At 40.2% G+C, this 123,041-nt stretch overlaps 4 protein-coding genes, 2 long non-coding RNA genes, 1 other non-coding gene and 1 pseudogene across 10 annotated transcripts; 4 read left to right on the top strand and 4 right to left on the bottom strand.

The window, feature by feature from the left end:
- Positions 1-14,556: 14,556 nt before the first annotated feature.
- Positions 14,557-23,900, bottom strand: LOC120722623. Its single transcript, XR_005693551.1, has 3 exons — positions 22,944-23,900; positions 22,262-22,317; positions 14,557-16,175 (listed from the first exon to the last, which is right to left on the bottom strand). It is a non-coding gene; the product is annotated as an uncharacterized LOC120722623 (long non-coding RNA).
- On the top strand, positions 23,013-23,084 carry trnaq-uug. The gene has a single exon. It is a non-coding gene; the product is annotated as a tRNA-Gln (tRNA).
- A 228-nt stretch (positions 23,901-24,128) lies between the features above and the next one.
- calcrl2 (calcitonin receptor-like 2) lies at positions 24,129-68,908 on the bottom strand. The gene is made up of 14 exons (XM_040013633.1): positions 68,904-68,908; positions 59,580-59,662; positions 39,671-39,728; positions 39,356-39,530; positions 35,224-35,331; positions 33,735-33,847; positions 32,883-32,974; positions 32,537-32,666; positions 32,189-32,342; positions 31,452-31,512; positions 30,596-30,662; positions 28,497-28,715; positions 28,222-28,263; positions 24,129-28,047 (listed from the first exon to the last, which is right to left on the bottom strand). Exons 2-14 carry the CDS (start codon positions 59,627-59,629, stop codon positions 27,769-27,771), a joined length of 1,548 nt encoding a protein of 515 aa, XP_039869567.1. The 5' UTR covers positions 59,630-59,662; positions 68,904-68,908; the 3' UTR covers positions 24,129-27,768.
- Positions 60,548-84,776, top strand: itchb (itchy E3 ubiquitin protein ligase b). 3 transcript variants are annotated; one of them, XM_040013632.1, is made up of 24 exons: positions 60,548-60,679; positions 63,664-63,755; positions 64,665-64,806; positions 66,878-67,002; positions 68,760-68,894; positions 69,217-69,262; positions 69,377-69,558; positions 70,253-70,499; positions 71,304-71,399; positions 71,606-71,780; positions 73,243-73,312; positions 73,958-74,042; positions 74,184-74,312; positions 75,480-75,552; positions 75,998-76,069; positions 76,247-76,335; positions 76,466-76,625; positions 78,281-78,414; positions 80,151-80,291; positions 80,454-80,574; positions 80,652-80,756; positions 80,888-80,984; positions 81,234-81,306; positions 81,666-84,776. In XM_040013632.1, the coding sequence occupies exons 2-24, from the start codon at positions 63,686-63,688 to the stop codon at positions 81,763-81,765; spliced, it is 2,667 nt and encodes an 888-aa protein (XP_039869566.1). In that variant the 5' UTR covers positions 60,548-60,679; positions 63,664-63,685; the 3' UTR covers positions 81,766-84,776. The 3 variants fall into 3 exon arrangements, with proteins under 3 accessions (XP_039869566.1, XP_039869565.1, XP_039869564.1); XM_040013631.1 differs by having other exon boundaries at positions 60,587-60,747; XM_040013630.1 differs by lacking the exon at positions 60,548-60,679 and having other exon boundaries at positions 63,705-63,780.
- Positions 84,777-86,065: 1,289 nt separating this feature from the next.
- znf341 (zinc finger protein 341) lies at positions 86,066-94,885 on the bottom strand. Of its 2 annotated transcripts, none has more exons than XM_040013628.1 (16): positions 94,644-94,885; positions 93,922-94,032; positions 92,610-92,800; positions 92,179-92,328; positions 91,774-92,091; positions 91,505-91,688; positions 91,285-91,378; positions 91,113-91,203; positions 90,872-91,037; positions 88,830-89,047; positions 88,501-88,709; positions 88,093-88,189; positions 87,796-87,928; positions 87,230-87,341; positions 87,068-87,138; positions 86,066-86,938 (listed from the first exon to the last, which is right to left on the bottom strand). In XM_040013628.1, the coding sequence occupies exons 1-16, from the start codon at positions 94,672-94,674 to the stop codon at positions 86,397-86,399; spliced, it is 2,718 nt and encodes a 905-aa protein (XP_039869562.1). In that variant the 5' UTR covers positions 94,675-94,885; the 3' UTR covers positions 86,066-86,396. The 2 variants fall into 2 exon arrangements, with proteins under 2 accessions (XP_039869562.1, XP_039869563.1); XM_040013629.1 differs by having other exon boundaries at positions 91,285-91,375.
- A 211-nt stretch (positions 94,886-95,096) lies between these two features.
- Positions 95,097-104,150, top strand: e2f1 (E2F transcription factor 1). The gene is made up of 7 exons (XM_040013634.1): positions 95,097-96,533; positions 96,775-96,874; positions 97,845-98,064; positions 98,215-98,367; positions 98,648-98,762; positions 98,852-99,134; positions 100,976-104,150. Exons 1-7 carry the CDS (start codon positions 96,282-96,284, stop codon positions 101,215-101,217), a joined length of 1,365 nt encoding a protein of 454 aa, XP_039869568.1. The 5' UTR covers positions 95,097-96,281; the 3' UTR covers positions 101,218-104,150.
- A 6,668-nt stretch (positions 104,151-110,818) lies between these two features.
- LOC120722602 lies at positions 110,819-112,214 on the bottom strand. Its single transcript, XR_005693547.1, has 3 exons — positions 112,079-112,214; positions 111,714-111,716; positions 110,819-111,484 (listed from the first exon to the last, which is right to left on the bottom strand). It is a non-coding gene; the product is annotated as an uncharacterized LOC120722602 (long non-coding RNA).
- A 4,927-nt stretch (positions 112,215-117,141) lies between these two features.
- The window catches only part of LOC120722789, an 11,397-nt pseudogene continuing 5,497 nt past the window's right edge, over positions 117,142-123,041 (top strand).

Below are 123,041 nucleotides of genomic sequence, written 5' to 3'. Positions count from 1 at the left end.
ATCACCACATCGCCCACTCTGTAATTAGAACTGATTCTCTTCTTTTAGCCATCTCTTGTCATTTCCCTGGATGGCTCAGGGTATCACTCTGTATGACTTGGTTTATGTTACTTATTTATTTATTTATTTGTTTTTTGCTTGATCTCATTGCTTTATGAAAATCCCATGAGCTGGATTTCAAACCTTCCAACCTATGCAAAGCTGACACTGACAACAAGCCAGTTACATAAATCCATAAGTTTCTGTACATGTGGGACTGAAAGCACTGATACCATGTGAGCATATTGATGGCTTGAACTTTTCTGTAGAAGTAGGAATTTTTTAGCATTTGGCATAAGGAAACTTGTTGTGCTTTGTTTTTGCAGCAGACCATGCTAACTTTCTCTGCTCTGTGCCCCTGCAATTGCTGATAGACCTCCTGTCTTAATACACCTACATGCTTTACATGTTCTTAGATGCACTGTAACATTGAGATATTTCTCTACAGAAGTAGCCACTGTGGTATCTCGATGCATTTACATGTCTTTGCGTCACAGTGTGATATGCATGCGAGCCTAAGCCACTTCTGCATCCTGTACACTATAGACCCATGCTGCAACTTACTGAAACATTTTCCACAAGTGTCATTTGTCAGTATGTTGTCACCATTAATGCTTGATGACACACAGGTTGAGGCTGTACAGGTCAGTCTAGCTGCCGGAGGTCAAAGGTATTCACGCTTTCCTGTTTAACCTTTCAATTCAAGTAAACACTAACACATTGCTCTTCTCCTTCTTATAGGTGCGACTGAGCATGTCAATACACTATCTCGCTGAGTCATTCAGTCATACAGTTATGTGGCATTATTCTGTCAAAGCCTAATGTCGGCTTGATTACTGCATTGAAAATCTTTACTTTTAAGCTCTGCGCCATGAGGATAGTCAGCAGTGAATGGCACTGTAAAGGTCATTCGAGCTGACGACTGCAGATTCTCATACTTCTATTCATGTCACTCTCCCATTTTTAAGAGCAATTGAATTGCATTGCCTACTTGTAGTTTAGTTGTCATTTTCTGCATATAAGGAACAGGCCACCTTGGTTAAAGTGATCTGTATGGTTGGATATCACATAAGGGAGGGAGATCAAAGCTTTTCTATTTGTTTCCAGCTTTTTCATTTAAATATTAACTGGGTTAGACAATCTCCATTTACTAACCAAATATGGATGTCAAAAAAACTAATGTTTACTGAAAAATATAATGGAATCCTTCAAAACTGGATATGTGGTTCCTATCGCCAAATAGCCTTTGTAACTGCAATAAATGCATTATTCAAATTGACAGCAGCGTGGCTGCTCCCATTTGGCTGATAACAGTAATGTTTCTTCTTCCCCCCTCTGACTTTCTTATCTCAATCAAGCGGTGCATGAATCAGTGCAGACAGCTTTAACAGGGCAAATATATATGCATGTACATTCATAAACCAATATACGTGACAATCACGTGTACGGGATATTTCCTCTGTACAGCGTTGCCTGTGTGTGCATGTGCTGGAATCTAGGCCATTCCTTGTTGCTTTGTGTCTGAGAGGCGGATCAGTCTATACGATGGGCAGCAAGGCATATGGGCGTGTTTATGTCAGGGGCATGCGCACAAGGGACTTAGTCTTCCTCTGGGTTTGTGTGTGCATGAGAAAGAGAACAAAAAAGAGAGAGCGAGAGAGAGAAAGTGAGCGAGTATCACATGAGATGCCTGGATTTTCTCGGGGTGTTTTCACTGTGCACACACACTACAGCAATAGGAGCAGAAGAAACACGAGGACTCCTCATAGCTCTCTCTTCCTCAATAGTTTCCTTCCTAGAACTCGGAATGTCTCCATCTCACTTTAATGCCCCCACCTACTAACCAACGCACACACACATACACACACAGCACTCTCTCCCACTCACAGGGTGAGTCTAGAAAACAGCTGGAAAAGCAAATAGTTGCAGGCAGCCCTGGCCCACTGGCTCTTATATATGACTGGACCTTTACTTGGATGAATGCAGTCCTCACACTGGTTTTTCAGCTGCAGTCAGAAGGCACAAAGACCAGTGCAATTGCACAAACCTAAAGGAATGCTGCAGTACTTGGCAAACACACTCTTTGATCAGCTTCACAGTGTGCAGCCAGAAGATTGGTTGCTGTGTCCCCTGAGTGAGCCACAAGATTCTCAGGGATGTTTTGGCACCTACACGGCCGCACACAGGAACACACTGTCCGGGGGAAGGAGCGGTCTCAGTAACAATCAGGCCCTTTCCTCTGTCCCCATTTTAAGATTTTTTTTATGCTCCTTGGCTCTGCCTCATCCTTCAGCTCTTCGACAATGTCATCACAAGCCTCCAACATCAATAAACTGGACCCAATATTCTCAACAAATTTGCTGCATTCTTTCCATTCAGACACAAGGAAATTTGAGAGCTGAGCAAAAGTGGAACATGGGGTCAGTAAGTCAGCAAATTGTTTTTGCCACTCCTGCATAGACCAGGCTTTGTTAGCATAGTCCGCTCTGATTAGAATTTACAAACCTGAACTGTAATGTTATTGGGACTAGATTACAGTCATGTAAATGGAAATCCATTTTACAGTTTTATTCAACCAGAAAACAGTTAAAAATAAGGCAACAGCGACTTGAAATGTGCTACATTTCATGGTAATCCATCTTAATGTTGAGACATTTCAGTCGTAATCACAAATGTCATTCTTGGGGTAAGACTAAAGCCCATGAATCACCAGAGTAAGCAGGACTGACTTATTTATTTCCTCTGTTTATAAATATCAGTATAACATATTACTCATGTCCGTATTATAACAAGCCATATTTCTTGTGGACAGTCTTCTTAGCTAAGTTCTTCTGCCCTGTAATGAATGCGGTCCAGCAAGAGTGCAGTGTAGAAATGCAGCAAATGTGTTATCAGTGTAGCTTTGTCAGAAATCAGGGAGAACCTTACAGAAATCAGAGCCGCCGTGCAATCTGTCCATCCATCTGCCATACTCAAGTCTGGCACTGCGTTTCAACATAATTATGAAACTCGAGGAGTATTTCTGTCATACACAGCAGATAGTGCCTATTCAGCACCTTGCCCATTGTGCCCAGAACACACTGTTAAAATTCTTACAAACCACATAAAGGAAGTTTTGAATCCTGAGATTAGTGGTACCAAGTAAAAGCTCTGACCGCCAAAATCCCACTGACGCTGCAGTCCACTTTACGGAACATAAACAAGAACCAATCGAGCCGCAGAAAATGTGAAACTTGACCTGTTGTTTCTTTTCAGAGTTTTAAGTTTTTCTACACGCGCCAGTTTTGCTTACTCATCTGGTTACATGTTATGTAAATGCTTGCCTTTTTTTTAACAAAGAGGAACTGATTCTGTTTATTTGACTCTGTTTTTAAAAAAGTGGTTTTTGTTCTGTTTACAAAATACAAAAAGCATTTACAAATGTGAGATTTTTCTTGTCTCACATGTCTGACACATCAGGTATTTATTTTACCATTTCAAACAATTTGCTTCTTCCTTTTTAGATGCTGTTTTTTTCACCTTCAGGTTCCAACAGGGACATAGAATGTGCTCTATACAAGCAATAATAATAATAATGAAAAAATAAACAAAAAAGCACACACAAAAATATTTAAATATCTCTTAAAATTGCATTTGAGCTTTTAATTAGTTGTAGTAAATGATTCCCTTTATCATTTAAATTTACTGTCAATGGAGATTTTTTGTAGAAACCTGCATTATATTTTATATATGTTTCAACACAATTTTACAATAAAATGGAATGAAATATCTAAATCACAATACTTCATAATATCATTTACTTTAAATTCATTAATATCATCAACAATTTTCCCTGTTTGTGGATATGAAAAGGAAAGAACCAGCAGAACACATGCAACTGGTTTCCCCCAAAAATAATGATTATGCTGAAGACATAAATGTCTTGAAACTACTGTGTAAATGTGATGCAAATATCTTTATAGAGTTACTGAAACAGTCATTCTTGCACTTTCCTTTTTCTCAGAATACATCCGTGTCTCACGTTTCCTCAGGAAGTGATGCGCTACAAAATATGTCGCCTGTGTAAACTGCACATTTAGACACACTCAAGCACTCCTTTCTGTGCCCCTGGAGCTCATTTTATTTGTTCACAATCTGAGAAATCCAATATGTTACGTTACTGTATTGCCACTTGGCTGACGAGCGTGGAGGGGTGGGGTTATTTGATGGATTATTTCCAGTCTTTTCAGCTCCTCAGGAAGCGTTTAATGTGAAGTGGCTGGGTGGGAGAGAGAGCGCAAGCACTTCCAGCCAGAGTGGAGCAGTCCACCGCGAACACCTACACAGTCATAAATCACCTCTATCATAACACACCACCTGTGTACAGGCAGAGTCTGCAAAAATAGTTTCCATCTGCGCTTAAAAGAGATTTTCATTTTTTATTTTGGTCAAATGATGGAATAATTGTAGAGTTCTTCAATGTGGAAAAAACACAGGCTGCTCTAGGAGTTTACAGCTTAAGTAAAACCATACAACAGCAATATCACAGAGCACTTAAAGCTGTATTTTTAAATAAAAAGAATTTATACATTTGCATCAATGCCTAATACACATAAATGTTGAAGTAGTTGGGATATAGGTTGACTGAATAGAAGCAGGAGGATGAAAACACAGAAGACTTTTCTTTAAAAAACAGATTTCTTACTTTTTTGCGACTAACAGTTATTTTAATTGAACCCTCAGAAAAGAATTATTCTTACAAGCTGTGGGTTTGTAATACTTGTCATAAAGAGCTCAAAGTGAAATGTTTTAAATAGTTTAAATGTTTAAAACCAAAACACTTGGAAAGCACCTGGCTGAAAAAATGCACAAGATCGCTATGAATACAAATATTTTGCAAAAACCCTGAGCTACAAAAACGTTACAAAGTAAAGTAAAACCACACAAATGTCTCGGAGTAAAATAGCTTTCCAGAAAAGTAGTGCAGTTTAAGTATAGCTTAAGATAGTGCTTAATTGTAGTATTTGAATGTGTTTAACTACATGTCACCACTGCTTCAGTCAGATTTAAATTATTTGGCAAATTCATCAATATTTATGTTGATTTATGCAAATCAATTAGGAACAAATGATCAGAGCTGTCAGATATTTAATGTGATAATTCTGATAAACACCAAATAACGACTTGAAGAAATTTATCAGTAATTTCTTTTATTCATTATTTTCAGTAATGTAAGTATTAATAAAGATGCTGTGTTTGTAATTAAAAAAAAACCTCTCCTTGCCTTGTCTACCCAAATATGTATTTGAAGGTAAATAAAATAAGTCATAAAACAATAAATAAAAAAGGAAACATCTATGTTGAAGTTAAACAACACTAAAACAATATTGCACTAAAAAATAGGTTTGTTCTATATAGATTGTTTTTCTTTAGATTTAAAAAATATAGTCTGCCAAGATTCAATTAAACTTAAAAATTTGTTTTATAATGCATCTTCTTGTTCACATATAATATTGATTAAAAAAAAAAAAGCAAACAATAACAGAAAACTAAAGATATAATCATCTGAAAAAAGAAAAAAAGAAGATATACATTGTACTTATAAGAGCAGCATCTTACCACATTATAACATATTAATCATAACCTGGCTGAAAGCACAGAGGAAGCAAAAATGGAAGAAAAGCAGCTCCCACATTTCACACATAGCTCTTAGACATTCTGTGTAGAATTGAGAAAGATTTCTACAGATTTTAGATTGAGTGAAAGTATACGTTTTCCAGCTGTGGCAGAGGTGGTAGAGAGTCGTGATCATTTACACGGAGGAAAGTGTTGAAGACAGATGAATGACAGTTTGAGATTCTTGAGTGAAAAGAAATAGGAGGGAATGTGATAGTTTGGGATACTTTGGTGCTAAAGTTGAAGATTTATGTGGGAAGCAGGGAACATTATCACCCTGTTTTACGAGGTTATGCCATGCCCTGTGGATACCGCTTGAACAGAGCAACTTCCTCTGATGGCAGGACACTGAGCCGAAGAAAAGGCTCACAGTGATGCAAAGACTATTTACGGAAGAAGCCTTCAGTTAGTATTCTCTTTATATTGGAGCTATCTATTGAGCTGTCGTGGGAACAGCTTTGCCTGTTGTACAGAAGAATTAACCGAGCCAATTCACTTGCTGGGAGGTGCTTTAAGAAGAGCGGAGTGAAATATCACCACATAATCTCAAACATATGCAGCTAGATTACCAAAAATCAGTAAAGCCTTGTGTTTGAAACATAAACGGATTTTTCTCAGTCAATACATGTTTTATTGCCTCTCTAATTTACTCGATAAATTAAAGTGTCAGTTAAATTTTTGGCTTATCTTAAGACTAGGTAAGATCAATTCACAAAACACAAGACCATTACATGTGGTTAAGTCCACACATTTAAAACAACATCTTAGGTTTCTTTTAGAGCTGTGGTAATGTGGACTTCAACTGATTCTCTATCTAAAGTATGTGCACAAACATAAAGGAGAAGTTTCTGGGTGGGGAGGGAGAAGTCACAAAAAGAGAGACTGCACACAGTGCAGATGGATGAGACAATGGACTGCCGCGTCATCATTCGACAACCCTGATCAATGTCAAGCGGTTGCACAACACCAAACCCCCTCTGTTTTGTCCTCCTTTCTTGCTTCATCTCCTGTCGCCCCGCAGGCTTGCGCTCGGTCCATGCAGGAGAAGTAATTACAGAAAGTTATTCTTTCTGAAGCCAAAATAAGAAAGATCCCAAACCGCTACGATGTGGTGACAATAAGACATGATAAGAAAACACAGAAAATCTTTAAATGGATCATTTTGTCAACATTCAAAGTTCAAAGAGCCCTCCAAAGTTTGGTGCCTCATCTCTCATCCTACAGCATTATATACTACATTGCTACATTAGGTAAAGACTTTTAGTGTTTTTGTTGTTTTTTTCAATGCAGGGTTTCTCAGCTGTTTTCATTCCTGTCACTCCTCCCTCTCCCACCAGCCCATCATGACCTCCACTGTACTGCTAAATGGAAGGGAGGAAGCCCTGCCAGCCTAACTGAAGCACTCTTCCGTGTCCAAATTGCTCACCTTCCCTTTCTTTAATTGCTGCACATCTTCCAAAAAGTCCACGTGCTGCGTAACAGCGTAATGGAATACCCGCCGTGTCAGAGGCCAAAATGGAGTGCCAGTGTTGGCTAGAAGCCCGCAGATGACATACTTTCTCATGAGCACGAATAAGCCTGATAACTCCAGCTATCGTCTAAACTTCATATATAAAAAAATGGGGGTTGTCTTTTTAGAACTGAAGCTAGAGAACAGAGCAGCAGGGCGAGACCCCTTCTTTTCCAGCTGTATTATTCGCCCTTACTCGTGTTATTTTTCTCATGGCATTTTTGTCCCTTTTTTTGATGTGATTTCACTGAACTATGAAATCATACACTTTGACTACTGGCAATTTCCTACCACTAAAATTCCTGTTTTTATGTAGTATCCCACACATCCCACACTGGTTTCCCCACAGCTGGAAACTGGCAGCAGGTTTCAAAAATGAGATGTTGCCATTTTCCTTACAAGTTCTTCTTCGCCCTATTGTTGGACATGTTGTTTGTTTGTTCTTTATGTCATTGGCGCAGAGGCTCTTGCTGGTTTGCTTTTCCCTCTGCTGGAGGTTAGGCAGTGTCTATTTGTCTTTGCCCCTCGTTTTTCCTTCTACAGTCCATGGAAATGATCACGGCTCTCTACCACCTCTGACACAGCTGGAAAACGTACGCTTTCACTCATTCTAAGTGCACAAAAGTTAATGAAACAACTGGAAATCTTTGTCATTTCTACACAGAATGTCAAGTGCTGTAGCATGAGCTGTAGAATATTCGTGAGCAGATCCAGGTAACACACATCACAATACTCCAGGGGTTAAACTGAGCACAGAACATGTGACTCTAGGAACATACACATCCGAAAACAAACATGTGGGAGGAATTGTTACTCTGTTTGGCCATTAGGGTTTAAATTAAATTGCAGTGATCTGATTAAACTAAGTCCAAACTGAAAGCAATAATAATAATAATAATAATAATATGAAATAAATGCATTGAATTACACTTAAATTTCCACAATTATTTACTTACTATTTATTTATTATTTAAATTTACCACAATTAGTCTAATGAGAAAAAAAATCCATGTCTTATTTATAATTGAAATAATCCCTAGATGAAGACACAACTTCATTTTTGACAGTACTGTTTTAGACCTTTGCATGTGTGCAAACAAATGCCTGATGCATATTACAGCAGTACATATGGTTGGGCGCCTCAGGATATGTTTCCACATGTTTGGCGGCATACACCAGGATGTCTGTGTGTGGCCAGGCATACTCCACCGAAGTACTGTCTTGTGCTGCTGATGTTTTGCTCTCCTTCTAAGACAACAGGTGTAAATCTGGATAAGCCCGAATGCTTTCTCCATTATCCTGTATAATTTCCACAGAGGGGAAAAAAGAGAGAAAGGAAGATCTGAGGAGGCATGAAAGGCTTGAAAAATCTCTGGCTTTCCCCAGCTGTGCAGCCAAATGAAGAGACAAGACGTGCATGAGCACACACGCTCATATGCGTATTTACAGTGTGTGTAAGTCCATAAATTTATACTTTGTGCATGAGTGGTGTGTGTTTATCCCATTAAAATAAAAGAACATCAGAAGAAAATCATAAACTGGAAACGCTGAAAAGCGTAAAGCCTCAGACCCAGGGTTATACATAGAAAATTACACACTGGCGTACCAACACCGCCTTTCTTGAGCTTGGACATGCAAATACTGAAATTCGCCACAAACACGATTCCTACTGAGACAGCCAGTGCATGCAGCATTATTCCTTAACATCCCAGCTTCGTATTTGCTCAACCGATGAAGGTCTGCCTGCCACTGCTGCTATCTGACCACCAAGCTGTTATGTAATTGCAAGGCAGCTCTATTTTAATTTTTTAAACTTCTACTTTTAAAAGGCTTTGAGGTAAAACCAGGAGAAGCATGATTGTTGAAAGTCTCCAGGCAAAGCAATAAGCTCCCTGACAAGCTCAGGTTAAATGTTTAATGTGAGGGGGGAAAGGGAACTGTGTGTGTGTGTGTGTGTGTGTGTGTGTGTGTGTGTGTGTGTGTGTGTGTGTGCGCGTGCGGGCATGAGTGACAGGTAGGACATAATAAAGCAAGCTCAGTCAGTCGGTAAGTGACTGTTTGAGGCAGTGTTTCCATTGTCAGGTTTTGACAAAAGCATTTTAAAGCTGAGAGGAAATAAAGCTTTTGCGTGTAAACATTCGAAGGTCTGTGTGGGACGGAGCGTCCGCTGTAGCGACCCCTGTTTGGTTCAGACTCATTTGGCTTACATTTTAAATGTTCAGCTTAAGAACTCAACTTGAGAGGGAGAAAAGGAACAGGACTGTTAGGCCCCTAGACACTGCTGCTGTCTCCCTGAGTTGTCATGGGTAAATGTTTGACTACGAGTGTCCGTGCTTGTCATATTTGCTGCATGCTAGCGTGCAGTGGAGGCCTGTGAGAGGGGAGCAGACAGTAAGCAGTGTAAGCAGGAGTAAGCATGCAAGCTAAGCTAAATTTTTTTAATTATCATTTATGTTCGCACCAGGGTATGTACGCATACACTCCTGCTTCCGGATATGTGCACTTTAGACACGCTTTTTATTTCGCACTATTTATCACACACTTGTATACTCTGTATTTGCTTATTCATGCTCTTATTTACTGTATTTACCTAACCATAGGGACTGTGTACATATTTGTAAGTTCTCATTTGCTTTTCAAAGTAGAATATAAAGCCACAACTGTTTGACTGTTTGACTCAATGGTCAAAGAATAGCTGATATTGTCTAAACAAAGTGTTAAACTGCTCACATTTTTTTGTGTGAAAAAAATTAAACAATATTTTTCCTTTAGTGAACAGCACTTATCCTTGAAAGAGTAGTTGTCAAACAGCTAACAGATCATCTGCAGAGGAATGGTTTATTTGAAGAGTTTCAGTCAGGTTTCAGAGTTTATCACAGCACAGAAACAGCTTTAGTGAAGGTTACAAATGATCTTCTTATGGCCTCTGACAGTGGACTCATCTCTGTGCTTGTCCTGCTAGACCTTAGTGCAGCATTCGATACTGTTGACCATAATATCCTATTAGAGTGATTAGAACATGCTGTAGGTATTACAGGTACTGCACTGCAGTGGTTTGTATCATATCTATCTAATAGACTTCAATTTGTACATGTAAATGGAGAGTCCTCTTCACACACTGAGGTTAATTATGGAGTTCCACAGGGTTCAGTGCTAGGACCAATTCTGTTTACATTATACATGCTTCCCTTAGGCAGTATCATTAGAAGACATAGCATACATTTTCACTGCTATGCAGATGACACCCAGTTCTATCTATCTATGAAGCCAGATAACACACACCAATTAGTTAAACTGCAGGAATGTCTTCAAGACATAAAGACCTGGATGGCCGCTAACTTTCTGCTTCTTAATTCAGATAAAACTGAGGTTATTGTACTCGGCCCTGAAAAGCTTAGAAATATGGTATCTAACCAGATTCTTACCCTGGATGGCATTACCTTGGCCTCCAGTAACGCTGTGAGGAACCTTGGAGTCATTTTTGACCAGGACATGTCCTTCAACGCACATATTAAACAAATATGTAAGACTGCGTTCTTCCATTTGCACAACATCTCTAAAATTAGAAATATCCTGTCTCAGAGTGACACTGAAAAACTAGTTCATGCATTTATTACTTCCAGGCTGGACTACTGTAATTCATTATTATCAGGATGTCCAAAAAACTCACTGAAAAGCCTTCAGCTAATCCAAAATGCTGCAGCAAGAGTCCTGACAGGGACTAGAAAGAGAGAGCATATTTCTCCTGTTTTGGCTTCCCTTCATTGGCTTCCTGTTAAATCCAGAATTGAATTCAAAATCCTGCTCCTCACATACAAGGTCTTAAATAATCAGACCCCATCTTATCTTAATGACCTTGTAGTACCATATCACCCTATTAGAGCACTTCGCTCTCGCTCTGCAGGCCTACTTGTTGTTCCTAGAGTATTTAAAAGTAGAATGGGAGGGAGAGCCTTCAGTTTTCAGGCCCCTCTTCTGTGGAACCAGCTTCCAGTTTGGATTTGGGAGACAGACACTACTTTTAAGATTAGGCTTAAAACTTTCCTTTTTGCTAAAGCATATAGTTAGGGCTGGACCAGGTGACCCTGAATCCTCCCTTAGTTATGCTGCAATAGACGTAGGCTGCCGGGGGATTCCCATGATGCATTGAGTTTTTCCTTTCCAGTCACCTTTCTCACTCACTATGTATTAATAGACCTCTCTGCATTGAATCATATTTGTTATTAATCTCTGTCTCTCTTCCACAGCATGTCTTTTGTCCTGTCTTCCTTCTCTCGCCCTAAACGGTCGCAGCAGATGGCCCCGCCCCTCCCTGAGCCTGGTTCTGCCGGAGGTTTCTTCCTGTTAAAAGGGAGTTTTTCCTTCCCACTGTCGCCAAAGTGCTTGCTCATAGGGGGTCATATGATTGTTGGGTTTTTCTCTGTATCTATGAAGCGCCTTGAGGTGACTTTTGTTGTGATTTGGTGCTATATAAATAAAATTGAATTGAATTGAATTATAGTGGCACAGTCATAGTAATGATTTACTTGGTATTACACAGGGAAAAAATTTACACTATAATGTCATCCAAAACAAAAGTAATAAATCTTGTTCCACAGCAATATTTGTTTTTATTTCTTATGCCTTAAAAAAAAAGAAGACAAAGAAAAACATGTATTCTTTTAAAACTTTGCTTTTGGATTTTGTGTAATTAATTTTGTCCTGGACAGAGAAGCAAAGCTTAAAAAGACTAATAATGTCTCTACCTTTAATCTAAGCAATCATTCTATAACACTCTACAAACACACACACATTTACATATACACTGGAACACACATTATGCCATTAGTGACTTTGTAAACAGAATACAACATCTAAACCATGTCAGCATCGACTACTGCATGCTACTGCAACTGCAATAATTTATAACAGTCACAAAACAGTGCAGGGAATCACTGAACATCCTGTCATTCTTCTACCTTTGGCTACAAATTCTCATAAACGTCACACTTAATGCTGTCCTTCTGTAAAGTATTACCTAAAAACAGGACAAATAAACAATTTGTTATCTTAAATGCTGTTGTCTCACTTCCCCATCCTTATTCCTCTTCCTTCCCCATGGGCAGGATGTTCTTATCTGACCAGGATCCACCATGATTGCAAATTTCATGACTTACACCTGTAGAATACTTTGACCACAAAATACAAATACTACCAATAATTGCTCTTGGAGTCTTTCGTCACGTTCTGCAATCATTTTGAGATTTGAGCCAAAGCAACTGGGAAAAACTCTAAGCTTAAATTAGTTCCGAATGAATAATGTGGGAGCTACTCAGATAAACATTTTACACAGGACACGAAGGGGCGATGACATGTGGTGGTGTGGCGAGGGGAAGACGACAAATTATACAAAGATGCAGACGGTGCAGAGGATGGTTGCGGGATGCACATCACATTACAAGAGCAGTAGGTGTGAAGTTGATGACAGTCTGCGGCCAGAGTGAAAGCAATATTTTGTGACTTAAGTATACCTCTGCACATAGAAGGCTTATCCTTTATTTCATTTTGATAGTGTATGTATTTTTGTGTGGTGTAGTGCAGCATAATTTTCAGCTTGGTTATTTTTTTTAATGTTTTTTTTATACTATACTATACACGTATAATTTTATTTGTATAGCACCTTTCAAGACAGAAATCACAAAGTGCTTCACAGAAAAGCTAAAACATAAAAACAGAAATCAACCAAAAGCAAGTTTAAAAAGATGAGTTTTTGGCTGTTTTTTAAATGAAACTACTGAGTCCACAGATCTCAGGCTTAAAGGGAGTTCCAGAGTCTGGGGGCCACAGTTACAAACGCTCTATCGCCTTTCGTTTTCAGCCTCGTATGTTGGACGACCAGCAAGCCCTGATCACATGACCTCAGGGATCTGCTGGGAATGTACGGATGTACGGTACCAATTTTTTGGGAGCACAAACAAGGAATTCATTTTTGTCCTCATTTAGCTGAAGAAAGTTATCAGCCATCCATCCCCTAATGAAATCAGTAGTTTGGAAACATCTTGGGGCTTAAAGGAGATATACAACTGAATATCATCTGCCTAGCAGTGATAAGAAATATCTTTAAAAGTGCTCAATAAGTGCTGAAGAGGGAGTATATACAGCAAAAACCATAAAGGCCCCAAAACAGAGCCCTGTGGCACACCATATTCAAGAGAAGTAGAAGAGGACCTGTATTTAGAATTAGCCACTGAAAAAGATCGTTCACACAGATAAGATGCCAACCAGTCCAAAGCAGACCCTGATATACCCAACCAATTTCTCAGCCTATCTAGCAAAATGTGATGGTCAACAGTATCAGAGGCAGAGGTCAGGTCCAACATCAGCAGGACAGAGCATTGTCCTGCATCATAATTCATCAGGATGTCACCAGAGAGTCTAATAAGTGCAGTTTCAGTAGAGTGTGCTCTACGAAAACCAGACTGGAATTTATCCAGAATGCTGTATATATATCTATAACAGCAATAAGCTGCTTAGCAACAACCTTTTCTAAAATCTTAGCAATGAATGGTAATTTTGAAATTGGTCTGTAGCTGCTAAGAAGAGAAGCGTCAAGCTTTGTTTTTTTTTAAACAATGGGTGAATGACAGCATGTAAAGCCGTCCTCATGAAATCAGTGTCTCAACAGTATTCACTTGTGTTTAGAAAAATGTCTTTAATTTCAAAATGAAAGGAAATTCCTCTCCAGACTTCTGAAAAGCCTGAATAACTAGCTTTTTGATGGCACTTCATCTTCAAGGTCTCTTGCAATACAAGTTAGTTTTATATATCCATGTGTATTTAAGCTGGCAGCCAGAATGATTAAAAAGAGTAAAATGGGATTAAAGACGTTAGTATTTTGTCACTAATTTAATTTTCATTACACGTTACATTGCATCGGAAACCTCAAAAGAAACTTAGTTGGACTAGAGTGGAAAGTAATGGTCTCATAATAGCCAACGTGCAATCCAATTTTTCCCTTTCAGCAAGAAACACTGACTTCTTGTCATTTATGAGCTGAAAAAAGAAACATCTTTCATCTTGTCTGACATTCTAACATTATTCATGGCTTACAAATCAAGAGCATAAAGTCCAGCGTGTGGCCGCAGAAGTCTTTAAAGTTCTAAAATAAGACCATTAACACTATACTTCTGTTTGCAAACCACCTGCAAAAAACCTGGAATGAATTACAGCCCAGGACCATCTAAGCCAATCAGACAAGCAAGATCCCAGGAGGACACCAGCAGCTTTCTTTGTGAAAGCGTGATTTAAATTACCACAAGTGGAACTAAATAAATATAAATTCTTCTAAACTTTAGGAAAGAGTGTGACTAAATATTCACATCTCAAGATCCACTAAACTACTGTTCCAGTGAACAATCAATCTTTGGGGAAGAAGTTTCTTCAAACACAGATTAGTTGGATATTTTGGGAGACTCTGGTTTATTGAATGTGCTCATCACTCCAATTTCTCTATAATGCATTTGAAGCTATATTAAGATAGCAGCCAGCCAGCTTAAAAAATATTAATTTGTTCTTGGTATGCAGAATTGGCTAGTTTGTCTACATCCAAAGGTTAAACAAAACTGCTCCTAGCACATCACAAGCTCAATTATCAACAAGGAATATGTTACTTACCTAATCCAAACAGCAAGTTTAAAAACACGTGTCTGGTCATTCTGTATTTAGCATAATGATGATTGGATAGGCTCATTGCCAGCGTGAATCAGGTCACATTGTGCCTTTCCTTTGCCTTTTTGCTTCTTTGATGAAGGGGACCCCTTCATTAATAAAATTAAGCACTATGCCAGGGGGCACCTCCTGCCATCCTCACAACACCTGTAAATCGCTGAAAAAAAGGGGAATAATTCTTCATAGACCTGGCATTCTGTACACAGTGTGCTGTTGCCAAGTTCAGTTTAATCTCCACACCTTAATTATAAAAAATGACTGTGTCTGACTTTGGTTACTGGGGAAACTGCATGCTGGGTACTGGAACATTAAAAAAGATAGTTCCTTTCCTGTTAACTCAAAACGTTTTCAGTTTTCAGTGAAAAATGTGTTTGTCTGAAGATAACTTTAAACATGTAAAAGCACCAGTTTTTGTAGACAGGATCATATGTGTCTCCTCATTAGGAAAGGGATTTGTGTCAGTGTGGGACTGCAGCCTATAGCTTTATATTGTTAAATGGTAATTATGAGGCAATGTGTTTCAGGTCATTATACAGAAAAATGTGATTAGTGCATTACTTTTAAGAATAAGTGATATCAACAATGGAATCAAAATGACTAATTCTTAGCAATTCTCATGCCTTGAACTACCGCAGTGGAGCAGCAAGTTTAACACTATCCTGGCCACTTATGGTATATACTGTGTGTGTTATATTGCAGGGGGCAGTATTACAGATCTTGTGAAGCAGTGTAGCATACCAGGTTCAAAAACAAGCAAAGGATAAGATTCACTGGAAAATTAGCTCGTTTGGCAAAAATATATTTTTGCTTGTTTTGATCCAAATGGCCTTTTTTGCGTGATAGTAACTAATATTCAAATGCTGATTTGCAAAACGATTGTCAGAATAATACTGATGTGTCTTCTTGCCTTAGACGCCTTCCCTTATGACTCCATTTGATTTGTAAGGCAGCCTCACTATTTTACACACACACGCACGCACACACTGAATCCTTGCTTACAGTGTGAGCCTGTCTGTGGGAGTTCTTCTCAGTACAGTATGCAGTCTGTGGGTTTTATCAGAGGCGTCCCACCTGGAGGGAGTCTGGAGGCAAAAACACAGCTTCAGACAGATTTAGAGCTCTTTCTGCTCCACAGGAATGAACGAGCGGTGTTTGTCTTGCACCGTGTTTGAATAGTTCTCTTTTTGGGAGCGAGCCTCCCATTGGAAAGTGGCTCCTGGGGTGTGAGGATGCATAATGATGCCGTTGGATAAAAGTCTTGCATCTGTAAAATGGTGACAGAACACACAGAAGCAACAAAAAGATTATAATTAAAGGAAAGCAAAGTATTTCTGCACTTTTTCATTATTATTATTCATTGAAAAGTTAGCCTTGACTAATCTTTGACATTTCAAAGAGGTTTTTTTCATCCTATGAATAACAATGTTAAAATGTGTTTTGCAGAATTCCAGCCTTTAATGAGTAAGAGAAATGACAAAGGCCTCAATGAAAAAAACATTTTTTAAAAAGAACGTTGGAGTCAAGCATGTTCCTGGTTTGTTAGCTATTAATCTCCCCATGCAAGGCTTTCCTCATAACTTTTTAGCACCTTGTTTAATGTTGGGTAAAGAGGACACTTAAGAAAAGATGAGACACATAAATGTTCCAGTTTAAGAATCAAAATCAGAGCAGTCTGAATTGCAACTCTGGGCATATCCAGTCATATGTTTTCTGTGGATGGATGAGGAAGACGTGTTCGGCAGCTGTCACTACTGAGAACTGTGTGTCTTCTTAAAATATAGCGAAGGGCCAAAAATAGGTCACATGCCTGTTTCTGAGGCTGATATGTGCCTCGGATTTAATTTAGTCAGGCTGACTAAGATTAAAACCAAAATTAAGCCTGGCACAAAAGCCTCACCTAATGTGGTTATGCTTTTTTTTCTTTAACACGTTTAAAATGCACGAGTATATGCTTTTTTAATGACTTGTCAAAAGTGCATGTGGTTACAATCAGAACACATGTCTGTTTATAGTCTGTTTATAGGTATGCCACATCATAATGAATGCTCACTCTCTCGCTCTCTCTCTGATATATATATGTATCAATGGAGGGAAACCAAATCAGGTGACCTCTCTATGAGCAGATTTATGAAGCCTCAGAATAAACATATAGCACGTTCAATTAATGTGATACATGATCATTATAAATCCACAGTTCTCTGTGATCACTCTGAATGCAGGGGAGCTCAGATTAATAATGCCCCTCTTCATGGTGACTGTCTCCAGTGTAGCAAAAGTATTTAGTATTTTTTCTTTTGCTTGAATTTGTGAAATTATTATAATTCTATACATTACGGCTTTGAGCAAGGTGGAAAAGTTGTGAAAGCTGTCGTGTAACTAATAATTTGCCATCATCTACATTTGTGCCTTTGTAGTGCAACTATTGTGTCCTTTAGCTCAGGTCCCCCAGGAACAACAGCAGACTGCGAGGCAATTTTAGCCCCCTGATCACACTCTAAATTTCACATCACGTGACCATCACAGAACTCGACATGTATTGTTCTCACCGATGGTTACAAAAGAAACGCAATTGAAGCCATCAAAGTCTCACTGAGATAAAGGGTTTGTGAAGTTTTAAAAAAATGTTCAACCTATGCAGGAAGGGATCAACTTAGAGGCAACTTAGAAGATTATGCCATGTGCTAACATAACATTCATGGCACACATATTAGCATTAGCACTGATAAGGATCTGATGTACAGTCATAGCTACTGACATCAAACTTTATATATAGCCTGAGTTTTTGTGAGTTATTTTTCTAGATTAAAAAAACAAACAAATTTTGATAAAAAGATCAAACTTTATTTATCCCAAAGAATAATTCTTGTACTGCTCAGAAAAATCACACTGAAAAATAATAAAAAATAGAAGAATATATATGGAGCAATAATGTAATAGATTAACATCAACACCTAAAAGTATGACACTAAATATAAAGTATTCACTGTAGAATTTAAGAGAATCTTAAATTAGGATTAATGTAAGATTATTTATGTTCACTTTATACTTGTACGTGTTTGTTATGTAAAATAATGACAACACAAAAAGTCAATACGTGAAACAGCTGCAACAGACAAAAGACAGAACTAGGCAATCTACACAAAGTCGTGAAAACAAGGTTAAAGGGATGTCCTGGCTGCTGTGTTTACAATATTGTTAATATTAGAATATTAGATAAAGCCTCAGAGTGATCCAGTAACTGAAAGTAAAGATGATACACAAATAAACCACTGTGAAGTCGGAGTAAATAAAACAGAAAGAAGGCGAGTATTAGCGGAAAGGCTACAATTTGCGCTGCTTCTGGTTTCAATTTCATCTCATTATCCTGAAATGAGAACATTCTCAGAGCCTTATTTTGAGATACCGCTCACAGTTTTCTACTGATTATAAATTTGCCAATCTTGCACATGCTTTATGGTTGCATATTTAAGCAAGGTTTAGTACAATTTCATTTTCATTTTGCTTTAAGTGGCCATTTAGAGTGTGGATTTCACTAAAGTGCTTACTGTGACTGAAGTTTAGTCACAATAAAAAACCCACAAAATTTCTACTCATGGTAGCAAGGAAGGTTTGATCTGTGGATGACATGTTCAGTTTTTTATTATGTATCGCTGCAGTATAAACCAGAATGGTATTGGTTTTTTAAATGTATTTACTTTTTCTTTCTGTTTCTGCTGTCTCCTCTGTGGCAATCAGGCAGGGTGACTCTTACCAGGGCCAGGCAGGCATGGAAGCACAGACAGGAAGTGACTAGATCACATGTGACAATACTGCACTGAAGGAGGCCTGCACGTCTACCACTGCGGACAGAGTGACATTACGGAGAAGGGGTGGCAGTCGCTGCCCATGCAGAAGTGAACACAAAGGAAGAGGTTGTAATTGGTTCATATACAATTTCCATCACCGCGAAAGCAGGAAGAAAAACTAAAGTGATCTGTAACTGTGAGTCTGTGTGAAAAAAAAGAAAATCAATTTGTCAAGAGACCACATCTCAACCGCAGGGAGCGAGAGACGTGTTAGAGTGAGATCAGGAGAGATTATAAGAGCAAGCTGAGAAGGGGGGCGTGGGTCCAAAGGTGCTTATCTGAAGCTGTGTGAGTTACATAAACACTGACCCCTGCCTGCCTGCCTGCTTTGCTGCTGGATGGAAATCAGGTTGCAGCATCCAGTCAGAGCATTTAAGGTCACAATCATGGCCAGGACGCTATGTACAGCCAAGAGGTGACACAGCAGGCTGAGACACCAATAATATCTACCAGAGTACACTGAAGGGCTAGGAAATATGTTTTTGGCTTGTTGCCTCATAGCGGTGTTCACAAGTGCTCTACACTCTTTTCCTTTTGAAAACTAACCAAGATGAACAGATTTTCTGGAGATTAGGGGGGAAAGGCGTAATTTTGTAATTGTGATTAAAAGTTGTTTAGATTCATCCTGTTAGGGATACAATGTAATCCCATCCCAAGACGCTGTACCCTTAGCGTGGTTGAAGATATTGCTGTGCGATACTGCACATTTTGGCACCAATCTGATGCCAGATACAGGGCCAGTATCACCAATACTTTTGATATATAATGGCAGTTTATGTGAGGGAGAGCAGTGTGTCGTGATTCATGAGATGAATGGTCGTTAATTTGCCAATTCTGAACACATTTTAATGACCACTAAATCACTGTGATTTTTACTGTACGTTATAATTAGCTAAAACAAAAAAACACATCTTTTAGCTTTTTGTGGGGTTTGGAGATCTGGATTGCAAATATGCCTGTCTCTACACAAAAAGATTCACAGTGCATGTTTGAGGTATAGTTTTTTTTAGAACCAAAAAAGTGTCGTTCATGTGTGACCCATTGGACGCTGCCTGCATTTGCTCTTTCCTGCAGCACCTGCAGTACCCACATTGCTCGAGCCGCACACCTTACATTTTACGAGCTTGGCTAACATCACAGAATATCAGATTAAATATGGGATGGCTTGCAAGGGCGAAATTTGGACACGCTTCAGTTAAAATGCCAAAGACGGAGCGAGTGTATTCATACCAAGAGAGGCTGCACAGCCATCAAAGAGCTAGATCACAAATCTCAAGAGACGCTGCAAAGCACACCTGCGTAGAGTAATGGGGGTTAGCTGAGGTGCCTGCCTGTAAATTTGAAGTTCAGAAGAAACACTGTGCTTTACTGTCTTTTTCCTCTCCTGATTTACTGCAAATGCGGGATCTTACTTCATTGTCTTTCGCCAGACCTTTCATTGACACTTTTTCCTGTGAAAAACTGAAATACTATCCCATTGTGATGTTGCCACAAAAGATAAGCCTTAATAAGACCAAGCCTTCCCTTTAAATCAATAACAAATATTCTCAAGAGTAATCCACCTTTTGCAAATCACACCCCTTTAAAATCAGACCAGACAAACCCCAGCTAGACGCTGCTATCTGCAGTTATGGCCCGAAGAGCTACATGAAAGCTAAAGACGCTGTTTGCAGATTTGAAATATGTATTGCAGTATTGCAATACCTGAACTCCTTTTTCTGTCCATAGTGTGTTTGCAAAGAGAGACTTATGCGATCGGAGCAAATACTTTATGCTGTCAGTTTTGATTGGTCACAAACTAAGCAGTGTCATTGCTCACTTAGCTTAGACACTGAATTAAAGCTTTGACATTTATTGTAACACAGGTATAATTCAGCTACAATTTAGTAGCTAAAAATAATAATAATGTCATGCTCATCTTAAGAAATGATTCACTTAATGCTTTTGAAACCTGTTACCTTCACTCATTCTTTTCCTCACTGTAATAGTGAAGGGCAGCAGCAGTTAGGAAGGAGCCATCATTTTACAGCTAAGAAGGACTTAAAAATGATCGGCAGCTCTTTTCTTTTCTCTTTGAAGCATGAACTTGCTGGCTTTGTCTGTCAGACATGTTCTTATAATGATAATGCCTTAAGCTCAGCCTCCAATTTCTTAAATAAAGGTTGAACATTTTAATGCACTGCATGTGTTATACATGAAAGAGTTTTTTTTTAAAGCTTCAGAAGATTATATGGTTGATTTGTAACTGATTTGTGTTGATAGAGCTGTTTTTTTAAAGCTGTTGACTCATGAAACAGTATTAAGTCAATAGATGTGAAAACTGGGTGAAAAATAAGTCCACTGACCCACTCATCAATAGTTTATGTGCTAACTTGGTAACACTGATTCTACCCCAGTTCACACATGATTAAAATAAACTTTACTGATGCATACTATAGCAAAAAAATGACTTAAAAATACTAAAACTATAAACATTGTAAAAGCGCATTCCAGAAAAATGAAACAGTGTATAGTGTGTAGAACATACTGAAGGGCCATGCATACCATCTTGTCTTGCCTGGACAAGAACTGAGGCTATCACTAAAACAGGATTTAGCCTAAATCTGACAGGCTGGGATTAAAGGAAAAGAAAAGAGGCTCATCTACTCCTGTGCCTGCTCACATGTGATGTGCATATGGGATTTATTCATGCTTGCACTCAGCAGTTTTTCACCTTGAATGCTTCAAATGATCTTTGATCATGAAACTTTCAAAATGTCAATAAATGTGTGTGTAAATTTAAGTTGGGTAGAGATAAACATAGCACATCGATAATGACCCTGCATTTGATAATTGGGTGAAATTAAAACTATCAGGGCTGTTCTCGAAATAAAGATTGAAATGATATCTTATCTATTTCCTTCTGTGCGGTTGACCTACTTCTATAGGGGTGACCACAGTATAGGATGATCTGCAACAAACACTCCACTAAATTGATTTCAGTCACATTCCTGCATCCAAAGTTCAACACCACACTGATTTCCCTCTGATCCTTCTTAGGTCGAATGTGAGTGTAACCAAGTGGCCTGTTTGCTTAAACATACGTGCATTAAAACCAGTCTTTAATGGGGCCGAAGGTCAAGCGGGAGGCATCCACTCACATGCTAGAGATTGTAACGAGTATGGCTGCTTTAAGCTGTTAGTATAGATAAGCTGTGGGGTATCAAGTGAATGTATCACCATAGCACCTCTCTATTACACTATGTGTGGATGGAGCTGTATTGGATGGACTTGCAGAGCTTATACAGAGAAGCTCATCCACAGCATTCTGTAATTATCTAGGTCTGCACAACTGGGGCAGAACCAGTCGTGCTTATTCGGCTGTAGTGCATAAGCTCAGTGACCGTGGAAAAGTGGAAACTTATTTTTAGGTTTGATTAAAATATAATCAATCTCATTTAGGGGGAAAATGTCATTACAATAGCTTAAACAGTGTAGGGACAGAACTTGTAGCCTGCCTGATTACCTGCATTTTCAACAAAGCATCCGGGGGTGGTGATTTAATATGCGTGGAATTCCTTCCTGTACAGACCAATAAAGAACACGGTTTTAGTGAAATTATATAATAAAAATGCAAACGATACAAAAACATAGAGAAGTAGACGACGGTGTGGAGTGTGGTTAAAAACACATCCTCTGCTGCCTCCACGTGGCGTATTGTGTTACTACAACTCAGCAATAACCAACAACACCTAATGATAATAACATAACATAACAGATGTATATATGTACTTTATTCTCACCCTGCTTTCTCATTTATCATTCAGTTCATTTCAAGCATCCAAAGTAATTTACGTGTGCGGTAAGAATGAACCTGGAAGCAACGGTTAAGGTTAGCGGCGTTTCATATGAGAACTCACGGTAGTTGTTCTCAGTCGTTGTGTTGTAATGCTAGCTAGTTATACTACTGAGTACACGTAAACTACTATTCATATAAAAGCGCATAGAATCAACGCTGCCTTTTCAGTCTTTGGCATGTTTGAGTTAGCTAAAGGAGCTCGCTTAAAACTTACAACACGTCTTTGCAGCTAACGTCACTCATATCCTGTTAGCTGTCTTTAAAAAAGCTATAAACATAAATTACAGTTTACTGTCATCGTTTCAGCTGTGTCGTTGTAATGTAGCTGAACGTAAATAGACAAATACACCTAAAATTTTAAGCAGAGAGTCTCTTCACTTTCTTCAAAAGTCGACGACCCACACTGGCGATACCATCCGGTCCCATGGTGTAATGGTTAGCACTCTGGACTTTGAATCCAGCGATCCGAGTTCAAATCTCGGTGGGACCTCGTCCTTTTCTACTACAGTACAATAAAATACGGTTTTCTTTCAGAAAATCGACATGTACTTAGAAAACAGCGAATAACCTTAAAGCAGATATGTATGCCCATGTTTAAGATATTTTACAAAATAATGTATTATACACCTAAATACTTGGGGAAGATTGTCCTATCGTATCAACCAAGTGATTTGTTATTTGATGATCTAATGGTAAATGGCCTATATTTGTATAGCGCTTTTCTAGTCCCTAAGGACCCCAAAGCGCTTTACACATCCAGTCATCCACCCATTCACACACACATTCACACACTGGTGATGGCAAGCTACATTGTAGCCACAGCCACCCTGGGGCCATTGACAGAGGTCAATGGTCAATGGAATGGAAATCTAAATGAATAATTCTAAATGAATTATCAATTCATTAACAAATGCCTATAATGAAAAACGAATTTACAGAAAAAACTTAAACATTAAACTCTCAATAAAACCTAAATCTATTTAAAATTGCAATTTGCTTTCCCTATTAGCTGCTGGATTAACTATTCAATTAACTTTAGCATTTCAGTGACTATTTTGGTCCTCGGAAATGATCAAACAATGAATTGGTGTATTAAAGGTGAAATATTAATGTATACACAAATTTACTAATACATATTTTACTGCACAATTCATTAATAAATCAGGAAACGTTTCATTTTGATGCGCATGACTCTGCTGGTCATCCTAGCAAACCGCTTATTTCCCAACATATAATCTCAATTAGCTGTTAAAGTTAATAGTACTTATTTTAATTACTTTATATAGTGTTGGTTTACACTAAATAAGATATATTAAATAAAATAAATAATAAACAAACCAAAAAAGAAATAAAGTAGCACACAGATTGCCATATTAAATATACGCCAAATAATAAAGTAACTAGCAAACCTTAAAATAGTTTAATGGGAAAATAGTTGAGCATAAGTATGTAAAATAACAGCAGAAACACTTATGTAAATTACAAATATTCCCAAAATAACCCAAAGTATAGAATAGTAACAGACACAGCAGGATTATAGTCACACAAATTTATTTCCACACATAAATGGCAGTGTTAAAAATATAAATACAGTATTATGTTTGTCTGCGTAGGTTCTCAGTCATCCACGTCATGGCGATCTAAGCAGCTGTGAAAGAAACACGACTGGAGTTCTTTAGGGTTCTTGAAGACAGATGTCTTGAAAGGGGAGTGAAAGACGCTATCTATGTCCACTGTGAACGACCATCCTTGAGTCGCTTTTCTTTCCAAGCTCCTTAGAGTAATATGTTTGAAGTGAAAATTTGTTTTGGCACTTTATTGGAATGTTTCTCAAATTGCTTTGCAAATGCATCCATGACAGTTGTTTCTCTGCTGAGCAGGCACTTCCCAAGTGGGTGGGATTAAGTGAAATAGCTCTTTCACAGCACTTTCTCATGCTTAGTTAATTTCCTGTTACCTCACTATATTCACACTGGAGCCTTTGTTTTTCTATTATGATGTGTGTGTATGCATGCTGTAATAACAGCTAAATACATTTGCTAACAGCTCACCTTTAACAATAAGACTTGCTCAGTTTTCTAGTGGACTGTAGCCAGGATACATACAGTGCACTACTATTATATTGTATTTCTGTAAAGTCACTGTAAATGCATAACTGTGCAAAGGGAGGGGGAAAGCATTGTGTAACAATAATAAGCACTCTTTGAAATAATAAAACAGCAACACTATGGAAAAACTATAACAAAAAAGGCACACACATCTGTTACGCACAAACTCTTCTCCTGTCTACAGAAGTTAGACAAAAGCTCATCTTCATTTCATCTGAAACCTCAGGGTATTAAAGCTTTACATCAGATCAGTATAACCTGTTCCATTACAATAAAAGTAATATAATTATAAAAGAAACATTAATGGCAGACATTAAATAAGTGCATTTTTTTCATACATTGTTCACAAGAAAGTAGTGGGGAATTTGTGAAGAAACAAATCGTCTGATACCAACAATTGGTGGTTTAAAGTTCGACATTCCTTTCCCCCCCCTTTAAACACATGAAACATGAATAGATTTTCCTTATATTTTTGTTATGTGTAGCTATTTATTTACTTTTATATGCTCTGCCCAGCTGGTTGTTGTGTTTGCTTCATTTCAAACAGGTGTGTTACCAACAGGGAAGTTGCAGAGTGCCCCCTGGTGGACAAAATATTCATCATCAACATTCATGACATAGTTGAAGGGTAGCTCTCCCATCTTGTCTTCTTTTACAAATTTGAATTATCAACTATATTTAATGTCTTCAGTACCAACAGATTGGCTGAGATTGGCTGATAGTATTGGTCTGCTGATAAATTGGTCAGGGTCTAGTGCACACACTATTTATGGAACTTCTCTGAGCCTTTCCTGTACTTAAACCTCAGCCTCAGAGTTTTGAGCCAACCTAGTTGAGCCGTTCTAGTTCTAATCTCATTGTAGAGAAACTGAAACCGGAGCTCAGCAAGAGACAATGAGAAAAGACGAGCAAAAGAAATATTTTTTTGCATATGTAAATATAGTTTGGATAATATGTAAATAAAGTTTTGAAAAATAAAATACCACTCCTGTATTTTAGCTCTTTTGCTGACTGTCCAAAAAACCCCAACATTCTGGCTGCTCAGTTACAGATTGAAGTTAAGGGATAAAACTCCAAACTATAACTAGTCACGACAAGTCTAGTTAAACCACAACACACACAATATTGTTTAGTCTTTACCTTACATTCTCTTGAACTGAACTAACTGAATTACATTGTGTAAGAAACAGCTAGCATAGCAGTTGCTAGCTTCACATTTTGCTAAATTTTAACTTGGTTCAGCTTTTCACCTCAGTGGGTTTGCTTGTGTCATTTACTTAGGTGATGAAGTACCATAACGCCACTTCAATTTACCAAAATTGGTATTTTTCGACAAAATGCTAAAGAATAAGTAGGGTTTAAGTTTCAGATTATCCAGCTGCAGCTATTGGGCCAGCTAGCTTAAACTTTGGATATAATTTTTAGATTTACATGTCTAGCTAGCTGCCTTTCTGTATCATTTGGTTTTGAAAAAAAAATTAACATCTTATTCTTATTTTTTTTTTCATTGTTACAGTAAAATTCAACTCAAACTAAATATTACAGCATTTTGCCTTTTTTGCATTTTGTATAGGGCAGATTAGTTCTATAACAGTGTATTTTCCAAACTCTCTGGGCACAGCACTCCCTCTGGTAATAAATTCCAGCTCTATTATAGGATTCACTGTGGTGTGAAATTTAATATGTGAAACAACTTAAATGAGGATGCTGGCTTTCAAGACAACATGAGGTGTTTTTATCTTTCTTAAATAAAAGTTTGTAAAAAAAAAAAAAAAATCACATCTGTGGGCTACGACATTCACTTGGTCACTCTGATATACAGTTAAGCATTCGGCAGCTCTATGGGGCAACTAATGACACAAACACTCACCTGAAAATATGCATTAACTGTTTAGAAAAGAGCAATGTTTTAATACACAGTTATCAGAGGTTTAAATAAGGCTTCAGATAAAATATCTGGATTGATTGCAGTTGCTGGAACTCTCAATATGAGGTCCCGCAAGGTGTCCATGAAAGTGAAAGAGGAAATCATTCCCAAAAAATAAACCTATCAGACAGATAGCAAAAGCTTTTCAAGTGGCCAAATCAACAATCTACTACATTTAGTAGAAAATGTAGTGCTGACCATTAACAGCACTAAAAGATCTGGAAGCCCACAAAAGGCAACTTAAAGAAGATGATTGCAAATTCTTTCCTTGTTTAGCAAGACCCTTTGAATTTAGCTAACCCAAGAACGCTCTCAGGGAGGTAGCTGTATAATTTTAAAGTCTACAATCAAGCTAGTCACCTCATCTCAGTCTAATAAAGCATGCTTTTCAGTTACTAAATACAAAACTAGAGGCAGGGAAATCCACAAACGAGCAGCAACTGAATGTGGCTGTGGTTAAGACCTGGCAGAGCATCTCAAAGGAAATGCACCATTGATGATATCCATAGTTTTTAGACTCCAAAAGGATTTTCATCCAAATCTTAAAAAACTGTTCAATTAAAATTAAAATTTAAAGTAATTGGTTTATCCAACTACTCAAAGAAAATAGGGGACAATGTAATAAAATGGCTGAAATTCCTAAACAGCTAATGCAATACTTTTATTAATCGCATCTTGATTGTTTGATTTGCTGTAGATCGTGTTTGGTGGTGTAGAGATGTGTCATTGTCCAAAAATCTATTTTCCTAACTGAATCTAAGATACAGCGTCAGGATTGTCATCTTTCTCTATTCTGATGAAAACTACAAAAAACAAACAACAACTGAAACTTGACTTGACTGCAGCAACATAACAAAACGTTACAATACGATTACTGGATATTACTGGATATGATGAACGACGATAATGAACGCTTGTTTTTTTCATCAGTTCCTAAAAGTCCAAAAACGTAAGCGTAGAAATGTGCCTGTGTGAGCTACACATTACATGCTTTTAAATCGCTCTCCAGACATTATGTACATACATACAAAACCTAACATTTATTGTGAAAACTCTCCGTCAGTCCCTGTTTTTTTCAGTGTGTGTGTTGTGTGTGTGTGTATATGGCACTAAAACCGTCACCTCTGTGTTTTATCCAATCAGATTTGAGTGGTCTCCAGAATGTTGCTTATCTCCCCATTGGTGCATGCATTGCTCTTCTTCCTGCTGGCGTTTTGCGGCACCACGGAGATCGAGTCCTTTTTTTCCGAAGGTGCATTGGCAGGCGGCTCTACGTTCATGGTGATGCGGCTGGTTTCGGTGATGGAAGAGTTGGTGTGGTAGTTAAAGTGGTTGTTGGTGAGAGGTGTTTCACCCCAGCCGGTTTTGCCCCAGGCAGATTTACACTGAAACCACTTCCTCCGCACTGCTGTTTGAGCCTGCACATCAACAGTGAATAACTATCATCTTATCTATGCTCTTTAGCCAATTCTAAGTCAACATTTTGGAAATTCGGACAGAATTTATATTGAATGAGTAAAAAAAATCTGCATTATTTGTGTCATGACTGAAGTCTTAGTCAGTTTAGCACTTTGAAAATTTCTTAGACATACCTCAGCATTGCAGAAACAGAAAATAGATGCCACCAGGAGTCCCTGAAAAGTAACAGCCAGACAGATTCAATAGCAGTAAAAAAACATTTCTTAGTGAGAGCACTATATACATGGTAAATTTGGAATGGGTTAATATTAATACACAGTGCTTATTTATGCAGTTTTAGGAGCAAAAAGTGCTCTTTGTCACTGCATGTTGCAAATTATCGAAAGCACTCTTTTGGTTTGATCACAGAGTTTAATGTATCTCAAGTGTGCCATTGTTTTGAGTGTACCTGGAAGTGAGTGAAGATGTTAAGAAAGAACTCATAGACAGCGTGGCTAATGCGTCCATCCGGCGCCCAAGGTATGAGGATATACTGGATTCCCAGCAGAGGGATGAGGATGAGCGTGGCTCTAACTGCTTTCATGTAGGTCGTGGACTCAGCACAGTGTGTCTCTTTCAGTTTGGTTATCAGAACCCGGACGATATTCAGGAGAAAGAAAAAGTTCACCTGGATAGATGGATGGAGGGGGATAGAGAAAAATATATGTGGTTAAAACAAATATGGACGAAAAGAATGAGACATAATGTTTATTATGAGGCTTTAAAAAAAATCTTTTATACGGAAAATACAACAAGTGGCCTGATGGTGGCACTGGAGTCCCAGTAATTAAGGAGACTGAAGTTTAATACATGACTACTTACTGTCTACATTGTGTGCCTTTTACAGTTTAATACAATCATTTTGGCACTCGTTTCAGAACCTGGATGTCATGTTGGGTACTACGTGCTAATGTGTAACATGTTTTCAGGCCAAATCTGCTCTACAGTAATACTTTTTCTCTTGTAATTATTCCAGTGGAATTGACACTAAACCAGGCAGAGACACACTCTTAACTGATGAACAATAGTTGGCCGTGATTGGCTTCTTCTGCACCAGAAGACAACTTCAACAATGTGGAATCTGTAAGTATCCCAACCACTGCACATATGCTGTAAAGGTACCCAATTTCCCTAAAACAGCTCTACTATGTGCTTTTCGAGAGAAATGCAGACATAGAGAAGCAACAGACCATTAAGTATGTTCAGTTTATGGCTCTGGATGCAAGTAAAAACACTCTTAAGTTCATTTTTGTGGCTCAGGCAGGCTTCAAACAAGCCAAGACAAAGAGCGAGGTCAGAATTTCATTGGCCAGTGGAACACCATCACAGTATCTTGACAACGTGAGGCCAACATCACATGTCTGCTGCTATATTAGAAGATGGTGTGGTGGGATGCAGATCTTGTGTTGGCTCATACAATGCAGAGCTCCTTGTAGCATTCTTTATGAGCTAAATATGGTCTTTGGGACTGCTGGGGAATTCTGTGATACTGTGTGGGACAATGTTAATTTGCATGATGCTTTCAGGTGGAGCCATGGTTTCAGGATCATCCACAGCTCACCACCATAGACTTGCCCATGCACTCTCCTTTCCTCTGTGTGACTGAGGATTTTTCCCCACATGGAAGTAGAAAATATGTGACAGGCATCTGCATCAACAAGTGATCATCCTCCAGACATGCAACATGACAGCAGACAAGTGTCGGGCCTGGACTCGCCAAAGGTTCTTTCCAATATGTTCCAATATGTATATTATTTTTAGCAAATTGCTTTCATTTAAAGGGAACCACGCTGTTATTTACAGTGTATTTTATCTATCTAGTCGGCTATTTTTCTTCACTTATCTGGGTCCCAGTTGTGGGGGCAGCAGACTAATTGGAGACTAAGTTTTTTCCCAAGCCAAACGAGAGATGTAATCTCTCCAGCATGTCCTGGGTCTGCCCCAGAGGCCTCCTGTTGAGTGGAACATGCCTGGAGCATCTCATCTAGGAGGTGCATAGCAGAGGCTCTCCTCGTCTTACAGTGGATTTCATTAGTAAATTTAACATTTGTTCATTGACTCCACTGCATCTGTTGTATTCTCTCTACTGGTTCTTTTACAGCAACGACATATGTGTACTGCATGTACTCTAATATTCAATGATTTTCTAAACAACTAAACAGTGAAACTGTACCAGTTTTCCTTAAAAACATATGAACGCAAATGCAGTGTTTTGAACGAGAATTTTGTTTTTAGCGTTTTGAAAAATGACATCCAGGTTCTGAAACTAGTGCCAAAGCTATGATTTGAAAATTGTAGCATTTTATCATTTTACTGTAATTATGCTGGCAATATTTATCATGGCACTTAAAGGCTGACACAGCGTATTTGATCTCTCTGTTAATAAATGAATGTGTATCTGGTATATTGTCTATTTCATGTATCAGTGTGTGCAGCAGTGTAATGAGCTGTGACTCAATATTTAAAATTTGGGTAAAAGATATTTAAAATGCACTGTTATCAACTCACAATGAGTGCAACATGAATGGGGGCGTGTATGATGTAGAGCAGCTGAGTGTGTGTGCTAATCCAGCACCTGAAACAAACACAAAGAGGAAATCATTGTTCATCGTTTGTGCCACACTCAATGAACACTGCAATTTGATGAGATAATTCTATATTTTATAATTCCTCTCAACAAAAGACTGTACTATGAGGCTAGAGTAAAGACCTGCAAAAGCACTTTATTCTTTGAGTCCATACCGGAGGCTGAACAAAGGATCACAGTGTTTTTTTTAATATTCTTATATAGTCTCTTATGTTTTATTGTATAAAAATATTTTACTGAAAAAGCAGTTAAATTGACAGATATTCTAAAAAAAAAAAACTCCCCAAATTTTAAAAACTTCTGAACAAAGTTCAGATGGGAGAAATTTCGTAATGGAAGCTCTGATTCAACCCAAATTAGATGTGACAGATGTGGGCAGAGGGTTCTTCTACGTATCTGAAAAAAAAGAATATAAATATCATGATGGACTGATTGAATAGAGTGCTACATATATAAAAATATAAAGATCAGTAAACACCAAACATTTTTTGGGGGAGAAGGTCTGACTGTGATGAATCCAGCAATATAAACCATGTGACTGTATCAGGTGAACTTAATATTCTACATTAAAAAAGCACGTAGCAAGTAAAATAAAGGTGTGGAAGGGGTGGAGCTATCAAATTATCCAAAAGAAAAGAAAAGATGAAAAACTCTCTTGTGCTTTGCTCTACTTCCAGTACGGATATCTCTACACGTCTTACTACATTTCTCATCTTAGTCTGAGCTTCTGATTTACAGAGATGACAATGGCAAAACAGTAAATGTGCTACATCTTACGGGTCGTTATGGAACAGCCCACGAGCCACAGCGTATGTGACAGCAGGAACGATGGGAAAACCTTTGGACAGAGAGAGAGAAAATCAGAAATGAATACTAGTCTGACACCCAGGATCTCTGCAGAGGCTGCTGCAGCCGCAGCAGTACATCTTAGTGTATTAGTGAATGAGGATGTATATGTATGTATAATACATGTTCACGTGTTTGGATACAGTGCCGTGAAAAAGTATTTACCCTCTTCCTGATTTCTTAGTTTTGTTTTGTTGTTTTTTTATATATATATATTTAATAATAATAATAATGGATTGGATTTATATAGCGCTTTTCAAGGCACCCAAAGCGCTTTACAATGCCACTATTCATTCACTCTCACATTCACACACTGGTGGAGGCAAGCTACAGTTGTAGCCACAGCTGCCCTGGGGCAGACTGACAGAAGCGAGGCTGCCATATCGCGCCATGCATATTGTCATGCATATCATGTTTCAGATCATCAAGCAAATTTTAATAGTGGACAAAGATAACCAGAGTAAATAATTAAGAGGAAATAATAATAATAATCCCCTTAACAATAATATTAAGGGGGAAAAAAGCTATCCCAACCTACCTGGCCCTTTGTGGCCAGAGCCAGGTCTGCAAATTTGCTGCTAACATGATGCAAATTCCTACATAACTAGACTAAGCAACTCCAAGAAGAATTGGAAAAGGCACAAATGTGTTTGATCCTCCTGACTCACCCCACCCCAGGATGTAGTACCAGAAGAGCTGCTGTTCCCCAACAAAGACGGCCACTATGATGAGTGTGTGGAGGTAGATGCCTTCACACAGCATCCAGAAGTAGGTGGAAGTAGAGGTATACTGAGTCAGTACAGCCAGGATCTTACAGTTCACCTGATAGAGGGGATATCGTAAGTCCTTATATACTGAATATGTTATAAGCAGATTTTTTATAAATATGTAATTAAACACAAACAGAGGACCACAGGTGAAAACTGAGAAAGGCACTAGACTATGGATTATAAGGCCTTTTTGAAAACAGAGAAAACTCATGAGTGTAATGAGATGAAGACTAGTTGGTAGCTCACAGAGTTGCTGGTGTCTGTGCCCTGGTTATTGACTATGCTGAATGTGAGCCATATCATAGTAACAATTGAGTTTAAGATGAAGGAAAGAAACATGTTCTTATGAAGGGAGATTCTCTGGCAGCTAAGGCTCCTGAAAGAGAGCAGAGAGAGCAAAGGAACAGCATTAGTGGACTACCGTATTAGTTACGGGTGCTTGGGAGTGAACTAATACTTTTCTCAGGAGATTAATATTCCCATTCAAGCAATCGCCATTATTTTCTATGATAATTTAATCATATGATTATGAAGAGGGAAAAAACAAGAAGCAGTCAATTAACCCAGACAGAAGAAACCTCCCATGACTCACTTGAAGTAGGAGAAGATGGTCAGACTGATGACTAAGGACACAATGGAAAGACTATGACCCACCATGGCCATGTAGTAGACACTGATGGCAAGCTGCAGGGAACAAATTGCTCAGCTATGATGAATGTAAATAGATTTATCGCTGATTAAGAGTGATTTTCTTTTAAAATTAAGATGTTAGCCAGCACAGGAAAAGTAATACAATCTTTGCATCTTCTCTTCACAGTATGTGAAAGCAGCACACAGCAATGCAAATAAAACAACTGTAAACTCTCTTCTGAGAGAGAAAGTATTTGCTGAATGGCCATCAATTAAGATGCACTAAACAGTAATCACTGCTGGAGAAATGGCATGGGAATTTTAAATTGATTAAAGACAATATACAAAAAGTCTGACAGGCTTTAGAGATTTGTTTCTGACAGGAATATTCTTCAAACAACTGGCTTGTTCAGTCTAGACATGAGGTTGATTAGACTAAAAGCAGATTTGAGCAAGGTGAAAATTTCTATCAGAACTCTACTTAGACAGATTTTTGAGGGTTAGATGCGTTTGCAAAGTTTTATGGCTTTCTAATAGTTAAATCTCCAAAGTAGTTGGCATCTCCAAATCAGATCAAATGAGATAAGATAAAATTGCAAGTTGAAAGTTGAAAGTGCGAACAAATTCTAACTCCAGTCAGAAAATTTCACAAAAAACATTCATTTATTCAGAAAAATAGCTCCCGAAACAGTGGCACACAGAACCACGCTGAGTCCAGATTACAGTAAAGGTCAATGCTCCAATTTGGTCAATTCAGCCAAAACCAAACCAAATTAAACAAATGCAGTAAATGATGAAAATAGCTCCATTTTACCTTGAGTTTGTGGTTAGTGTGTGCAGAACACATGGTGTAGTTAGACCAGATTCTCTTGCTCTCTGGGTGATGGAACCACTGGCCATCAGGATTACAGACTTTGGTAACCCTCTCTGTTGAATGAACAGATTTTACATGTTATCATAGTTGGCAATGATAGGCCCATTATACATGAAATACAGCACGTGGACGATTTGTAGTACATGCAGTTAGGTCTGTTCTTTGCTGCACAAAGGGACAGTTTTTGCAGTTTTGCCCCTGTAAACCACCACAGTGGATTTTAAATAAAACAATCAACTTGTCCTTGAAGTGAAGGCTTTTAGCTTTAATTAAAAGGGTTTAACAAAATTATTACAGTTTAACAATTTCAACAACTTTTAAACACAGTCCCCCATTTTTGAAGTCTCTTTGTGGAACTTTCTGCATTTAACTAGCGAAAGGGTTGTTTTTGCAATATGCTTTGGGTCATTTTCGTCTTACCCAACAGTTTTGCAGCATTTGGCTGAATCTGAGCAGAGAGTATAGCCCTGTTCACTTCAGTATTCATCCTGCTATTTCAACTAAAAGTCAAAACACCATTCATCACTAGTGATCTAGTTCCACTAGCAGCTGTACGGGCACATGCCATAACAAAGTCTCCACTATGTTGGACAGATGATTCCGCTTTGTCTTCCTTTTCTAGTAAATTACCCTTAGTTTCATCAGATTTTTCTGGAAAGTCAAATCTGGTTTTCAGGTTCATTAGTGTAACCAGTGGTTTGCACCTTGTTGTAAACCATCTGTACTTCATTCATGAAGGTGTCTCTTGATTGCAGACTTTTGACAATGACATGCCTACCCCCTTGAAAGTGTTCTTGACTTGGCTAAATGTTTCAGAGTTGGTTTTCTGAACCATCGACAGAATTCTGTCATCATCCTCTCTAGTTGTCTTCTGATCAGTGCAAAAAATTGTTTTAACACTGCACAAGATTGTTGATTTGGCTACTCCTTTAGTTTTTCCGATCACACTAATAGATTTATTTTGGTTTTGATCCTAATGACGGGCTTCTTCACTTGCACTGATAACTTTTTGAGCCTTACATTGACTAAAATGACTAAAAAAGCTATAAAACACAAATTTATTACTTTGAATGAAATTCAGACATTACATGTCCTTTATTTCTCACGAAATAGCAAGGGAATGGACACCTGTCCAAGAAACTTCTTGTCAGTCCAATGAAAATGAAAATTGGTGACTATGTATCGACTATGTATAGAAATGCCTCTAATTCCTAAACAAATAATACAACATTTTTGTTAAACCCGTTTGATTGTGATTTAGAGATCAATCACATCTTCATTACTTGATTTAAAATTAACTATGGTGGTGTAAATTCAAAACTATAACTATCTTTGTTCAATCTATTATTGACTTAACTGTATCAGTACAAATAAAAAATAAGAATACAAAGAGACACATATTTAACATGTGTGTCCATTACAGCCTTACCAGTAGGGTCAAAGTCCATAAAATATGCTGGACACATCTGCATGACAGTTCCTGGAGCTGAATCATCCCAACATAGCCAGCCATCCCATGTACGGTTACAATAACGGCCTAAAGAGGGCAGAGGAGAAATGTCATTGAGATTTGCATGTCTGTGCAGTGGTAACACACACACACATACACACACACACACGCACACACACACACACACACACACACACACACACACACACACACACACACACACACACACACACACAGCAGCTGGATAGTGTAGTGGTAACACTATAAGCCTTTTTTTGGAAGTTCTAACCAAGTGGTGGCTAAGATGAATAGACACATAGACAGGGGTGCACATAAGTGGTCCGCAGTGAGATTTTCACGGCATATTCTGCACCACATCTCTGTGCGTTCATCATTTGAAGCCAGCTCACCTCCTGCAACCACTTTTCCGAGAATACGTGCTTCTTTTGCGGTTCGGACTCTTTATGACATTTCTTTGGAGGTGGAGGAACACCAAAGTAAATGGTTAAAGGAGCTTATCTGGTGCGCATCTTTTATTTTGACAGTGAATCCGCACCTGCGGACCACTTTTGTGCACCCCTGCACATAGCTCAATACAGCGGCACACAGAAAGGAATTGGCAGTAATACCAGAGGGGTAAAACACCAGGCACTTGTAGACAGAGCAGTTCTTCAAGACTGCAAGACCAGACTGACCAACATGTGCACTGCCTGGATTGACTACAAGAAAGCATATTACTCAATGCCCCACACATGGATCCTAGAATACCTAACACTATACAAGATCAACAGGACCTTAGGAGACTTTAAAGTTTGTAATATTTGCAGATGACACAAATATATTTTGTTCAGGTGTGGAATTGCCACAGGATTTGGAGATGATCACACAGGAATTAACGATATTAAAGAAGTGATTTGATATAAATGAATTATCATTGAATCTAGATAAAAACAAATTTATGTTGTTTGGAAACCAAAATAAAAATATCAAAGTAGAAATATGTGTTGACAATGTATATTTAGAAAGAGTAAATGAAATAAAATTTCTTGGTGTGATCATTGACCACAAGGTCTGTTGGAAACCACATATTACTTATGTTCGAGGGAAATTGGCACGGAGCATTGCCGTCCTGGGGAAAGCAAATAATATATAAAGTAAGAAATAAAATGCTTCCAAAAGAAATCTGTAAATTGTTTATAGAAAGAGAAGGTGGGTGTAACTTAAGAGGGAAATAGAATTTAAAAATACAAAGTGCTAGAACAACTTTAAAAAGTATGTCTATCTCTATAGCAGGAGTTAAATTATGCAACACTCTAACAGAAGAAATGAAAGAAAGTAACAACATAAACTAGTTTAAAATGAAATATAAAAAACAATTTTTTAACAAATATAAGAATGAAGAAAACAGGGTTAACCCAGTGCGGAAATGTTGTTCGTAATAGTGTTTTAGTTTGTTTGTCTCATAATTTGTTAATCTGCAAACGTTACCACGTTTGGTGGTGGGGCTTGTTTATTTGTTTTGTTTATTTGTTTGTTTTGTTTTATCTTTGCTTTACTTTTACTTCATATGTTGTTTGTTTAATTTAAGGCTAAAAGAAAATTAAATTAAAGGCAAAATTTGAGGGGGTAGGGAATAATAAGTGTAGACTTCTGCCTACTCCTTTTCAAACAAAAGAATGGAATGATATTTTGTAATGAATGTGAAGGCGCATGTTTGAAATAAAAATGAACTGAACTGAACTGAACTTCATTACGAACTCAATGGGGACATGGCAAACAACTCTAGAAGCCAACTTCAACTGCATAAGCCTTAAACCCCTTGGTGAGCAATGGCTATGGATACCGACTATGGAGTGGAGCAATTGACAGCCACCTCCTCTACATGGATGACATCAAGCTATATGCCAAGAGTGAATGAGACATCGATTCACCAATCCGCACCACTAGGATCTACAGCAGTGACATCGGAATGTCATTCAGAGAAAGTTGAATAGTAACAAAGAGAGCGAAGGTAGTCAGAAAAGAGGGGATCAAACTACCAGAAATGAATTCCTCAGGCAGCAGAAACCCAAGAAAGAAAAAGAGCAAGGAGAAGAATCATCATGGTAGGACAGGCCCCTTCATGGTATGTATGAAGGCAGATTGAGGAAATTGTATCAGTGGCTGGACAAAGTTGGACTGAAAGACAATACAGAGGCCCTAATCATGGCACCACAAGAAATAGGTCTTAGCACGAGCTCAATAGAAGCAGGGTTCTACCACACCAAGCAAGATCCCAGGTGCAGGCTGTGCAAAGATTCCCTGGGATACATGGAACAACATAAACAAGTGGCTAGCATATATACAGAAACATCCGTGCTGACTATGGCCTGGAAGTCCCACGGTCAAAATGGGACATGGTTCCTAGGGTGGTTGAGAATGACCAAGCTAAGTTCCTGTGGGACTTCCAGATACAGACAGACAAACTGGTGATAGCTAACCAGCCAGACATGGTAGTGGTGGACAAGCAGAGGAAGATGGCTGTAGTGATAGATGTAGCTATACTGAGTAATAGCAACATCAGTACGAAGGAACACAAGAAGCTTGAGAAGTAGGGCTGAGAGAAGAGCTCAAGAAGATGTTAAGGGTGAAGGCAATAGCTGTTCCGTTGGTAATCAGAGCACTGAGTGCAGTGACCTTGAAGCTTGGCGAGTGCCACCAGTAGATCCCAGACATCCAAGATTTCTGTCCAAAAGAGCGCAGTCCAAGGAACAGCAAAGATACAGCTAAAAGAACACCCGCAGGGGCGTGAGGCACCCTAAAGTGATTATACACCAACTGCTCATTTTGAATTTATTTTATCATCCACAGGCAACCCTTTAAATTATTATTACTATTTATATAGATTTTCCATTCATTATAAATAGTGTGTTACTCTTATATAGAGAGTGTAACCACAGCTGGGCTACACAAAGCTTCTCAACAATACTCGGAAATTCGCTTATACCAGGTCCCACAGAGGCATGCTGGGAACTGAAACACACAATAACATTTCAAAGGCAGTGAAGTACTGAATGGGAGTAACAGGCACTGGGGAAATACAAAGGGCAAGTTTCCTTTCTTTCTGACTCACTTCCTCTCTCTCTCTCTTCCTCTCTCTCTCTGTCCCTCTCTCTTTCTCTTTTCCAAGGAATGTGCACACACCAAATAGGAAGGACTGCCAGTAATACACCTCACTTCCTTACTATTCAACTGCTATCAGTTAATTAATATGTTATATGTTGCTTTACGATATATATACACTACTGTGCTGTAAACAAAATGTTGTAATCAAAGAGTGCTTTCAGAAAAAGAAATGATTGTTTATTGGCCCCAAATGTATTCTGCAGCAGGATAATGACCCCAAACACACAGCCAAAGTCATTAAGAACTCTCTTCAGCGTAAACAAGAAGTACTGGAAGTGATGGTATGGCCCCCACAGATCCCTAATATCAACATCATCAAGTGCCTTTATGTATTTTTACTTGATAAACAGAAAATACAGCAACTGCTTTATCACACAGAGAGGTCTACACAATAGCAATGGACTCCTTTACTGCCCCCGAAAGGTGGAGGATGGAAAATATCCAGACTTTTGTTGATGGTGGTTCAGGGGTTTATTTCAAGCCAATTTCACATTCTAAAACAACTTAGTGGGTTAGCGGTAAACAACCCCACCTCCTGTGTATGCTTGCTCTACGGAGCTTTTAAATGCCATTGCTACCAACATTTAAAGTCTTCCGATATAGGTGAGGAATTTAAGTAGTTTTTCTTCTGCCTTGGTGAGATCATGAGTGAAAGTTTTATTTCCCTTTCCTCTTCATTTACTAGTAATGCAACAAGTCATCTGTTCTAGCACTGGCTCTGATATAATTATGTGGAATGTTTTCGTAACACAATGAAAATAGATGAATTTTTATTAATTAATTTTATTAATTAATTGTTTCATGCATACTGTGCATGTTTATATTTGCAGAAGAACGGGTTTCAATGCTTCTTTAATACTGCAGCATCCTCCATCTACCAGGAATAATATACTTAAAAGAAATTCATCCAGCTGGGATGGAACAATGCGTAAAGTGTTATCATCACCTTCTTCTGTTACTGGATCGTGGATTATTTTCAAGTAGCATTCAAACTGAGCAGCCAGGATCTGCCGTCTCGACTGTCCAAGTAAGTCGGCCAAATCCATGTTAGTAAAATTCTCCTGCCGTGGCATTGTTTTTTCAGTGACTGCCAGGGACTCCATATCCTGACAGTGGGCCACCTGGGCAAGGTAGTCATCAAAAACAAAGAGTATGTTAGAGATACTACAAATCTATGTCCTCTAATTTAATCAAAGCACATTCTGGCTTTGACATAAAGCATTAGACACTTAAATAGCTAATGGGTGAAAGGAGTACTCACCTCTGTGAAGAGTGCCAGTGCAACCAGCAGGGAGAGTGTTAGGGTTTTCCACATTTCTCTAAAAGGAAAAGAAGAACATGAACAATGTAATTGTGAAACATCTGTACGCTAAGTCTCCCACCATATGTACATGTGAAGTGGCTTCAGCCGCTTCATTCAAGTACGACATAAAACCACCACTAGCATACATGAAATCAAGCGCCCCGCATAGCGTCACTGTTGCAGGCCGAACCCAAATGCCTCTGTGTGAACGCACAGTTTTTATAAGCACGTTCGTGTATGTTTATTCGCTGTTTGTGTATCTTCTCATTTATCAGCAAAGGAAGTTCATGCTCCCGCAGTCATTTCTCTCTACTGTCCACTCAGGGTCACAGAAACAGATGTGTGTTTATTGTTATTTTGGGGCAAAAGAGCAGCGAGTTCCCTTTAGCTTTTCATCTTTAATGAGCCAGCTAGTTACAGAGTCTCTAACAACAAATACACAGTCAGTGCTTTAATTCTGTTGTTCTCGCTCTCTATAGTCAGACTTTGTTTCGGGGATTTGCTCAATGCAAAAATCTACAGCTGCATATTCTGTTTAATTTTTCCTCGAAGCAAAATGTATTGTGAAACGGAGGCATCTATGTTTTTTTTAAGATTTCAAATGATTAAAGTCAAACACAACTGATAAAATAGCAACATTTTATCAACATGGTTACAAAAACATTTTGCCAGATGTGAAAGGGATATAAACTGAAGAGTGTATGAGAAAAATATCTGAAAAAGCAATAAGAGTTCGCATTATTGTCAATAAATTCTCTGTAGGGGACAGAGTAATGAAAGCATTTTGACAGATGCGAATAAGAGAGATAGAAAAGCAAAAGGGGAAAGAAATGTGTGGAAATGTTGTGAGTCAGAGGTGTTGTTTCTCTAAATATTCAGTTTTATAATTATTTTTGTGTGTGTAAAAGAGCCTGGAGAGAAGAGCTCTCAGAATACAGGCAGACTTGATTTCATCGTCCAAAATCTTCTGCGTGACTGGATCATTTTTTTCCCCACTCAATCCAACAGACTCATATAAGATGAAAACGTTTAAGTTTACAACTGAAATATTCTTGTTTGATGCTTTTGTCTCTGTTGCTTATTTACTCATTGTGACAATAGAATATATTAAAAATAGTTTTGTAACTCTCGTGAAAATTTAGTTCTCTTATTTTTAATTGAACATACACTGGTGATGAAAAGAAAGAAACAAACACTGAACAGTGTAGGTGAGGACAGTAAGCAGGCTTGGTAGACAGATTAACAAATAACAGGACCCATCAAACGCTTAGTTATTCAAATAATTAAACATTTAAGAAAACATGCTTAAAATATAAACTTAATGTATATCAATTAAGTAAATTTCATTTGACCAGATTCCATTAAATGTAACATTTTATATTCTACACAAGTAAAATTACCATATAATAAAATGAAGTTAAGTCAGCATTATCGACATCAATATTTTTTTAGTGTACTAAGCATACCTAAAATAAACTAAAATAACACAGAAAATTAAATGTATGCTGATTTCTTCACAGATTACAGCTTGTTCAAAATGCTTCTATCACTCCAGTTCTTGCTGACTTGCATTGGCTACCCATCAAATATTGTATTGATTTTAAAATCTTGTTGCTAATAAATAATATTGCGCCTAGCTATCTCACTGACCTTCTCAGCCTGTACACTCCTAGTCGAGCGTTAAGATCATCAGGTCAGTTACTCTTGGTGCAACCTAGGTCTCGGCTGAGGACCAGAAGACGATCGTGCCTTTGTCTCAGCTGCACCTAACCTCTGGAACAGCCTTCCTGCTACTACTATTCGTGCCTCGGACTCTATCCAATCTTTCACATTACGGTTGAAAACTTACCTATTTAATCTGGCATTCCCGACTAGCTAGTGCCCTCATCTCATCTATTTTAATCGTATTATTGTATCTTTGTTTAGCCTCTTAGCTGATATTATATTTGTATGAATTGACCCTCCGAATTGAGGTCTGATACCTACTTTATTTAGCCCACACTTCTGGTCTAATTAGTGCTTCCCATCTGTTAGTGTTAGTGCTAGTGCTTGTTTTGTATTTTGGTAATGCCTTTTATATAAATTTATTTTGATCTATTGTAATATTGTGAAGCACTTTTCAAGCCTTTGGTTTTAAACGTGCTATATAAATAAAGTTGTATTGTATTCTTATAAGTCTGGACACAGACTAGATGTCATGTACTTGTATTGCGTAAAACAGCTTAAACTACACTTATTATAAGTAAAATATCAGTTCGCCAATGTTAAATGTTAAAGTCAAGTGCTTCTCAAATACTCATGAGTCAGTCGCAAGCATACAAAAATGACTTGTAACTAGGTTTGAAGTGAAGGCAACACACAGGAAATGTCCCAAGCTCATTACAGTAAAGCTTGCCTGCAAGATTCTTTCCGAACTGCTTGCTTCTGCAGTTTTCCTCCACCAACCCAGAGAAAGTTTTGGTATTGCTGAGTCTGCTAAGATCAAGTGCAACCACGGATTACTTTAGATTGTTTAACCACAGCTTTTTCCCCCAGCTGAGGAGTATTTCAAATCGACTGCAGCACAGGGGGAATTTAATGTGAATATTGATCTTTAAGTAACTTACAGAAGTAAAAAAGTCACTTGTGTTTTTGCATTCTTTATATTAAGAATCATCGACTATTATCTTTACTACTACCATGTGCAAATAGGTTTCTGATTTGGTCTTTTAATGCCATCCTACCAGCGAAGAACAACATCGTAGCCACAGGCTATTGTAGCCTGCCCTTACTTTTTTTTTCTTCACATCACAATCTGTGCTGTGACAGTTTTTCCCATGAACTTCAGTTCTGAGTTTCCGTCAGTGACAATGATGACACGCACAAACACACACAAATATTTATAATTATGATTCAATCCATCAAGAACCAAACAATGATTGCCCCGCTTTCTGTTTTGTACACAGCTGCCTCTCGTAATGTATTGTTCCCCATCAGAACATTGTTAACCCAAGGACACGCACTCACACATATCATAATGCCTTGGCAAGTGCTCGCTATGTGCCATTGTCACCAATAAACACTGCTTGCAATCTATCTGTGAATTGTAGCCAAGTGGTTTGGATTGTCTTTGTTTTGCGGTAACAAACTGAGATGCTATTGCTGATTCGTCACTTCCTTTGTCCCTGTGGTTTTATTGTCTTTTATTTTCTCTCAGGCCGTCACCTCTCAATTTGAACTTAGGTGATGCAGATGCATGCTGATTTGACTGTACCCAGAGAATTGTGTGTCCTATATTCAGCCAGACACATTAAGACGCACACATACAATAAAGCCGACACCCTTTCCGCTTGATCTCTTTCTTTTTCTCTTACTGCTGCTCTTGAAGACTCTTCCTCTCAAACTATTTTTTGTCCTCTGGTTTTTCTCATCCTACACTGCTTCCTGTCAGCATTTATCTCAGTCATACCGGTTCATCTGGTGAGAACAAAAGCCCGAAAATCACTGACATGTCAGTGACACTGAAGAATATTGTGACTGCTTTTCTTTTACGGCTATGAAAAAAAGCTGGGAATCACTGCTGACCAGTGTTTGAACTCAGAGATTCAAACAGTGTTTAAAAAAGAAAAGTCGTACTGAGTGCAGACATAAAAAAAACACATCACTTTGACAAAGCATCAGCACATGCAGCTTACAATAACCTGGTTCATGAAGAAAACAATGAGTCTTTATACTGTAGCTCTGAGCGCCATTACCACTGTAGCTACAGCAAGCCAGCTGGGACAGTATCACTAATACTGTGTAAAATAACAACAATAACACAAGTTTCCCCCCTAATTTAGTTAACCTTTCCACACCATTATATTAAGAAATTTTGCTTTATAACTCACTATGCTGTCAATCTCCAAACAATCTCCAAATTTTGACCATGTTTATTAAAAGTCCCAGCACTGTCTGCAGTACACGTAGCAGAGTAGCATAACAGCTGAGCAGACACTGATGTGGGTCAAGTCCCTGTGCTTTTCTTGTGTTGCATGGCTTACTTGGATAGATATTTATATTGCACTAGTCTACACTTACCCAGCGCTCAAATATTTACACTGTAAAACCAAAAGATCCACACACATACACAGAGCAGTTTCTATGCCCTTTTGGTGCATTTTGTCCAGCACACGCACACTCATTGCCACTACATGGTGGTTCAGTAACTTGCAAGAAGCTTCCCCCTGATTAGTAGGCTTTGGTTTTAATCAGCTGTGCTGTGATTTACCACCATATTTATACTTGAATGATCAGTTTTCCACAGATGAGGTTTTTTTCTTATAAAAAATAATTAAAAGTCTGTTAAGGCATTCTTGTGGTTCCTTGACTTTCCAAAATTAAAGCCTTCATCTGTCAGGCTCCTCACCTGTGGAATCAACCCTCAGTTTGACTTCAGGAAGCAGACATCCTCTCTACTTTTCTGCTCATACGCTACTTATCCTTTTCTTTTCTCTTTCCTCTCAAACCCAACAGATCGTGGTAAAAGACTCCCGCCTCTCTGACCTTGATTGTGCTTGAGGTTTCTTCCTGTTAAAAGGGAGCTTTTAATTTCCACCGTCACCTACTGTTTTCTCACAGGTTATCATTTCCCCATTGATACTGTACGTCTTTACCCTACAGTATAAATTGCCTTAAGGTGTTGTTGTTGTGAGCTGGGGCTAAACAAATAAACCTGAATTAAATTAAATACTTTAAAGATTAGGTTTCAAACTTTCTTTTTTATCGGGCAGATCTTGTAGACTTAGGTCTGTTGATCAGCACCTACTCGTAATAGCAATTTTCCAGTGGACAGCTGACCCTGCATTCTCAGTCATAGCCCCAAAACTCTGGAATCATCTCCCTCCTCAGATTAGGTCATCTACCCAACTACCAATCTTGAATTCCCAACTTTAAACATTCTTCTTTTCATTTCCCAGCTTCAGGCCAGCTTCTGTTTTATTTTCCCCACTGTGTCTCTTTTTCTTTTACTATCTTCATTTTTAGTATTTATGAAAGTTGCTATGAATTTATTTTTATTATTATTTTTTTATCTTTCATTTGTATTGTTTTCTTTTTTGATTGATTGATTGATTGATTTTGATTTTACTGTTGTGCAGCATTTTGGTCAGTGTCTGTTGTTTAAATGTGCTGTAGAAATAAACTAACTTGACTTGACTTTTTGATAAAGCTTACTGTTACTGTGGATCACGTGATCCACTAGCTGCTCACATTACAGTCCTCCATGAGGCTGATCCTGATCTTGGAAAAACTTCCTTCCAGGCTGATGATCCTGGAATAATGACCTTTTAACTGGAAGTGTCTTCCTGTTAAAAAGGAAGGCTTGCTCCACATAGTGCTTGCTCATAAGGGATTATTTGAATGTTGGGGTTTTCTCTCCAATATCATATCTCAATAAAACTGAATTTAATTGGAATTAGATTGACATGTATATGATTATTGAACTAGTGACAAAAGCACTAAAAGCACTATTTTAAAATTTTAATTTTAAAATAAAAATAAAAACATTAGCAAAATTGCATAACAGCAACTAAACTCCAGTATAGGTCAGGCTTTTTCCAATAGCTCAGTGCATTCCTTTAATAGAGTTCTTTCTTTCTTTCTTTCTTTCTTTCTTTCTTTCTTTCTTTCTTTCTTTCTTTCTTTCTTTCTTTCTTTCCCTAGTGAGATGTTTAGATGGTCTGACAGCGGTCACTGTCAAACTGGTATGCATTGCTTGCTTGTCTGGTAACAGCTGTAAAAACAAATCAAGGCCACCAGTTCACCACATGTAGCAGCCTCACACTAGTAATAATGCAGGAGTAACAGCAGAGAGTCATCACCTATTGGAAGTGCTAATAACAGAAAATACTAACATGAGTCCAAACACGTGTCAGATGCTGTAGCCTTTCTTGGCAACCACAGAACTCAAGGTGATGTTTTCAGTGGATGGCGAGGTTTCACTCACAGACCTCGCAACATATGCACAGCAGTTTGAAGTAATTAGGCCAAACTGCTACTTCACAAGTGATTTTGGCAAATGAATTCTGACTACATTAAGATAAACTGTCAGACTCTAAAAGAAGGAGCGACCTAACAATAAAACCTAACACGTTTTATGGAATAGAAAATGAAGAAACATACCAGGATCCTGATGTCCTGAGGTCATAAAATGCTTTAAAAAAAGGATCAGTCATCTGTGGTATTGTGAGAAGCCTTTATTGCTAAAGACTTTTTCTCGCCTTAAACAGAAGTGTTTCTCATTATTTTTGTTAAACCAAAGTGAGTCTAATAAATCGTCCCTTTCCCTCTTTCTGGAAGGCAGAACATAAATATGTCTACATCTGAAAAAGTACAAACTGTACCTCTTGATAGTTCATGAGAAACAGAAACATGGGAGTCTGACTGGAGTGGCCCGTATTAAGCAAAAAGTCAGAGAAAAATATTGATAATGTAGAGATAGCTTAACAATAACAACAACCGTGCTATGTTTCTTTGGCCTGTGTTCCACCCTTTCATTTCCTTCCAGTGTTTGAATATCACCACACTGTAATGTTTTTGCACAAAATACACAAGAAGAACAATCCTGCCCACAAGAAAACCACCACCCTGTAGCTTTAACGCTTCTTGTAATGAGGAGCTTTGAAATGGTTGCTGTTCTTCAGATACAGCAGGCATCAAAACCACATCAACATACTGAAGATTGTGGCCCACATAAAGGACCCCTTGAGCTCTCCTGCATTATCCAGGGCCCAGGGGAGAAAAAGCTTGACCTTGGCGCTTCTAAAACCAATACAATTGTTGTAGATTTCCATTTTTGAAGGAATGGATTACACCTTAAATCGGTGAGGTCATCTTTGCAAAAAAAGCCAACAGTGCCTACATTTTCTGGGGGTGAAAAATGTAAAAATATACAGTCATCGAAAGAATTCTGCAGGTCTTTTGTAAGAGCATCAGTGATAGCTTGATTTGTAGCTATGACGAACACTGGCACAATCCGCTTCCGAAGAACATTTGGATCAGGAATACAATAATCGTACTAGATCGGGAATCACAAAACACTTACAGGAACAAACTACAGTTAAATGGGTTAAATGAATCAGGACACAACACACTGTCTACAGGATCAGTACACAATTTCTCCAGCTGCACATAACCATAGCAAATTTCCCATCAACCTCCTGGTACTTGGACTGGTACTTATATGTTAGAAAGGACTATATCCAGTCCATTTACTAATACTAGTCCATTTACGATTTATCCTTTGCCTTTTGGACACACACTGTTTTATATTTATCTTGAACTATGTCTATCCAGCTAATATTATTATATTTCATTTAGTTATTTCATTTGAGCTTTACATGACCATTTTAATTTGAACAGTATATTTAGTTTTATAGTCTCACAGTTCTTAAACCTGGCTCCTATTTTATCTTTCAGTGTGAACGGACGCTCTTTTCCAAAAATGAGACGAATAAAGTCAATTTCATCTGAATCGAGCTATTTACTGACAAGCTCCCTAAACGCCTACTTTTTCTCAAACTGCCTTTTCCTTTAAATCAGTTGTGACGTCCTATAGTTTCCACAATGCCAGTTTGACAGCATCCAAAGAGTGGTCATTTCCATCATGAAGTTACATGTGCAACATGTGTAGGCAGGAGAAGCAGTGGTGATGTTATCAGCAGAAGATACAAGAAGACTTCCAATTAGGGGGGAACTACGAGAGACACAGCATGTCTCATAACATCACTGCATTCCGGTCTTTTGAGGTAACTGTTTCTGAGAAATAGTGTTTCTGTAGTGTGGTCAGTGTGTCCTGTATAGCACTGTTTTCCCTGTTTTACTGTGTTTGCTAAAATCCCCTATCGTAGAGTAAGAGTTTAGACCTTCCCCAGTCCTTACTGAATAGATTTAATTCATTATTGAATCTAGTTCTTCATGATCAGTGATATTGTAGCAAAATATATTCAATTCAGTTCAGTTTTATTTATATAGTGCCAAAACACAACGCCAGTCACCTCTACCCACATAGCAAGCAGGTCTGGCCTGGATCTGGTATCAAGCCGGCACTGCTGGTTGACTTCTGGCATGATAAGACGTATGTCATCCAGATATGGGCCAGGTTTGGCAATGATGCCACTGTTTATGCGATGGCACGCCACATCTGGCCCGATTGTGGTTTGGTGTGTGTGGCCCAGGCCCATAGAAAATAGGTCTTCCCTGGATCCGGCATCAAGCTGGCACTTCTGACTGACTGGTGTCATGGCAGGGTGTATGTCAACCAGATGTGGGCCAGGTCTGGCAATGATGGCACTATTTATCTTCCTATTTTCCTATTTTAGTCAGAAGACCTAAATGCCATGTTGCAATACTATACTGCTATGGTAGCCGACGTTTTGCCACCTACTGATCGGAAGGCTAGTGGTTTGATCCCTGGCTCCTCTAGTCTGCAAGTCTGTGTATGAATATAGTTAGGAAGCACTCAGTCTAGAGAAAGTGGGAGAACGTGGAATGTTGTATAGAGTACTTTGAGTAATCTGGGAGAGTAGAAGAGCGCTATATATGAATCAGTCCATTCACTGTCTGAACAGTTTTGTCATGTTACTTTTGCACTATTATGTTCCAGCACATGTTGTTATTACATGGCTTGATTAAGGTACACATTAGGCTGACATCTGGGCCAGCAAAGGGCCAGCAGTGTGTTTGCAACTGGCCCTTGGCTGCACACAACTTACACATGGCCCACATACCTCAAAGAATGACAGCCCTTTCGTGGCCCAAATCAGGTTTACCAGAGGTAATCCACACATGGGCCAGCAAAGGACCACCAGTGTGTCTGCAACTGGCCTTGTGCTGGCCCATGTGTGGGCCACCTCTGGCAAACCAGATCTGGGCCACCAAAGGGCCGTTATTCTTTGCGGTATGTGGGCCATGTGTAAGAACATTGTGTGGGCCAGATTGGGGCCATACCAATTTTGCTATGTGGGTAGGTGATGTACAAGTCATACAGTCTCAAATAATATGTAATAGAGACATGACTGGTATTATCACTTGAACTAACAAACATGTTATCCAGTGGCTGTAGATAGCAACTACAACTTTTTAGCCAGGGTTTAAAAAAAAAAAATCCAGTTAATTTATATAAATCATTTCACAGTGAGGAAGGTCGTTAACAAAAGACATAGCTTTTAAATGTCTGACAAGACTCGGCTCCCCAGCAAATTCAGTCTGTTTAAAGAACTCCAAACTTTCATCACTGGATCTGCAGGTAACTCTTGTTAAAGTTCAAGTGTTTGAAACCAGGAGAAGACTGCATTTGTGTGTTTGTGCATTGATTATTATAACACTCTTCTTTCTGGGTTACCAAAAAAAGGTTTTAGAGGTTTATAGATTTACAGATGGTACAAAACGCAGCTGCTTGGATTTTAGCCAAAAATTGTGAAATTTGAGCACATTACCCCAGTACTGAAATGTCTTCACTGGTTGCCTTGTCAGGTTCGAGCAGATTTTAAGGTCCTGTTGCTCACCTACAAGGCTTTAACCATTTCACGCATAGTGGCCACTACAGTGGACAGCTATCGTTGTGGACAGCTGTTTTCTTGTATTTGTGTCAGTGTTGATATACTTGCACATAAACCACTACACTGGACACTGATGTGTCACATTCATAAGTCAAAACGTATGTTGTGCACCTAAGTGGACATGTAACCAACTCTTTGAAAAGTACATATTTTAAAAAATGAAGTTCAAAAATATTTTTTTCATGCCTAAAGATGAATAAAAGTACTTAATAAAAAAATCCTGATTGAGGTTGTCATAATTCATGCATGAAAGGGTTAAAGCTAAGTTAAAGACCTACTTGGTCACCTGATCCTATGCGTCTTAATTTTATGCCTATTAGTTTTTAAATTGTTATCAGTTTTTAAATTGTAATGTTTTTTGTATTGCTTTTATTCACTTGTCTTTTTTTAAATATTCAAATAGCTGTTCAGCACTTTGTTTGAAAGCGCTTTATAAATAAAGTTATCATTTTTATTATTAATGTAACCTCCATCAGAAGCCTATGTCACATCTGCTGATATTTTTGATAAATAAATGAATGAAAGTGCACATTTTTCCTTGCTTGAAGGTAGAACAAATTTCCCTGCCGTGGGATCAATAAAGTCTTATCTTATCTTATATTATCTTAGACTATCAATTTTGATAAAATGTTTGCTTCTTGCTCAGAAAAGAAAAAAAAATTGGTTAAAAAGAAATTCCTATAATTTTCATGGGACATACTTGTTTTTTTTGCATGACTATATGGTCTGTACTACAGCTCACCAGCCGGAACTAATAAGAAATCCAAATGTTTTTGTTTTTGCTGTCCCAGAATTAGCTTTATTGGTTCTTTTACTCAGTAAAATGGACTGCAGATGCTGCTGTGAAATAAAACGACTTTTTTTTCCCTCAACTGACCCTAGTGGTCATTATTGCATAATTGCACAATGACTAATTTTGTATAAACTAAAATAGAATATTATTGTTAGTGCATGTGTTATCAATTACAGTATTGCATTTTTGCAGGGTTAAAGGAATTTCAACTGTAGGGGAAAAAAGCATTTTTGCCTTAAAAGCAGTAACTCGAGAAAGTTATTTTGGTTAGTTTGAGAAAATCCAGACCCCATGGGTATATATAAAAGAACAAAAGCTCAGACTGAAAGCTTAAATTAATTATGAAAAACCAATTTAAAAATTAACAGGCCTAAGAGCAAATAGCTGGCTGGAATTCTCACGCTGCTGTCAGCAACACAACAGAAAAAAGGACTGTGTAATTAAAAACTCTTCTTTGTTAGATAACTAAAACAAATGCCACTCAAAGCAACAATGAATGCACTCCACTGGAGAAGAGAGAGTTTATCAGTGATAAGATAAAATACCACAAACACCATGGAGAACCAGAGGGAAGAAATAGAAAAACTGGCCTTGATATTTATTTACAAGCCATATTTCAACTGTAGCTGAAAACTGTTCTGCACATCAAAGCTCTAATAAGCTCTACAGCTTGTTTATGTATCAATAAGTACTTAGAGTTAAATTTAAGTGCCAATATTGCAATGTTTAAAAAACAATAATTGACCTAAACTTCCATTAACAAAAAGTCTTTCAGACTACTGAGTGACTGTCTGAAAAGCATACTTAAAAGTGTAAACACTCCTCCTTTTGTAAATACTTGAGCTTATATATTCATAAAGTGCTAATGAACTGTTGATGTTAACATTTCATTCTTACTTTTTGCAGGATGGAAGGACTTTAAGTTGCACGTACTGTAGTAGTTAGATATGGTAGAATCCGACCATAAAGGTCAACCTTCAGGGTCATAACCCAGATAACCCTGGAGATGACGTAAGATAATAGGCGGGGGTGGTGGTGGTGGTGGCTTTGGTTTGAATACCTCTCTTTTTTGTGGAATATCGATTCATTTAACTCACCAATGCGCAAGCAAAAGTGAATTTAATCTGCAGGGCAGGGCACTTTATTTTCCCATGGGGTCCCATGAAAAACTGGGACTGCTGTGAAGGGCCCATTAATCATTCCCAAACACTAAAGCTACTGTGTCTACATTTTCAGGCACCTTATATGACTCTTCCATGTTTGACAGTTAGGGGTATGAATTTAATTTTCTGAAGGGGCCATATGACTGGGCCTGTTGTGGAGGGCCACACCAAGAGACTCCAAAGTGCACACAGAATACTTTTAATTTAATAACATTTCATAAAAGTACTGTTTAAACTCAAACCTTGAGGTAGAAAAGTAACTAGTAACTGTATCTCTTAGGGTTGAATTGTTAAATAAAGTGCTCATATACAGTAAATTTAGATTTGAATGAATTTACTTTGTTTCTAATAATGCTTACAGAGTCAAACAGGTATTTGTGGCTCATCCAGCTATATGTTTTTTTTTGTTTGTTTTTTGTTTTTTGTTTTTGCCTGTCCCGTTTGGTTCTTTTGCCATCAGAATTATTGTCTAAAGGCGAAGAAAGATGCCCAACGGATTTACTTTACCAAATTGACCATCCCAGCCTTGCCGTAATGGTGTATTTGATTCACCTTTTATTGTTTATTTTATTTATTTTTTATTTTCACTTGCTAGATACGGGACAGACTTGAATGAGGAAAAGAAAAGGGAGAAAGGAAGAGGGGGGAAAAACAGCGGAGAAGAGGGACGGGGATAAAGGGCAAAAAAACCAAAAACCAACTAAATAAGCAGACAAAAAAAATACATATATCAATCACCTGGATCACCTGTTGAGAAAGAAAAAAGAAAACAAGCAGAAGAAAACGAGAGTAATACAATAAACAACATCACGATGATATATGGGAATATAACAGTAAATACTAAATATTAAACATTATTGTGCAGCACGTAAGATCGACAGCGCACAGTGTGCTTTGAGGTAGGAGCTAAAAAGGGTGTCGTTTGTGTGTGTGAGCACCCGTGTGTACACCTGTGAGCATGGGCGCGCTTGTTTTTAAAAGGTTCCTTCATGTAATGATCTGCTAGAGGGTGTGGGGGGGCCACAGCCCCGTCCTCCAGGGCATGAAGCAGGTATGGAGGAGATCAAAACTCCAGACATCCAGAGGCCCCCAGAACACAAGAGACCAGGAAGACTAACAGAGGGGCAGCCGTGCCACTGTCCCAGAAAGAGCTGAGGAGAGCCCCAGATGAGGGGTCACTCAGCAGCCGCAGAGCAGAAGCCAGGGGGGTTGCAGTGACGTGCCCGTGAGCTCCGCCGGCAGCCAGATGTGCCAGAGTGACCGAGCCCCAGGCCGAGAGGCCGAGGGCACCCCACCCCCGAAGTGGCCCGAGCGAGCCCCAGGCTCCAGGCCCCGATAAGCGGCCGCCAAGGAGTGAGCCGGTGTGTACCTGGGCGCCCATCCCCGCCCATCCAGCTGTATGTTTTATTCAGCTAATTCAACTTCTCATGTTTTCTTATCTGCTTGATGTTTCTTAAATATCCAACATTTAAAGTGAGTTTTTTCCAGTTCCTTTCAGTAAGTTGCTCTCGAACACTATCTAGTAGGTCAAACTGTCACAGCTTCTCTCCCATGCAGGTCTACTGTGGCTGAGGAAGTGTCCCTCAGTGCATCTGTTCACACATTATTTCTATTTATTTGTATTTCACTGGGGGTGGGGTGGGCATCACAGAGCGGTAACACAAACCATAGTAATATGTGAGGGAAGGGAGACAGGAAGGATGGATCCTCTGTCATCCTGCACCAGCTTCCTGCCTGCTCTCCCCTTGCCACTTCTAAAGAGCCCAACAGGTTAAAAATAAGCCATTGTAACGTGTACACAAAGGGATATGGAAAGAACTTTTATAGCGGGGGGACACAGATAACATTCTCAAAGCTTCTTAATATAAAAACACTCAGTTTGGTAGGGAGAGGTGAGGAAGTTCATTTGCAGAATTATAAACTGAACAATGTTGCATCTATTCTGTCACCCTTTGTAGTTCAGTTTGTGGGTGTCGAGTACAAAGTAAAATGGGAGGGCAAGTTCGCTGTAAGTCACAACTTTGTTTAACATGCTAATATGTAAACATACAATAAATCTACACAGTATGAAAGGTCTGCACCTTAGAACAACACGCAGCAACACTACACATGAGTAGTGAGCGAGAGGAGGGAGGTTTGGGGTCTTCACACACCCCTGTTCTCTGCTGGCCATCGGGGCGGGGAGGCTGGGAGGAGGTGTGGCCGTCCGATTGGGATCTGGGATGCGGGGCCTCCCTGCTGCTGCGGGCGCTCAGATATGTACCAGCTCACTCCCGGTGACTACTTGGCGGGGCCTGGTGCCTGTTGCTCGGTCAGGTCGGGTCTTACACTCCACCTCTCTGGGAACTCTCAGGCCCTCCAAAGGCCTATCTCCCCTCACCACACTAGCACACACAACTGATGCCTTCAGGGGTCGGTGCGTTGGTGGTTCTTGGTGTCCGGGGCTGGGTGCTGAGATATGTACCAGCTCACTCCCGGTGACTACTTGGCGGGGCCTGGTGCCTGTTGCTCGGTCAGGCCTCTTCCGGGGCAAAGGGGGCCCTCGGGCCTCCGGCCTCTGGGCCTGCGGCTCGGTTCACTCTGGCACAGCTGGCTGCCGGCAGAGCCGGCGGGCACGCCACTGCAGCCCCCTCTGGCTTCTGCTCCGTGGCTACTGGGTGACCTCTCATCTGGGGCTCTCCTCAGCTCTTCCCAGGAGGGTGGCACGGATGCCCCTCTCGCACTCTGGGGCCTCTGGATGTCTGGAGCTTGGATCTCTTCCATGCCTGCTTCATGCCCTGGGGGACGGGGCTATGGCTCTCTACATCCTCTAGCAGACCGTTACATGGGGAAACCTTTTGAATACAAGCGCGCTGATCCACACAGGTGTGCACACGGGTGTTCACTGTTCATAGACATAAACTACACCTCTATTGGCTGCTATTTCCAAGCACATTATGCGCTGTCGGTCCTGCTTGCTACACAACAACATTCAATATTTAGTATTTACTGCTGTTTACACTTAGCTAGATTAACGTGATGGTGTTGTGTTTAGTATGTTGCTCTGGTTTTTTTTGCTTGTTTTCTCTTCTTTTTCTCTCAACAGGTGAAGTGCCCTTTCTCACTGTCCCTCTTCCCTTCTGTTTTTCTTTTCCTTCATCTTTCTTTCTCCCTTTCCTATCCCTCAGTCATGTCTGTCCCATCTGTAACAACTGAAAATAAAATAAAATAAATAATAACAACAACAAAGGTTGATCAAATGGAGCAATACAGCAAGGCCGTGATGATCCATTTGGCAAAGTAAATCCATTGGGTATCCTTGTTGGTCTTCAGACAACAATTCTGACGGCTAAAGAACCAAATGGGACAGGCAGAAAAAAAGAAAAAAAAATGAACAGTATGAAAGGTCAAACAAGGCCTCCTTTGTTGCTCATAACTTACATCACTAGAAAAATAAGTTCTGTCGTAATTTCAAACAAGGAGGTACTAATTGAAAAAACAGACTATATGCAGCACAGAGCAGCTCAGCTAGTCCTGCACAGCAGCCCTGAGGTCATTTTTCTCACAAGTAGGCAGACGTTTACAGTAATTTGGAGTGTGCTTGGAGATATCAATACCATTACAGATTAATTTGTTTGCCTTAAGTAATATAACACGTCACATAATTTTTATTCTTTTTTTTTTAATAAACGGGAGGATGAGAATGTCTATTTACCACATCTGCACTCATAGTTCAGTACTGTTCACAAACCCAGAAATAATTTCCATGAGCTGGCTTTACTAAACCTAATCATGCTGTGCAGTCACACAACAGAGGTTATCAACTTGCCAGTCACTTGTGGCCAGGAGCTTGTAAACATGGAGTGAGAGTGCACACTTCTTGTTCTCTTTCTCACAAAGAGGAAAAAACTATAAACCTAAACAAATATGAGGAATAAGCGACAAAGCTGGTGAAGCCAAAGCCAGGAAGAAAAGCTGGCTCTGGCCAGACTGTGAAAGTTAAAAGGCTTATCAATAACACTTCCCCTGCATTAACAAAAAGGTAGATCCCTCTGTAGTTACAATTCTGTGTTCCACTAAATCAATGTTTTTCTTAGATGTGTGCATGTAGCATGGATTACACTTGTCCTTAATATTGCAACCATGTTGGTGTTGAATGGTGAGTAGTTAAACAACTAACAATAAAAACCTGTACAACCTTATAGTGACAACCTGCACAAGTCTTTAGGGTTTTAATTAAGATTATATCTAAAAACATCTCATTAAGCTGCCTGTCAGCAAAAGATTTTGCTGGTCTCTGAGTAAGCCACCTCTTAACGCTTAGCTTTGAAGAGAGTTGAATATCTCACTAGTTGTAACTAAACTGAATTGAAAATATTCTGAAAATAACTGCTTCATAAAAACCATTCATATTAAACCCGAGGTTACCTCGCTAGCACCCCACATCGTGCTTCTAATTTCAGAAATGTTTCCAAAAACACATCCTATAAAATGTTTTTCACTTGATTTGTAAGTCTGGCAAAAGTGGAAATATCTAGTGTATCTAGTATAGTGTCAATTCCATTGCATCCCCCCCATATAACACTGCTTTTACATTCAGGTATTTAGCTTGCTAAGCAGATGGTTCCTTATTTTGTCTGTTGTTTGATGCAGCTAGTGAGAGCCACGAGACTCAACCATATGATAAATGTGTTTTGAAAAGCAAGGCAATGATCTACAAGCATCATGGCGGTTCAGAGTTAGGAGATCATTCTCAGTATGTTTGTCACTATGTTTGAATCATTTCACATCATATTTGTATCTGATTCCATTTAATACTGATATTACGTAACAATGCTAACCCTAGATCCAGGCTGATCTGAGGACTCGTGTTTCTGTTTTCCCTTCTATGCAAAGAGATTTTCATTGATATGCTACTGAGTCGTATCTGCATGTTATGATCTGTTTAGAAATGCTGACTCATTGCTATAGTTGTTTGTACACTGAAAAAAAATATTTATGCCCCAAATACTGACTTTAAATAATCTGATTACATTTCAGTTTTCCATGTTACATTAGTACAGTGTAAAATGTTAAATTTGATCAAATCTGGTCAAATGAAATTGACTTGATTGGTATTCAGTTTATACCAAGCATATTTTCCTTAATGATTAGTTATTTGAATAAATGAACCTATAACTTTATATAATTAGTGCTTTACAGATTTTTGTGAGTGTATCTCTGTCCAGCTGCATCCAGAGGCATTTTGGTACGCACTGGCTGATAACGCCCTTCAGAAATCAAAAGTGAACTGAAAAATTTCAGAGGTCTTTGCATTTCTGCATTTGTCTGGTGTAATAAAAAAAAAAAAAAAAAAACAAGTTGAAAATGTGGAGCTACAAGGAAGACCCCTTGTGAATGCAGGAACAAAGTGAAGGTAGCTTCTTTCTTCTTTTGTCTGGCAATAGCTATACTCACACATCTTATAAGCAGCTGTTTGGAAATAGAAGACATATTTCCAATAGTAAAACAAGTGAGAGTCACTTATAAAACCTGCCCACTAACCTGTTGCAGAACAACAAGAGCCAGCAACTAGTCAACACACAAGAGCCTGTTATGCAATAACCACAAGGAGCTTTAATTACAGGTCAAACAGGGTACTTGAACCTACCGGCAGGGGGTGATGGAAAGGATGCACAGCGCTTTCATAAAACAAATGCTTTCTACTTAGAGTGACCTCAAAGAAATATGATCTCCACATTGTAAAGTGATCCAGACAAAACGTATTGTTTGATTTAATACACTTTACAGTTGAGGCTCTGTGTTTGTTTGATGCTATGAACAACGGCAAGGTGTGCAGAAAGTGGTCTCTTAACATTATCTGATTCTGTAAATCACTTATGAGAGTCAGCCCACCAATAGCACCAGGATTTACAGCCACCATGTTGTCCATGTATGACTTATTGGGAGCTTGGTTATGTTCCCATAGCTGGACCCAAAAATAGCTCCTGCAGCTTGGAGCTATGCCATGCGGTTCCTTTTTTGTTTCTTATTTATACTTTTTTGTCCCTGGGACCATAAAAGAAGCACAAGCAGCATGGACCAGTGAATAGAGGAAGTCTGACATCTTCTTAACTGCTCTATCCAACCAAACACAAGCGCTCCCACCTAACAGATTGCTGCCAACACCCGTGGCTAATGATGACACAGAGGGAAATTAAAACTAATAAAATGGTAAATATGCCAGGTTTAGCCATCCTTCCCATCTATCAGCCAGCGTGGGAGCAAGCACACCCTGACACAGTTCCCAGATATGGTCAGCCTGACACCATGTTCACCACCAAAGCATCTACTATGATTCTTCCCCCCCCCCCCCCCCCCATTTCCCATATATCACACTAAAGTTCTTCTTTAGTTTCCCCTTGAGAATAAACAGACTCAGTCTTGTTCTTTCTTTCCTCCACTTATTCAACTTCCTAGGAAAAAGAAAATCTAATATAGCCATGTAAAAAATGGAATAATTCAAATGTGACATCAACAAGCTGGTTCCTGTTGTAGAAATAACCTTTAAAATGACCTTTATTTCTAAAGTTTTATAGATAACACAATCTAAAAAAAAAAAAAAAATCCTATCTATGACTGAATGACAGGTCATCTTAGGCTACCTAACAACAAACCCTGCAACTCACCACCTATTATTAACATACAGCATGCAACCCAAACTGTCAGTTATCTACCACTGAGCCGACAATAAGCTCATATTTTTATTTTTATTTTTTTGTTTTGTTTTATGTAGTGTGTGTGTGTGTGTGTGTGGGGGGGGGGGGGGGGGGGTTGTTGGCCTGTTTGTGTTATGAAAACTGAAAAGCCAGTTGGGGGTTGGGACCAAAGTAGCAGCTCAAACACCTATTAATACACTGATAGCTGCCTGGCAAGAGCAGGCTGTTCCACTCAGACACACACTAGAGTGCAGGGGTGCAAAGTTTCCCACAGGCACATGCAAAGTCCAGGAAACATCTTAGAGCATTCACACGAAATCAAGCAATGAGGTGGTCTGAAAGCTGAGAATGCACAGGTATGATGACTACACCTTGGTAACACTAGGTCGAGAGCACAGTGTTGAAGAAACTTAATTCGAATGGCAAATATAAGAAACAAATGCACAAAGCAAAACAGGAAACTGTTGTTGACATAAAAGTTTCTTGTAAAGTTTTGATAGAAATGTAATAAAACAAGTGAGAGTCACTTATACAGAGCATGTGATTCTCTAGCTCTCTTTTTTTTAAACACACACACATTCAAAGCAGGTCCTACCAGTCTGCAGAGGTTTTCTAGTGATTGCTAATGTGCATGTAGAAGGAAATGAAAATCACCCGGGAGAAATGCAAATGCTAAGAGAAATAACAAAGCACTTGTCAGTCTGCTGTGAACAACTTCGAGCAAGCTTGTGTGCACCTCTGTGTTTCCTATATTATTTTACTCTCTGTGCTGTTAAGCCAGACTGAATGTCAAAAGGAGCACTTGGGGATGCCTTCCTTAATTTGCGTTCTGTAATTCGTTTATCAACCAGCATTACTCAAGGATGTGAAGATTTTACAACAGCAATGTCAATTTCAGCAGAAATCCCTTCCCCACATGGCTTACTGCTTTAAAAAACTGTTCTATTAGAAGCCATCTAGCGTTTGATTGAATCTCAGAGTGCTCCTAATGACAGGAAACACTATCACCTCCCACTAAAGCACTGCTATATTGTCCATCTTTACTGTCAGATGTCATTTACTTTTCATGCCATGTTGACTCACTGCAGACTCCCTGATGTTGACCATCTGCCATCTGTGCTTCGCAGTAGTGAAGATAATCATGGCATACACTATTTTATCCCTCTGTATTCTATTCATATATTACTTAGAACTGCAACAGCAGTAGCAGCCAAGGAGTCAGCTCAGGGTGTGACCTTCCCTCAACTTGCATGAACCCTATATACAAAACCCCATAAGGGAAAAAAAAAAGTTAGAATCTTTTAATATTGCATAAAATGCTTTCAGTGAGTGTCAGCTACAAAAACCTTATTGTTCTCTATCATAATAAACATACTCATAAATAGTTCTATTATTTTTTGAGAAAAATACAACGTGCATGATTATTACTACGTGTTACAGACACCTTGTATCGGATTTACATGCCTACATCGTGGATTTTCCACAGTCATGGAGTAACTTTTCTTATGCATTGCATTGGTACAGTTTTTCTTTTTCATAAGACACAGCACGTTTGCATCTTGCGCTGTGTGGCCACAATTCAAGTGAAGGCTAAACATTGTAATAAGTCGTTCCCTGGACTGTTCCTAATGCCTGATGTTGAGATTTGTGGCTTACCTTTTCTTTGAATTAGCTGTCAAACTGTCTTCTCCTCCAAATATCCCCATGCTTGTATGATCCGAGCAGAGAACTGTCTCATGCTGTCTCTGTATCAACAGTGACCAAACCCGACCACCCCGCTATAGGAGTCAAGACAAACGTCATAGCGAATACTACGTTCCTGTTAGCACTTTCAAAATAAAGCATCTCGGAACTGAACTGACATATTTGTATTCATTAAGTGTATAGTACAATACATCCTATTTTACATTTATGTTCTATTTATTAGATTGTAATATCTATGAATTATAGCACACGCAATATGTAGTATATTAACCTATTGTAATATTAAATTTAGTAAGCTTTAGTAAACACTCTTCTCTTTGTCCCTACAGCTCTTTGTCCTCACTGAGGAGGTGACAACGGTTAAGTCACCTTACAGTCAGCTATACAGCACAACACTTCCATCTGCCGTTTGTTGTTGGACCACCATCTGTAAATGGGAAACAGCCTCCATAAGAAATATTTCTAACCAAATTAGAAATATGACTACATTTAAAGTCAAATACAAAATATGTTGGTTATCAAGTAGTCTTTTGATATTTTAATGGCATGTTCAATTTTACATTGTCAAGAGCTACATAGGACAGATTAAGATTGAACAGGAATTTCTTTTTGCACACAAGAGATTTGTGGATATTTTATTCTAACTGTATTTACCTAAGCTTATTTTCACTAAACACATCATAAATACATTTATGTATCAAGTTTGCCACAGAAGATGATGGATATCCTTCATATCAAGTATTAATATTTTGTATTATTACTCTTAAGCAACGAAAAAATGTATTCGTTATTTTAAAAAAATGCTGCACATGGCATTAAAAACATTGCGTTAACGAAAGGTTTATGAGTAGACTGCAAGTACCTTAAATGCATCATTATGTTTACTGACCGTCTATTGGTTCGTAGCACTACAACTCTTGTCCAATCACGGCACAAAGAGGGAGTAGTGTGCGCGCTCCACCTTGTTTCGATCACGTGATACGAGCTTACGAAGATGGTGGAAGTTTCTTCTTCCTTGAAGTGAAACCCCCAACAGAAACCCAAACATCCTGGTGAGCGAAGGCTGGGTGGACACTTTAGATACAGCGCGTTAGTTTTACAGCTCCTCGCTCGGACTCCGGTAAGTAATGGGAGCCAATAACTGGAGTTCTCATCGGTGATATTAGCTTTTTCCACAGCCGTTGGACTTTGGGATTTCCAGCCAGCCATGATGATGACACAAGCTAGCAGGCTAGTAATTAGCCTGGGCTGGGATGGCACCAGGCTGTCAATTCTGGTGGCCAGCTGACATTCAACACGTACTCAGCAACTCTAGTTAAAAAGCCACAGCGGCGAACATAACTAAAAGTGGTCAACTTCATGGCTTTTGACTTTGGCAATCAGGACATACTGTACTTCTTTCTCCGGCTAACCGAATTAGCGTTAGCTTGTTATCAATTCCTAGTTGGATTAAATTATGTAATCTTACGAACGTTTCTTAGCTTAGCATCCAAGACACGGAATGTGGAGGTACATTGAGTAGTTTCTTCTCAGCTATGTTCTGTCATTTGCGAAGGAAGGTGCGCCACACTCAATCTGATATTTTAGTAGTTCGATTAAATCTTTACGCTTAGACGTCATGGAGTCATTTCTCAGTACGCTATTGAGGAATGTTGAAGTGATTTGGTAGGAATTTATATTATTATAAATGGGTTTGTGTCAGTGAAGCAGTGAAAAGAAGTGTTATTAAAGGTATACGGAAGCTTGTTGACTCTTCGGGAAACTGACTGTACCTGTCAAACGTCACTGCTCCCAAGTGCCCTCCATTAGCAAGCTGTCCTGACCGCATAGTTTTCTCTTTTGACATAATTGCTTTGTAAACATAATGCAAGAATGACGTTTACGTTATTTTGTGCCCTCAGTCGCAATTGTTCTCAACAGTCTCCGATTTTTACTTATAATGACGGTTTTTGAGTATTGTTTGCTTGAATCGTAATATTAGAAAACCCATTTGTCCCTTTTATCTGACAAAGATTTCGTGTTCGTCATTGCGACGGTATGTTGTTTTGATGTGCTGCATTGTTTTGCCCTCTTAGTCATGATGTAAACAGCGTGTCCATGTGATTTAACAAGGTGTTAGCAACCTTGACAATAGAAGTTCAGCATATAGTAATGAAAAGCTCCTCTTATGCGGTTTTGGTCATACTGTTCAAAATAGTTGGTTCATCTGCAACACCACAGCACTAACAGGCAATAGTTGAATCAGTCTGAGTTCAGATTAGTTTCAAGAAACCCCAGATGCACTTTGTGAAATAGTGGGAGATGTTGCTTAGCTGAAAACACAAAAATCCAGTTTAGTATCCAGGAAATACACTCATCCATGATACACATTCAGCCTACTTGCAAGGATGCAAAGTCAGCAATTATAATGAATTATTGACTGAGACCAGTAGCCAACGTGAAAGTTTACCCGGGAGCTCCTCACTGTCTCCTGCTCTGCTGTGTGCGTAGACTGTTGGATGAGCTAGAGCTGAGGACCCTGCATTATTCAGTGCCACACTGAAGTAACCACAATCAAGAAAAGATCACAGGGCCTGCTTCAGAGCTTTCGGAGTTCATATACTGTTGACATGCTTATAAGCAAACAGTATAACTGGCCCTGGCAACCTTATCCTCAGAACCAATTATTGCTGTTGTCGGTGTATTTTTGGCATGAGCTTTATGTAATTGCTCTCATGTATTATATAAATGAAATTGTGATCTTAAAGTGAAGACTGGTGACAAAGATCACAAGTTTTTTTGTTAGACCCATAAGATTTTCTTTTACAGCCACCTTACAGGTTTCACAGCCTGCAGTCCTGGCCTTTGCCTCCTTTTGTGGTCTTTTATTACCTTCCATGATGACGCAGCATTTAGGAGATTTTTACTGTTGCTTGAACTGATATTCTTTTTATTTTGAGTTTACCGTCAGTCTGTTCCCTTGTTTCGGACGTTTAACAGGTCATTATACTGTTTAGTGTTGTTAAGGATGGGATCCTGAAAGGAAATACAATTTTTTTTTTTTTTTTTTTTTTTTTTTTTTTTTTTTTTTTTTAATAATATATAAAATGTAGACTTTCTACTATTCAAAATGACTCTCCAGGTGATGGCATTATTTAGGTAGAAGTCTTTGTACAAAGGAAAAAATATGTATGCATGTTGCTGATGTCCTAAGTAGGGTGTCCGTTGAGCTAAGCTAAGCTAACTTGTTTGCACAGAATAAGAATAGTGATTTGGCGTATTTCTTGTTTATCTTAGACTTTGAAGATAATTGGGTAAAGGCTGCTTGCTTCAAGCCAAACCCAGTGAAAGCATTTGCACAGGAATATAGGAAGAAATATGCATTAGAGGTAATTTGGAGCCCACAGTTATGATACTTTTGTGTCAGCTATGGAAGATGTACGAGCTTGATGTGCTTTATGCATCTTGCAAGGTTCTTATAGTGACTGACTGTTATAGCTTTGACTGCTGAACTGCAGCTGATTAAATTGACTAATTGATTAATTCAGTTTTAGTTGCAACAAATGTAGTCTCAGTGCACTTTACAGACAGGTGTTGGAGCGAGTTTTCCATTAATCAAATAGTTAGTGGTTTGTTTCCCAGCTTTGCCACCAAATGTCTGTGACTGTGTATGAATGAAAGTCATTGTGTACTATTTTAATCTCAGATGTTGCACATTTTAAGAGTATTTCAGTAAGAAATATAGTTGCAGTATAACTCCTGTAGTTAATGAAAATTTGCTTAAAGCTCTGATATTTTTCTATTTTACTGTACAGTGTAGATTTGCAGAGATAATTTGTGAAATATAAATATTTTTAATGTAGTGTTTCATTTTTTTTTTTTTTTTTAACCTATTAATAGTCAGAAATCAGTTCAGCTCACAATGTAAGCTAAATATATTTGAGCTAAATGATCTCACCAGTATGGTGCACATCTGCAACTTACAGATGAGATCATTTAGTCATATCTGTATGAGTTCTGCATGATTGTCACCAACCTAATGATGTGTTGTCTACAGGCCTTTATCTCAGCCCTATGTCATGGCCAGTGGAGCCACCAAGTCGGGCACTTCCAATGGATACCCTATTAGGGCACAGCTACAAATCGTTGGTGAGTCTTCGGTCTTCATCAAGAGGTGAAGACCGACACACAGAGGTTAAAATAAAAGTCAGGTTGACTTATTTTATTTCTGAGCATTCAGATAGCTGCTTAAGTTTTTCAGATGTTCTCATTAGTAAAAATCTGTGCTTCTTGCTATTACTGCATATTTTTACTACCAGTTAAAAAAACAAAATTTGTATGTTTGCTCATTCACAAAGAAAGGAACAGTCTCTAATTGTTATGGTAATAATAGAGTGAGAGAATACCAACCACAAAATCCAGAACAAACTGATTTGCATGTCATAGAGTGAAATAAGAATTTCATCCCCTACAACCACACCACAATTCTGGCTCCCACTAATTACAATCAGTCATTCAATTATATTTATTATATTCCTGATCTCAACTCATATTGTGTATGAAGCGCACCTCTCCACAGAATCAATTTCTTCCATTCCAACATATCCGTCACCACGGGCAAGACCAAAGAGCTGCCCAAGACGTCAGCTGGGTCGTAGACATGCACATGGGTCCGTGAATCAGTCTTCCATCATGACAATGTCTCAAAACATACTGTCAAGCAGCACATTAAGGTCACATAGTGTTCTAACCAGTCTCCAGACCTGAATCCTGTAGAAAAATCTGTGAAGGGAAAGAAACCTCAAGCTGCCAAGCGGCAGCCTAGAAACCTAAAGGGTTTAGAGTTTTAGCGTTTGGGACTTTGTTTCTCTTCATTAAAATGACTGTCCATTTCTTTGTAAGTAAACTTGTAAATTCAGCAGGGGATCAAATAATTGTTTCCCCACTGCCTTCATACTAGTATTTTGTTCCTAAATTAAAGTTGTAAACAATTTATTTGTTTTGTTTTGGACTCCAACATCTGACTGCTCATTTACTCTATGTATTCTCCCTGTTTAGTGCTATCAGCAAAACTGAAAGAAAACAAGAAAAACTGGTTTGGTCCCAGTCCCTATGTGGAAGTGACAGTCGACGGCCAGTCCAAGAAAACAGAGAAATGTACCAACACTCACAGCCCCAAATGGAAGCAGCCGCTCACTGTGTGAGTCAGTCTTGCCAGGATTACTAGACTCGTATATTAATTCATATCATAGATACTCCTATGCCATACTTCTATTTTATTATCCATAAAAGGTATTTAACTCGAGCCAAACCTGTCTAAATAAAACCTGTATTTAAATTGCAAATGTTTGAATTTATGAGAAAGGATACAGAATGAATTCTAATGTTTAAATGTGCCCATAAAACATCTAATAGCCCACTTACTCAGATAGATGCCATAGACTGTTTATTGTCATAAATGTTACTACTTATATTTTCAGGAAACCAAACCAACTGTGTATTTACCAAATCCTCAATTTTGTTCATCTGGATGTAGCGTTTTCAGAGGGAGAAACGAAACAACTAGAGAGCAGAGTAGAGTAATTGCATCATTCACAGTTTAAAAAGATAGATCTGTATTTATCTTATGTTGCGACAGACCCTTTTCAGTCCTCTTCTTGCAAACAGGAGGTTTGAACAGTAGGTTAATACAGCTGTGAGATGACCATATTAAGGATATCCCCTGTTTTTGACATCATACAACATCTAAAACCCTAATTTTTAACTCACCAGAACTACTTGTACAAATGCTGACCTCATTATTTGAAACTTTGCCCATGTTTGTATAAATATCCATATGAAAATCAGCAAAAGCATAAAGGGCACCCTTTAAAGATTCTCTAAGCGTCTCTATGGAGTGAGAAATATTCAACTATGTTGAAGGAAAACAAAAGTTTTGGCACTAATAAAATGATAGTAGTTTATATTTGTAGCTTATAAAATATGCATATCAAAAAGAGAGCATATAGTAAATAATGCCTGTGCTCCTCGGTGAGAAGAGCATCATTCCATTGTTCAAACATTTTTACAGCCCATTTAATGGCTATAATCCCTAGATACTGCATTAAGTGATTAATAAAAACAGTGTGGTAATTTGGGTTTTGGCTCAAAGGGAGAAGTGTACCATGCACGATTACTGCTGACTGCACTATGCGGTAAGACAAATCATCATTTCCCCAGCAAACTGTCAGTTTCTCTCATGAGAATATAAAAATAGAATTTCACTGAAACTGTGCAATTGTTTTTCGTGCATACGCTCTTGGGCTTGGTTTTCATAGAGTTTCCAGTTTAAAGAGAAGTTTAAAGACCTGTGTGTTTGGAATTGGCTTCCATTAGCAGTTACAGTCCCACACAGTTGGGAGAGTGTCCTGTGCATTTACAGGACTCCTGTTTCCAAGAATGCACTTCACATTTAATGCACTCACACCACTTCACTTCCTGCAGTAAAAATATTCACACATTTAGCACCCCCTTAATTTTAGCCTATCTAATGTCTCCTTCTATGCAAAGTGGCCTTCTTATTATAGAACCCTCCTACAGTTTCTTTTAGACCAACGGGGGAAGCGTTATTATATAACAAGTGTTTACTATGGGGTGTAACCGGACCCAGTCCACATATCCACTGTCTCTTTTCCTGGTGACTGTTAAACAACTGTCGTAGTGACGGTCATGGACACTCACTGTCCCTGAATAGCTTTTGAACTTTATTGTCTGTGGTTCGCTTTCAGGACAACACAAAGATTTTTGCTGCTCATACAGACAAAGTGGCTTTCACTGTTTTGCTTGGTAAAACAGTTGTCAAATAGATTGCAGTGCTGGGAATTCCTGAGAGTAATTGGTTGTTATTTCCTATATTTGTAATTATTGATGCTTGTAGAACTTATCATTGGGAATTGTACTTAACACAAATGTTAGATTGGAGCTGTAAAAGGTTTTAAGACTCACACAAAATGGTATTCACTTGACATTGGCTAGCTAAGGACTTGTGATTGAGAAGTGGAATAAGAACTGCTTACAGATTTATTCATTTAGACAATGGAAAGTCTATAAAAACACTATCAGCACATATTAATCTGTCAACCTGGTTGTTGAAATGCTGTACACGGCCATGAAGAACTTTCCTATGTTAGCTTTTCAATCGAAAAAAGCATGTTTGTTTTTTTTCTTTCTCTTTTTAGTTTGTTTTTTAAACTTTCAAAAGTAACTGTTTCTAAATATATTGGTTTTCACAGGATCGTAACTCCATTCAGCAAACTAGTGTTTCGTGTGTGGAGCCACCAGACCCTGAAGTCAGATCTGTTGCTAGGGATGGCCACGCTGGATCTTAGTGAAACACTCAAATCTAATGACATGAAAAGTGAGTATATATGACACAAAGGGAAAAAAAGGTTCTTGCATACAAGCGGTGCGTTCTGCCTTAAAGGTAGAGTAAGGAGTCTAGTCATTTGGGTGGGGTCAGAGTAGAGCTCCTGTACTTCCACACTACAAGGAGCCAGCTGAGGTGGTTCAGGCATCTGACTAAGATGCCTCCTAGGTGAGCTGTGTGGGGACATGTCCAATTGAAAGGAAACAGCTGGGAGATTATGCTTCTTGGCTCTCTGAGGAATACCTCAACTTACCCCTAGAAGAGCTGCAGGATGAAGCATGTTAGCTTGGTAAAAACAGTGTCTTGTCACTCTGAGCCTTGCCTCAGAGTTGACATATATGATTATAAAGATATATAATTTAGTAAAATTTTTGCAAAGGGATCAAATATAGAGAATAAATTTTGCAAGCATCTGATGACAAAAAAAAGGGAAACCCTCAACCCTTTAAATGATGTTTATCACATACAGACGTTTGCCAGTGATGAAGCAAGATGTACTCAAAAGTACCACAGAAAGTGTAAATTAAGTCCCTGTTTTACGAATTCTTGTGCATTAACAAAGAAGTTTGATACACAAGTCAGACAGCTGTGATAGGCTCCAGCACATAATAATATGCAGCGGAAAATCAATGAATTGACTGATCCAGCAAATAAGATCCTGGATACAAGCAGTAGAAATGCGCTTTGGCTAACCCAAGTAACACAACAGTTGCACATAGAACAAAGGAGATTGCTAAATATAAGAAATTATATGTGTAGACAATTAGACAGTAGTGATTAACTAGTAATTTTCTACTGCAAAAGTAAACTGCTGCAAGTATGAACCACATCACTTCCTGCCCACCAAAGTTTTTGTCAGATAATTTCCTCCTGTCTGTGTGAGTTGATGCAGGTTTACATGGTTTCACTGCAGCACACGTACATACAGAAAGAATTTCAGAGTGCTTACAGATGTGGTTTATCTGACTTACACCCAGTAAAACAATCAGTAGAGTATTCCATTTATAATCTTTGTCATCTGCTTGTATGCTGGAAGATTTTTGGTCTGTTTATCTTTTTGTTTTTCCCTCATAAAGACCCCATTCAGTTCACTGTGCGGTCATTTTTTTTATTTTTTTATATGCATGGACCCTGTCCAGCAGAGCAGAGCTAATGACAGGGAGCTCTGGGAGCAAATCAAATGTCAAGAGCTGACTTTGATATCAGAGCAGGGAAACACATGCTGATTGCCATAACTTTGTAATTTAAATATTCAAGATTTCATGTTTGAAATCATTTGTTGTGTTTGTTTTTTGTGTTTTGGTGTTGTTTTCCACCTCAAAAATGAACCTTTTCATTATTGTACTAGGTACAATATTTAGCCTTAACAGAAGCAGGAAAACAGTCTTTTAAGTAATCTTTCTCATTTAATTAAAAAATGTATTATAATATATAATTACATCTCCTGGCGGTGAGCAGGGTAAACTGCTTCTGTCACTGTGCTATCAATAAATGGTTATAACAGTACTTTTATATTTCTTTTTGTTAGTATCCAGTATGTGATCTCAGGAGGCTTACGGGGGGCAAAAAGTACTTTTTTTTTTTCTACTATGAGTGTTGTATAAAATACTACTGTGTATTGTCGGTTAGAATTTTTTTAAGGGACATTATACCACTGGCTGAGGTAAAGTTTGGTGGCATCATTAATGGCAAGGTTTGTATTTCAGATGCCATAGTAGCACTGACCATCGTGTGTTTCTTGTATGTAGTTTCTGAGGTGGTGCAGACCTTACAACTGTGTGCAGACAGGGACGAGTCAGACGTGGTGGGGGACCTGTCTGTCTGCCTTGACGGCATGACTGTTGATCCTGATATGTTCGCAAAAGCAGAAGCCGACCATCACAGTGAGTCACAGAAGAGCACAAAGAGGAACTTACATTGGAAGCATGTGAAGTTTTTCATTTTATGTTGTCATTTTTTTGTTTTATTTTACAGGAACTTTGTTTTTTTGTTTTTTGTTTTTTTGTTGTTTTTTTACAACTTTTTTTTTTTTTTAAACTGAAAAAGGGGACTGAAGATATTTTGACATGTTTTTTTTCAGAAGTTCAACTTTTCATCCATATCAGCAGTACTAATAGCAGAGTTCTTAATTATTTGACTGGTTATGTTACATTCTAACAGAATCTCTCATTTTGACTCTTTTTCTCTTGCATGCTTTTATTTCAGGTACATCAAATGGGGAGTCGCAGCCAAATGGTGATCATTCCATAAGGTACAGTACATCTTCCTGTCTTTAGTCAAATTCTACCAGTGTCACATTTCTGGTTTCTTCTTTTTTTTTTTTTTTCTGCTTTGTTTATCAGTATCCACCCACCCTCCTCCACAGGCACAGTCGAGACAGCTCTCCGGCTGTGGACAGCATAGAGCACAAGTCCTCTCCTAGTGGCCGTAGATCAGTAAACAGCACAGGGTCTCCATCGGTATCTTCAACAGGGCTGAGGCCTGTTCGACCACCTAGGCCATCTAGACCTCCGCCTCCAACCCCACGCAGACCCACCTCTTCACCAGGTAAGAGATTTAATGAGTGAAAACTGCTCTAATCTGTCAAGACACTGAAAGTATGAACTAAAGGAAAACGAAGAAGAGACACTCTTTTTCTATACCCACTCTCTACCATCATTCCAGTGTCAAATATTTAACCCAGAGGTAGATCTGGAATTGAGCCAAAGCACAACTTGCTCTTGATATGTTTGTACAACCGGTTTCCTTAAATATGAGCTTTCTTCATGCACAACAACACAGAGATGCACAATAAGATCATTTCTAGCTAAATCCTCTCGCACATGCGCCTTAATGATCTGTTATAATCATATTAATTCCACAGTTTTGTTCTTGCACTCCAAAATGGGGCCGATTCACACAATTATTGATTGGCAGCTCAAAATGAACTTTATTTAACTTACAGTGTTCCTTGTTTCAACGATGCAGTTCATTCGCTGTCTGAAACGAGGCATTTTAAGTTAAGTTTCTTCTAATTGGCTGGCCCTCACCAGTACAAAAAGATTTGAACAAAAATGCTCATAGTTAGATCCATGTCCCTAAGGTGAATATTTTAAGGAAATGGTGACATCACACAGTAGTGACATTCAAGAGCAGACAAAACTGTCTTAAAATGGGTTTAGAGCAGTGTGAAGCCTGTTGAAGCCTTGTTCATATGCTCTGGCCGTGTTTAAAGTGAGGATCCACCATTTTCTTTCTTCAGCATCTTCCAGCAATGGCTCTGCTGCAGCAGACTGCAGCGACGGCCAGTCAGGTTCTGATACCCCAGTGCGAGCGCCGGCCTCGGGTCCCTCATCAGCCCCAGACTCAAGTCCATCATGGGGCTCTGACAGGAACTCCACAGTGGCCTCCGGTTCTGGAGCTGCAGCAACCAGGCAGCCGACCAGCACCATCACCCCTGCTGTCACTCCCAGAGTCCCCGCAGTCAGCACAGGACCCTTGCCTCCTGGGTTGGTGCTCATTTTCTAATTCTTGCAGAAGAACTGAGAGAGGTTTTCTGTACAGTCATAAGTCATGAATGTGAAAGAATGGAAACGATTATCTAATCTCCAAAGCCATGCTAAGCAATAATAGTGCCCAAGCCAAACTACTAATTGCTAAAGCAGCTGACTGCGCTGTAGTATAAATAGACCAAGAAAAGGAAGCTTCATCCAGAGAAAAAATGCTTAACTACTGAGGAAAAAATAAAGAAAAGGGGCTGTTGCTTAGCCGTAAATTAACATTTTCTAAAACAGAACAGAAATACCTGAAAAAGGCAAGGTCAGATGAGCATTTATATTCCATTCATCAATCTAATGACACATTAGATGACGGAGCATGCCGAATATTGTAAAGATAAAAAAATCAAACAAATAATATGCAAACGTGAGTGATAAATGTGAGAGCAGTTTTTAGCATAGCAGAATCTTCTTACTGAAAAGACAAGGTGACATGCTACTTGTTTGTCTGTTGAGAGCAGATATGCCTAAACAGTGAATGACTTTATCTCACATTTTATATATTAAACATGGTTGTGACGATCGTGGTCTTTTTTTGGTCTGGCTTCATCCAGCCTGTAATTCTGTAAACATCCCTTTCTGAGCCCTGTGCTCCTATGACGACATTGTGACCTTCACTGGCTGTTAGCTGTTTTTCTACTAGGATGACTCATGTAGAAAATGCTAGAAATTATAAATCTGTACATAATCTGCTAGAGTAGTGTCTTGCACCATTAAGAAAAGTGGCCTGAACTTTATCATTGTTCCTTTTTCTAGATGGGAGCAGAGAGTGGATCAGAACGGCAGGCTTTATTATGTTGATCACGTGGAGAAGAAAACAACGTGGGAACGACCTGAACCACTGCCCCATGGGTAAACAAAAAAAACCCTCTTTCACTACGATTTTTCTTAGAAAGTCATCTCTAGTGTTATTGGACTGTTATAATAGTAGATACTGGTAATATTCTTGTTGTTCACTTCGTCCAGTGATATATTTGTCATGTCCTGTAGCCTGGAAAAAGTGTATGGTTTTTCTGTCATTAAAGCATTTATTCCCCCCCCCCACTTTACACCTTCAGCTGGGAGCGTCGTGTTGACCAAATGGGGCGGGTCTACTTTGTTGATCACATGACACGTACCACCACATGGCAACGCCCCACTGTGGAGACAGTGCGCAATTATGAACAATGGCAGCACCAGCGAAGCCAGCTGCAGGGCGCTATGCAGCAATTCAACCAGAGATTTATATTTGGGGTGAGACATCCTCTTTATCATGTGATGCATTGTGTTGACTTGGATGGTAATAAGCTGGAATATAGTGACTATAGGTGTGTCTCATCTGTGAATTTACAGTCTTGTAATACAAATACTAAATGCAAAGAAAAGCGTCTGGACTTCTTTAAGTTGCTTGAAGATGTTTCACCTCTCATCCGAGAAGCTTCTTCAGTTCTAAGGTCAAATGATGGGGAGTCCCAGATTTAAACCTAGTGGGAGTGTCCCCCCCCAAAGAGGGACAAAAGGACCCCCTGATGATCCTCTAATCGCCTGAGCCAAGGTGTGAAAATGGGTGTGGGTCCCAATCAGCCAGGGTTTCGGGTGAGCTCATTGTGAAACCTGGCCCCACCTTATCATGCGAATTCCTGAGGTCAGATGGCCCAGGATGTAGGTCCTGGGCCATCTGACCTCAGGAATTTGACCTTAGAACTTAAGAAGCTTCTCGGATGAGAGGTGAAACGTCTTCAAGCAACTTAAAGAAGTCCAGACACTTTTCTTTGCAAGCTCCTTTGACTACGATGAGAACCTTCACAGATTACTGAGAACCTTCACAGACACAAATACTAAATGATTAGGAAATCGGATTTTGATTGAAGATCGATTGAAGGATGCAAGTTGAGAAAAAAAAGCTAGATATCTTTCCTTTTCTTGAAGCATTTTACACGAAATATATACATAAGTACTGTGCTGGATATAGCTTATAGTTTACTTTATGTTGCCATATTTCTGTGACATTGCTATTAATGGAAAAAGGTGGCTCACTGCTTTTGAGATGTTACTTTGGCCCTGTAGTTACAGGCCTCTTGCTCTAATATAGAATAGAATAGCCCTTTATTGTCATTGTACATGTACAACGAAATTGTGGGTGCTCCACGCCACCTGTGTCAGAATAAAATACAAATAGTAGACAGCAGGAATAAGCGGGGTGTGGGGGTACGGTGTTTGTTAACAATCCAAATGGCCCAGTGGAAGAAGCTGTTTTTGACTCTGGAGGTGTGGGACCAGATTGACCTGAGGCGCCGGCCAGAGGGCAGGTGGGTCCAGGTGAGGTCAGCGGACATGTTGGTGCCCAGAAACTTGAAGGTGGAGACAGATTCTACCTGTTCTCCATTTATAATGAGAGGGGAGTGGACCTGTGACCTCCTGCCTGCCTCCTGAAGTCCATTATGAGTTATTTTTGTTTTAAGGTCGTTAAACCTCTGGTTATTTTATAAGCAACACGGGGACAAGTTCTATGCCTCCACCCGTACTCTGACTTTGTTTGGTGGGTTGAAAACACAAAAAGATGCACAGTAGTTGGGATCGCTGTGCCACTGCATATGTCCTTACACGCCACTATCTTAAAAACATGCCAAGCTTGTTAAACACAAAGCTTGGCATGTCTGTTATGTCATACATACAAGTGAACACGCTTCATTAACGATCATCTTCTGCTGTGTAGGCCCAAGACCAGGCCACAGCCACTCAAAATAAGGAGTATGATCCTCTTGGGCCTCTACCACAGGGATGGGGTAAGGTCATAATGACTTTCTAATTTAAATACAAAAGCTTCTGTCACTGTTAACTACAATTGTTGCTAAGAGACATCCACACAGGAAGCCATTTGCTTGTTGTGCAATGCTTTGTTGCTGATAGTGTTTTACCAGCGGACATTCAAGGTTCCAGTTGCTGAGATGAACTCTCACACTCTCATTGGAAGTGGCTTAAATCACATATTGTTCTCATATTTTCTGTCACATTTGGATTTTTCATTGTTTTAGCATTTGAACATCAGTTTTCAACATTTATTGTGACTGTCTTCTGGAACCTGTTGGATTATATTCGATGTCTACATTGGGGACTTTTTTTCTAGCAGTAGCCTGGTAGCTGCTGAGCTGCCAGCCCTGATATAAAGTGTTATATCATGATAGCCACAGCAGGATTTATTTTTATTATTTAATATAACCCCTTTAAATTAAGCTATCTTTATATTTGATTAAGGTAGAGATGTTTGTAGCATGAAAAAGACACTCGTCCCTAATTTCTCAATAATAATAAAGTTAATGAATTCAAAGGTAGCTATGCTTAATTGTGGCTTTTGCATTAATCTATTATAATGTAAAGTAAAGATGGAGTTAGGGTAGGGCAATATAATGTCTCACTTTGTGTGCTTGCAGAGAAGAGAACAGACTCCAATGGCAGAGTTTATTTTGTGCATCACCCTACACGGTCAACACAGTGGGAGGATCCAAGAACACAGGGGTTAGTGTGTGTTTGCATATTCCACTGTTTTTGTTATCAGATAAACATAAAACTTGTATATCTGTAATGTGTTTTTTGTTTTCTTTTTGATAACCTTTACTGAGAACATTAAACAGGAAAAGGTCTAATGTCGTTTTTCAGTTTGCTGAATGAGAAGCCCCTTCCTGAAGGCTGGGAGATGCGCTTCACTGTAGACGGTATTCCTTATTTTGTCGACCACACCAGGAGAACCACCACCTACATCGACCCCCGCACTGGAAAATCCTCACTGTATGTTATTCCAATGCATTCTTTTCCATTCTCCCAAAATTTTAAGGCTTCAGAAAGATATAGAAGACACAGTCACATTGGCTAACTAAAAGACGTACATTCTTTTCAAAAATAGTTTTATTGCTAATTACTGCCATAATGATACTTTGTAACAGAAGCAACAAACATGTCTATATCTCAAACCATCTTTGTGTTCTTCTAAACATAATCATCATTCTTTTAAAAGACATTCTGAGTATTTTGGAAACAACTACCAGGTTTTATCTTAATAGTCTGGTTTGACCGAAGAAGGTACTAAAGAAACACAACAACAAAAAGCTGTGCTGCTATATGAATTTGTTTCTAAAAAAACTTATTGGTTTGTCTTTGGGATTTAGTTTTTCCTTTTAGTGGCCCCTTTTTAACTATCATTTGTTAGTGACATGTGATCTGGATTCACTGTCAGTGACATTCTGGCTGCACACAGTCTTTTCAACAGTTCTGCGTGCCACAGATAAGTAAGCAAGTGCGTTTGGGTTTCCAGCCAGAGAATACAAAAGACTGGTTTAATGTTATGCAGAAAGTCATTCTGGTGTGCTGCTAAGCTGTTACTGAAACAAAGGCAGGTACTTGAAGACCTTTTTTGTTTGTTGTTGTTTTTTGTTTTGCTTTTTTTTGGGGGGGGGGATCAACATAAATAGTTTAATTTCACAGTTGATCTAGCATCTCACAAGGTAGCTTTGATATACCTGGTAGTTATGTTTCAGCTGATTTTCAGTCATATGTGTCACTGTCCTAAGAATCCCTCTCTAATTTTAGAAGTCGTGACGCATTAGCCTGATATGACTAATGGGTCACCTAGTCTCCTACAGCATTCTCAGTCCTGATAGTTACTGAGTTGAGGCTTGGGTCTGGTTTTTTCATTCAGGTGGAAAAACCAGTTTGGGTGGAAGGTGATGAGAATGTGGTTATGTAAACTAAGATGAACAGTGGCGAAATTCACATGTTTATAACCTTCTCGTGTACGTTTTTGTAAGTGGATTGCTTTTTTAAAATATATTTTGCAAGGACATTTATGTGGGCGATCATGGGAGTGGAAGCGAGTGTGAGATCGAAATATCTGAAAGTAATATTTAAGGTATTAACGAATTAAATGAAACTCTGGTTTTTCCTTCTTTTTTGTCACAGTGAAAATGGACCCCAGATCACCTATGTTCGAGACTTCAAAGCCAAAGTACAGTACTTCAGATTCTGGTGCCAGGTGGGTGTCACTACAGGAAAGGAGAGTTGTTGTCTTTAGAATAAAAATCTGCAGATTCCTGGCATTACACCATATCCACTGACACTATGTGGAAAATGGATTATTTCATATCTTTCTAATGGATCTCTCAAATTGCGTGATGAAACAAAGTAGAGATGAATTCCGTTTAGTCAGTCATAAATTTATTCACGGTGACTGATGACCTTAGGTTAATTTCAACTCAATTTGTTGTTATCAAGTCTGAACTCCCACAGTCTTCGATGGATAACAAAAAATCCCAAGTCATCATAAACAGGGGAGTGCACTGTTTTTGCTTTATTTAGTGTGCATGTGTAATATTTGTGTGCGTACCATGTTAAATAAAAAAACGTAATCCTTCCTTTAAGGCGAACCAGTGAGTCTTCACTGCAAAATTAACTGTTGCTGGCATTTTTCTTTTCTCCAGCAACTGGCGATGCCTCAACACGTCAAGATCAACGTATCCAGAAAAACCCTGTTTGAGGACTCCTTCCAGCAGGTACAGCAACCACCTTGAGCCACACTGTTCATTGTATTTATTAATGCATAATAATGACAAAAGTGCAGGGCATAAAGTAAGCAGACTGTAAAATTCCTAATTATGATACTGGGGTATTTTGTTTTAGAATAATAGTGATTTCACAGGTGGTATATCAGTCTGTTGTCTTTGTTATAGATAATGAGCTTAAATGCTCAAGATCTGCGAAGGAGGCTGTGGATCATCTTCCCTGGAGAAGAAGGGCTTGACTATGGCGGTGTTTCCAGGTTAGTTATGAGAGGTCTCAGAATTCATAGCATAGAACTATTATTGGGCTGCTGCTGTCATTTTTATTTATGTATTGGCTGGATTTCTCATCCCACACTCACTTCTGCCTTGTCTTCTCCTCACTCACAGGGAGTGGTTCTTCCTGCTGTCCCATGAGGTTTTGAACCCGATGTATTGCCTGTTTGAATATGCTGGTAAAGATAACTACTGTCTTCAGATCAACCCAGCCTCCTACATCAACCCTGACCACCTCAAGTATTTCAAGTTCATAGGACGCTTTATTGCCATGGTTAGTCACTTTCTCATATGCTGGTTTTAAAGCTGTAATGGCAAGTAAGATATTGTAAGAGTCACTGTAGCATTATTTATAACAGTAAGGTGTTTCTCTTTGGCTCTCAGCGAAGGCAGTCGCACTTTTCTCCTCTCCCTTATTTTCCCTGCTTAGCTCCTCATGTCCTTGTCTTATCTCGTGGTTTTTTTTTTTGTTGTTTTTTTTTTTTGTATTACTTTCCCTGGAACACACTCTCACAGTCTGTTTCTAAAACCTAAAGAGAATTATGGATTTGATCAACTGGTCTCTGAATGCTATTGACACCCTTTTCTCAACGAGAAGTCTGGGCTCGGGAGAGCCCGAGTGCCCTGGAGGGACTTTCCCTGCCGGATACACAATGGACGGGTGGCAGACATGGAGGATCGTGTGCCTGGCGGGACTGTCGATCGAGGACGCTGAAGATATCTACCTATTCGGAACCATGATAACAGGGTTCTTGCTGATCGGAGCTGGCTTGGTCCTGGCTTATCGGAGAATTAAGAAAGCGGAACTGGCTGTTCAAACCCCCCCCAAGGCTGCCCGCTGGGATTGAAACGATGGGACGAGGTGCGGCTTCTCAGGTAGGGCTCACTGAATGCAGCATGGTTAAGAGCTTGGAGGCGCTAACGGCTGCAGTGAAGGCTCATAATAACACCTCTGAGCGTATATTGGATTACATCAGGGAAGAATCCACTCGGAACATCACCTCTGGGCGGAAGCTGGATTACATCGCGGATCAGTTGGCTGCGGTCATGAGGTCTCAGAATCTGCTCTGTGAGCAAAAGACTGAAAAGACCACGGAATTGAAGGTAAATAACATCATGGAGAAACTCGCAGCTATCCAACGGGAGATTGAGAGACCAGTGTCTGTGTCGGAGTGTTAAAACAGCTTGAAATTCTCATGAGTTGTTTGTAAAAGAAAAATCACCATTATAATAATGCGGCTACCCCTTCGGCGCCAGCTGTGGGCTCAAGGCCGGAACCAAACAAAAACTCCCTGATAACGACTGTTGAGTCTGTTCCTTCCCATTCCATGCAAGGCCACCTGGGTTGGCTGGTAGACTGTTTACTTAGCCTGGCAGGGCAAAGGACACTGTCTCAGCTGAACTATGGACACGCACACACATACACTTACACTGATAAGCACACACTCATCCCCCTCCCTTTCCAAACGCCTTCGATGCTTGTTTCCTGCGGGGGAACACGTCAGGTCTGTGTGACGCGCTGGGATGGTAGCGCTGTGCAGGGCGGCTGCTGTGTTCACTTCGGATTACTCCTCACCCCCACCCAATCCTGTGGCTTGTCATGTCCTTCACAATGTTGTGCTGTGGACATTTTTGTGCTTTTTGTGCAGAGGAGTTTTTTTGTTTCCTGTTCTCATGCTGTCCTACCATGGAAGCACAGCATGAGTAGAGGTCTCTCTTTTTCCTCTTGTACTTTCCCATTGTAGTGTACATTTCAGTGTTTTTCTGTAACGCTACCGATCTCCGACTTGTATCCCCATGTAATGTCTGTGTTGTGTGTGTAAGGTCGGGGGGGGGGGGGTCCCATTTCACTGCAGGGCAACCTGCATGTGGCGAATAAAGCTTTGATTGATTGTGTGTAATAATGATGAACATGCATTTCCCCCTCAGGCTCTTTTCCATGGCAAGTTCATCGACACTGGTTTCTCACTGCCATTTTACAAGCGCATCCTCAACAAGCCGCTGACCCTCCACGACCTGGAGTCCATTGATCCGGAGTTCTACAACTCCCTCATGTGGATCAAGTGAGTTCACAAAACTACTGTGTGTGTAAAGCGGTTTGAGAGACGATGCATTCTTAATTATTCTCATTCTAAATGAACTTGTTGACATTTCTTATTACAAAGTTACTAATACATTAGATTGTTTATTTCTTTGTATTGGTGTGTATCACCCTGTACATCTCAGGTTTTATTTATGAAGAGAAGAGTAACAGTGTGCTTAATGTGCTGCTCGTGTTTATTTGTGTGGAGAAATGACACATCACTGCACTTTGTTACACTAACTCATTAATGAAACAAGAACTGTCCCCCAAACGGCAGGGGCTGTAATAAAACTTTGATGTTTTATGATTTTTTTTTATTACAATATGCTGACGTCAGCCTGCTGACAACGCGCTGATACCTGACCTTTGACCTGTGACCTTGAAGCACATACAGTCTAAAATGGTTTATTTTCTATCTTTTTCACCCACATGATTGGGGCAGAATTGGCTGAAATCTTTTGCTTTTATAAGCTGTAAAAACGTGAGATTTTTAAGATGTATTCATGCAGCGTGTGATTTCTTTTGCGAAACATTATGGGTCCATTTTGACGTTGGGGGGGGGGGGAGGAGTAACCATATGTCCTTTCATATTGCACTGGTCAACTTGGGCGCTAAAAATGAAGGTCAACCCAGTTGCTCACATCCCCAGAGACCCTGTTATTGGGAAGTTTGAAGAAAAGAAATTGTGGGTAAAATAAAGCTTTTACTGCTTTTCACATTTTGTGGGGCCTTGACTTTGATCTGATAATTTTTTTATTTTATTTATTTATTTATTTATTTATTTATTTTTTACCAAAAATTAAATAGACTCAAGCTGTCATGGGTTTTTACCATCACATAATATCTTGAAAACTGTGGATGCTACACTGCTGACAAACAAAACAAATTAAGCCGATTACATATTTCCTGTCTTTGTGGGGACAGCCAATTGAAACGATGCTTCAAAACCCCCTCAAGACAAGTACTGAGCTCAGTCATTTGGGATTGCAAAGTCTAGTCCTATTAAGTAATATAACCTACAAAGAACTGGAGGAAAAAATCAGTGAAATCTTATCTAAAAAGCTTGAGAAGAAAAGTGGCTAGACTTGAGTGTTTTTTGAGTACGTTTCACATCTCATCCGAGAAGCTTATTCAGTTCTGGAAGTTTTATATTAACTGGCTACAGATGACATAAATATTTTTATGCCATCATTAATTGTCAACAGAACCCCAGCACAATGATCAAAACCTCCATTAACATCCTGCGGTTAGCCAAACATCTCATGTGATTTTTAGTCCTTTTTAGTCACATGAATAACTTTGACTAGTATCTCAAAACTGAATTTGCATTTTTACAAAATAATTGATTCCATGTTCTTCAGTCACTTTTAATTACCTTCTAATGCTAATCACACTATTCAAGCTTAACATTTCCTGGGGAAACCCTGAAGAAAATGTTCTTAAAATTGGGCCTTGAGTAGCTCTAAATCCCCTTAGGCAACATTTTAGCTGGATGAGCGGAGGAAGAAATGTCGTCAGTAGCATTAATAGGTCACTGAAACGTGTTAGTCTTTAACCCTTGGTCAGGTTTTCAAATCATTCTTGGCTGCAGCAAATTTCCTGTGGTGTTAGACTCTCAGAGCTTTAAGTGTAGAATGTGTCATGATAACGGAATAACATGACACGGATGAAAACTTGTTGTAACAGTAATGCTGCAGGGACCTTGTTGCTCTTTAGGGATAACAACATTGAGGAGTGCGGGCTGGAGATGTTCTTCTCTGTTGACAAGGAGATCCTGGGGGAGATCTCCACCCATGAGCTGAAACCAGGAGGAGGTGACATCCAAGTCACAGAAGAGAACAAGGAGGAGTACATCAGGTGGATTTCAGGGTTTTCCATTTAGTTGTTAATTCAGATCATTGTCATTTATTATTATTATTATTATTATTATTATGTCAATTCAATATAAGGCTCATATGACATGTTTATTAAGATAAGAGTTTTTTTAGGTTTTAAGGTTGGGCTTGTTTGCCTCTGCAGGCTGGTGGCAGAGTGGCGCCTGTCCAGAGGAGTAGAAGAGCAGACACAGGCTTTCTTTGAAGGCTTCAATGAGGTCCTCCCTCAGCAGTACCTGCAGTACTTTGATGCAAAAGAGTTGGAGGTATGCTTAAAGACAAATACTCAAGAATGGAGTGGGCGGTATACTTTTTGTCTTAATGAAAATGTATTCCGTCCCAGGTCATGCTGTGTGGTATGCAGGAGATTGACCTGGTAGACTGGCAAAGAAACACCATCTACAGACACTATGCTCGCAGCAGTAAACAGATCGTCTGGTTCTGGCAGGTCAGTGTGAAGCCGAAGGAGTGACTCATTAAACTGAAGTGTATAATAATAATATGATAATATGGTCTTTAATCTTTCTTGTGTGTGTGTGTGTGTGTGTGTTTTTTTTTTTTTTTTTTTTTCTCCTGCAGCTGGTGAAGGAGATGGACAATGAGAAGAGGATGAGACTGCTGCAGTTCGTCACTGGTACCTGTCGCCTGCCAGTCGGAGGCTTCAATGACCTCATGGGTAAATATTGCAGGGATGACCATTTGAAGTGCCAAATGATTCTACATGCAGCATGACGCCAAAGGATAACCTACAAAGTTTTGTTGGTGGTTTATTTCAGTTGTATGTTTGTTCTCATGGTTAAGATTTAAGCCATTTGTAGCCTTTAGCGTGTTAGGTAGGAAACTGTCAAATTATTGCAATTTGTTTTGAAAGTTCACCTTTTCTGTAAGGATCAAACTTAACAGTGAGTTGTGCTTCACCTCATAGGAAGCAACGGTGCTCAAAAGTTCTGCATTGAGAAGGTGGGAAAAGAAAACTGGCTTCCCAGAAGTCACACATGGTGAGTTCATACAGAGGACTAAAGAAACTACTGGGTGCGGATGGATGATAATGGGCATACACCTCACACCCCACCTCATGTAAAAGAACAGAACTGTTTTGAGTTGCAGAAGTGTTATGGACAGTGTTGAAATAACTATGGAGACAGTACAGTTTTCCAATTGGGCCTGGATATTATGAAGGCAGATTTACAACCTACTTCAGAGTTGTTTCAGCTGTCCTTAAACTTCTTTAGTTTTCATCCAAGCACACAGCTCCACACTGACATAGGCTCCCTTCAGAATCAAGCTAGGTTTGTTGTGGTAGCACCAGAATCAACTTTTCAAGCTAAAATACATTTTTTTAATGTTCATTTTCCAGCTTCAACAGACTGGATTTGCCACCCTACAAGAGCTACGAGCAGCTGAAAGAGAAGCTGATGTTTGCCATTGAGGAAACGGAAGGCTTTGGACAGGAGTAAAGAAAACCAGGAGGAGCTGGGTGCAGGAGTCTGGAGGAATGGAAAAAACCCCACCAGTGTTCAAATCAGGGAGCCTCTTTAGAATAGGCAGGAGTTTTTGGGAGTTTGTGCTCATGCATGCACTCACATGTGTAGTACTTCTATGGGAGCATATGCTAGACTGTTGCCTGCATGTTGTTGGGTTTTGGGCACGGGCCCTGCACACTGCAGTCTCAGCAGGCCTCTGCACGCCTGACAGCTTGGAGAAATTTTTGTATCGTTTCAAACCAAAACACGGACGCTGCTCCCGTCTCTCAGAATGTGCACCGCTCTATGCCCGGTGAACTCGTCCTCTGTGACATCTGTTTAACAAGACTGCAGGTTTTTTGTTTTGTGCTTTCGACTCATATGATCATGTCAGGTAAGAAGGAGGGGTTAAACTGAAAACATCTTGACCTGACGGAGCACAAGAAGTTCCAGGAGTAAAACCTTTAAAGAGATTGAGAGGGTCTGCTTTTTCTTCTAAAACTGACGTGAGAGTCACCAAAAATCATTTTTAAATTCTGTTGTTTTAGAATCAAACTCACACTTTGATCTGCATGTTAATTATAACAAGACCCTTTTTTTTTCTCAAAAGTAGTGCTTCAAACTTTTACTAACAGACAATCCTGGTGCTTCAGAGAGATTTGGCCACATGCCTATTTTGTGTTCCTGCTTCTTTAGTATTTGATCTGGGAATCGATTCGATGATTGTGAAAAGTGTTGTAATCTCCATTGTCTTTAGTGGTGGGAAGAGTGGAAGAGAACTTAGAGGCCCTAGTTTTATAGGGCCAGAGTTTGCACGCTGTGATGTGTGATGGGGGACACTGGATTAGAGTATCCTGGGGGAGTCTTTTAAGTTATTCATCTCAGTATCAGCTTTAAAATGTTTTCCAGCTTTCTCCTTTTATTTCACGGGATAGTCTTGATTAAAAATTAAATAAATTAACATCCTGAGGAAATCCTTTTTAGTAATTAATGAATCGAGATTTGTTTTGATGCTATTTAAAGTTAAAAGTTTGAAAACAAGACACCAAAATCAAGTCAAACCAAATCAACTTTTAAATGATAATGGATATTTTGAATGCTCACTTAACAGCTTGAAAATAAGCAGTTTGTAGCTTTTTGTACACGTGTAGTATTTGAATTGGATCGAGCTCTTTGCCTTAGTTGAACTTTTACAAACCCTACAGCGAGAGACAAAATGAAAGAGACAAAGCGTTTTGGAATTGAAAAAGGTTGAATTCTGTCTTCCCTTTTCCACTTAGAGGAACATTTTACCTCTAAATGCTTTTAGCAGAGAAAGCAATTTGTAATTCTATAGTTTGTGGATTTGGGTAATTCTAAGAAAAACAGAATTTTAAAGCTGTGCGAGGCATTGTACTGCTCCAAGGAAAAAAAAATAAAAGTCATGAATTCCTGGGAAGAAAAAGTCTGAGATTAAAGTGGTAAATTTATAAGAGGGGGAGGGGTGAGCCCGGACTTCAAATTCAGACCCGAGACGACACCACCTGCTGGTTCGTGCCTGCAGTGTATCACAGCTGACAATTATGGTCACAAAATGACCTTCTCATTATAAACATCTGCACTTTGAAGATACTCGGCCTATGATTCAGGCCTGTTCAAATGAAAACAACATACAGACCGAGATGCTGTGATAGTTGTTATCACAGACCAGCACTCTGTAATGTGACCACTTCTTACCAAAACTTTTTTTTTTTCTTCTAAAATAACCACTTTAATCTCAGACGGGATCTTGATTTTTTTTTTTTTTTTTTTTTTTTTTTTAAATCCTGCATTATTTTTAATGTCATGATTTTAAGCTTTTTGTTTTGTTTGTTTTTTTCTTTGAAAATGATAAGTCTTCCATAGCTTCATATTCTTAATTTTTTTTTTTACCTTACCTAGAATGCATTACGAAAGTGAAAAGGTGTGTTTGTGTGTGAGAGAGATTCTTGCTTCACCTTCTAGGTTATGTATCATGGAACAGCTGACTTGGGCAGATTGTTGTATTAAAATGTGAATGCACAAAGAAACCTCCTGATGCTTTGCCAAGGTGGTATCCAGAGTTGTGTGTGTGTGTGTGTGTGTGTGTGTGTGTGCGCGCTGAGGTTGGTGTAGTTTGGCATCAATCATATGACATTTAGAGCAGCAGGTAGTGTGGGTTCTCATTTTTAGAGCGCTCCTTTGAATGATTCAGGTTACACACTTGAAAGACTGTTGGGGGCATTGGATTCAGGCGGTGTTAGTCTAATAAAGCACGGCACTTTCTTTCCCAACACCCCCAGCGTGTGCGAGTTCCATCCTGCTTTGTCTGTACCCCTGGACTCACCGTTTCCACGTGCATGGTGAGATCATCTGTCATTAGCCTTCAGGTAGCCTTATTTCCACCCTCGGGCTTCAGGCATGCCTTGTTAGCAGCTTGAAGCCGGCAGAGATGATCCACCGCAGGTTGCTTTATGCTAAAGTGAATACTCTGGACTGCACCAGATTGAGCTTGGGGGGGGGGGGGGTGTCACGTGGCCTGTTTTTAAATAGTCAAGTGTGACCTCGGCTAGGACAACAACTACTGAGACAATGCTAGCATAAAAACTGATGAATGTATCAAGATGGAAAGTTGGTCTAGTTGCCTATTTACAGCTTTGCCTCAGATTGTTTTCCCTGATGCAGGATGACGTTTTGATCTTGTTCTGGGTCGATCGCATATTAAAATCTTGGGAACATAGTTGAATAGATATGTAAATATTAACTGCTTCTTTTTTGGGTTTTTTTTTTTTTTTTTTGGTCTAGAAGCCTCCATATCCAAATAAACCACTGTCACTCCCCTGTACATGAAGTTGTAAATGGTGTCAATAACAAAGTTTCTTTTTTAAAAGAGAGGTTTTAAAAAGAGGTTTATGTTAACACTATTTTCTTTTCCCTGTTTAATTTCTGATGTATATGAACGATGTGTAATATAGATAATGCCACCTTAATAAATTAACTCAGAAATGTGTGTGTGCCTTTACTGGGATGCAGTTGGTAAAAAAGACATTTTGTATCATCTTGTTTATCACTTTGATTTACTTAGTCTTGCTTGCCCTGGCAGGTTTAAGGACACAGTTGTGGTTTGGTTCCTTATCCTCTCTGATATGATAAGCATTTTCTCCTTTCATGTGGTGTTTCACTACCCACATTATCAGGGTATTTACTATGCCAGATGCATCCTGGTTGCTTTTTCCAATAAGCAAGCTTGCATGCTTTCTTGGGACTCTGATCTAAAATGCAAATGCAGTTACCCAACAGCAAGAGGGTCAAGGTCTAAGTGAGCGCGAGCCGTCTGTTATAAACTGCTAAATCTACCCAGGCATATGCAAATTGTAAAGGCCGATGCGTGACCCACCTGTTACTGGGAGACAAATGAGATCAATAAACTTTGGTCAGAGTAATGGGTTAAATCACAAACTAACTACCTTTATTTACCGATTTTAATTGACCTTTTTATATTAATACATTGCAATAAACATGTAACTACATATGTTTAATTTCAAGCTGAGTTTCTTCCACACTTTGGGAATCACTAAAGCATAATGTAATCTGGATGAAAGAATATACAGGTGTTGGAAACATTTTTGGGTGATTCACCATTATGAATGAAATGGCAATGAATCACTCTAAAACTAACAGTAAAGGCTGATTTTAAAGGAAGATTTACCATCTACTGCGAGTTGAGCTGAGGTTAAAAGCAATGGTAAAAACTGGTCATTCTGTATAGTTTAGTTTTTTGTTTTTTTTAATCAGTCATAGATTACTGGTGTAAATACAGCTAGTTTTTAAATTATTTTATTAATTATGGGAATTTGTTAAACCTGTATGAAAAAGTAATCACCCCCTATTGTTAAATCATGAATTAAATGTAATTAACCCCATTTTTTTTATCAGAAATTTGAAATAAATTTCATTATCTAGACCAAGAGGTAAGTGAAGCAGGTAAAAGAAAGCCATTTCTAAGGCTTTGGGACTCTAGTGAGCCACGATAAGACCCATTACCTAAACAGAAAACCTGGAATTGTGGTGACCCTTCCCAGCAGTGGCCAGCCTACCAAAATACTCTTGAGTGCATTGATGAGGAGTTCCCCAGAAGTTCCCCTTTCCCCCAGAGCTGCTTTGAAATGCTTCTCAGACTCGCTGAGTGACCCAACCAAAGCCAAAACTGAAACCATTATAACGTCAGCAGCTTTGGTGGCACCTGCACTAAAACATGCACTAACATGCATTTAAATAGACACAATTACACTTTGAGTCACGTACAAACCTTAAAGTAATTTTATTTGTTGTTACATGAAATGACATGAAAACAGAACATTTTGGCAAAACTTGAGATTATGTTGTGACGGAGCCGGCGTGGTTTGAACTTGCACATAATACAAGAATTTAGAAACTTTCCATTGGGCATCATAGATCCAACAGATCCTTTTTAAATCTTCCAGTTCCTGTTAATCCAGTGTAATAATTTAAATGACGTTTTAATTTAAAACAAATAATGTTATGTAAATGTGTGGTTTAAATAATAAAAAAAAAGGATAACAAAGCTTGTCGACTGGTCCTGGAAACATTCGGACTTGGCATTAGGACTACAAACATGGCTGCTGCAAACAGTTTTGGTCATCGCTTGAAATCTGCTCCAGTCCTCCTCCACCATGATTCACCCCGTCATCCTCCTCCTCTTCTCCCTTTGTCTGCCTTTCGATGGTGCTGATGGACAGCACAGCCTGACAGCCCTCATCATTCCTTCTCTCCTCTCCCGCCTCCCCATGTGTTTCCACTTGCTGCCGGATACCATTTATGCCATTGCCCTCCGCTCCATCATCTCCCCCTGTCTCCGTCCTTTTTGCTTTTCTCGTAAACCCGTTTCTTCTCTGCTCATCCTCTCCGTCCTTCTCCTCAGCCTCCTCTACCTCGTCTCCCTCCGTTTCTCCCGTCCCCATTTCTGCTCCCAGCTCATTTCCTGCGGCAGGACATTTGTGATCTCTGTAATAGCTCTGCCTGGTGAAGCCCTTGTTGCAGGTGGAGCAACGGAAGCGGTAGTTATCAGTGTGGGACTGCTGATGCTCGAGCATGTGAGCCCTGCGGCTGAACGCCTTCTGACAGAACAGACACTTGTAGGGCTTGATACCTGGAAAAAAGTTCATGTGATGATGCATTAAAATATTCGTATATACATACTGTATCTGGAATACAGAAGATCCCTAACAGTGCTTCTTCATCTTTCTCCTCAAAAATATTCTTGCTGTTATCCACTCACCAGAGTGTGACAGGATGTGGGCCTTGAGTTTGTCTGGTCTGTTGAATTCTTTGGTGCAACCGACATGTGTCCTGATGAAAATGAGACAAACAAGAGTGAATAACTTTTAGAAAAGGAAAAACAAACAGAAGAGAACCGAGCTTTCCCACTTAAAGGTCTCACCTGAAAGGACACTTGTATTTCTTAAAGGGTTCATGAATGAGCATGTGTCGCTTCACTTTGTCTTTCCTGTTGAACGTCGCCTCACAGAGGGAACATTTATATGGCTTTTCACCTAGAAAATGGAATCAGCATTAAACTTACGCCTAAGCTGTATGCACAGCGAACAAAATCGGGTGTTCACATCTCATGAGATGCTAAAACCAGTCTAGAGTCACTGCACATCTGCAGACCACCTTACAACCCACCCCTCTCAGCACCTTCTTGTCATGCAGCCTGATTTAATCGTTACCTGTCTGTTGTCTGCTCTAGTCTGTCCTGTTATTCCAGTCCCATAGTCTTCCATTGTATGTATCTGTATATATTAGAGCTATTTTGTAACATTGTAATACATTGTATTAATAGTTGCTGTTCTTAGTCACTTGGAGCAACTGTGACCACCTAATTTCCTCTGACATTAATAAATACCTCCTTCATAATAACTGAACAGAAGGGAAACTGTGCATGTTTTACATATAGTCTGCGGTGCATGAGGTCATATAACATAGCCAAACAGATGAAAAGATAACCTGAGTGAATCCGTGTGTGCAGTTTGAGGTAGTGCTCCGTCTTAAAGGCCTTCTTGCAGATCTGACACTTGAACCTGCCGCCAACACCGTGAGTGGGGAGGTGGCGTCTGAAGTATCTTTCACATGGGAAGACCTGATGGTCGCAAAGGGCGTGAGTCAGAGATTGAACTGACATGGGAAACAAAACGCCTAAACCATTCAAGCCAAGTTTCATTAGGCACAGGGAATCTGAAGCCTACTTTAACATGTGCATACACAGTGAATAAAAGGTGAAACGTCGGGTGTGTCATAGTGTACCTTTTGACAGTGTGGGCAGGGAAAGCTGTGCGATGCAGTTAGCAGGTGTTGCTCTAACGCCTCTTGCGTAGAATATCGGCTTTGGCATTTCACACATCTGAAGGAAAAACGTAAATTGTCACTGTTAACAAATCCTATGAAGAAGCGCATTCAGTCTGACAACTGTAGAAATGACTAGTAGACATGCAGTTCAGAGTAAGACGTGATATATAATTTTTGCTACAGGCAAAAGTACAAGTGATTATTTACAGCAGCAGAACAGTGAACGTGAGACCTGCTCAAGACAAACTATGCAACAAAGGAATATGACATATCTGTTATGGGATTTATGCAAGCAGGCTCTCTCCACCTCTCCAAACTTCTTCTCTCTACTCCTTCTTCCACTCGAGGATAAGTGCTTGAGCTGACCTGTACACGGTGGCCTCCTTGCGTGTATTTTGCTGCGGGCAGAGGGAATGGGAGTACTGGTGGAGTCCCAGCTCAAAGAGCGAGGGGAACACCTTGCTGCACAGGTGGCAGCGGTAGGTCAGTTGCTCCTGGTGCGTCCGGATGTGTTCCAAAAACTGATCCAGAATCTGGAAGGTCTGGGAGCATGATTTTAACACGCACTTATAAACCTGCAGGAAAACAGTCACAAAGTCCGAGTGACTAACCCCGTGTGTGTCTGGACGTTTTCAGTCAATCCAACTCATCAGCACAGTTTTCTAATGTGTACCCATCATGTCTTTATGACTCACCTGCTCCCCCTTGTGTTGGGTCAGGTGGGACTTGAGCTGGAAGTAGGTCTTAAACCTGCTGGCGCAGAACTGGCACTGGTAGGAGCTGTCTATCACCACGATCTGTTTGGTCTGAGCCGGGCACTGCTGGTTCTGCCTGCTCTGCACATCCTCCGCTTGGCTGCCCTCTGGATCAGCCCGAACCTCGGCCACTCTCTCCTCCAGCTCCTCAGGTGCTTCTGCAGTCAAGCATTGAGTTAACAGTGAGGGCTGTGAGTGTCCACATGTGTCAAGAAACCATAACCATGAAAAGACAGTAGAGGCTGATTTATCAGTGACAGTCACTGTTACTGACAAAAACAGACTTCTTGAGGAACACCGCCACACCTCTACAGCTGAGGGACACAGCAGCAATCTGCCCGCCTGATTTAAATCTGGCTGCTGTCACATTCAACGTTATCTCCTTAGAATCACTGGACTGATTTCACTGATGCTGCTATTTCTGGCTCGCTCATTCACTCTGACTTGGTGTCAGGCAGTGTCAGCGTCAGACCTATCAGCTGTCATTTTGGCGAGGACTACAAAGGAGGCAAATGTGCTGAGTAGTACTGAGCTGACTGCTTTGCTCCAGGAGTTCAGAGCGTTTGCCTAGAAAGCTCCTACTTAGATGCCACAATATTAAACAGTAGAACTTTATCACAGGACCTGAGGTGGTAAAGTGTCTGTGCCTGGTCATGGTCCTGACCTGGAGCACCACATCTGGGCTTGGACCCTGTGAAAAACCGCAGTTTGGTCTCAACATGACAGTCAGGTTGGTTCAACACAGGAAGTCAGTGGTACAAAGGGTCAGAACAGGACTTCCTGTGAGACTGGAAACAGTCCAGAAGTGTGCGAGGATGCAATCTCGAAGAGAAGTTTGACCAAATTTAAATCAGGTACATTTTTTACTTTACTTTTAAAATTGTCTCGTGTTGTAACTGATCGTTACTTCTAACTTTACATAGCCCTTTTCTCCTGAGTTTCAATTGTTGATGTTCTGAATAACATTTTAAGCGAATTTTTTGAAATCCATTGATTAACTCGTGCTTATCTGGAAATCAGGTCGCAGTGGCAAAGTGTCCCAGATGTCTTTGTCGTCAGCAACATTTTCTAGTTCCTCTTGGGAGATCCTGAAGTATTCCCAGGTCAGACAGGGCATATACGGCAAGATTAACTAAACGTGACAAAATACCATGCAAGTACAATCTCCAAAAAGCGCTCATATGTGTGGTTAGTTTTACAGATGATTTACAAAAGCTGTGCTGCTTTCTAAACACAGGTGCAGTCAGTTCATTTTAATATCAAATGCAAAAACATGCTTTTGTTCTGCGTCAGATATATAAACAGTTAGCAAATGTTAGTAAATCAGAAAGGAACTCCCAAAAATACATAAAGGGAGAGTAAAACAAGCCCAGTTTTGTACTGACAATGTGTAAGTAAACTGGGCTTTAATCTCTTCAGTGGGTTCTGGATCTACACCGGGCTCTGCTTGCAGTTGGGTGTGCCCAGAAAACCTCCAAGAGGAGGCAACCAGAAGGCATCCTAATCAGACCCTCAACTAGCACCTTTCAACCTGAAGAAACAGCGTCTCTGCTCCCTCTGGCTGACCATGCTCCACAGCCTCTAATCCTGAGCCCAGCTACCCCACTTTAGTGAGGAGCCAGCAGTGAGTTACTACTAACAGGTAGCTCTCCCTCACACTGTGAGACAGTTTATCAGTTTAAAACATTTCCAGCTTTTAGTCCGTTTACAGTGATGACATCTCCTTCCTACTCATCATCAAATGAAGAATTCCTGAGCATTGACCCACTCTTATTTCACGACCGGCTTATGAGCGTTGGTGTTTATTTCTCTTACGCAATGACAGCAGCTTGTCCATTTCTAAGTTTGTTAGTAGAATCTTAGTCTGTTTTTTCCACTTGGACACTTTGATTGTTTCTTCCCAACATTCCCAGGACATTCAAATGCTGGAATTTCCAGAACACTGATATCCTTTTCACAGTGTGTTATTTAACAGACGGTACCTGCTTGCGTTGGCTCCTCTGTTTGTGTTTCCTGCATCCCGTCCTCATCCCGCTCACTTTCCTGCTGCTGTTCCCCGCCTTCTTCTTCCTCACTGGGGGGCACTGGCACCACCTTTACTGTGATTGGTAGTCTAGACACAGTGCTGGCCACGCTCATAGGCCACACCTGTAAGATAAAGACAGCTGTTGTTAGTGTGTTGATTAAAATTTAAATACATCATGCAGATCTATATCACAGCACCTTGTGTGTCTGCATGTGTTTCTTCACATTGGACTTCTGCGCGAAGGCTCGGCCACAGACGATGCACTGAAACGGTTTCTCTCCCGTGTGGCTGCAAGAGGGAAATTGTTTTAATGAATCCTTTATGTCAGCTTTGAAGTTGGTCGAGTCTACATCCTGGAAAGCAACTCACCTCCTAATGTGCTGCTGGAGATCAAAGTTTTTCGAGAAGACTTTGTCACAGAAGTTACATTTGAGCTTCGGACCTTTTCCCTTGAGCTGCTCTGCTGAGGAGTCCAATTCAGACAATTAATACAGTTTATATAAACAGTTAATACAGTTTATATAAAGATCCATCATGTTGTCCTCTACAGTTCCATTAGGTAAAAACTGTAAAACTTTTCCACACGTACCTGCGACTCCATCTGAGCTTTTTTTACAGTTCCTCGGTCGCTTGGGAACGATAACCTTTTCAAAGTCACCCAGCTCCGCCATGCTGGCAGTGATGCTGCAGGTCTTGGTTTTGGTGCCCTGCTTCCCGGGGCTGTACACGGGAGGGGTTGTGAACGAATGACTCTCCACACCCTGACTGGGCACCTGAGGAAGACACGCATGGTCACAGAAACTGGAAACGTATCATTTTAACCACTGCGACGGCAACCAAACAGCAAGCCTCACTCACTTGCACAGGATGGAAAGGCTGCAAACCCAGTGTGTGGATCTCAGCTCCACCCCCGCCACCCCCTCCACCTCCGACCATGTGGGGCAGAGTGCTGTACACCTGCACCACTGAGTTGCTGTGGCTCGCCGGGACCTGGGAAGTGAGTGTCTGCTGGGTGGGCTGTGCAGGTGGCAAGGGATGGGAGGGCGGCTGCTGCTGTTGTTGTTGTTGCTGCTGCTGCTGCGGGGGCTGCTGCTGCGGTTGATGAAGGTGATGGAGGTGGTGGTGGTGATGGTGCTGTAAGTAGGACACACCGGCTGTGTGCATGCTCAGGTTACTCTGTCATAAAGGAAGCGGACAGATTTGGTGACAGGATGTAATAAATTCAAATGCTGGGCGTGAAGGAGAGAAGGAAGCAAACAGTACCTGTATGGGAGTCTGCATTGGGGCCATGGGCTGGTCGATGGAGGTGAAGGCTGAGATGGCAGACATGAGGATGTCATCGCTGACGAGCACGTTGCCTTGGACCAGAGTGTGCGTCAAAGGGGAGGGAGGGACTGTGATGTAGGTGGACACCTGTGTGAGTGCCAAGTTAAACAGTCACATCAGCTGCTTTTTGAATCATTATAACAAAATCTTTTTTCCTTTACAGTCCTGGCCTCTTATATAACGTATTTATAAAATACTTTTACCATCAGGTCAGCTTTACCTCAGACCATTACCTCTTTCCCACTTCTCTTTACATTTCTTATCAGTTTTATTACCGCTTTAAGCTCTGCACTCTGCACAACTAACTTATTAAACCGAGCAAGTTATTTATCACCCTCACAGATAAATTGCCCTTTTGCTTTCCTCACCTGTCTGTTGGCAGGAGTCTGCGGTACCGAACTAATAGACGGGACAGGCGTGTAGGCATTGGTGGAGGCCAAGGACACTGTGGACAGAGAAGGGGTGCTAGACTGGCACTGCTCCCTCTTGTGCGTCATGAAAGCAGGCAAAGAGTTGAACTGTTTTTTACACTTCCCACACAGGAACACGTCTTCGTCGTCTGTATAAAGGTTTTAGGCAGCAAGAAACAGCAGACGGGGAAAAAAAAGACACACATGAGTCAATTTTGAGGATGTTAATGCACTTTTGGACATTTAATGGGTGGTGATATTCATCCTTTAATGTTTTTGCAGTGATGCACTTGGCTTTAATAGCTATTTTAGAGGAAAAGTATTTTTCGAAGACTGCACACGATGACATCATTTCACAACAAAAAGTGTGCACCACCAGATAAATGAAACTAGCAGTCGAGTCTGTCACGAGGACCTTATTTTGGTTTGATGAACCAGTTAATAGCTAACTAACTAATAACACAACCGTAATAACGTGTCAAATTCTTGCCTCTAGATTCTTCTTTTTGTGTAAGGTTTTTGTTATGTGACACAAATATGAGCTGCAATAACATCAGGATGAAAAACGTGCTTATAAACTACTTACATTGTTTTAACTGACATTTACTTAATAAGCTGATCTGACGACAAGACTTTTCAAGAACCTTGGTCTCTGCGATGATTAATCAAATTAAACTGAATCCAACCACCAGGGTCACTGACCGCCACCCAATCCACAAGGCACCGAACCCCTGTGGTACCTTTTGTTTGTGGTGGGCTCATTGTTGCTCATTCTGGCTATGCCTGGACAGGCCCCGTGGATAAGGCCTGACCACCAGGCGCTCTGCCTCAAGCCACATGTCTGACTCCATGGTTGGGCCTTGGTAACCCTCTCCTAGGCAGGGTAAACTGTTCTCTATTTTTAGTTCTTGGTATTGGGGTTTTCTGAATTGCTCTTTGTCTGATCCTCTTCCACACTGAAAGGAGCCAGTTGAGGTGATTCTGGCAAAAATACCTGCTACCTGAGGGATTTTTCCGACACATCCTCCCTTTAGAATGCACTGGGCAAAATCCAGGACAGAATGAAGAGAAATATCTCAGCTGGCTTGGGAATGTCTTGGTGTCCTCCTGGATTAGCTAGAAGAGATGGGCGGGCATTTCTCCTTCTGCCCAACAACCCAGACCCAGATAGGCGTCAGAAAATGGAGGGATGGATGACATGTCTCTTGACATAAAAGAATAACAGGACAATGACACAGCCTGTCCCACAGCTGTGCATGCTATTACATACCCATAGACTGGATTGTTGGCGTCCCAGAGACGTTTTGGTTGTTTGGGTCAGGAACACCTCCTTGGCTGTCTAGCAGTGACTGGACTGCCAGCACTGTCTGATTGTCCATGCCTGAAGAGTAAGAAGAAGAATTCACCTGCTGCAAAGATCCATTTTAGTCTGACGCATGACTTACTGAAATGTCTAAACATGAATTAGTAGTTTTATCTTATTAAAAGAAAAATCAACTGTGATCAGAAGCAATATTAGTGTGGAAGACTAACAGCTTTCGATAAGGATATCTCTACATCCACTTCAAATCTGCGTACAGTAATCTCCTGATACTGTACTCACTTACAATAACAATAACAGTAATAATCCATTTACAACAAACAGGCTGTTAGTCCAGTAATATTACAAAGTCTTGTCATTAAGAGGGCCTGAAGGAAAGAAAATCACCCTGAAATGTAAATACATTTACCATCTGACTGCAATACGATGACTACGATTAATAATAAGCTGTCCGTTAGGTCGAAAAAGTGTTTAATCACTTTGTTTGTTTACATTCATACAGAGTCCTTCCTAAGTGCTGTTTTCCTGATTGAAACAAAACCAGAGGCTTGTACGTGGATTTACGTTATTTTTCTGCGTTTCCGAATGGGCCTACATCAGTGAAATGTCTAAAGTAGGAGCAAACGTTTTGGGTAACTGTAATTACGCTGCCAATAAATAAATACTCATACCTTCCAGCACCTCAAATATTGCCTGCGCCATCTTGTAGCACTCCTACTGCGTGGTAGGCGCTCGACTACCTATGGCTGCCTCTTGAGGTAACTGCTCAACTAAGGAAAATCGCTTTCATCCAGACATGTTATTAATGTTATTATTATTGTTGTTGTTGTTATTATTATTATTATTAGTGTTAGTATTAGTATTATTATTATTTGTGAGAAACTCTTCTCGAACGCGAGACCGGCAAGAAGAACTGCGGTTAATAGTTTTTGTTTTTACTCCGACAACAACAAAAATGTAAATTTATATTAATTACAAACAACTTGCTTGACATCAGCCTGATAAACTAAATATATTTGCTTCAACTAAAATAAAATGCTTTATTTTCCAAGTTCCGCGAACGCGCTTCTCATCGATTTATCTGCGTTCGTAACGTGACAGACACCCGCTTCTGCCAATCAGAACTCCTCGGCCCCGCCCCGCGAAAAGCGCACAGCTCGGACCAATCCCAACCGACTGCTTGGCGCACGTGTTGGTTTCGCGGCAAAAAAGATTTCGCGCGAAAACCGTCAGGGGCTTGTTTAGATGTAGATCAGCTGAGACAAAAACAACAATAAAGGACGATAACGGGGTAATGACGGCGTTTTAACGGGTCGATTGCGGCCGGGGTGAGCAGGCGAGGTCCACCGATTGTTATGTTAAACCGTGCGCTTGTTTTTCGCCGCTTTATGTGCTTATATTTCCAATTTTGTCGGACTGCTTCCTGCGTGCCCCAACAAAACAAGGGGATTGAACAACTGCCGCTAATAAGTTAGCTAACATGCTAATCTGCCCTATATATTCATATTCGACCACATCTATGTACTATCCGCTGGACTGATGCTGGCTTTTATAGATATAGTCTCAAAGATGATTTTAAGTTCCCGTGATGCTTTTTTGCTGCGTGGATATTTTGTTCTGATCGCTCACTTCTGTAAGCTGCTGTAAAGTTTTAATAGCCTCTTAACTTCGCTCGGTGTTTAATACAAGGAGAAGTAATATTGTTCTACCGGCGTGACCTGCTAGTTTGGCGGCTGCTCGAGTTTGTTTTGTGACCCTGTTCGAGTCTTTGTCATTTGGTTGGAAGCTAGCTCGTTAGCCGGGGTGGTAGCTGTTCAGGGGCAGTGTGGCCAGGCCTCGGCTCTACTGTACTGACAGGAGAGATGAAAACAAAAGGTTAGCTTGCTCCCTTTGCTAGCTTGCCTGAGTGGATTTCTCCCACGGCCAGTTTCGGACTGGTTCTCTGATAACTTATTCGCGGCGGAGCTTTTATAATATGCATTTAGCAATATTTCATGTGCCAAATTTCCTGTTTGGCAGCACACCCTGGCTTGCTGTTTCAGCCTCAGCCTGAGTTTTAGGACGTGGCTTTACATTGCTGTGGTGTAATCAAAATGTTTAACAAAATAAAACAGTTTATGAAATGTTCCACCTGCTAATGAACTCATTCGAGACAGTTTTCACGAGAATTCACCCTTGTTGCCTTTATTCACAAAAAAATGGCAGATGTGAGTCGGTGCTGATACTGTCATAACAGCACCTTAGTTTATAACTACCACAACCACCGCCACCCAAGTCCAGTGAAGAGGGGCTCCTGGTGACACACTGCAATGTCAGAGACTCTGATAACAGGGCAGACATCGGAGGATCTGTTAGCAGACTTTGAGACTTTGCTGAACTCTGGGAGTATCAACTTGGACGAGGACCACCAGATAGTTATTATCACCAGCCCCAGCAATGAAGGACTCCACCCAGCCCCTGCCCCGACGAGCACGGGGGAGATCCTGCTGTTCGCCACTCCGCAGGGCCCAGCTGACGTGGGGATCCAGGACAAGAGGAGACCGCCTCTGGGAAGGCCACCGGTGAGGAAGGGAGGTGTGGGAGGAAAGGGGAGAGAGAAAGTGAAAGAACAATAAGGGAAGTGGTTAAACTGAGGAGTTGTTCGTTTACATACTGCACGTAGCAGAGCTGCTGTAAGTTACCCACCTGTTGCTGGTATCAGTTTCACATTTCTCTGCTCGTAAACAGTGCGTGTCTGTGTCAGCAGTTAGTCTGTTACTGTCTTACATCTGTTTCTTACTACAGACATGTGTGTTCCTTCAGGTAAAAAGGAAGTTGGACCTGGACAGTGACCATCAGTATGTCAGCACCACTCGACCTTCCACAGGCCAGGCACCGCTTTCCACTCCTGCTCCTCCCAGAGGTACAGCTGACAGCCCACACATCCTTGCTCACCTTTGCTCTCAGTCATTGTCATAAAAGCAGCTGTTCTTTTATCAGCACGGCCTGTCATCCTGTCTCCTCCAGGCTGGCTGTAGTGAGAGAAACTTACAAATATCTGTCTATTCAAATAATGGAGAGACTGTTTTTTTGAGAATGGAGCAAGAGAAGAGGCGTTGCGATTTATCAGTTCATTTGATCCCTTTCATTTGCAGTATTTGGGCTCACTGCATGCACCAAAAGGATCAAATGATGGACTTGAAATGGAAAAGCTACACGTGACACACACATTATATTAATTGGTATAATGTAGAAATATGAGTCTATCCCTCATGAAAGATAGACTTCTGAATTGTTAGAAATGCAGTCCATGTGGATTTCCACTGGGATCTGTTTGGAAGGAGATTGATGCAAAGCAACTTTTCAGTATCAGTCATTGACGATATGCACAGCTGGATAGCAGAGAGGAGCGAGGGGGGAATTCTTTATTTTTATATATCAAAAGCACAGTGGTTAGCACTGTTGCCTCACAGCAAATGGGTCCTGAGTTCAGTTCCACCATCAGGCCAGGGTCCTTCTCTGTGGAGTTTGTGTTTGCGTTTGTGTTCTCTCCAGGTACTCTGGCTTCCTCCCACTGTCTGAAGACATTGTAGTCAGTGTGGGTTAGGTTAATTGTAACCCTAAATTGCCCATTGGTGTGACTGAGTGTGTTGTTGTCTGTCTATGTGTTAGCCCTCTGACAGACTGGCAACCTGTCCAGGGTGTACTCTGCCTCTCGCCCTAAGGCAGCTAGAATAAGCAGTAGCAGAAGAGAATGGTTAAGTTCTTTTGATGCTGACTGATAATCTTCATTTGAACCTTTTGCCCACCGCAAACCGTTGCCTCAGCTTACGCTCTAGACCAGTAATATGTGCATTTCTTTTCATTCTTGTATGTATTCTCTTTCTGCCCAGTTCCTCGGACCACAGCAGAGAAGTCTCGGTATGACACTTCTTTGAACCTGACCACCAAGCGCTTTCTGGACCTGTTGTCCCAGTCGGCCGACGGCGTGGTGGATCTGAACTGGGCGTCTCAGGTGCTCGATGTTCAGAAGAGACGCATCTACGACATAACCAATGTCCTGGAGGGGATCCAGCTCATCTCCAAGAAGTCAAAGAACAACATCCAGTGGCTGTAAGTGTTCAAAGACGCCTAAAACAGCAAATGAAAGAAATCTGGGAACGGGAGCAAGAACTGTGGCAGAATAAATTTGAGTGCTTGGTGTGTGTGTGTGTGTGTCTGGTGACCCTAAGCAGTCAGTTTTTCTCTCGACTACCCCTGCAGCGGTAATCGCATTGATGCGGCTCTGGTTTCCCGCCATAAGGAGCTGCAGAGGGAGGTGTGTGACCTCACAGATGCTGAGGAGCAGCTGGATGAGCTCATTTCCAAATGCAATCTGCAGCTCAGATTGCTCACAGAGGACCCACAGAACAAAAAATATCCTTTTTGTTTTGAGTATCAGGTTGTCTGAAGTGGTTACAGAGCTCGGAGTGTTGCCGTGTGCAGTCTCGTCACGTGTGCACAGCTCTGTGATCTCTAAGTGATGAGCTGCGATCTGTTAAACGGAAAGCGGCTCTGGCAGCAGCAGTGGAGCCGAGCTGGACACGTGATGCTCGTGACTTGTGCGTCACTCAGAAAGAGATGTCAAAAAACAGATGGCCTAAACATTTACATTAATGAATATATGAAATTATTCCTTAATCGCTGAGTTCATCACGTTGGGGTATGTGCGCTGTCAGGACTTGAGGCAGTCGTTCGATTCCCCCGACCAGCTGGTTATGGTGATCAGAGCTCCACCAGAGACCCAGATGCAAGTTTCAGAGCCCTCTGAGGTAAAAGCTTTGAAAACATTTTGCCCAGGTCACTGGACTCACTGTTGTTGGAGTTTCTGCTAATCTGCACATCTGCATGCACATCCCAGGGTTACCAGGTGTCGCTGAAGAGCACGCGAGGTCCGATCGACGTCTTCCTCTGTCCAGAAGACAGCTCTGGCGTCTGCAGCCCTGTGACAGGAGGCAGTCCCTCTAAACCCATTGCCGACCCTTCCCTTGTTCAACCTCCCACACAACCCACCGACCAATCACAACCCAGAACCTGCTCAACAGCCCTGGAAGTGGGTTTATCATCTCCAGCATCCACATCATCCACTGTAACAGCAGTGTCGCAACAGGACCCCTCATCACTGGTGTTAGGTGGCGACACAGGTGAGTGTTGTAAATAAACTACATTTATGTATTAATTTGTATAATTATTAATACATTTTAAGGCCACTTCTGCGTAACACAGTCTGTTTCCAACATTTATATTTTAGCCAGTGCAGACAAAACATGAGGGGAATGTTTGCCTCACCTTTCTTGGACTGATATATTTCCTGGAAGTTTTTGAAGCAAACATTTGCTTCACAGGTAACCGAAGAAGGAGAACAGCAAATAGGTGGAATTAATAACATATCAAACTTGGCAGGAAGTCCCACAATTTTGCTTAAATTTCACCAAGGACATATAGATGGCGGCACACTCCACGTCTCATAAAGTGCCGCTGCACTAAAACTAGTTTATCAGAATGTATCTAGAAACATACAGGAACACATTAACATAAACACAATGTCAACAGTGAACATGTAACATTGACATGATGTCACAGTTTGTTCTGAGCTATTATACAGAACTTGTGAGGCTTTGAGTTTTATAATAATAGGGTTCCCAAAAGCTATATAGATGATGATAATCCTTCCCATAGTATTGTCCATATTGATGTAGGATTTAACACAGCAAAGCATAACTACATCCTGTAATCATTATTGTAAAATTAACACATTTTAGTGCTAAAACCCCAAAAAGGTCAATGAAGCTTAGATTTCTGCTATTTCTGTTACAGATTTGACAAAGTAAGAATAAATTAAAACTACTACCAATTATCCCAATATATACATTTAGTCTGGCTCAGTTCAGAAACTTTGTAACACTTTTTTTTTTTAATAAAGTAGACGCTTAGTCTTGTAATATGAGACTTTCGACATTTTGTTGTTGTGTCGGTCGGAGCGAGTTGTGTATTTACTAGAAATGGCATTTGCAACATGTCTGTGAAGGTTCTCAGTCATCCAGGTCATTGTAGTCAAAGGAGCTTGCAAATAAAAGCGTCTGGACTTCTTTAAGTTGCTTGAAGACGTTTCACCTCTCATCCGAGAAGCTTCTTCAGTTCTAAGGTCAAATGGTAAGGGAGTCCCAGATTTAAACCTAGTGGGAGTATCCCCCCCAAAGAGGGACAAAAGGACCCCCTGATGATCCTCTAATCGCCTGAGCCAAGGTGTGAAACTGGGTGTGGGTCCCAATCAGCCAGAGTTTCGGGTGAGTTCATTGTGAAACCTGGCCCCACCTTATCATGCGAATTCCTGAGGTCAGATGGCCCAGGATGTGAGTGGGCGTTAAGGCGTCTGGGGAGGGAACTCAAAACTGGATTATAGATGGCAGACAGTTGGTGTCGTAAACCACCGCCTCTGTTCAAAGATGGTCGCTCACAGTGGACATAGATGGCTTCTTTCACTCCTCTTTCAAACCATCTGTCCTCTCTGTCCAAAATGTGAACATTGGCATCCTCGAAAGAGTGACCTTGGTGACTCTTTCGAGACACTGTTTTCACTGCTGACACTTTGTGTCATCAAACAGGTGGCTTTAATTGTATTAATCAGTACTTGTAGAATGCAGTCATCCCCTTCCTGCTGTGCCACGTCAAAATGTCTACAGTGGAAAAAGCTTTGCTTGACGCACTGCTGCTGAAGTGTTCCTGACTCCCATAGATAAAATATTATGCACACTGGTACCTAATGCAAAACTAAGAATAAATTGTTTTATTTATGGTCTTTAGCTTGGTTTTGATCATGGTAATGGACTTACTGTGCTTATTTCCAGCTCCATATTTTTTATTCTTGAGCTTTTCATGATTCATTTTGAAATAATTTTCACTGATCTTATACTGTAAGTTGGTGCAGCTCTTTAATCCTCTCTTTAATCTCTTACTGTTTCTTACATTTCTCTTTCTGCGACAGAATCCATCCTGGGAGGCGACCCATTCTCCAACCTTGGAGACCTACCTGATTTTGATCTCTCACCGCTCTCTTCTACGGACTTCCTGAACGGAGAGGGCCTTCCTCTCCCATTGGACGGTTTCATCAACTTGTCCCCCCCTCACAGTCACGACTACCACTATGGACTAGAGGACCATGAAGGCATCAGTGAACTGTTTGACTGTGACTTTGGTGACCTGTCACAAGTTTTGGGGGACGATTAGAAGTTAAAAAGCAAAAGAAGAGGAGCGTGTGGGCAAATGATTATAAATTCAGGCCTTCTCCTCAGTGATCTGGAGCTCCTTTAAAACAAAAAAAGAAGAAAAAAAAGAATGGGAATCAATATTTTATGGACACATCATTATCAAAAATGTAGTGTTTTCATTGTGGGAGTTTGGAGAAATGTTTTGTGTATTGTTTTAATTGTGTTCCCCGAAATACCACCCTAACTAAAATCTCAAATAATTCCCCCTAAATTGTACAGCATATCATTAGCACTTCTCTTTGGCCATTCAAAAGTTTTAGACCAAGAGTTTAGCTTTAGAATAGCTATTTAAATTATTTATATGAATGTTATTTTCATATTTTGTACCTTGTGAGGTTTTTGTGTTTGATGTTTTTTCCCAAGCGGATTGTGCAGGTGTTTTGTGTGTGTGTGTGTGTGTGTGTGTTTGCGTGTGTGGCGTTGGGACTCTTAGGGCTGGTTTCTTAAACACTGACATGTTATACCTCTTCAGGTTTGTTCCTCAGATGGCTCGGACTAAACGAGAAACTTCCGCACGCGTCCAGCACGTTTAGCCCAAAGCTGCTTCAGTGAGGCCAGCTGGGCTTTACAGAAGCGTTTTGGCGTTGCGGTGTAGTTTAATATTTTTCTTTCACACCCCCAGAGATCATTAAAAACCCAAATCTAAAAGGCTTTTCCCTTTTAATAATGTGGTTTAAAATACTGGAGTCGTGATAGAACTGGATCCTGTAACATGGCTTCATTGTGAGCTCCAAATTAGATTTGCACAGACCCAAACTCTACCACAGTCAGTGGATTTGGATACAGTGTTGCTGTTGTTAACACAAAGTAAAACTGGGGAAAAAACTGTGGGAAACTGGAACTTAATAAATGGTAAAAGATTTACCACGACACTTTAAATTTCTTTTTTTTGTAAAGAAAACATCTGCACAGTAGTCAAGCGCTTTAAAGTATGAAAATGGCAAAGATAGAAACTCCACTGCATGACAAAAAAAATGGCCGCTTTGAAGGATCAATGTGAACTTAGCCTGAAAACTTAAGGTATGTTTTGTCAGTGTGCAGGAAACCAGGTGGGTAAAAACTAATACTGATTTGTTCTCTATTAGTTAGCTAAGCGTTTAGCCATAGTCTCAGGTGTTCGGAGCAGAGCAAAGTCTTAAATCAACTGTTTTGATGCAAAGGTGTGTGGGCGTTACGTAGGTTAATGGTAGATTTTTAAAGGTGTGTGTTTTAAAAAATTGTCGTTTAAATATTTTAGCTGTAGGTAGGTTCAAGTGAGTTCACCGGATGTCTGCAGATGGAAGTTCCTGAAACAACCCGACTGTTCTTGTCGTGTAGGTGGGGAGGAACTTCCAGCAGGTCCCGAACCCCGGACCTCCCAAACTAGTCATTGTTTTCTGGACGCACTCAGTGTGGTTTGTTTGTCGTCCTGGGTGAATCAAAAGACAGCTGGAGCTTTACTTTTACCAATCCAATCAGTGTAAAGCAGTGACGACTCCAGGAAGGATTCTTGAGAGTTCAGAGCAGGCGCATCCTGTTATTGTTCAGTACATGCACATCGAGTCAGTTCAGAAAGTTGTTTGTGATGTTCATGCCTTAAATCCATACCCAGTCAGGTCAACAGGGTGGTACATCTTATCTTAGGTGCGAGTGATCGATTCTGTGTGTCTTCTGCAACGGACACACCGGCTTCACTGCACGTACTACTTTGTTTTATTTTTTTCATTTTTTGTTGTGTTGTTAAGGAAACCATATTGATTTTCAGAAGTATGTGGCAATAACAGACATTTTCACATCATGTACTCAAGAGTATGAGATGATCATTGTAGTTAGAAATGTCTGTCGTATTTTCTCGTCCTAAGTTATGTAAGCTAACATTTTTTCCCCCTCCCTATCATTCTTTAAATATTGGGTTTTGTGTGTGCAGGTGCATGCGTGTGGAAAATGCACATTTTGTTTTTATTTTTTGGAATTTAATATTTATTTAAAAAGGGTACAAAAATCTTTTTGATCTATTCTGTCAGGAAGGGACTTTTATTTTGTAAATCCACGCAAATCATTAATTTCTAAATGTGCTATTTGTCAATTAGCTTCTTATTCGTAGCACATTTTTAGATTTTTGCCGTGTTTTCTACTCAGTGCATTTTCCTGCCTTAAGCTGTTGTCCATGTGCAACCTTTGAATTGGCGTGTGATGCCAAAATTTGAAAAAGAGAAGTCTTTTTTTGTTTTGTTGTTGATTGATTTATCTGTAACTTATTTACAGTTCAGATTTAAGTTTTTGTCATGTTGCAGGCAACATTGCTGTTCTAAGGTTGTACATGAAGTATTTTGTAGCCTTTGGGTGCCTCAGTCTCATCCAAATGTTTTAAAATGTTGTAACTGCTGTCTTGTTTCCGTATATCTTCAAAATACCATCTGAGAGGTTTTCAACTGTTGTTACAAGCAACTAGACTCCTTTTATAACAGATGATGTAACACGTTTCGTCTCCGTGTTGGACTTCAGCTGCCATCTATTGTGTTCGCCGCCCTGCTTCACAGGACAAATGCAGCAAGTGCCTTGCTGAGGTAAAGCAGTAAGTTCCTAAAAATATTCAGATCAGGAAATCTTAATGTGTGACGTCCTGATTTTCCGCTAGTTGTATGTAGAATCTGTTTGATTTTTGTTTGAAAAACTTTGCACCTTCAGTTTAAACTCAAGTCTTTTGCAATTGTAAGATTCAAAGCACGCTTAAGGACACAAGTGGGATTTTTCTGAAACAATGGGCTATATTGAACTCATCATGAAATGACATTTGATCCTAGATTTATAACACTATAAAATGCACATTTTGAAAGGCAGATTTCTTTCTGTTGAAGTCACCTTAGAGTACAAAATAAAATCCAGATCTACTGACAAATCTTTAAAAAAAAATGATGTGGCTTACCAGAACAGAAGTGAACGGAGTGCAGCCCTGACTAAGTTGCTGTTCTCAGTGCTGGCTTATCGAGAAACTTAACAATCTTCTTGTTTTGTTTTTTTTCTTCTTCCTTCATTCTGGTTAAAGTTTGTACTTGTGATTTACTTTTGGATCCCAATATGCCCTTTTGTATCGAAATGTCTTTTGACAAAATAAAAATAACTATTTTCATTTGAATCATTTGTGTCGCAAATTGTTTTTGTGTGATGTAAAGAAAATACGAGGTGTAGCTATTACCTAAGACTAATGATGCTTTCTTTTTACATTAGGTAAGTCTTGTTATTACGTAGTTAAACCTTCACTAGTATTCTATTGAACCATGTTTGTTTACTTCAGAAGGCTGATTGTAATTTAGTACTATCAAAAACATTTCCCCCACAAAGGTTAGCAGTGGAAGTCGCACAGGAGCCACATAAAATCTGTGCTATACATTTCTGAGCTAAAAAAAAAAATTAGAGGTGGGTGGATCGATCCAAATATCATAGTATCGATACCAACACTAGCATTGGTATCGGACTGATACTTTGTCGGTACTGATATTGGCAATACTGGCCCTGTATTTAGCTGCTATTGGATCGATACCAAACTTTGTAGTGTGGCACAGCACTACTGTGGCCACCAGACTGCTGAACACTGACCACTAACACTTCATAGACACTTCACTGTCACTTATCGAAACTGCAACACGTATGCACTCCATATTGTACATAAATCCCATTTTTGCATAATATTCATCTGCTGACTTCTGTATATATATGTATGTACACCCATACACGTATACTATATGTATGTGTAGATGTATGCATAATTAGTAATGTGCATACATTCTTATATTTGTACATATATTTATTCTTATATTTCTCATATTTCTTATTCTTATATTTTGCTTTGTTTCTTGTGTTTCTTGTATTTTGCACACCGCTGTTGCTTGTGAAGCTTGCACACAAGAATTTCACTCACATGTGCTGCACCAGTGTATCAGCAATGATGTGACAATAAAAGTGATTTGATACATGTTGAATGACAAGATATATGTGTTCAATTAGCATCAATTAACACACAACTTCAGTTATTTTATTTCTATGTAATAATTCTTCATAATTAAACAATAAGAACAAGTAGTCTGATGTCCTGTAATCATTATGATGCTATAACTTGAAATACAATAACACCTTAAGTTTTTGTACAAAGTATCGGTATCAGATCAGTATCGTAGACGCCACCCTGAATTTTACTTGGTATCAGATCGGAAAGGAAATCAGTGGTATCACATGTCATTAGTTAAACAATGTGTATTTGTGACCTGGTAGTGTAACAGGCTACACCCTCAGCATTTTCCAAGTGGCATGTGAGGAATCTGGGTTAGACTGGCTGTAGATCAGTCCTGAAGTTAGTGATAATCATATACATTTTATACTGTAGTCAGAACATTCAAAATAGGCCTACTCCTTTTATGAGCAGTCACTGTTTAGACAGTGACTTTTTCCTCTCCTTTCTTGTAATTTGAACTCTACAGCCAAAGCAGTCTTTAAATGACACAATCGAAGGCAAACTCTGCACTTGCTATAGTCTGAAGGCCTCGTATGACTTCAATTTAATTAAACAGTGAGGAGACAAGCCACAATGAAATTGCTCAAATGTCCAATTAGTTTTTGAGCCTTTGAAAATGACGGCACTATGCAAAAATGGCTGTAATTCCTGAAGGGTTAAGTCCTTTATATTGACTCTGAAGGACTTTAAAAATATATCTTTAGTTCTTTGTGATATAAAAATGATAAATCATAAATGTATTCATCTAATCCTGCAAGTCCATCACCACACATTTGACTGGCTGACTCACAGTGCTGTCCTGCTGCTGCTCAGCATTTGATCACTGACATTATTGTGTTTCACTTATAGTAATGGGTAATGTGGAAGGCGTTTTTCAGACATCAGGAGATTTTTTTTCCTGGGTAGACTCTGTGAATCTAACATGCATGTGTGGGGTAGCGAGTTCTCCATGAAAAGGCATCGAGAACTTCACACAGAGATGCCCCAGCTGGCCTGCGGGTTCTTGCTTGCACGCTAACCACTGCACAGCTGTTTATCATATTGACGTAAATGCAATGTCGCCCCTATGCCACTAGAGGGAGCGCTACACTCTTGCAGTCCACTTGCAACATCATTCGGGGAAATGTGTGATGTGTTTGTGTTACAGAAACAGGTGGGGCATACGTTGAAAAAAAAGTAAGAGTCTGTGCAACCTTTCTGCTGACGAAAGTCAGTCCTCTGTTAGTGCTTTATTTTCCGGACCCACTAAGTGAAAGGTATGAAAATAGGTTTTAAGGTTTGGTTTAAAGCACACGAACTTCATTTCATACTGTTTCATAAACTCATGGATGAACTTTGAGTGTCACCAAAATACCACAGTCTTTTATCTCAGAAGCTAAAGATGTAGACTATTATATTAGAGTTGTTCTGTTTGATTGTGTTTTGTGAACTTTTAATACAATATCAAATAACAATGACAATGCGCTCCAAGATGTTCTCGGTCTATATATATATATATTTTTTTTCTTTTTGCCTGTCCCATTTGGTTCTTTAGCCGTCAGAATTGTTGTCTGAAGACCAACAAGGATACCCAATGGATGTACTTTGCCAAATGGATCATCGTGGCATTGCCGTATTGGTCCATTTGATCGACCTTTGTTTTTATTATTTATTATATTTTATTTTCAGATGTTACAGACGGGACAGACATGAGTGAGGGATAGGAAAGGGAGAGAGAAAGAGGAAGGAAAAGAAAAACAGAAGGGGAGAGGGACAGTGAGAAAGGGGGGGAGGAAAAAAAAATCTCCTGGATCACCTGTTGAGAGAAGAAGAATAGAAAACAAGCAAAAAAAAAAACAAAGCAACATACTAAACACAACACCATTGCATTAATCTAGCTAAGTGTAAACAGCAGTAAATACTAAATATTCAATATTGTTGTGCAGCACGCAGGACAGACAGCGCACAATGTGCTTTGAAGTAGCAGCCAAGAAAGGTGTAATTTAAGTCTACGAGCAGTGAACATCCGTGTGCATACCTGTGTGGATCAGCGCGCTTGTATTCAAATGGTTTCCACATGTAATGGTCTGCAAGAGGATGTAGCGAGCCATAGCCCCGTCCCCCAGGGCATGAAGCAGGCATGGAAGAGATCCAGGCCCCAGACATGCAGAGGCCTCAGAGTGCGAGAGCTCAAGGAGGACCACCGGAGGGGCATCCGTGCCACCCTCATGGGAAGGGCTGAGGATCCCCAGACGAGGCGTCACCCAGTAGCCACCGAGCAGAAGCTAGAGGGGGCTGCACCGGCGTGCCCGCCAGCTCTGCCGGCAGCCAGCTGTGCCAGAGTGAACCGAGCCGCAGGCCCAGAGGCCGGAGGCCCGAGGGCCCCCCTTCACCCCGGAGGAGGCCTGACCGAGCAACAGGCGCCAGGCCCCGCCAGGTAGCCACCGGGAGTGAGCCGGTACATACCTGAGTGCCCAGCCCCGGACACCAAGAACCACCAATGCACCGACCCCTGAGGGCATCAGTCACCGGCAGGGAGTGTGGTGAGGGGAGATAGGCCTTGGAGGGCCTGGGAGTTCCCAGAGAGGTGGAGTCTAATAATAATAATGGATTGGATTTATATAGCGCATTTCAAGGCACCCAAAGCGCTTTACAATACCACTACAGTGGGGCAAAAAAGTATTTAGTCAGCCACCAATTGTGCAAGTTCCCCCACTTAAAATGATGACAGAGGTCAGTAATTTGCACCAGAGGTACACTTCAACTGTGAGAGACAGAATGTGAAAAAAAAATCCATGAATCCACATGGTAGGATTTGTAAAGAATTTATTCGTAAATTAGGGTGGAAAATAAGTATTTGGTCACCTCAAACAAGGAACATCTCTGGCTCTCACAGACCTGTAACGTCTTCTGTAAGAAGCTTTTCTGTCCCCCACTCGTTACCTGTATGAATGGCACCTGTTTGAACTCATCATCTGTATAAAAGACACCTGTCCACAGCCTCAAACAGTCAGACTCCAAACTCCGCCATGGCCAAGACCAAAGAGCTTTCGAAGGACACCAGGAAAAGTATTGTAGACCTGCACCAGACTGGGAAGAGTGAATCTACAATAGGGAAGCAGCTTGGTGTGAAAAAATCAACTGTGGGAGCAATCATCAGAAAATGGAAGACATACAAGACCACTGATAATCTCCCTCGATCTGGGGCTCCACGCAAGATCTCATCCCGTGGGGTCAAAATGATCATGAGAACGGTGAGCAAAGATCCCAGAACCACACGGGGGGACCTGGTGAATGACCTGCAGAGAGCTGGGACCAAAGTAACAAAGGTCACCATCAGTAACACACTACAACGGCAGGGAATCAAATCCCGCAGTGCCAGACGTGTTCTGCTGCTGAAGCCAGTGCATGTCCAGGCCCGTCTGAAGTTTGCCAGAGAGCACATGGATGATACAGCAGAGGATTGGGAGAATGTCATGTGGTCAGATGAAACCAAAGTAGAACTTTTTGGTATAAACTCAACTCGTCGTGTTTGGAGGAAGACGAATACTGAGTTGCATCCCAAGAACACCATACCTACTGTGAAGCATGGGGGTGGAAACATCATGCTATGGGGCTGTTTTTCTGCCAAGGGGACAGGACGACTGATCCGTGTTAAGGACAGAATGAATGGGGCCATGTATCGTGAGATTTTGAGCCAAAACCTCCTTCCATCAGTGAGAACTTTGAAGATGAAACGAGGCTGGGTCTTCCAACATGACAATGATCCAAAACACACCGCCCGGGCAACAAAGGAGTGGCTCCGTAAGAAGCATTTGAAAGTCCTGGAGTGGCCTAGCCAGTCTCCAGACCTCAACCCCATAGAAAATCTGTGGCGGGAGTTGAAAGTCCGTGTTGCTCAGCGACAGCCCCAAAACATCACCGCTCTCGAGAAGATCTGCATGGAGGAATGGGCCAAAATACCAGCTACTGTGTGTGCAAACCTGGTAAAGACCTATAGTAAATGTTTGACCTCTGTTATTGCCAACAAAGGTTATGTTACAAAGTATTGAGTTGTATTTTTGTTATTGACCAAATACTTATTTTCCACCCTAATTTACGAATAAATTCTTTACAAATCCTACCATGTGGATTCATGGATTTTTTTTTCACATTCTGTCTCTCACAGTTGAAGTGTACCTCTGGTGCAAATTACTGACCTCTGTCATCATTTTAGGTGGGGGAACTTGCACAATCGGTGGCTGACTAAATACTTTTTTGCCCCACTGTATTCATTCACTCTTGCATGCACACACTGGTAGAGGCAAGCTACGGAAGCGAGGCTGCCATATCGCGCCATCGGCCCCTCTGGCCAACACCAGCAGGCGGTAGGGTAAAGTGTCTTGCCCAAGGACACAACGACCAGGACAGAGAGCTCGGGGATCGAACCAGCGACCTTCCGGTTACAGATACGCTTCCCAACCCCCTGAGCCACGGTCGCCCCTAAGACCTGACCTGACATATAGACACTGACAAACAGGCACACACAGACACAAACATGCATTCCCACCCTCATGCACACATATACAAACACTCAGCACTCACCCAACGTAAGGATTGACATAAATGGACATGTACACACAATCACACTCCCCAAACATACTCTATACCCCGGGTCCAGGTACCCTCGCCCCCAGAGGGGGAAACAGAACCCAGACCCAAGAGATGTTACCCTTCCCCCTGGGGTGGAGGCAAGCAGACCGTCCCAGGCTCCGCAGCAGCAGGGAGGCCAATCGGACAGCTAACATCTCCTCCCAGCCCCCCCGCCCCAATGGCTAGCAGAAAACGGGGGTGTGTGAAGACCCCATACCTCCCTCCTCCCGCTCATGTGTAGTGTTGTTGCGTGTTGTTCTAAAGTGCATTTAAAACAAGGGAGAGCATGATGCTGCTGCCAGAGAGCAGCAGGTGTTAGCACGGCCCCTCCCGAGAACCCTCAATGTCTACATGGATTTAAAATTGAGAGGTGGGCACCAGCGCCAGAGGTAGTTTTGAGTACACAGACCGTCCACTGGACGCCATTAATGTGCCCACCCTCAAGGCCCTATATATATGTGTGTGTTATGAGAGTGTAAGTAATATGGATGTCTAAGTTGTGAGATAAAATTGAGGCACAGGTGGCCAGAAGGGGACAGAGGGGGAATGTCTCCCCTGCACCCTTGTGACACACCCGCACCCCAAGGCCCTACCTGTGTGGGTGAGTGTGGTGGAGCGGGAAGAGGGAGGTAGCCGGGGATGGGGAGGAAAAGGAGGGAGGGGAGGATGCCCCTCCCTAGGGCCAGCTCCCCCGCTGACCCCAGTAGGCACCCCCATCCTCTGGTACCCACCAAGGCAAGGGAGCCCAGGTCCATCCAGACCGGGGCCTACGGTAGCACTGCCAAGCCCCACAGGACCTGGGGCAGCCCACCCTACCCCACCGCAGAGGAAACTGTACCCACCCCAACATTCAATCGTCTCCCAGACTACACAAGACAACAGACACCCAGGTTAAGTTTATTCTCCACCTCTCCTATGTCTCTCCCCCACCTGCAGAGTGGACTCCTGCAAGGATGGAACAACCTCCCCGCCAGCTGAAGAGCCCCCCAGTTAGGCCGATGCACAAGAGGCCCCCTGCGCCAGGGCTGAGCCCCCGTGCACCCACCCGCTCACAACCTCGGTGACACACCGACGAGGACCGAAGCCCCCAAGGCCCAGCCAGAGCCCCAGCACGGAGGCGAAGCACCCCCGAACCCCAAACCCCCACGCCTGCCCCGGATCTACTCAGGGGCAGCCAGGCCACCAGGCCAGTAACCTACGTCCACCAGTACAGACCATCCTCCAGCCCCGCTGCACGCAGCCACGAGGAGAACAACCTCTAAGAGTGACCAGAGCCACTAACCAGGTTATGAACACAACCCCCGGGTTAAGCCCTCCAGGGATAACGTCTCTAGGGGTCCTCCAGGCGCCCTAAGCCCGTCCCAACTCCATATCAACCACAGTAGCTAAGGCGGGACCAAACCACGACCCCCTACCCCCGCTAGGTGATGGAGCCGATCAAAGGAGCCCAGAGGGATTGATCTAATGTGGTGGCAGAGGCTATATCGAGACTAATGTGATCTATTAGAAGGTTTCTATATTGACTAGAATTAAGATTATTTTTATTTTTCCAGTTCATGAGGACCGTTTTCTTCTCGATGCATAGGGCAGTAAAAACCATGTGGACTGTATTAGTTTCTGTAGTGACCTCATCCAGTGTTAAAGAATATATTCTAAAACACTTCTTCAGTAAAGACTCAGAGAAGAGAAACACACAGAACTTCTTGCTAGCAAGGGCAGCCTCCAGACTGAGAGACTCGCACTAAGAAACTGCCCCGGTCTTTATTTATACTTCAGTGTGTGTGTGTGTGTGTGTGTGTGTGTGTGTGTGTGTGTGTGTCCTGCTGATCAAAGGGTCATGAAAGCACAAAAGGTACATCCTTGGTCACAAAGAGGGCAGTCTCCCCCTCACCCTAAATAACATGGTGAGGAAGTCCAGCAGTTCATCTATATGTAAAGAAGCACTTAAACTAAAACAGACATAGCTACGTTAATCCTGCCGTAAAACAATAAGAGAAGGTATGACCTCTCTCGTGCTCCCAGGATGTGGGTGTGCATTCTAGTGTGGAATACACACCAAGCCTTTGCAGCCTGTTAGAGATCACACACAATTAATTATATGCCTCTAAGTATACATGGTTGAATATTTCCTAATACAAATGACTACATGCAGTATTCTACCATATGCAAACTTATATCACTAAAAGATTATACTGACTACTAAATACAATTTTCCATTAACATCCAGTTTTCCCAACAAGCATACTAAAGGGGAGGTTGGAATTTTACATTTCAGACACTTTGATAAGTCTTCACATATCTCGTGCCAAAACTTCTGCACTGGTGGACAGAACCAAAGAGCGTGAATGTAATTGTCTGGTGTATTGCCTTGACAGTGTGAGCAGTTGTTGGAAGATGTAAAGCCCATCTTGAACATCCGATGACCTGTATAGTGCGCTCTATGTAGTATTTTGTATTGTATTAATTGCAGACTGGGATTTTTAATCAATTTAAAGGTTTTTAAGCATACCTGAGACCAGAAGTTTTGGTCTAAGCTGACTGATAAATCTGCTTCCCACTTTGCAATAGGAAGGGATATTGATTCATCTAATTTAGAAAGTGTTCTGTATATTTTAGATAATAATTTGGGGGATTTAAGAGTAAGGAAATGTGCCGCACTTGGTGGTGTTTGTAATTCAACTTGACTGAGGTTAAATTTCTTTTTTACTATGGATTTAATTTGTTGATATTCTAAAAATCTTTTCTTGTTGATCCCATATTGTGCAACTAGTCTGTCAAATGGAATAAATTCTGTTCCCTCTAATATATGTTCTAAGTATTTAATTCCTTTACAACTCCATTCTGGGAAATTAATCATATTATTGTTTTGTAATATGTCAGGGTTGTTCCAGATAGGTGTACGTTTGCATGGGATTAATGAAGACTCCGTTATTTTTAGAAACTCCCACCATGCTGTCAGAGAAAAGCTGATGTTGATACTTTTAAAGCATTCATGTCTTTTGATGTTTGAGCTAATAAATGGTAGGTCTGAAATCTCTAGATCCTTGCATAGTGCCTGTTCAACATCTAGCCAGGGCTCATCTAAGAAGGTATGTTTTAACCATCCTGAGATGAACTGAAGCCTGTTGGCTAAGAAGTATTGGTGAAAATTAGGTAGATCTAATCTTCCTCTATCCTTGGTTCTTTGTAGCGTTTTTAAGCTGATACGCGGGGGTTTATCTTTCCAAAGGAATTTGGAAATATATGAATCCAGAGATCTGAACCAATCTTGTGATGGTTTGTTAGGGATCATCAAAAATAAGTAATTTATTTTTGGCAAGATCATCATTTTTATAGTGGCGACTCTTCCCATGAGTGATATGGGTAAAGATTTCCATCTAGTCAGATTGCCTTCTACTTTCTTTAGAAGTGGGATGTGGTTTAATTTAGTTAAGTCTGAAAGCTTAGGAGAAACATTAATACCTAAATATTTAATATTTCCAGATTGTAGTGGGGCAGAGGAAGAATTATGGAAGGAGCAGTTAATGGGAAGAACTGTAGATTTTGGCCAGTTAATTGAATAATCGGAAACTCTTGAAAACAGTTTATTAGAGGTTGGTTTGTGTGTTTTGCAGAAAAAGCAACACATCATCCGCATAGAGACTGATTTTATGTTCTATGTTCTTACATTTTATGCCCTTAATTGTTGTAGCCTGTCTAAATGCTGCTGCTAGAGGTTCGATAAAAATTGCAAAAAGTGAAGGGGAGAGTGGGCATCCCTGTCTGGTGCCCCTCAGGAGACAGAAGCTGGAGGATGTCTGGTCATTTGTTCTGATACGAGCTGTTGGGGAATTGTATAATATTCTTATCCAGTTTATGAAAGAATTTCCAAAACCAAATTTGTGTAAAGTTGCGAATAAAAATTTCCAGTTAACTCTGTCAAATGCTTTTTCTGCATCTAGAGATAATATTATGGTTTCAATGTTTTTATTGTATGAGTAGTCTATTAAATTAAGTAATCTACGAGTGTTTGTTGAGGAGTGCCGACCTTTTATGAAACCAGTTTGGTCAGGATGAATTAAGAGGGGGGTTATTTTCTTTAATCTCTTTGAGAGAGCTTTGCAGATTATTTTAAGGTCTACATTTAAAAGAGAAATTGGACGATAGCTTGAGGGAAATAAAGGGTCTTTGCCTGGTTTTAGCAGGAGATTAATGTTGGCAGAATTCATATTTGGTGGTAGTCTGCCATTTTCCTCGATTTCCTGCAACATTCCGTGGAATACTGGTGCCAGAATTGTCCAGAATTCTTTGTAGAATTCTGCAGGGAAGCCGTCTGGACCTGGAGCCTTATTATTGGGCATACTTATCAGGGCTTCCTGGAGTTCACCTGGCTTCAGTGGCGAATCCAGTTCCATTGCTTGACTGTCTAGTAATTTTGGAAGAGTTACGTTGTCAAGAAACAAATCAATTTCATTTTTAGATGGGTTTATTTGTGGTGAATATAAAGTTTCATAGAAATCCCTAAAAATGTTGTTTATTCTTCCAGGGTCATATATTGTGTTCCCCGATAAATCTTTAGCAGCACATATAGTTGTTTTTTCTTTATTTATTTTTAACTAGAAATCGACCTGATTTGTTACTGTGTTCAAAATTCTGCAAGCGAAGTCTTTGTATAAGGAATTGTGTTTTTTTATTAATAATTTCATTTAATTCTAGTTTTGTTTTGCATATTTTGTTCAATGTTTCCTGATCTTGGTCGCACGCGTAGGCTTCTTCTAGTGATTTGATGGTTTTTTCTAATTCCTGAATATTTTTGTTTTCTTCTTTCTTTTTGTGTGATGAGAAAGAAATTATTTTACCTCTCATCACAGCTTTCCCTGCTTCCCATAGAACAGAAGCAGATATTCCGGGAGTGTCATTAAAGTCTAAATATGAAGTCCATTCCTTTTTAAAATATTTAATAAAGTCTTCATCTTTAAGCAGTGATGTATTAAATCTCCAGTTTTTACTTGGCGTAGTATTATTCTTGTGCATTAGTGTTAAAGATACAGGAGCATGATCGCTGACAGCTATAGGATGAATCTCAGTGTCTGAAATGTCACTCAGCAGTGAGCTGCTGACCAAAAAATAATCCAGACGAGAGTAGGAGTGATGAACATGTGAGAAAAAAGTATATTCCTTACTGTTGGGGTGAAGGGAGCGCCATGCATCGCGAAGGCCAAAGTCGCTCATATACTGTTTGATTATATTTGTGGATTGCCAATTGCGCTGAGTTCCTGTTGTGTTGAGCCTATCCATTTCTTCATTTAGTCCAAGGTTGAGGTCGCCGCCAAGAATGAGTGTGCAATCAAGGTGTTCAGAGAGTGCACTAAAAGATCCGCGGAAGAATGAGGGTTCATCAACATTTGGACCATATATACTTACAATACATAGTTTTTTGTTCAATATTGATAGTTTAATAATTAGAAATCTACCCTCTGGATCTATAACTGTATCGAGTACTGTAAAATTAACATTTTTATGTATTAAAATTGCTACTCCCCTTTGTCTAGAATTATAACAGGCTGCAAACACGTTAGGAAACTCAGGTGTTTTAAGTTCGTTTAAACCTGTGACAGGTCTGTGAGTTTCTTGTAATAAAACAACATCTGCCTGTAGTTTTTTAAGCTGGTTAAATATCTTTAACCTCTTTCCTCTGGTGCCAGCTCCATTTTCATTCCATGTGACAAACCGTAGTGTGCCCATAATTGTGTGTGTATGTCTAATGATGTACGCTGGGTGTTTCGTTTAGATGGGTGAAGAGAATGTGGAAACATCACTTGTGTGTAAATAGAAAGAGAAAAAAAAAGTGTGGTGAGAGGCTCCATAAGTCTGACTATGTGTGTGAATATTCACTAATATGAACAAGCGTGGCTTGCTTATGTGTCCTGCAAGTCTGTGCGTACTGTGAGGCTGTTGTGAATGTGCTGCCGTTGAGCGGATGTGTTTGCGTGATCGTGGTGTGAAAATATGGAGAAATAGAGGGTGTTGTTTGTAGGTGAGTGGGGAAGTAGGTGATCACAGCAGTGAAAGACAAGAGAAAGAAAGAAACCACATGAACTGTGAGCAACAACAAAAAAAAAAGAAACGAAACGGAAACATTCCAATTAAAGTAATGACGGAGGGTGACGGTGTTATATCTGCTATGACATCATATTGATATTACTAGGTTAAACCCATGTTAAAGGAGAAAGTGTGAATGAATAAGAAAAGAGTGTAGTGGGTTCTTATCTGGAGTGCAGTCAATATAACCACGGTGTGGTGCCGGGGTCGCGGTAGAGCTGTCCGTCCACGTAGAGCCGGTCCACGGCGATGACAGCACGGGAGCCTTTCTGGATGAAGCTACGTCGAACTGGGAACAGGACCTTGCGTCGTTCCAGGATCTCTTTGGGGAACTGGTCGTTCACGCTGAAGTCTGTTCCTTTCAGCTCTCTGCTGCGACTCTTCACCTGTTCCTTCTGTTTGAATTGACCGAATTTGGCCACAATAGGCCATGGTCTCCCGGTCCGCGACCTCACGCCCCCCCAAGCGATGCACTCTATCGAAGTTGATGTTCTTTACAGTGTCCTCCGGCAGCTTCAGGTGGATTTTAATGAAGCTTTTCACCATTGCCTCCGCGTCCTCTCCGGCAGATTCTGGAATACCAGAAAACACAAGATTATCTCTCATGCTACGGGCTTGTAGATCGATAACGGACTCTTTTATTTTTTTATTTTCAATGTTTAGCTGGGTCACGTTATCGGTGAGAGATTTGACCGACTCCCGTAGCGTGATATTTTCAGCGGCAAGCGTTTCCACCTGCTGCTGGCTGAATTCCAGGGATTCTCTCAGAGATTTAAATTCCCGGTGTAAAATCTCCACCAGGGACAGCCTCGCATCGAAACTGGACAATCGCTTGTCGATTGACTCCAGGATGTCTGCGATGTCTTTGCCGGCAGGCGATGTTGTACCGGGGGAGTCTGCCGGGCGACATCTCTTCGATGACGGCGTCTCAATTTTGGCCGGGGAAGATGCACTCTGGGCCTTCTTCATTACTAAATCTTGAAAACAGCGGTCGATGTAATCTTGGAGAGGGTCTAAACTCTCCCCGTTGTCCTCCAGGGTGTTAGAGATGATAGGACAGATGTTGTTAGTTATATGACAATTGATTACTATATTTGGTAATACTGAAGCTTGAAAAAACTTTGTTAAACTCTATGCTACCATTCGCTTTTTTTCCGCCAAATCTCCGGCGTCTGACGTCACCTACAACATGGGTCGCTTACCTTACCCGTCACTTACCGTCTTCCGTCACTTACCCTTACTGTCTTCCGTCACTTACCCTCTCGGTCTATATTTTAAAATACTGAATATTTCATGGAGTACATAGAGTATCATTAATGACTCAGAGGCAAATGCAAATTTCATTAGGGTGATCATTCTGCAGAAGACCTTGGCAGGTTTTAGATGTGTCAGCGAGCATCACATGAAACCTGTGTCATTTTCTAGAGAAAGTGAATCATAAACTTAATAACAAACCACACCGTTTCTCTGGAAGTTTGAAGTGACATCACTCGAACGCTTGGCTAGTGAATACTTGAAAAGTTGGAGGGTGTGTCTCCTGCTGATATGAAGTCTGAAATGTTTTTTGTGTTAAGGTTGTTGACTTTTCTATAGGTTTTGCACTGTGAGTTAAGAATAAGGACACTGACACAATTTCCTGCTGTGCTTTTGCAATTTGTGATTTGTGTGCAATTTGTTTGTAATGTATTACGTACACTTTGTCAGACACCTGCATAATTAAAATCAGATAAGAAGAAAAAAAAAAAGAATGGTGATTGGTTAATCACTGGAGAGGTGTGAGATGTTTAGCTTTGCGAAGGGCTACTTAAAGCATGCTTGCCATTCTTCCAGACACTTGCAATTCTAGCTGTCACACTGTGGACAACATGCAGCAGACAATATACAGCATCAATGGTAAGTGCACTCTGCCACTCAGATGTAACTTTAATCTTTTTCTTGTCCATAGGAAGGCGCATGTGTGCGTTTGAGCTGCTTTGAGTTTTGCTTAAATGAATTGATTAAATTTCATATGATTTTGCATAAACAGTTTATTTTCCAGCTGAAAGTAATCCAATTAAGTTTTATTCCAGCAGACATTAAGTGCAAAGAGCAAAGAAAATAACACTAATATTCTACCAAGTAATCTGATACATGGAGTTTATGTAATAAACATAAATATTACAGTTGTGAAGCAGAATAGGATAGTTTTTAACATGAATGAGAGAGGCAGCATCATTTGTTAAGTGATTTCGTTTGTTAGGTAGAAAGAAACAATTTTAAATCATTCATTGCAATATTTTTTCTTGTCCTGTTGTTTATTTTTTGCGTTTTCTAAAGTTCATTTTACCCAGCGGTAATCCAGAAAACCTGTAATTCCTTTAACACTGATTTGTAAATTAAAATTTATGGCTTTGCTGAAATTCATCTCCAAAGCTCCCGTCTTACCTTCTTATCCCCGTCTGTTCTCTAGTTCCTGACAGATCTTTGTCATGTGTACTGTCTTCAGATCAGTATGGGTTGTGCCATCTATTTTACAGGTACCACCAATGGCCACTGCCGACTAAAGTCCATGAACTTTGAGATTCGCGAAAACAGCATTTCCCATGAAACTCGGGGGCTTAGTAGGAACCGACTTGTGGTTCGACGAGGGAAACCCTTCAAAGTGACGCTAAAGTCTGACAGTTGGCTGTGGAATCCCTGCACTGAGAGCCTGGTGCTGGAGGTTTGTTTAGGTATCAAAGACTAAGACTGTTCATATCTAGAGCAATACTTCTGATTTATAAATACCACACTCATACTTCTTCAAATGAAAAATTGCACTCAAAAGCATTCAGGAGCACCTTTGCACCAGGGCAGTGCTGATATTAGCAATTAGAAACTGTAGCAGCTGCCAGACAGCAACAGGTCAAAAAGGGGAGAACCACGCCCTTCTGAGGCATTGGGAAATGCACAGTTCCCAAAGGCAGTGGCGGTCCTAGCCTGTTTGGCGCCCCGGGCGAACACTCCCTCTGCAATTTATAAAAAAACTAGTTTAGTCATTTTTTTTTTTTTTATTACAAATTCAAATTATAAGGTGGAAATGATGCTGCTTTTATCTTTATTTATTTATTTACTTTACCATACAGGTGGCCTGTCAAAGAGGATCCCAGTTCTGTTCTATGAAGAACAGTCCCACCCCCAGCTCTATGACTGGAAAGCTACAATCTACCCAGGGAACATGCATCCCCAGTCAGTCATTATCCACATTTGCGCTCCTGTTCAGTCATCAGTGGCTCTGTATGAACTCCTGGCCCACATAGAGACCAGACGGAGCAGAAAAACTTATGTATTGGGAACATTTGTGCTACTGTGCAACCCTTGGCTGAAAGGTGAGTCCATGTAGCTGCTGCCACTTGCTGTTCTTGTCCACAGTCTGCTGCTATCCTTTTGTAGACATAATTCCTCCTATCACTGCTTTTCAGGTGATCCAGTATACATGCCACTGGATGCCCATAAAGAAGAGTGACATCAAAAGTGACTATGGGCTAGTGTATATGGGGAGCAGTTTAAATGTTAGCAAGCGTCCATGGTCATTTGGTCTGGTATGTGACCCAGAATCATAGAACAAGTCTGCATAGAGCATATATAGTAGCATTATTAGCAGGTAACGTGCTAAATTTCCATCCACATGTATGCAGTATGAGCCTGGAGTCCTGGAAGCATGTCTGAAGCTCCTGGAGTTCAGCCCGCAACACCTCACTGACAAAAACAAAGATTATACATTACGAGCAGACCCTGTCTACCTCAGCCGAGTGGTCTGCGCTATGGTGAGAGACAATATAGTATAATGCTAAGCAATTTTGTCCACAGTAAAAGGAAAAAAGTGAAGTCATTAATGTGATTCTTCCTGCTCTAGATAAACTGTAACGATGACCTGGGTATTCTGGAGGGGAAGTGGAAGGGCAGTTACAAAAATGGTGTGAAGCCTACAGACTGGAGTGGCAGCGCTGACATCCTTCTCCGCTGGGCCTCATCCAAATGCAGACCTGTGCGTTATGGCCAATGCTGGGTCTTTGCATCCGTCCTCTGTACAGGTAGGATGTGTGTTTAGGACGAGATCATTGGTGAAATCTGTGTTTGATTGAGTTATCTCCTGTGCAGAGCTGTTGTTCTACGTCTCATGGAGTTCTAGATTTGTTGACCTAAATCTGTCTTAATTGCTCTACAGTACAGAAGTGATACCAGTATTAGTCTCAAGAATTGTCCAAACAAGTCAGCACAGACCCAAAATCTAAATATATACAGGCGAGTCCACACAGGATGGATTAAAGTTGCTCTTGTGATGCTTAAAATGCTGTAGATTGACAGAATTCCATCATATGCCCCTTGATTGTTAGATCAATTATTGGATCTATTTTCTTTCTTTGAAGGGACATACCATTTACACTGCATTCCCATGGTAACTTGCCATAGGCATTATGTCAGCATTGCTATGTGATTATTGAAAATATGGTTTTTAAATGATATTAAAGCCTTTTTTTTCTCTCTCTCCAGTAATGAGAGTTCTAGGGATTCCCTCCAGGGTGGTAACAGTTTTCAACGCAGCTCATGATGGAAATGGCAACATGATAATTGAAGAGTTTTACACGAGAACAGGGGAGAAGTTCGGCGTGTCAAAGGACAGCATTTGGTTGGTGTCACTTGCTCTTAACCATAAATATACAATTTCTTTTTGTAACTTGTTAAATATCTGGTTCTTGCAATCTGCACTCGGTGACTTCTTTAATAGCTACAGGTGTTCACTTTCTTGTTAACTCAAAGATCTAATCAGCTAGTCACATGTCAGGACTTAAATGCACATAGGCATGTGTATAGACGTGTTCAACAACCTGTCGAAGTTGAAACCAGGTATCACTCAAACTGTGAAGAAAGGTGATTTAAGTAGTTCTGAATGTGGTATGGTTGTTGAGGTAATAGGAGAATGCTTCAAGGTGGCAGCAAGGCAACAGTAACTCAATTAACCAACGTTATAGAAGAACCAAAGAACCGAACAAGAAACTAAGGATACAATTCACACCGGAATAATACACATAAGAAATATTGGAAAAATGTTTTCTAGTCTGATGATTCTCAATTTCTTCTACAAGAGTTGGATGGTAGGGTCAGGATTTGTCATAAAACATCATGACTGGAAGGATCCATTCTGCCTCGTATCAATGGTTCAGGTTGCTGCTGGTGGTGTAATGGTGTGGTGGATCCTTTCTTGGAAACTTTGGGCACCTTAGTACAAACTGAGCATCATTTAAACACCACAGCCTGCCTGAGTATTGTTGCTGACCAAGTTATCCACTGAGCACAGTGTCCCTATCTTCTGATGGCTGTTTCCAGGAGGATAAAACACCATGTCACAAAACTCAGATCTTCTCAAAATGGTTTTTTGACCATGACAATGAGTTCATTGTACTCAAACGGTCTCCACTATCACCAGATCTCAATCCAACAGATCACCTTTGGGATGTAGTGTAATGACAAATTTACATTATAGATGAAGCGACAAATCTACAGCAACTGAGCGATGCTGGAGTAAAATCTGTGAGGAAGCAGCTTGTTGAATGTGTAACACAAATAAATTAAGGCAGTGCGCAAAGCAAAAGAGGGCCCAACCTGCTACTAGCACAGTGTATCTCAAAAAGTGGCTTTCAAAATAACTGTGTAACTTGCTAAAATGACTTTTTACTACTACAAATATTTTTCTGTTTTGTAAAATTAACCTGACTGTTCTGTATATTAATTATATATGCACATCATCTGTAGTTATCTCTACTTGACCTCTTGCAGGAACTTCCATGTGTGGGTGGAGTGCTGGATGAAGAGACCAGATCTTGGTGCAGGCTGTGACGGTTGGCAGGTAGTGGACCCAACACCGCAGGAAAAGAGTGAAGGTACATGTAGGCCCCTGCTCCAAATAGCTGTCAAAATGATGCTCTTTATAGATTGCATTGATTTCTTTCTACTTTTTTGAGTAACTAAGTAAATGATTTGAGTTCACCTACCTGATTAAAACGTTATGTTTGACAAAAGAGTGTCTTTCTTGAGGTGGAAAGTGACGAAATAATGCAACAGATATGAAAGATACTGACTGATATTTCTCTGTAAACACATTGATCCTCAGGGATATTTTGCTGTGGACCTTGTCCAGTTGCTGCCATCCAGCACCACTGGTTGGACGCCCGATACGACATCCCATTCGTCTGTGCCTCTGTTGATGCGGATGTCGTAAGGTTAATTGTGCACAATGGACTGGTGGTGGGAAAGATGGTGGACACTGAGTGTGTGGGAAAGCTCATCTACACCAAAAGCATCAGATCAGATAAACCAGAGAATCTGACGCTGACATATAAACCTGACAAAAGTAAGAGAATGTGCTCAATCTATCTCTGAGGCTTGTCATAGCAAAATGTTTCTCTTATAATTTTTAAAAAGCTAAAGATCTTCAGCAATTGTTCCTTGAAAAACAGACTCTTTCTGTATGAGAAAAGAAGTACAAGTAGTTTTATTTCTGCTTTTTCTTTCAGGAGGAAACACATCAGTCTGTGCAAGAACACTGCAACACCAAGGTCAGTACCCCAGAGCATCCCAAACAACCTTTAAGACTCCCCTTATTGCTATCGGGGGCTAAGCTAAATTGTTAACACATTCATGTGTTAACTCTGTCACCGGGCGCTTTGCTAGGTTTTAAAGGCTAGATGTTACAGTGCCTAACCTGGTGCATTCAGTCCTCAGTGCAGGTTCTTCCCAGGTGGGTGCTCCTTCCATGTGGAGCTATTGGGGACAGCTGTCTTCTTAACATACATGTCTGGCAATCTGGGAGTCAGTATTTTCCCATAGTGAGAGTTGAAACGAATGCTATGAAGGAGAACCTATAATATAAAACCTATAATATATATATATATATGCGTGTGTGTGTGTGTGTGTATAATTTCCACACACCTTTAATCATTTAGGGTTTAATCTAGAACGAGCTAGATTGTTCAAGCGGTGAAAATCAAACCAGCTCTAGTTGCATATCTTTAACCTGAAACAATGTACATGTTATTACCAGGTACAATGCCACCCAATTTGAACGTGACCCTAAAAATAGTTGG

The sequence above is a fragment of the Simochromis diagramma genome, unplaced genomic scaffold (genome assembly GCF_900408965.1).
Source record: "Simochromis diagramma unplaced genomic scaffold, fSimDia1.1 OVJJ01000705.1, whole genome shotgun sequence".
In the NCBI taxonomy this organism is placed as follows: Eukaryota; Metazoa; Chordata; class Actinopteri; order Cichliformes; family Cichlidae; genus Simochromis; species Simochromis diagramma.
The sequence above is the reverse complement of the archived record's forward strand: the minus strand, read 5'-3'. Positions and strand labels throughout refer to the sequence as shown.

What these genes read in the sequence shown, in the direction of transcription:
- calcrl2 (XM_040013633.1), bottom strand. Translation starts at nt 59,629, where the DNA reads ATGGGGATATTTGGAGGAGAAGACAGTTTGACAGCTAATTCAAAGAAA. An exon ending in CACTGGCACTCTTCACAGAG is followed by an intron (nt 39,531 to 39,670) that starts GTGAGTACTCCT and finishes TACCTTGCCCAG; the next exon opens with GTGGCCCACTGTCAGGATAT. An exon ending in CGATCCAGTAACAGAAGAAG is followed by an intron (nt 35,332 to 39,355) that starts GTGATGATAACA and finishes TGCCCTCTTTAG; the next exon opens with GCCGTTATTGTAACCGTACA.
- itchb (XM_040013632.1), top strand. Translation starts at nt 63,686, where the DNA reads ATGGCCAGTGGAGCCACCAAGTCGGGCACTTCCAATGGATACCCTATT. An exon ending in AGATCGTCTGGTTCTGGCAG is followed by an intron (nt 80,757 to 80,887) that starts GTCAGTGTGAAG and finishes TTTCTCCTGCAG; the next exon opens with CTGGTGAAGGAGATGGACAA. An exon ending in AGGCTTCAATGACCTCATGG is followed by an intron (nt 80,985 to 81,233) that starts GTAAATATTGCA and finishes TTCACCTCATAG; the next exon opens with GAAGCAACGGTGCTCAAAAG.
- znf341 (XM_040013628.1), bottom strand. Translation starts at nt 94,674, where the DNA reads ATGGCGCAGGCAATATTTGAGGTGCTGGAAG. An exon ending in AATATTTGAGGTGCTGGAAG is followed by an intron (nt 94,033 to 94,643) that starts GTATGAGTATTT and finishes CTTACTCTTCAG; the next exon opens with GCATGGACAATCAGACAGTG. An exon ending in CCACATCCTGTCACACTCTG is followed by an intron (nt 86,939 to 87,067) that starts GTGAGTGGATAA and finishes ACTTTTTTCCAG; the next exon opens with GTATCAAGCCCTACAAGTGT.
- e2f1 (XM_040013634.1), top strand. Translation starts at nt 96,282, where the DNA reads ATGTCAGAGACTCTGATAACAGGGCAGACATCGGAGGATCTGTTAGCA. An exon ending in CGCCTCTGGGAAGGCCACCG is followed by an intron (nt 96,534 to 96,774) that starts GTGAGGAAGGGA and finishes GTGTTCCTTCAG; the next exon opens with GTAAAAAGGAAGTTGGACCT. An exon ending in AAGAACAACATCCAGTGGCT is followed by an intron (nt 98,065 to 98,214) that starts GTAAGTGTTCAA and finishes CTACCCCTGCAG; the next exon opens with CGGTAATCGCATTGATGCGG.